The sequence below is a fragment of the Alligator mississippiensis genome, chromosome 1 (genome assembly GCF_030867095.1).
Source record: "Alligator mississippiensis isolate rAllMis1 chromosome 1, rAllMis1, whole genome shotgun sequence".
Lineage (NCBI taxonomy): Eukaryota > Metazoa > Chordata > Crocodylia > Alligatoridae > Alligator > Alligator mississippiensis.
The window spans coordinates 136,987,290-137,131,468 of NC_081824.1; the positions used below are offsets into that span (position 1 = coordinate 136,987,290).

The following is a 144,179-nucleotide window of genomic DNA, read 5'->3' on the forward strand; positions in this document are numbered from 1 at the left end:
GGCGTACCTTTTTTCTGCTGGCAGTAGCTTGCGGCTCGCATATGCCACAGGTCTTTCGCCCCCTCCCTCTTCTTGGGTGAGGACTGCGCCCACCGCTGTCTCCGAGGTGTCTGTCTGCAAGATAAAGGGTTTTTGAAAGTCAGGGGTATGGATTATGACGTCTTCGCATAACGCCCTCTTCAACTTTTCAAAACTTTGTCTCATCTCCTCCGACCACCTGACTACTCCCATTTTCCACCCTTTGAGGGCCCCCAACAGGGGTGCTGCTAACTCTGTGAAATGGGGTATGAACCGCCTATAATAATTGGTTAGTCCCAGGAAGGACCGTAACTGGCGACAATCTTGTGGGGCCGTGAAGTTTCGGATAATTTCTACTTTGTTGGCCAACGGTTTAATTGTGCCCCTGCCGACCAAGAACCCTAAATATTTTGTTTCTTTCTGCGCAAAAGCGCACTTCCGAGGATTCGCAGTTAGGCTGACGCGTCTCAACTCTGTGAGGACGGCCCGAAGGGCTCCCATGTGTTGTTCCCACGTCCGGGTGTATATGATGATGTCGTCTATATACGCGGCCGCATATTCGGTGTGGGGTGCCAGGATTTGATCCATCAACCGTTGGAACGTTGCGGCGGCACCGTGCAATCCAAAAGGCATCCTAACAAATTCGTACAGCCCCCACGGGGTGCCGAACGCCGTTTTCTGCCGGTCTCTCTTGGCTACCGGAATCTGCCAATATCCCTTGGCCATGTCAAGGGTCGATATATACTGTGCGTCTCCTATCTTTTCCACCAGCTCTGCCACGTGGGGCTTGGGGAATGCATCAAAGACCGCCATGGCGTTCAAGCGCCGGTAGTCCACGCACAGTCTTACTGATCCGTCCGGCTTACGCACAGCTACCAAGGGGCTTCTCCAGGGACTTCTGGAAGGCCGGATAACTCCTAGCTGCAACATGGACTCAACCTCCTTGCGGATCGTTTCCAGGAAATGGTGGGGAATGGGTCGCCATCTCTCCCTCACTATTGCTCCGGGGGGTGTTTTTATGGTGTGGCACGCATCCCGAACCCAGCCGGGCTCTTCACGAAAGACCTCTCTGAATTCGTCTATCAGGGTTCGGGCCTCTCGCTGTTGTGCCAGAGTTAATTCCTTCCCCAGCCTGACTGGGGTATCTTCTGGAGCAGGCTCCATCCCTCTCTGTGGCCCTTGGGGGGCCTAGTTCTTTGTCCTCAGCCTCGGAAAAAGCTGCCCATCCCTCGGGATCCCACCATTCCCGCAGGAGTTTCACGTGGTAGATCTGTTTCTCCCAGAGGTGTCCAGGTCGGTGAACCTCATAATCTACGGGCCCCACCCAGCGGAGGATCTCGAACGGCCCTTGCCACTGTGTTAGGAGCTTACTGGTGGATGTAGGGAGTAATACCAGGACCCTCTGCCCCGGTTCGAATTCTCGCTCCTTGGCCCGGCGATCGTACTGACCCTTTTGGCAGGCTTGGGCTTCCCTAAGGTTCTTGTGGGCCAGGTCCTGGGCCAACCTAATCCTCTGTTGGAACGTCTGCTGGTAGGTCCTCGGCTCCTGGGAGGGCCCTTCTCCTCGCTCCCATCCTTCTCTTAGGACCTGTAATAGGCATCGCGGGCGATGCCCCAATACCAGCTCGAACGGTGAAAACTTTGTGGATTCTTGGGGGGTGTCCCTGAGAGTGAATAGTATTAGGGGGAGGAGGAGGTTCCATTTCCGGGGATCCCCCTGTATGCACCGGCGCAATGCCCGCTTTATGGTTCCATTAAGGCGTTCCACCAGCCCGTTGGTCTGGGGATGGTAGACCGAGGTGCGGAGCTGCTTTATCTGACGGGTCCGGCATACTGATCTTAAAACCCCCGACATGAAATTCTTCCCCTGGTCTGTCAGGATTTCTTGTGGAATCCCCACTCTGCTTATCCAATTTATTAGCTCCTCCGCGATACGTGGTGCCGTCACTGTTCGCAGGGGAATCGCCTCCGGGTATCGGGTGGCATAATCCACGATAACTAGAATATATCGGTGACCCGAGCTACTGCGGGGCACAGGGCCCACGACATCTAACGCGATTCTCGCGGACGGGGTGGTAATAATAGGCATGGACTGGAAGGGGGCCCGAGGAGGGCGTTCGGTTCTTGTCTTTTGACAAATGGGGCAGGCCGCACACCGGCGGGCTACTTCCTCCCTCATCCCGGGCCAAAAGAACCATCTGCTCACCTTCGCGAGGGTTTTGTCCCGGCCCAGATGCCCCCCTACTGGGCTCGCATGCGCCAACTGCCAAATAGCCTGGCGGAATTGGGCGGGCACCACTAGCTGCGGGCCCTCGACCTCCTCCCCCCTGTCCCCCTGTAGGCGGTACAGGAGTTGATCCCTTACCTCGAAGTGGGCCTGTCCTTCCTGTGCCGACGTAGGGGCCCTTTGGGTACCCTGGGCCTGCTCTCAGAGCGCCCTAATCTCCAGATCCTTTTCCTGGGTGTCGCGGAACAGGAGACTACTTGTGAGGTTGTCGAGGTCCAACATATTCGCCTCATCAGTTGGCCCCTCGTCTTCTTCCAGCTCGCCCAACCAGCCCTCTCGGCTCTGGATCCTTTTCCGGGCCGCTTCTGTGTCCCTTACCCTGTCCAGGACGTCATATATCGGTGCCCAGTCGCACCCCAGGAGCATTTCACAGGCTAACCGGGGCACCGTGCCCACCAGGAGTTCTCCCTGATGTTCCATTACCTGTAGGCGGACCCATTGGCGCTCAGTCTGCTTCAGATCCCCATGGAGGCAGGCAATTCTCACGGGGGCCACTGTCCTCCGACCGTGCGGTGGCATTAAATCCTCCCTGATGAGGGATTGGGCGCATCCCAAATCCAAGGTAGCTTGCACAGGGCGGCCTTCCACCCATGCCGTGACAACCGGGCGCTTCCAAGCCGCGTTCCCTCTGCCGACCACATAACTGCAGTCCATAGGCTCCCTGAGGTTTTGGCCTCGCCACCGCTCCGCTGGGGCTCTTGTTCGGTTATTGGGGGCCCATCGTTCCGTGGCCTGCCGCGGGCACTCTCTGGAAAAATGGCCCTTCTGCCCGCACCGGAAGCACACCATATCCCTGGGAGTCCCTCAGTTGGGTGGACGACTGCGTTCCGGTTCTTGTGGAGCCGCCACCGAAGGTCCCTGGCTCCCTCTGTCCCTGGGGTAGTATGCCTCCGAGGCAGCGAAAGCTTCGGCCAACCTCAGGGCTTCCTCACAATTCCGTGGGGTGTGCTGCCGGACCCATCGTTGCGTCCGTTCCTCTAAGTCGTTCTGGAACTGCTCCAGGATGATCTGGTCGGCGAGGGCCTCCCGGTCCTGTCTCGCTGGGCTCACCCACTTATCCAGCAAGTCGCGCAACTGTTGTAATAACACTCTTGGCTGTCTTATTTCGTGGCCCTTCTTAGCTCAGAATCGTCGCCGGTAGTGCTCGGGGTTGATCTCTAAGCGATACAAGATGGCCTCCTTCACGGACTCGTAGTCCAGGGCATCCTCCCTCGACAGGGCCCGATACGCGGCTTGGGCCTTGCCCACTACTAAGGCCCCCAGCTGGCTGGCCCAGTATCTTTTATCCAACCCTATCACAAGGGCATGCCGTTCAAAGGCCTCAATATACGCCTCCAGGTCATCCTCTTTGGTCATCTTGGGCATCTTAAAGGATGCCAAGCTGTGCTGGCGCCATTCTTGTTGCTGGTCCAACATCTGTTGCTGCGTGCCCAGAATCTGGGTCAGCAGTTGCACGTTCTGCCCGAGCATATCAACGGGGCCTATAGCCGGGGCCTGCATGTCGGCGTAAGTCGCCAGGTCGGGGTTCTCCATCATCCCACCGCTGCCACCACGTTGTGCCCGCCTCTGTTCCAGGAGGTGCTCCCGGGCAACTCTTGCGCAGGCGGCTGACCGGGCCTGCCCTGCTCTTGCTGGGGAGTCCCTGGAACTCGCCGGCCGCGGTCGTGGCTGGGCCTGCTGCAGGGGTGTCCCCCTCGCTGTGGCCTCCAGCGCCGAAGCGCCCCTGGGCGGGCTCACAAGGGGCTCCGACCTCCCCTACACCCCGGCCAATGCCACCTTGGGTCGTGGACCTTCCGTCCCTTGTCCCCAAGCGAAGACTGAGCGTCGAGGGCCCTCTTCGCCCTTTGCGGCTCTCTTCTCCGACACCCCGCTGGGACCTCTGCCTGGTCTTCCCTGGTTCCCTCGCAGGGTTCCCTCCGGCTCTATCCCGGTTCCCTCGCTGGAGCTCCCGCCGGCTCCAACCCGGTTTCTTCACCGGGGCTCCCGCCGGCTCCAATCCAGTTCATTCACTGGAGTCTCCTGCCGGCTCCAATCCGGTTCCTTCATCGGAGTCTCCCGCCGGCTCCCCGGAGCCTCTGCCAGCTCGTCCCCCGTTACCTCACCGGTGAATCCAGCTGGCCCTCTCTCTAGGCTCCTCCTCGGGGCTTCTGCCGGCTCCCGCGTCAGTTTCGCTGCTCTTCTCCGGCGGCGTGGCTCTCCCCGCCTCCGTTGCTCCCGGCGCAGCTGCAGCCTGTTCGGCCCACGGTCAAAGCCCCTTGCGGGGGCCCGGTTCCACTCCCGGGCTTCCTCCCGGGCTCCGCGTCCTCCCACCACGCGCCCCTTCTCTCCTCAGGGCCGCCTTTTATTTCCGTGGAGCGGTGCCTCTCGCTGACGTCGCTCCGCCTCAGCTGTATGAAAGCGCGGCTAACGAGCCGTGCGGGTGGTTCCCCGGCCTGCACGCCGCCACTGCTCCCTTCTCCTGTGGAGCATATGTAAGTGTTCCCCCCGGCCCTGGGCCGGGGACTCCCTCTAGTCCCGTTGTCCCTGGGACAAACACCTATGGCTAGCCCAGGGAAGTCACCTGACCAGAAAGGGAAGTGCCTGGGAGACACATAAATCCAAGGCTTGAGCCAGGGCAGACAGTCTGGCTCTGTAGGTTGCAAGGAAGGAGCTGGGGCTTAAGTTACTGACCAAAACCCTGCAGAAATGGGGACTGAATAAGGGACTGAAGGCTTACAAGGAGCTAAACCCCAGGAGAAGAAGTGTTTTGGTTACATTGCCAACATATTTAGAGTTTTTATTATAGCCAGTAGGCTTATTGTTTTGTTGAGGTTACTACTAGTGGACCAGATTTGGGACTAGTAGGGGGAGGCAGAGGTCCCCATAGTGCCTGAGGTGCACAGTGTTGAGGAGAGCAGAGGCAGGGCCAGGGGGCCTGATGCTCAAGAAAGGCAGAGACAGTGCCAGGGATGCAGTGTACAAAAAGAGTGGAGAAAGGTTTGGGAGTCCAGTGTCTGAGAAGGGCAGCAACTAGGTTCAGGGGCCCAGTATCCAAGAAGGCTGAGACAAGACCCTTGAGAGGAGCTGAGAATGAAGAAGAAATAGAGGCCTGAGACCAAAAGGGCCAGAGCAGAAGCCTGAGAGAGAGGCAATAGTGGGCCTGAGGCCAACAGGGCCTGGAAAGCCAGAGCCAGACAGGATTCTTGAGGCTACCAGGGGGTGTCACAGCTGCCCCAGGGACGTGGTCCTGCTACACCTTGCTTTAAAAATCTTGTAACCCTGGCACATGGCACTACCCATGTGCCACATCTGGGTGTGGGAATCCTGGGGTGCCCAGTAGTGTAAGCCTCACTTGGCTCTCCTAGCAGCCGACATGGAGCTTTCCAACAAGAAGGGCCCCTTTTACACTTACAAAACCTTTGCAACCACCAGTATAATTATTTACAAATATTTAATTATATACAATTGAATTGTATACAGAATAAGATATAACTAAAACAGATACAAATTACAAATTGCTACTAAAATAACTCTATATACAGTACACAAAAGGAGCATTGGTGGTTCAGGGATAGTCACTTGGGTGGCTACGGGGCTCACAAGCTGATAACCTCTCAGGTGTGATATAGGTTAAAGGAGAAGTGTAAACAATAATTAGATGTTGAAGCACTAATAAATAAATTGCTTAATATTTACAACATGAGCTATTGGATACTTATTTACAAACACTACTAATGACCTTTTTGCGCAATTAATTTACACACAATCCCCAGCTCCTCCCATTGCACTGTGCTGGGTCCTTCATGGCTGGGGTCCTCCCATGTCGGTCCAGGCATCACCGCACTGCTGGCAGCTGCTTCCATGTCTGGGTCCCTGCAACACACAATGTGCACTGCCTCAGCACAGTAGGCCATGCAGCTCAGGCTGAAGGCTAAAGCAGAAACAATTCTCCCATGGGTGAACACATGGGTCCACTGGTTTTGACTCCTGCAGCCTGCGCCTCTCCCTTTAGGTCACACACACGGACGAACGGAGGCTAGTTTGCTGAATCTCGCCTCCCCTTGTCTGAGCACTGGGATGTGCTGGGCCAGGCTTCTGCAGCTGCACAGCCCTCCCTAAAATCACAAACACGCTAACTGGGGGCTTGCTTCCCCACAAGCAAACTCATGTGCTCCTCAGGCAGCTGCCTGAAGGGATCAGCCTACTCTCCCCAAAGCACCTGCTTGAGTCCTGGGGCTGTGAGTTCACCTCTGACATGTTGGTGGCTAACCACAGCTCCTGCGGGCTCCAGGGGGACAGTCAGTACGGCTGGGCTTGAGCAACCCACTCTCTGCAGTGTACGCCCTTCTCTCCTCCTCCCCCACACTCTGAATGGGTAAAACTCCCTGCTTTTGAAGAAACCCTCCCTGCCAATCCAGAGGATGGGATTTTTGTGGGCTCTCCCTAACCATCCCTCTCTGATTTCAAATCCCTGGCTGGGGTTTTTCCATTCTTTCCTTTTATCAAGATGTCCCTGTCTGGGACAGCTTCATTTTGCCCTGAGTACTGGGTCCCCGTTGGGGCAAATTTTCTTTGCCCTAGTACAGCATCTCCAAAGAGACAAGCCTTGTCGTGGGACACCCTCTGGTCAGGTAAGTAACCCTTCAATGTCTGGTACAAACTCTCTCATCTTCTGATGTTGGAAGATTGTATCATACCTCCAGGTATATTTTGAGTCACTGGGTGCATCTACATGTGCATATTAGGGTGTAGCAATAAACTCTGGTGCATATCGTTCTGGAATTCATTGCTCCCAGGTGCCACATTTACAAGTCTGCCTGGGACTGCAGCATGTTAAGCTGGGTAAGAGCAGCCCCAGCTGGGAGGTTGACCTGCTCGCCCAGGGCTGCCCTGACCCAGCTCAATATGCTGCATAGTGACTGGCTGGGGCACGAGGGTGCTTCAATGCAGGGCAAGCCAGCAGGAACCCCTTTGCACTGAAGCTCTCTTGTGCCCCAGCCAGCTGGCTCAGCATCTCCACACGCATTGCTGTGCATGAAAAAACTCTGCAGCAGGATAGTACTTGTATTTACAAGTATTAACCTGCTGCAGAGTTTATTAGTTTTCTAGTAGGAACACATGTGTAGATGTCAGGATGTTTACTGCAGAGCTAATTAGGCAACTCCACAGTAAACCTTCCATGTATATGTGCCCACTGAGTACTACTTGCTGCCCAACAAGGTGTAATTCACAACTTACTTGAAAAGCAGAGCTCCTTGTGACCCTGGGGGAGAGGCATGTCTGAGAAAGGTTGGTGAGTGCCTGTTTACACTCCAGGTATTCTGTTGGGTTTGCAGAGAGGGGATGGGCAGCTCTTCTTCATGATATTATCAAGCCCAAATGATAAAAAAAAGAGCCAGGTACCAACCCCTCCCCCAAAATGTTAGAAAATAAATCTGAAGGGACCTTGGGAGGTCACTTAGTCTATCCTCAAGGCAGAACCAATGCAGCCACATACCCAAATCATGACACTTATTTTTTGAATGATACATTTTGGGGTTCTTTTATTTGCTCCCTAGTTTCTAAATCTTTAGTGGTAGCTTGATCATACATTCAAATGTCCCTCTGTAAGCATGAAGGATAAATTATTATGTTTTTAAAAAGGAAAACTGATTGTTTCACATATCCACTCATCTCCAGAAGCAGTGGATTCAAGTAAAACTTTAGCTTGCTATGAACCCATAAGATCTGGGAACAATGGCATGGTTTACTGGAGGAATTGGCTCTGGAAAGCTGCTGACTCAGTTCCCTCCGATCATCTACCTTATACGCACATTATCTAGTCCCCACCTGATACAGAATCATCCCTTTCAGACTTCTTCTTAGACCTATAAGTAATATTATTTTGTGCTGCTGTAACTTGGTTCTCTGGCAGAGAATTTGGCCCTGAGAATATAGTTAAAAGGTCTCTTAAAGGGGTAATGGTAATAACACATTAATAAATAGTAACCAGTCAGTCTCCTATTACGTGCATATGTCATGGTCTATGGATAGTAAGTGTTCATAAAAAGAGAAAGACAATGAAGAAAATACCCTTGTCATGCAGAAAAGTGCTTTATTGTAGTGAAATCATGCTGGAATAAAACTAGAAAAAGTTTTTCATTTCATAGTTCAAGATTACTCTTAACCAGAGATCAGATTTAAGTGCTATCAAAATAGAAGTTGATACATATGACAACAGACTACACTTCCAGTCATTTTTATATTTATAAAGTTAAAAGGACACTGCCAAGGTGGGTTTTTTTTTTATAATTAAACCCTACAGGAGGTTATAACAAGGCTTGAGTCAGAGAAGTTGATGTACAACATTTTAAATTTAATTATTCAGGAACTCTAAAATGGAGAAAATATTCCTTCTTTTCTTCCACCCTCTGCTTTGTCTATTTAGGTGGTCAAGGCTTCAGGGCAGGAATCCTTTTTTCCTTATGTAGGGACTTAGCAACATTCACATGGCCCTGACTGAAGTTACATAATGGTAAGTGATAAGGCAACTATGATAACCAACAAAGAGGGAGAATTATTGTTGAGGGAACAAATCAAGAAAATGCTTCCTGATGTGAGAGGACAACTTTCTAACAGCAAGGTCTGAGAGACCTGGAAACAGTTGCCCCAGGAAAGTGGGGGAAGCCCTATCACTTTGCGCCACTGAAACCCAAGAGGATTTCTGGACATAAGGAGCAGTACTGCATTTAGCAGAGGGTGGGAAAGGACTGAATGATAGAAGAACTCATTTCCATCTCTAACATCTCCAATCCTGATGAACTGTCAGCCTTTAAAGACATTAAAAAAAAAAAAAAAGAGTAACAATTAGCAAAGCATTGAGTTAGAAGGAAACAAATTTATGAAGTGACCACATGGAGCCTATATACCTAAATAAGAGAAAAGGAAGCTGGGATAAGTTTTGAGCCTCCCAGCCTTGAACATGTACCTTTAAGTATAGAACTACAACACTGTTTATCACACAACTCTTGCATAGATTTTCAGCCCAATATATTATGTACAACATATACAATTTTTTCTATATTATAATATACTATATTATAATATACTAAGAGAACATGCTAATGTTGGGCAGACGCTTGCTTCAGGAAAGCTTTACACAAAATAAGTATTCCTGCCAAGCTAGCTTATTCCTGGCCCTTTTAAAGTGTTATGGATGATGAGCAAGCTATCCATTTTTACAATGTTTACTAGTCTGTGGTGTTGCAAATGAACAGACTATCTAAACATAGGATTCCTTAGCATACTGGATCTGGTCAACATCAAAGATGGGCTGGCTGCACCGTCGAATCAGATATTCTTGTTTGTTCTTTTGATAGGATTCAGACATGGCTCTTAGACGATAAACTCGAGGGGTTACAGGTAAACTTGCCCGGGCATTGATCCCAACAGCAATGTCAATGGTTTCAGTTTGTGCCTGAAAATCCTTTACCATAGAAAGTCTGTCACTGAGTAGGTCCTTCTGATCTGTTGTATCCTCCTTATAGTTGAAACGTGGATGAGATGTTAAAGAATCTTTATCTGACATACCTGATCTCATGGTTTGAACCGTTAAGCTACTATATGGAGGAACTTTAGCTGCCAGGCAGTTTTTAGTTGCCTCTTCATAAGATGGGGGTTTGCCAGGATTCTTCTGGTCCACTTCTCTAAATACCTCATCAGCTGACCTGAAACGTGACCTCTGTTGATGCTGTGCAGGCAATGGTTTGTCATCATCAATACAGTTTTCTTGGACTCTTCTGCATGAAAACTGTTTTTCCTTCTTGGAGTCCTTCTTGAAGCTGTCTCTTTTGCGGGTTGCAAAAGAGAATGACATGGAATGTTTTTTGATCTCTCGGTTGGGTGTTCTGCTTTCCTCTGCAGTCTTTGTGGAAAAGGACTGGGGTCTATTTAAGATGTTTCTCTTGGGGCTGGCAGGAGAAGCTAATGGTGAGCTAGTAAAGACCGAACAGTCAGAATTGGATAAGGAGCTATCCAGCGAACCACTGGAAGATGTTTTGGGTAGAGAGTCTGATGGCAAGTTGGTTTTCACTTTTAGATTTAGTGGCTTTTTATTCCTATACTGGCCTCCAGGAAAAACATGTCCTGGCAGTTGCTTTTCAAGTTCTGGTTCCTGAAATACCAGCTGTTCCTCTTGGGTGGTGAAGTTGTCCTCGCTTTTAGTCAGCTTCTGGCTCCTTATCCTGCCTTCGGGCCAGTCTTCAAAGGGCATGTCTGGCTCTGAGAATCGTCTGTCCATTGAGCTGATGAGCTTTTTAAAAGGGACAATGGAAAAGGCAGAGGGGAGTAGGCCCCGAGGTCGATGGCACTGTAGCTCTCTGCTACTCAAGCTTCCTGTGCTGCCTTCGGCCTGCTGGAGCAGGTCAAGCTGGGAGGTGCTAGAATGACATTCAACCTCGGGATCTGGGCTGTCATAAGCAGAGTCATTTTGCTGAGTTGTAGATATTAGTTCTGTGGGAGAGAAAGAGAACCTGTTAGTTTTTGCATGGTGTGATAAGTCCTATTTGAAAATAAGCTCAACTTTGATGGATGGGCTGATTTTTATTAAGTCACAGGCCTAAGAACCCGATTCTCAGAGGATATAAACAGACTTCACTGGAAAAATTGCAGTGCACAACATCTGAGAATAAGCTCGTAGCTTCTGAAGAGTTCTTATCTGACAAATTTAGGGGGTTCAATTATTTAGGAGTTGGTGTGAGATAGCTCCCTTTGAAAGGGAACAGCATGGACTTCCATCCCTTCCCACTCAGCAGTAGGCAAGCCAGGGTCACAGCACCATTACCTCTTCCTGAGCTGCCAGCGATGAGAGGGACCTAAGATCCTTGCAGAACCTCATGCCTAATTTCTACCAAAGAATTTATATAGAGGAAGGTTCCTGACATCCCCTCCCTCTTTTACTACTGTACAGGGGCAGGTATAATCTGTCCCTGAATGTCGCTCAGCCCTAAGAAGTGATCTCAGCAGGAGCTACACCAAGAGTTGAGGGCAGAATGTGGACCACTAGGAGGGCATTTCATGATCATTATGGACTCAAAACTATGAGTTGCTGAGCCCTCCTGTGAATCGATGGCAGGTCCATTAACTTAATTGGGAGTTGAGGACACTCAGCAGGACCATGCCGCTCTATGAGAGCGTGGTAATGTTATTATTATATAAATTGCAGGAGCAGCAAGTGCTTAGCATTTGGAATGAATCCAGTCCTGTGGGCTACTGTTACCTAAGTGGCTCCCTTAGCATTTTGAACACATTCAGTTAAAACAACATTGTAATGTTGTGTCAGGAACTCAGCATATCTCTGTGCTGTCTCTGAAATCTTAATATGGTAAATACAATGAAGCTTCAAGAACTTGAAAGAGTGGGTCTAATAGACCAATATATGAAGTCAGACAGTCCATTATAGTACCTGTAGAGCTATCTGTGCATTCCAGCGAATCATCGGGTGATAGACTGAGGAGTGAAGATATTTCATTTCCAAATATTTCAAAGCAGTTATCAATGAGGAATTCCACCAATGCCTTCACCTGTGCAAATGAGACAATTTGTTTCTTTGTTAAGTGAGCATTTGAACCAATAGTTTCACAAATGTCATTAGTTGTTGTCTTGTTTTGCAATTTAAAATGCAACTCAACTCTTTTAATCCAAAGGGTCAAAAGGAAATATTTAATATCTAACACACTTTCACACTGCTGAGCACTGCTTGGTATATAAAACTGTAGCAGTTGTGGTTGTTATTACATTAAGTTAAGTCACTGCATTATAGAGAGTTCAATGCAGTAGGTAGCAAGGTATCTTTGAAAAGCACTGTGCTGAAAGATGAAAGGCTAGCAGAACTGAATTAGCCATGGGACCACTTTGGAACATGGGGCCTGAAACCACAGATATGTTGATCAGCCCAATATATACCTGAGAAGACTTTAGCTTCAACTGAAAGCTCAAATAGCACACATGGAACTTTGACTTGGTATGTATATCATATATCAACATCTATCTATCTATCTATCTATCTATCTATCTATCTATCTATCTACACACACACACACACACACACACACACACACACACACACCATATTGTATGCAGGAGTTAGAATGTCACCAGAATGAAATGTAGGCTAACCCATCGTTTGTACCATGTTGCTGATTCCCAAACATCAGTTCAGGGTGGATTCTCAGATATTTAGTGGTGTTGTTTCTTTTGGAATTCACAAGGAAATAATAATGATAACAGACTTCAAAGGGAATATTACAACACTGGTGAGTAGCCCAGGAATGAAACTCAACTAACCTTGTCATTCATCTCTTTCTGGACTTCCAGTGGTAGGGTACTGTTACGTTGTGGATTCAGCATGTTGGGACCAATGCAAATAGCAAGATTGCTGGCATCCATCTTGTTGACCTTAGAGTGTTGGCTGATGCGATGAAGTACCAGGACCAAATGCTTGAGTAAGAAGAGATTTGGCCTTGGTAGTTTGTCTGCCACCCTAAGTAAATGTGAAAAATGTAAAATTAATTCAGGTTACAATGTTTCTTTATTTGAGCAAGTTTTGATGAAGCTCATGCAGATAGAACTTCCTCCAAAAAGAGGAAGGATTTTTTTTTAATAAAACCGTTTTACAAATCTACCATTCAGAAATCCCCAAAAGCAGCTGACTGTCTGGCTAACCACAAGGTCCTGACCAGAAAGCAAAAATAACGATACTTTATGTTTTAAAATGAATCAGTGAGCATTGTTGATAAGCCACATACAATTGAGATATATTACTGGAGTTTTTTTCATAATACCAATGACATTTAGCATTTAAAATTCTACAGTCATGTTAGGTAGCTTTAAAGTTATTCCATATCAATCAGTTTATAGCTGCAGTTGATAGTTTGCTATTTTCTTCGTAAGAACTCTTGTTTTCCAAGGGCCAGACTCAAAGCCCACTGAAATCCCGACTCCAAGTCACTGTGCACTTTAATCTATAGCTTTAATTGCCAAAATATTGCAAGTCTGTTTCTTCATTATTCTAATAATCTCTCTAAAATATATAGAAGAAGAATTTCAAATATATCTAAGAAGAAATGTGGCTCAATGCCATCTTCACTCCAAATTAAACATGGTAGGAGATGTATCAACTTATATAAATGACAAAAGTGTAAACGAAACTATAAATTTCTAAGACGAATGCACTCTCCCTATCAGTGGGATTGGCTGCAAAACTTACTCTTTTACTCCTTCAATTTTATCCTCATGGCTCAGCTTCTCTAAGGCTGTCATCCACTCATCATAAAGTTCAGATGACAGCAGATTATGTGGAATATTTCGGAGGAAATCCTGCAAAGAAAAGATCTTTAGATAAGCGTTTGGAAAATATGATTCATATGAGCCTCCCTGTACTGACTCAGCATAAGACTAATCCGTTTTAGCTACATGATATGTGTATACCTGTTTACTGCTAGAAACATACATGTGTGGACCCAAAGGATGTCAACCCCAATTTGCTCATTCTTATTAGAAAATGACTGCCAGAGCTAAAATCAGCTGAGTTTACCTTAAGAACCACTGCTAATAGATGCACAGTTTTGCTTTCCAAGGCAACTTCTACGCCTGAATTCAGTTCTTCCTTTAACTCCTTGCGTGCTTTTTCATTGGCAGCTTTTCTGAATATTCCTTCAGTGAAACATCCTTTAAGGTATAGTATATTAAGAATATCCTACAAGAAACATGAATAGAGAAAAAAGAGGAACTGTTACTTTATTAAGGACAAGTCACAGAAAAGGTAAGCAGTTTTATTAAAGATAAAGCATGTTTTAACTGGGAGCTACACTGTTTGTAAAGCAGAGTGCTATGTAGTGCTTGCTTATAAGAGGGTATGCTTTAAAGGGCCTGGTCTTCCTCACACAAGCATTAGTTTTACACCATGGTGTGAACTTTGCACCTGAACTCTTTCTCTGTAGTGTGTCAAACCAAGCCTCTCTGTCCTCCTGAACTTCACAGCTAGAACTCATGAATTTTCTTCCTTTTGGAAGAAGTTTAATTTTTGTAGTCATTTAAACAGTTGCTTTACAAGTCCCTTTGCAGACTCCAGTTCTCATTGAAGATGAGGTACCAGGCTTTTTTAGAGTACAGGAAAAGTCCCAATGGCTATCATCATTATTATTTGTACTTTTTATCAATAGATCTCCAAGTACGTTACAGGGGAAAGTAGCATCATCCCCATTTTACAGGTGGGAAAGCTGAGGTACAATGACACAAAAATGTGATTTCCTCCGGGCCTTCTGCAAACTAGGAGCAGAGTCAGGAATAGAACCCAGCTCTCCCCAAAGTCAAATTGAAATGAAGTATTCAAGCAGGGCATTCCAGGGATTGTCCTGGGTCCAGTACTGTTCCAGGTCCCACGTCAATGCTCTAGTTCCAATATTAAAATTCCTTACTTTACAATCAGGAAGTACAAAATGGCTATGCCACCCAGCCACTTGCTCACCTGAATTGGTTTAGGGAGTGTGTCGTTCTCACCACAGATGATTGCCAGAGGCTGACCAAACAAAGAAATCTTTAGGTCAGATTCTGTTGATTCAGAGGATTCTGATATGCTGGAGCTCCATCTCAGCATGGAGGGCCATGATATAACCTTCTTTCTTTTCTTATTACCATCTGGTGCAAAAAAAAGCAAAACAAAAATAAGGAAAAAATGCCAACACAAGAAAGCTCTTACATGTATACACACGTCACTCACAAGATGACATATAGCAGGAAGAAATGATACATAATGTGCATTTGAAAGCTCGAACTAAACAGAGCAAAACTAAAGTAAAAGATAGCTAAGGCGTTACTAAGGAAACATAACCTCTAAACAAAACTCTAAACTAAAACTGTGACAAGTCCTCCAAAGGCACCACCTTTCCTGTTTTTATGTCACTGTTTCCTCTTATCTTAGAATATTTAGAGTGGGAACACAGAGCGCACAAACAATGTCAGAGACATTTTCAGCATTTAGGCTTGTATGATAATTACGTCTGTACCAGGTCCGCAGTCTGCAGAAGTCAGAATTTTCCTCCTATCCGCTATATTTGATCCCACACAATGTCCATTTTAGTGGAACAGCACATTTGGGAAATCCATCTTTTCAGCATCGGACAAATTATTGGCTACGAGAACATTCTTTCATATCCTTCACTTCAAGGAAGTCAATGGCCCACGCCTATCGCATTAGCGCTCCCCAAGTATCATGCTGTGAACCTTCATGCATTAACAGGAATAGACCTTTTCAGTTTGGGAATGGGTAGCTCAGATCATCTGCACATGCTATCTCTGGCTTGCTGTATTACAACTATGGAGATATGTCACAGGGTCTCAACTCTCTGTGGCAACCAGGTTCCACTTGTGTTCATGTCAGCTTCAAACCTTCTTTCTTATGCTTTAGAAAAACAAATGCTGTGACTCAGTGAGCTAGAACTCTTGCTATAAGACTTTGCTAGCCAGCCACTTGCCCTGGTGTATAAAAATACCACTCCCTGCCCTTATCTGCTTGAGGTTCAGAAATCTCTCAGGAATGGATTTGAACTTGGATCTTACATGTGGTGCCATGCTGCAAATTTTAAGATCATCATGAACTGTATGTTATTTTTTTCCCCAAATAATATAGCAACTGCATTATATTATTGGAGTGTTTTTTAAACAAGTTGCCATCTTCGCAGACTTGGTACCTTGCAACTCCAAAATGGGTACTTTGTTATGTGAACCAGTACTCAACAAAACTTGCACTTTGTGGCTCACCACAAGTCACTGATCGCAAACTGTTAAAATCAGTAATAATGTCACATGATGTGATACTCTCACGGATACCATCAATCAACAAGAAACTTGGTTTTTCTGCTTCCGATGCTACTGCAGCCTGAAGATGTCATGACCCATTGTACAAATTCAGGCCTGTTCCTGATAAACACACATACAGGTCTGTCCCACAAAAAATTCTACATACAAGTGTTTATATGTGGACAGTCATGTCGCTGGGGTCACCTAACCCCAGTTGTCTTCCTGCCTAAAGTGGGGGGGGCTGGACCCGATGATCTGCAAGGTCCCTTCTAGCCCCTAACAATCTATGAATCTATAAGCTTTGAGGGATGGAAGGAAATACATCTGCAGTTTCTACTGTGCCCAGGGCTTATCCATGGTTGCTTAAAACATCAGCAAAACCATTAGGGATATTTACAAAAGCAGCCTGAGGCTAGTCGCATGAGTAATGCCCAAACACATGAGTAAAGGCTCAAAATCTGGCTGCAAGGAACAATGAGTTGAGTGCCACCTATGGTCAAAAGAGCAATAACAGTAGCTTTAGGTAAGAGGAGGTGGCAAGATCCTGTATTTTAGTGATATATAATATATTTAAATTTGTTAAGTGAAGGAAGCAGCTAAAGATGTGCAGAACAATTAGCTCACAATATTTCTTTTGGAGGAGAGTTTCTTTTTAAAACTTACCAATCAGATGGCAAAGCCCATCTTCACTTTCATATGGTACCAAAAGCTGGCATTTCTTGATGTCAGCCTAAAATAAATGGTTATCAGTTACAAAACTGCCACTTACTGATAAAAACAATAATCAAACCACATCTGGAACTCAAAAGATGGTGATAAACTTTATGTACAAGAAAAAGACAGTAAAGCATTGAAATAATTATCTCTAGAATTACATTTAATCTCTCTATGACATTTGGAACAGACAGTCTAGGTTGCAGCAAGGAACATGGGAACTGAGGTGCAAATTGTCTGCAAAAGTGAGTAGTATCAAATGCTTCTGAGGATTCTGTAAGGCCCTTACACTATGCAGATACGGACTAATCAGCCCCCAAATTCATTCTCATTCTGATCTCTAGCAGTTAAATAATGGCTTATGCCCTGAACCACAAGTTTTATTATCCCTTCCAAGCTTGTGTTCCCATTAGTGATGATATATCTCACTCTTCTTGATATCCATAAAGAAGTCCAATCTCTTTCTGCATCTTGCTCTAAATTCACTTTAAATATGTTTACTTTTTTCAGAAGTGGTTCAAAATTAAGTACACATTAAACAAACAAGATGCAGACCCTCAGCTGGTATCAGTCAACAGGCCCCTCTGTCAGGTGGGCCTGCTCTGTGACAATCTGACTCCAGGTCTGTTGGGGAATTACACATCAATATACAATAGGAATTTTTTACTGACTGCTTACCTCTGATCTGCACTCAATCAAAGCCTCCATGGTACTGACATTTAGTGTTTTTGACTAAGGAAAAAATAAAACAGAAAACCAACTGTGAGAAATGCTATTTTTAAAAACCTCCATTTAAAAAAAATAATATATTGACTCAACAGGAGCAATAATGACACTTACTGCATTGCAACTGCTTAACACCTTCATTAGGAATTTAGCTGAAGGAACTTTACTGATTCTCGTTCCTTTGGCTTCTTGTGTTTGCCTATACAGAATGAATGGACAAAGAAATAAGTATTACAGACAGTAATATTTAGCTAGTCTTTTATCTCTCTACTACAAACCTATAACATTTAAAGCTTATCTTGAAAAAGAAAAGGGCTCCTTTCAAGTTAATTTCTTTATTCAGAGCTCATCATAAAACACTGTTAAATTGAGACTGTCTGTAATGCATTTAGTTCAACAGCTAGAGCTGTATCTTTCTTTCTCTCTTTCTCTCTTTTTAGAAAAAGAAAAAGCTTTTGGTTTTCAGAGCATTCAATGAACAGTTAACAAACGCTGACAGCTTAGATCACCACAACAAAACCAAACATAATCTCGGTGCTGATTTTCAAATTCAGTGCTACATAACTCAGTCCACTGTGCAGTTACATTCAGTAAAGCGAATCCTCCCCCAGCACATATTTCTTTAGATCATCTAAATATATTGTGGTACATTAACATTAGTGTTGACTATATATATTCAGTTCAGAGGCAGTGCAGGGCTTACCAGAGGATTGTATCCAGCCAGAGTTCTTTCACCTCAAGTGAACTGTTGAGACAAAAAGAAACAGCATGACGCTCTGCTGCTACTATTCCAGTGGAGAGAGACAGGGCGACTAACCCGTCCTACCCACATGCGCTGCATTATAAATGGAGAGTGGGGGCAGGTGGAAAGTCAGAGAAGAGACAGGAAGAAGCGTCATGGGCAGTAGCATATAGAGACTGTCTTATAGAGGCTTCAAAATTTAGGCTTCCTCTTTCCTTTTAGGGCTACTACTGCTGTTTTTTTTCCCTGTAAGAAAAAAAAACCCCTGAGAGATGTTTTGTACGGAAAAGATGAGGTGTGTAATAGGTAAACGTTCCGTGTTGTGTCATTATCATCAGGTGGGATGTGTGAAAAGCATGCTGCCATGTAGTGTGTACAGATGAACTTTTTAAAGGGCACTTGGGGTACTCTGTCATATGACCACCTTAGCAGCATACCCTACACTTTTGCAGCTAAAGGGATAGTGTGACATCAAATGTAACCTTATATTTAGGCTTTTTGAGCCAAACTGTGCATTCTTTTTTAAAAGCTACAAGCTATTTATAAGCAATCCCAAACTTTGAAATATTGGGATCGTGCTAGAGAAGCTAAAATTGACATCAGCTGGACACTGATTACACATGTATGTGAAATCTATTAGACAATCTGAGGAAAACTCAAAAGATAAGCACGCTGAGTCAAAAGCAAAAGGTAAATCAGATGTTTAAATGTTTTGCTGTTTTTATAAATAGGAACTCTGCATTTATTAATGGCATCAATAAGGAAATACGTTTATGTCAAACTTATTTAAACAAGCGATTTGAATTTAGCCAAAGAAAAGTCAAGAGATTGATGTGAAAGCTGCTTCTTTTTTACCTTAACAGAAGCACCTCTGTGTAATAAGTCGAGTTTAACACTGTGTTCTTCTGTGGCCTTGGGGAAGCCACTTAACTTGTGTGTCTCAGGCCATGGGCACATGAATAGTCACTGTGAGATAAAGAGGATCAGGATTTACAGCTCATCTGCTACTCCATGGTAACTGCCATGTGCATGCTGTTATGTCACAGTCAGTGAAAGCTAGCATGCAGAAGCTTACCTCCCCTGCTTTGTGTCCTCTCCTGTTGAAGCTGGGCCACTCTGCAGCCAAGAAAACCTAATTCATGGGGGCATAAAAAGGGGTTGGAGAGTGACTCCAGGCTGAGGAGAGCTGAGAGCCCGTGTCTCCCACTTCCTGGGTGACTGCTATAACCAGTAGGCTAGTAAAAAGAAAGTAAGCAGCTGGTGACAGCTGTGTTTTAAAAGACTACAGCTCCCCAGTCACCCCTTCATGGCACTGAAGTCTAGATGTGGATTAGGAGCTGTGAATCCCAGCCATGCATGGACACCTAACTTAGGGTTGCAGCCTAAGTGCCTGACATAAGTAGTGCAGTCTAAGTCTGGTTGAAGGGTGGGATACCAGGTGCCCTCCAGCCCTATTAGCTCCCTTACACAGCTGCCTACTTAGTCCTGGAGCAGGGTGCCCACTAGGGGTGTGCAAAGCGAGCCCTATTCAATTTGGATTCAGCCCGAATCAGGGACAGTGATTCGATTTGTTGATTTGGATCACTGTCCCTGATTCAATTAGGCCGAATCTGAATCTTAAGATTCGATGCTGATTCAGAGAATCAGCAATTCGGACACAGACACAGCTTTAAATGCTTTTTTCTACATACCTCAAGGTATCAGCGCGGCCTGTGAACGCTGTGATGCTGGGGCAGATGGAGTGTCCCACAGGAGTGTGGGAAGGGTCCCTCTATATGCTCAGCGATTGGCTATGGGGGGACCCTGGGTGCCTCCCCAGACCCAGGAGGCACCAGTTGCTGAGCTGGGAGGGTGCAGGGAGGCCCCCATGCACTCTCCCCAGTGGACCGGAAGAGCTTCTGGTCCACTTCTGGTCTGCTGCTGAGTACACTGGGGAGCCCCCTGTGCTCCTGTGGGATGCTCCATCTGCCCCAGCATTGCAGCATTCACGAGCCACCTGCTACCTAGAGGTATGTAGAAAAACCATTAAAAGCTGTCTCTCTCTCTGAATACTCGAATCTTTCTGAATCTCTTGGAATCAATTCAGAGGGTTCTGATTCGATTCAGAGAGATTAAAGGGTCCTCTGATTTGGTTTGGATTCAGAGATTTGGCCACTGAATCGGGCTGAATCTCTGCCAAATCGAATTAGGAACTGAAGCTTTGCACAGCCCTAGTGCCCACTTTTCAGGGGCTTGAACAGTCAGTGATTCCATGCCTAAGCCTCTTTTTGACTCTTTCTCTAAGATCCTAGTTCACTTAGGTCTAGTTCCTCAAAGGTAGTTGCATGCCCATTGAATTCAGTTTGCATTTGGAGTAGCTAATTTTTGTAAACAGAAACCCAAACTACAGATATAATTTCCTAAAACCTGCTAATACCCATATGAAAATCAATGGGAGTTAGATACCTACATATCTTTGAAGAACTGGCCTTAGTAACTCATTGGCAGAGCTGAATTAGAACTTAGGTTTGCCGGTGTCCAGTCTCTTGCTGTAATCACTAGATGACCCAGAAAGGGTCATTCTGAAAATACTCTGCCCACCAGATGCCTCCTGAAGTCGATGGGAATTTAGTGTACAGAATGTTTTGCCAAACTAGGTCTGTAGGCTAAGCACTGTGTGTGCAGACATATGTTCATTATAAGGCTTTGAATGTCCGAGCAGCAATATTTGTCACTGTGACTGGCAGATTGTTGGCACTTCATTGATGTGTTAACACAGATTGCTATATCTCTATGTAACAACATTGCTGACCAGAGAAATCCAGGGCAGCCTAAGGGCCAAAAGGGGAGCACATAAAAAGTGGAAACAAGGTGAGATCACTAAAGATGAATATACCTCCTCTGCTCGTGCTTGTAGGGAGGCAGTTAGGCGGGCCAAAGCTACCATGGAGCTGAGGATGGCAACCCAAGTAAAAGACAACAAGAAATTGTTTTTTAGATAAATTGGGAGTAAAAGGAAGGCCCAGGGAGGAATAGGACCACTGCTAAATGGGCAGAAACAATTGGTGACAGACAGGGGGGACAAGGCTGAACTCCTCAACGAGTTCTTTGCCTCAGTGTTCCTAAGTGAGGGGCACAACAAGTCTCTCACTGGGGTTGTAGAGAGGCAGCAGCAAGGCGCCAGACTTCCATGCGTAGATCCTGAGGTGGTGCAGAGTCATTTGGATGAACTGGATGCCTTTAAATCGGCAGGCCTGGATGGGCTCCATCCGAGGGTGCTGAAGGCACTGGCCGACATCATTGCAGAGCCACTGGCGGGAATATTCGAACGCTCATGGCACACGGGCCAAGTCCCGGAGGACTGGAAAAGGGCTAACGTGGTCCCCATTTTCAAAAAGGGGAGGAAGGAGGACCCGGGCAACTATAGGCCGATCAGTCTCGCCTCCATCCTTGGTAAAGTCTTTGAAAAAATTATCAAGGCTCACATTTGTGAGAGCCCGGCAGGGCAAATTATGCTGAGGGGAAACCAGCACAGGTTTGTGGCAGGCAGATCGTGCCTGACCAATCTAGTCTCTTTCTATGACCAGGTTACGAAACTCCTGGACACAGGAGGAGGGGTGGATGTCATATACTTAGACTTCAGGAAGGCCTTCGATACGGTATCCCACCCCATACTGGTGAACAAGCTAAGAGGCTGTGACGTGGATGACTACACAGTCCGGTGGGTGGCGAATTGGCTAGAGGGTCGCACCCAAAGAGTCGTGGTGGATGGGTCGGTCTCGACCTGGAAGGGTGTGGGCAGTGGGGTCCCGCAGGGCTCAGTCCTTGGACCGATACTCTTTAATGTCTTCATCAGTGACTTGGACGAGGGAGTCAAATGTACTCTGTCCAAGTTTGCAGATGACACAAAGCTATGGGGAGAAGTGGACACGCCGGAGGGCAGGGAACAGCTGCAGGCAGACCTGGATAGGTTGGACAAGTGGGCAGAAAACAACAGGATGCAATTCAACAAGGAGAAATGCAAAGTGCTGCACCTAGGGAGGAAAAATGTCCAGCATACCTACAGCCTAGGAAATGACCTGCTGGGTGGCACAGAGGTGGACAGGGATCTTGGAGTCCTAGTGGACTCCAAGATGAACATGAGCCGGCAGTGTGACGAAGCCATCAGAAAAGCCAATGGCACTTTATCGTGCATCAGCAGATGCATGACGAATAGGTCCAAGGAGGTGATCCTTCCCCTCTATCGGGCGCTGGTCAGACCGCAGTTGGAGTACTGCGTGCAATTCTGGGCACCACACTTCAAGAAGGATGCGGATAACCTGGAGAGGGTCCAGAGAAGGGCCACTCGTATGGTCAAGGGCCTGCAGACCAAGCCCTACGAGGAGAGACTAGAGAAACTGGATCTTTTCAGCCTCCGCAAGAGAAGGTTGAGAGGCGACCTTGTGGCTGCCTATAAGTTCATCACGGGGACACAGAAGGGAATTGGTGAGGTTTTATTCACCAAGGCACCCCCGGGGGTTACAAGAAATAATGGCCACAAGCTAGCAGAGAGCAGATTTAGATTGGACATTAGGAAGAACTTCTTCACAGTTTGAGTGGCCAAGGTCTGGAACGGGCTCCCAAGGGAGGTGGTGCTCTCCCCTACCCTGGGGGTCTTCAAGAGGAGGTTAGATGAGTATCTAGCTGGGGTCATCTAGACTCAGCACTCTTTCCTGCTTATGCAGGGGGTCGGACTCGATGATCTATTGAGGTCCCTTCCTACCCTAACATCTATGAATCTATGAAACATCCCCAGATGATCAGTCCCTAGGAAACTATGGCCATAGTTTGGGGTGGGAATGTGTAAAATACTAGACAATGTGAGTACATACTTAACGTTCCTAATTACCTCCTTCAGTTTCCAGAGATGTCCATATGGTGTATTTCATGAGCACTCAATTCAGGCAGAAATGATTTAAAAGCAGCTTCTTTCACTGTAAGCAGACAACCTCCTTCTGAAGAGCAGGTGTCTTAAAAAAAGATATGTTTCTGTGAAGCTGTGATATGGTCACGTACAATTAACAGGATCACGGTCATGAAAAGGCAGCATTAAATTATGCAGTCTTGACTTTTATCCAGCCCTGCAGAACCCCTGCACATGTCCATGAGATCCAGGACAGCTGCTACAAGGATGACCTTTCATTCAGCACCAGGTGGACAAAGGAAGAAGGGGCCTCACAATGTGAACTGCCCTTGAATATAGTGGCAGTAGTAGTTTCACAGCTGGCTCACCGAGCCTGTAAAAAGTGATGCAGTAGCAGTTGCCAAAGCTGCTCTTGCACACTGAAGGTAATAGGTGCAGGCTAAAAAAAATTTCCTCCATGACTCCAACACAGATATAAATTTAAATCTTGGAGAGCTTAGACATAGTTTACATACAGTACTGAGAATAGTATCTCTGTATCACTTAGGGTAGGATTTTGATTTACCATCATCGACTGGTACAACTCTTAGAATTAATCCAATTATATGAAACTACTATGGCTGGGTGCATGACTGGTTGGATAACACTATACAAAACATTAGTCATCAATCACTGAAAAGCCATGCTGGAAGGAAGTATCAAATAGGTCTTTCCAGCAGTTTGTCCTGGGTCCAGAACTGTTCAATATCCTCCTTAATGACTTGGAGGATGGAATTGAGTGTAAATCTGCAGGTGGCAATTTACTGGATGGGGTAGTAAACACTTTAAAGAATAAGATTAGGACTCAGAATGAGCTTGGGAAGCTGAAAAAATAGTCTGAAGTAAATAGGATGAAACCAAATAAGGACAAATGCCAAGTCCAGCATTTAGAACAAAACAATCAAATGCACAGATACAAACTAGGGAGTGGCTGATTAGGCTGCAGTACTGCAGAAAATGAGCCGGGGGTTATAGCTGATCACAAGGTGAATATGAGTTAACAGTGTGCTATTTATTGCTAGGGGACAAAAAGAAAGACTAGTAGCATTCTGAGCTGTATTAATGGATGTGCTGCATAGAAGTCATGAGAAGTGATTCTTCCATTCTGTTCAGCACTGGGTGGGGCATCACCCAGAGTACAGTGTCCAGTTTTGGGTGCTACACTTCAAGAAAAATGTGCGCACACTGAAAAGAGTCCAGAGGAGAGCAAGGAAAAGGATTAGAGGTCTACAAAACATAACGTACAAGGAAAGGTTGGCAGAACTGGAATTATTTAGTCTACAGAAGAGAAGACTGAAGGGGGGATTTGATGAGTCTTCAAATACAAAATACATTGTTACAAAGAGGATGATGATGCTTTGTTCTCCACAACCACAGAAGACAGGGAAATAAGTCATGGACTTAAATTGCAAGAAAGTAGATTTAGGATAAATATTAAGGACTTTCTAATCCTGGATGTGGTTATGTACTGGAACAAGTTATCTAGAAAGGTTGTAGAATTGCTGTCACTGGAAGCTTTTAAGTACAGGATGGACAAACATTTGTAAAGAACAGTTTTAATGGGAATGATTCTGCCTTGAACAGGGAGGAGGACTAGATGAGCTCCTGAGGTCCCTTCCAGCCTTATATTTTTATGAGGCTATGTAAGTGATATAAAGGTGCCTGATGACTTGTCTACACATGGAATTATCTCTGTGGAATGGTTCCCGGTTAGCTATCCCTGATTAACTGTAAGTGTGAATACTCTTATTCCAGAATAAGTGTGCCCACACGTGGAGTTATTCAGGAATAGGTACAGGCTTTACATTTGCACCCTTCCTTAACCCAAATTTACACACACACAACACTTTAATGCTGGTGTAGCTTAACTGGCTTCCCAGATGTAAGTGATTATGCACTTTTATACTGACATAATAAGAAAAGCTTGTGCCACTGCTTTTAGTGTACTGCTATATTCTGTGTGTGTGTGAACAAAGTCTGAGTGCTGGGACACAAGTGTGTGACAGTGGCTCTAAATTATGGTACATGATGAAATAATGAAGCAGGAAGCTTGCCCATCCATGGTTAATCCTGCAGTGTATTCTCAAGTGTTTTGTCAAAGCAGGCTCAAGTGATAAGGCTTCCAAATGTTTTCAGCCAATCAAACAGAACAACTTTTTAACAGATATTTTTTTCATGGTCACTTAGATAGGCATGGCCACTTTTCTGCAGCTCTCAAATTACTGATATTGCTGTACGTGAAGGACCTGAGACAGTGACAATGAAAAGGAGCATCATCTGGGAAAAGAAAGTATGTGGAGACTAGTGGTAAACAAAAGAGCGATGAATCAAATAATCAGCTGCTAAGGTTTCTTTCAGGGAAGTGTCTGTTTTTCTTCCCTTAGCAAACCACAAATGGGAAAATCCCAACCATGGCTAGCTCTTGTTTATTTCAATAGGTCTTTCACAAATGTTCAGCCTGATGTTTTTATAGATTAGGCTGTGGGTGAACCTGCTTTTGTTCTGATGTCTTACTAATGAGAAAACTACATAAGTTTATCTGTGACAATCCATATAACAGGATGCTACGAAGGCACTTAGGTCTTTCAAGCCCAAATATAATCCATCAGAAAGAGCCAAGTTCTACATCATTGCCTCTTAATGTTGAAATGTAGTTGTAGTCCAGTTTTGTCTCACTGGCACAATTATTCTCTTCCAGGGGAAAAAAGAACCATTTACCAAAATAAAGGGGACTGTTAAAACCAAAGATGGGGTTTGCTTTATTTTATTTTATTGGAAACTATGGTGCTGCACTGCCAGACTTGACAGGAGATTCACAGAGCACAATTTTGTTGTAGCTGAACTGGACGAATCACACTTTGTTTTTTTTTTTTAAATTTATCTCTAATCTCATTCTGTTCTCCAGTATATGTCAGACATAAATCTAAGGTATGAAGTTGGGGGTAGTCACAGATGGATCAATCTCTGTTCTACCTGAAATGGTTTAGAACCTCAGAGCTGTTAACTGAAACAGCCCCTGCTGCTAATGAACACCAGCGGTTTGAATGAAGTAGGCTATAGATCCAGGCCAACCCTATTTTTGCAAAACACCCCTCTCCACTCAATTTTCTTCACCCATATGCTGCAGATTTTAACCCTAATCACATATTAGGATCAAACTGAAGGGTGAGCTCACTACAGTTCTCTACATTGTTTTGCAGTTGCACAGGAAGAGGTTATAGCTAAAACATAAACTTGCAAATATTTCTCTGGGGAAAAAGTGTTTTAGGTGCCATTCCAATGACATCTTGCTGGTATGCAGTATTATTTGCATTCGCTTTATTCCTCCAACAACTTAAGATAAATTGGCAGCTCCAGTTTTTTTCACTGGGATTTCAATCAGCAGCTGTATAATAGTTCCAGACTGCCCTGCGTGGGGTATGGAAGTCCTGCCCATGTAGTTTTCATTCAAAACAGTGTTCTTTTTGCTGTTCAGTTGTTTTCAGTGGCTGGCTTTTGTGTCCCAGATATACTTCAGAACCACAGCTGCAGCCAGCAAAAAGGATTCTGGGAATTTTAGAAGACTGCTCCTTGTAACTGAGATACAAGGGCCCTTTAATTTAAGAAGAAATAACATAGGTGGATGACCAGATAAGCTGAAAGGGGAAAAGAAGCACAGAATAGTGTCAGAGAAGCCTACTTGCTTCATTATATAGGATACCAATGTACCTTGGACCCTAAATGTTTGGTAGCAAAATTCCATCTGGAATAGGATCCAGTCCATAGCTGAAGGGCTATGTTGCTAGTTCTAATTCTAAATGCAATGCAATGAGAAACTACCTAGCTGTTTTTTGTTATAGCCACAAGTTTGAGTTCTTATTCAGCTTCAGTTCCTTACCCATTTTGGTAGCAGAAGCCTGGGCACTGCTTTTTGCCAAGCTCAGTTGTTCTGCAGGATAGGCAGTACTGTTTATGCATATTGAAACCAGAGAAGTGTGAATCTTGGTTTTGCTTTTCAAGGATTCATGCAAATATTTCCTTTAGATTCTGGTGTATGTGGGTTGGTGCCTTTCCAAACTCTACATCTTGAGTTTTGCTTTGAATTCAGCATCAGACGGATTCAAAATCTCAAAATAAAAATCAGTGGAATTCAGACATAACCCAGTGTCCATGTCAAATTGCACCTTGCTTCTGATTCCCACATACACATTGTCTCACCTTCACTCAAATGGTTTGAAAATTTTCATGGGCCTTTGGACATGTCTGATATGAGTTTGTAAGAACATTTCATTGTGAAATCTGTGGTTCATGATAATAAAAACAAGAAAAGAAACCCTCGGCTCAGGAAGTTGGTGATTGGGCAAAATTTTGGTTCTTAACCTGAGGTAAGCCACCCCTTCCTAAACTATTGCTTGAAGTATATTGAAGTAAGGAATAACCATGGCAGATAACCTCCAGTATGAAGAGCAGATGACTATATCCTCAAAATCATTATTACAATTAATTTCATACTAGTTATCACAATAGATCGGCTAACAGCTGTCTACTGAGTTATTTTATTAGCCTAGGAGTGATTATTCTTTAGCTCAGTTTTGAGGTTTAGTAGAGTACGGTGTGGCTTCTCTTTCCTGGGTTACAAGCAAGACTGTCATGAAAAACTCTCACCACCATGATCACTGAACGTGCACTCTCTCCCTCAGTCCTGCCTTTCAAACAAATGGAAGGATGAGGCAAGTTTATTTTAGACATAACTCCACTGACTTCATTCAAACTTCCTCCAGGTAAATTTGGCCCAGCACTTTTAGTTATTTATTTGCTGTGGCCTGTTGTGCTCCATGTACTTGTGCATGCCTGTGCCCCCATACAGGCACAAACACATGCATGCACATATATACACACCTGCAGGTGCACGTGCACATGCATGCATATACACACACATGCACGCATGTGCAGCAAAACAAAATGTTCTAAGAAAATCAAGATGGCAAGTGAGAAAAGATGGTGGCCAAATTAGATTGCCATCACTATTTTGTTGCTATTAGTAACTGTGGCTGTTTGAGTGTCTGATGTAAACTCTCCATCTTTGCATTGCTGTCACCATTTTAAAATAGGATTGCCCTTTGGGACCTTTGAAAAGGTAAATGCTCTGTATGGAACAGAATACTTCCACCTGCTCCTGGGTATTTGCAGTCTTCTGGCAAATAAGAATGTTATTTTTCTTTTGAAAGGGGTTTGCAGGGAATGGGAGAGAGCATGGCTGGAGTGCACTGCCCTGTAGTGATCATCAACCAGAATTACCACACTTCGGGAAAAGATTTGAACTGGCAGAGATTACGGAATCCCAGAGGCTGTTCCATGTTTTGCTGGGAAGATTGGTTCCCTTTCTCCCGCTACCTGGAACTCGAGCAAAGGTGAAGCTATGGCTTTGTATCTTTCCTCTAATGAAATAAAAGTCAACATGTGTGCATCTCTGCTGGTCCACTTTTTAGGAAGAGAAGCTGCCTTGTGACATGGGGAGGGCCAGAGCAGATGATCTCATGGACCCATTGGACAAAGTATTGCCTACAAACTCTGGAGACTGGACTTGATGGCCCAGGAGGCTTTTTCTAGACCTATGTTGCATATGTTGTGTTTGGTACCAGATGTGATATAACTGAAAATAGACAATGATAATATATGGTATAAAAATAATTGCTATTGGCAATGCTTTGAGGCCATTTTCTGGTTCATTAACTCTTGACTGAGGTTACTAATCAGATCACAATGTTTGCTTTTTCAGAACCTCTCTCCTCTCCAACTTTCTTTTAAAGATTTGTTTTGGCTTTACCTTTTCTCTCATTTGTAAGATGATTAAGATGTTACTTTGGGAATGTTTCTCTCTGAAAACAATTGCAGTGTGTGGTCTTTCAGTCACAAACCACGCCTTATTTGGTACTGACTTCAAGACTCCCCATAATTATCTCAGAAAGAGTCTTTTCCAATGCACTGAGATTTCTGTGAGATATCTCATGGAGTCATGCTACTTTTAAACAAGGCAAGAAAGAGCTCTGCTACAAAGATGTTTGTTCAAAACTCCACTGAGTAACCTGCATGGTCTAAAAAACATGTAATAACATTTATGCAAAGCAAATGTGAGACTCAGTTGCAACATTGCACCCTAATGTAATTTGTGCAACAGTGTGGTCTGCTTGTAACTTGTGCAATTTCACTGAAGAAGAGTGTTCACATTATATGCATTATTCTGTAATACACTATGTCAAGGCTGAATTACTCTTACATTTATAAGGTATGCATTCTCCAGTTAAACAGGTAACAATGTGTCTCATGCACCTAGATTTATTATTGCATCTTTCACTAATTCCAAGTATGCATCTGCTGACCATAATGGCCTGGAATTACTGTCAAAGTCAAACCACCTAACAGGCTGGCACAGTTAAGGCACCCAAGGCATGTGGTGATAAGCATCACATCCAACTGCCTCTGGCTCCCCAAGCTAAATTAGCAGCTATCTATTTATAGCTTTGTGAACTGGAGGTGTCTTGCAGCCTGAGGGCCTCAGACTCATGCCTCTTAAGCCACAGGAAGCTTTCTTACCGCATCAACTAATGCTTTTGCTAAATTATTCACTTAGACATGGCACATCTTTGTGACTGACTATTGCCGGTGTTGTTTTAATTTAGCTGGTGAATGATAAATTGCACTTGACCTTGGCTTTGAGAGACATCTATTACATTCTGAAAGCTCTCCCTTTCACCAGTTTTACTTCTTGCCATGCAGCCCCTCTGCTTATGGCCAGAAGCACGTGTTACCATCATGGGAGGATCTAGAATTTTGACAAGAGGGGTGCACAGGGTGAGGTGCATCATCATGTATAAAACAACACATATTTTTCTCTAGTTAAAAATAACTAGAAGCTTTATTAATATTCTGGGGGCCTACGGCTGTATGATTCAGTTTAAGACTGAAGTAAAACAAATATAACTTAATTGGAATGAGTTAAAAATAATCTGCAGGGCTGTGAAAGAGGAGCTTCATTACCATGAGCACCTAACAGACAGCAGAATTACAAAAGAAAGGGTAGCTTGATTGGTGGACTATCAAGACCATTAAAAGGAAGAGAGGATTGTTAACACCTATGGAATAAAAAGTTTAGAAGGGTTTAGGTAGATGATAATGAGTCATGAAGTAAAATAACTCCCTCACTGCTGCCACTGCCAGGCAGTTGGTTTTAAACTTTGGGTGGAGCAGGAATCAAAGGGGTGCAGGTGCCTCAGTGCACCCTCCCTCAATTGTGACAAGTAAACTTGTCACAATTGTTAGATTGACATGAATACATAAAGCAGATAACATTTCAGTGATAAATTCGGTAGGATTTTTCCTTCAGGTCTATTAGAGATGAAACAAGCAGGTTTCTCTAGAAATCAAATAGAATTACTCTAAAAAACCCACCATGTTCAGTAGAGAATAAACTCCTTTTTATAGAATTTTAAACAGTCCTGTAGAATCTCACAGACAATAATAAACTTGATGGAAAATGCTATAGTCAGTTCAATATACTGTAGTAAGTTATTGTTCCTTTAGACAGTTCCATAAAAGTAGCAAACCTAGTGTGGATGTCTTTTAATATATTACAGTCACTTCAGTACAGACATACCCTTCAAATCATACCAGAACAGCTAAATAAAAGCAGTCCAGTTTTCAGAAGTGTTGAGTAGCTGCGGTAAAATAAATGGGAGTTGTAGCTGCTTAGTATCTTCTCAAACAAAGCCACTTTATAGGATAATGTTAGTGCCTAACTTTGGACACCTCTGTTTGCACATGTTTTGCTTATAACTTTTGCTATTGTTGTGCCCAATCCTGAAATCCTTTGCCCTTAACCAAACAATATCACCTGGCTAGCATTTTGTGATCTGACTGTTCTTCTTGACTGGAATTTGGAGTGTGCAGGAGTTTAGTTATAATTTCAGTAGCCTGTAAGATTAATGAAAGCCCATGCAACGTAAGGTGTTGGTAGTTTAGTTTGCACTTCATCTCCAATATGCTAAATCATGTTGGGGTAGTTGAACCCCCCCCCATCAATGTGAACCTGATTGCTTAAGTTCCTATTCAGAAATAATCCTCCAAAAAGGAAATTAGTCACTCACTAGTTTTCATCTCTTCCTTCTCATTTTTAATCTTTAATATTGTTTAGCAGACTTCAGTTTTAGTTCCTTAAAATTGAACATATTTAGTTCTCTTTTCCTTTAATTTATGTGTTTACTATAAGATACCATTAACTGTATGAAGGCTCAAAGTTCATATTTTCCCGCCAAAAATCCTCAGAGTAGGTTCCTCTTCTTTTTTGTTGTCCTTGTAGATATGTCAGAAGAGAGAAGTAACAGTGTTGGCCTGATTCTTCCCTACCTTGACCTTTTGCAGTCGTTCCTATTTGGCAAAAAAATATGATCATTATGTTTTAGGTAGTGTTTTATGCCCAGGAAAAATGGCGACAATAGGTGCAGGAAGAATCATGATCTTAGTGTTAGATTATGCTCTCATAACAGGGCCTACATGAAAAAGTTCTACTGCTTTGAAATATTCCACCATTTTCAATGATATTTGCTGTCTATGTGGAATTTCTATTAGAAAAGGTAGAATTTTTCAAAATGATGCCTGCCTCTGACAGTGCCACTGGCTGTAACCAATGAGTCTCTGTATCACATTGTATGGGAAATAGTGGAAACTGAATTCATCCATTCTCTTGATTTTCATACTTTGCCATTTCTCCGCCACTTAACCAATTTCAGGAGGTGGGTGCTCTTACATGGCTTTTGCAACTGGGATTAGAGGAGAAGTATGGAAATGGATTTCAAAGACTGGAACGACTGGTTGGGTTAGGCATCTGTGGATAATAGGGTTTCGCCACACTGGGGGACTGTTGGAGAGTTCCCTGGAATGTGAGATCAAGGCCCAAATCCTCAAAAGTACTGAGGTACTACCTTCCATCTAGTTGATGTAGTTAGGTTTCTCAATAGTGGGCCCAAGCCACTTGTGGAAGAAGTGCAGGCAAGTTCTTACAGTGACAAGCTGCCTTTCCTATGTTGACATTGCCCTGTCTATCACCACTATGTGCAGTTCAAAACCTCTGAGTCATGACTCAGGGCCACAAGTACCGTGGGAAAGTGAGATACTCTGCTCGATCAGTTCTCTTTGTTATTGGTCACTTTCATTTTTAGGATGGATGACCGGAGGTATAGGGAGTCTGCATGAGAATTTCTTGAGCCTTTTCTCAGAAATGAGTGAAATGCCACTTAGACCTCTGCTGATCAGTATAGGTGTTAAAAAGATCTGGAGGTAGAATAGGACAACCAAGTGCAGGGCAGGTACAGACTTCTGGGTTAGGGACAGACGTTACACATAAACTGGTTTAAGTGATCAGAAAGTGGTTTAAACCTGCAACAGAACAGAAGTTCGGTGCACCTAAACCAGTCTGAAAATGGCTGAAACTGGTTTGAGATAAACCTGGTTGAATGTAGTATCAGATTTAACTGATTTGGGTCAGACTGGTTTATGCAATGTCTGTCCCAAACCCCTTCCTGGCTTAGGTTAAACCAGTGTCCCCCAGCATCCCAGATGCTTTGTGGAACTATCTGCTGAAACAGAGCAGGGTTGGCCCTGCCCCTCTCCTTCCTAGCCAGAGCACTATCACTGCTCCAGGTGGTTGAGGGACTGCAGCAGCTGCCAGGCTTCCCTATCGCCCTCCCTCCCCACTGGCTGCTCGAGCAGGGATTCCCCACTCCTGCCCCTCTCCCATTGCAGGGACCCCAGGGCAGGGACCCAGCATCAGGTCATGTTTCCCCCACCCTCATGCTAGCTAATGCTGAGAGGTGTCTGTGTCTGTGTGGATCTCCAGTTCTGCTGGAATAAAGGCAGACAGCTAGTAGCTTGCAAATGCAAATGCACCCTGCAGATAAGAAGAGCTTGAAACTAATGAGAGAGATGTTTTCTTTTGTAGGGCTTGAGGGGCTGAAACTTTGTTCTGACAAACAACCTGCTGGGTGCAATTTGTCAGTTTTCAAGAGGGAACAGAGAAAGGTTTTAGAAATGATCTGGTTTGCAGACAGTACGAAGAAGCTGGGAGAAAGAGACTGAAAAGCACAGTATCAACAGATGCAGGGTCTAGCAACATTCCTGCTCTTTTTGCAGCCAGCAGGGAAAAGCCTGGTACTGCAGGCCAGGGTGAGGGCTAAAATCCCTCCCTAATCAGAGCATTCTGCTGGGGTCTGGCCATATCCCCCGCAAGCTCAGCACTTAGGAAGGGAAGGAAGGGCTGCTCTAGCACCCTCCGACTTCTGGCCTGAGCCATTGCAGGCATGTGCTTGCATTTCTGGAATGAAAAGGTAATGTCTATCCATCACCAAATCGGTTCAAGATTTGCAGGTAGAATAACCTGCAAAGACTGAATCAATTTAGGCTCAGGCTTTTTGAATGTCTGTCCCTAGTCCTGGTGTGGCCTGTATTAGAAATACTGTGGGGCAGCTGTAAGGTTTGGATCCAGATTTGAACTGTCATAAAAAATAGGGTTAAGTAGTGTCTCACCTCCAAAAATATCAGTTTGCTACCCCCAGGGTCAAAGGTAGAGCAATTTAGCCTACTTACACCACTACAGAATCATACATAGGTATCAGACATTGTAACAGTGGCTGTGTCCTACTGAAAAACAGCTCCTCCCCATCTTCCTTTTGAAGCTGCTCTGAATGCACATCTGTCCGTACCCTGAGTTTAAATCCCTACACATATCAGAAACAAACAATGACACAAACCATGGTGTGGGCTGCAATGGGACACTTGTGCTACTGTATCCATGGTTGTTTGACTGAGATCCTTATGATCGTTTTTCACTGTGCCATCACAGTGTGAATCTTTAGCATGATCATGGTCTGTTTGCAATATTACATGTCAGCACAAATTATTTTGTCACCTCAAATGTGGTGCATTAAAATTAACTTGCAAGACCTCCCCAAAACTTCTACACGAAGTGTTCTATACAATAAAGTGCTGCAATGTAAATGTTCAAATGCAAAGTCCCATTGAAACCAATGGAAATTATTCATGAAATAAGTAACACTTGAACGATAAAAAAAAAAAAAATCAAGACATTATGAAAAATGCTAGTTGAGAATGCATACAAGCAATTGTGTCTTTCAGAATTAATAATTCAGACAATTAATTGTCTGAATAATATCAACCTTTACAGAGTTAAACCTTTGAAAATGCTGGTAACATATCTTAGCTGTTGCTGGTCTAGTGATGCAGGGGAGAAACAGAAGATAAATCTTACTTATGCCTGTTTGTTTGGCTACGAATTCTCATTTCAGAGAAGGCTGAAATGATCTGGAAAATAATCTCATTTAGCCTAAGAAGCTGTGTGTCATTTCAGCCATATGAATTTTTTTAATGAATTTATATATGCTGAAAAACCTAGGATTGATAAAGGAAATACTGATAGATGATGAGACCCGTGCTAGTGTCATGATGGCACTTGTAGCTATGACTCATCTGAAGTCAGAGAGGAACATATTGTGGTGGGGCAGTGGGGGGGTACTCCTGGTTTGAGCCACCCACCTCACTGTGCCTGACCTCCTTCCAGGCTCTGAGTGCCTCCCTGGGGGTGCCTTATGTCCAGCTGACTCCCTTCCTGGAGCACACCTGCAGGCCTGGGGGTAATGCTGCCATCACCCAGGGTCTGGACTGAATTTGGACCTGTGCCCCTTGGGAAACATAGGTCTAGTAGTCATTGAGGGTACTTGACCCACTGCAAGAACTTGGGGTGCTTTCCCACAGTCTGAAGCACCAATAGTGGTCTGCCTTAGTCAGCTGAACCAAGGGGACCCCAAGGCATAATCCAGACCCTCTCCCAATAAGTCTCCCATGCTAGGTACAGAGGAGAACTTTACTGGTTACAAGGAGTAGGTTTGGAATAGGGTACAGGGTAGAGCAATATCAGAGAAATACCTTAGAGCAAACTGTGGCATGGTAATCTTTGGTCACACATGTGAGTTAGTGCAAGCTATATATCTAGTTAGATCTCAAGTAGCTTACTCACAAGCATCATCCAGAGGCAGGTGAAGATTCCCTGCCTCAGTTCATTGAACATGAGTTTCAAGAGAGAGAGTCAGTTTCAGATGGTCCAGCTTTTCTGAGAGTTCTCATCATGGCTACTGCCCCACCTCCTGGGCAGTCCTTAACTTATATAGACCTTATGACCTCATTTATCTGATTCAATGAAGGCCAGCAACTGTTGGCTGCCAGCCAACCAATTTGAAATGCATCACTGGTTTTCGGGTAGATTAGCACGGTCTGTAGCCCCCTCCCAGTCATGATGACATCGCTTAGAACAATAGGGAGTTTAAGCCCCCACCCGGGTGTGTGAGGCCAGTCACATAGGCAGAGGGAGCAGGTTTCCCCCTCCCTCAGGAATGTATACAGCTCAGGGTTTCCTGAAATTGATGGGGCCAGATGTATCTGCCCTCTGCAGTGACCATGGTAACCAAATTGTCAGATTAGGCATCTGCCTGATAGCAGAGTTTAGGGAGAGAGAGAGATGGCATTCTGCCATATACTCTTCTGGAGACTCATTCAGCCTTCCCATATTGTATGTACAGGGCATAGAAAAAGTAAAATAGGAACTGGCTAACATACAGAAAATGCACTTGAGTATAGTGTGAACCAGTGAGAGTTGGTTGCTATGATGAGTGTGACTACATGTCCTCAGTAGGCTACATCATCTTCACTTCTTCCCAAGCCCAGCAGCTCATTGGGCTGGTGAAGATACATCACTTTCTGTAGTTGACAGTATACAAGGGAGTGATGTGGCCAGCTTTACATCTAGCAGCCTTTGTCTTCCCAGCCTAAATGACCAGGGTAAAGGAACAAACATTGCTACTCATGTAAAACATTAATATAATGCAGTGGTGCTCAACCTTCTGTTCTTGTGGGCCAGATGAGTGATATGGAGCCGGTCTGCAGACTGGTTCTCATGGACAGGGTTAGCGCATGGGCCAGATCCAGCATAGGGTTGGTCCATGGGGGTACATCAGTGCATCAGCCCAACCCCACTGGAAAGCCCATTTAATTTCATTGTTAATTCTGGGATGTCATAAACCCATCTATGGGGTGCCCCCAAAGCTCTGTTTCTCCTTATTATCCCAGTGCTTGTCCCAAGGAATAAACTAAGGTTTCCCCTGGGATAACTCCTTAGTCCCACAAGTCTCAGCTTCACAGCCTTTATGCTGGACCCCACAGCTACAACAAGGGAATCTCTGCCAGCTCTAGGTGGTCTCCCCTTTGGCTTGTGCAAGAAATTTTAGGTCCCTCTTTTTATAGAAGAGACTAGCCTGAAATATCACTAGCCAGAAATGACTCTTTCCAGAGGCAAACCAGTATGAGGACAAAACAACAAAAGTATTTATTATGTAGGAGAAAAGAATTATGCAAGCAAAACTAACCATAGATTTGGAAATAGAAAAACAGGACAAGAAAAGTTTCTTACCCTCTCATCTCCCCCTGCCAGTGTTTTTAGAGTTTAGCCTTCCTGCTGATTCTGTCAGCCCTGATTGCTGGGGTCTTGGACCCTTCTTCAGCTTGGGAAAAGTCCAAATGACAAAGCATATTCCACAGATAGGTTCCTAAATAACTCCAAACCAGCTCCCATCATCAGCATTATTCTAATTGCTGATGAGTCACAGAATGTTCCAGTAATTTCTCATCACCTGGAATTCCTTTGGCATATGGGTCATTTCTCTCAGATGCCTTTTTTTTTTTTTTTTTTTTTTTTTACAGAGGAGTTGATTTCTCCATTACAGCTATTACAGCTTGGGCTATAGACAATGCCTTGATTGCCCTTCTCCTTCTGTCTAGAAGATAATGTCTCCTTCTGCCTCTGTCTAGTAGTGGCAATTCTCCTCATCCTAGTGCCACAAAACAAGAGAGATTTAGTTGTCACACCTTCTCTCTTTTCCTAAATTAGTTAACCCTCATCCCATTTTTTTAAACTATGACCAAAATCACAAAGATATACACAGACAGCCTAACATAATCTATACAGTGATCACAGCAGCATAAATGGGCTTTCGAGTAAGACCATGCATATCAGTCCACCAAAAGACAAGAAAAACATTCAAGATGCCCCAAGGCCTCCCAAAACATAATGGGGCTCATGACAACAGTTACCACAGCAATTATTGCTGCTCCTGCTTCCCTGCCATAAAAGTTGTGGACCTGGTCTGGACCTGTCCCTTGGTCATTAACCCTATGAGAACACAAAAGGTGTGCGCCTTAAAGCAGCATCACTATCTTTAGGTTACTTAACTCTTGTTGCAAAAGGTTTCTTGCAAGCTTTTTGGAGAAGCTCTTAGACCACTGATATTAACAGCAGACATTTGATATGCAGCCTGGACAATGTCCTTGAGCTATAGAAATGCCTTTTTAAAAAAATTCCGTGACAATCTGTTCTGCTTTCACAGAGATATTAACTGTGACAGAGATATTAACTATTGGAAATTGTCATTGAAAGCTTCCTGCTTTAAGAAAACTTTCAGTAGTCTGCCAAAATAATAATAATAATAATAATAATAATAATAATAAACAGATACAGAAATAATCTAAGGCTAGGATCACATTGTGACCAAAGGAGTAGCAGCAGCTATTGCCATTGCGCTGAGGACATCTGGCAGATGCCAGAAGAGCTGCAGCAGGGGAAGAGAAATGAACTGAATGGGGAGCCCCATGCATGACCCAGTACCTGTCCCCATAGGTCCGTGTAGGAGCACCAGATGAGGAAGGAGTTCTACATAGGGAGAATGTAGAGGGAAGGACTGGGCAGGAATCTGACCAACATCCTATCCCCAAGTTTCTATTTCAGCCTTTGAGATAACAATCTCCTCTTGCTACTAGATGATATCACCCAAGAGGTAGCAGTCTGGAATAAAGCTAAAAATTTAAGGTTCAAACTTTGCTACTGGTGTCTAAATGGGAGTGGTATGAAAGACAGTTATTACATGGACATATAATAACATTTGTTTTTACCTTTAAAATAAGTGTGATGCTACATGAAAAAACCCACATTAAGAAAGTTATTTAGGTTGCAGAGTTAAGCACTTAAAGTTAGGAAATGCCAGGTTTATGGCTGCTTGTGAAACTCTAGTTCAGCCTCCTTCTGAGCATATGTTATGGAACAGTATTTAATTATATGATCACATAATATTTTATTCACAAGACCCCTGCACAAAATAAAAGTACAAGGGGGCAGAATTAAGGCTGCAGGAACAATTAAAATTCACATTTCTTAATTTTCATGTATTGGGCTTTGCAAACCAAAAAACCAACCATTTAGCATAAGTGTGCATGTGTGTGTATGAAGTTACTTCCAAGGTTGCTGATGTTACATTTCTAGGTCAGGGACACTTCTGTGGTACACTCCTTTGTTTTTGGGTCTTTCAGGCCTGAGCTACTTTTACAGTGTTTGGGTCCTCACCAGACACTATTTTAAAAAATGTTTTCCTAGATTCTCTTTCACAAGAATGATTCTAGGTACTCTGTCAGAGACCTTGATTTACAGAAATAGCTTTCTCACTATCTGGATACCAAATGTTGATTAACTGACATCATGGAGTCTGATGTTGCAACACCCCACTGAAAGTAACTTTTGTTTTATTTGAATATTAGGCAAAGAGAGGAAAATGACACAACGATGGCTTTTGAGACACAATGGGGAAAAAAAGGAAGAGCTGACCCAGAGGTTGCAGCTTGGATCCTGTGACTTGTGAACTTTTACAAAGCATCTCCTATCATACCAGTTGTAGTCACATCACATGAGTTATTAGATTTGCAGACGACTGAGACTTCTGGAAAATATTGTGCTATGAATATATGATAGTCAGGAATTTTTGCAAGAAAACAGTTTTCTGTTAGAAAATGCCAATTCATTGAAACAAACATTTCACAGGAATGTACCACTATCAACAAAACATTTCTTGGGAAAGGTTTCTCAGTTCTGGTAGAGACTTACTGGTGAAAAGCAGAGAGTAGGCAAAGTCTCAGAAAAGAAAACTGAATTTCTCCAGTTATTTACCTGGGATGTGTACACAAAGGCCTAAGTCTCTGCGTTGCTTGGTTTAGGCTAACAACTAAAACATGGGGCTCCTAATCTGAGTCAAATGCCCGGAACCTCAGGCTATTAAGGAATGGATCTCTCTCAGTCTCCCTACTGGGGTTGAACCACTCTGTATAATTAATTAAACTCTTACTGACAAAACTGACTCGAGGGCTGGGGACAGACATTCAAAAACCCTGAGCCTGAATTCATAGATTCATAGATGTTAGGGTCGGAAGAGACCTCAATAGATCATCGAGTCCGACCCCCTGCATAGGCAGGAAAGAGTGCTGGGTTTAGATGAGCCCAGCTAGATGCCTATCTAACCTCCTCTTGAAGACCCCCAGGGTAGGGGAGAGCACCACCTCCCTTGGGAGCCTGTTTCAGACCTTGGCCACTCGAACTGTGAAGAAGTTCTTCCTAATGTCCAGTCTAAATCTGCTCTCTGCTAGCTTGTGGCCATTATTTCTTGTAACCCCCAGGGGCGCCTTGGTGAATAAAACCTCACCAATTCCCTTCTGTGTCCCCGTGATGAACTTACAGGCAGCCACAAGGTCACCTCTCAACCTTCTCTTGCGGAGGCTAAAAAGGTCCAGGTTCCCTAGTCTCTCCTCGTAGGGCTTGGCCTGCAAGCCCTTAACCATACGAATGGCCCTTCTCTGGACCCTCTCCAGGTTATCTGCATCCCTCTTGAAGTGTGGTGCCCAGAATTGCACGCAGTACTCCAACTGCGGTCTGACCAGCGCCCGATAGAGGGGAAGTATCACCTCCTTGGATCTATTCGTCATGCATCTGCTGATGCATGATAAAGTGCCAATAGCTTTTCTGATGGCTTCATCACACTGCCGACTCATGTTCATCTTGGAGTCCACTAGGACTCCAAGATCCCTTTCCGCTTCCGTGCCACCAAGCAGGTCATTTCCTAGGCAGTAGGTATGCTGGACATTTTTTCTCCCTAGGTGCAGAACTTTGCATTTCTCCTTGTTGAACTGCATTCTGTTGTTTTCTGCCCATTTGTCCAGCCTGTCCAGGTCTGCCTGTAGCTGTTCCCTGCCCTCCGGTGTGTCCACTTCTCCCCACAGTTTTGCGTCATCTGCAAACTTGGACAGAGTACACTTCACGCCCTCGTCCAAGTCGCTGATGAAGATATTGAAGAGTATCGGTCCTAGGACCGAGCCCTGTGGGACCCCACTGCCCACACCCTTCCAGGTCGATACTGACCCATCCACTATGACTCTCTGGGTGCGACCCTCTAGCCAATTCGCCACCCACCGGACTGTGTAGCTGTCCAAGTCACAGCCTCTTAACTTGTTCACCAGTATGGGGTGGGATACTGTATCGAAGGCCTTCGTGAAGTCTAAGTATACGACATCCACCCCTACTCCTGCGTCCAGGCGTTTTGTAACCTGGTCATAAAAAGAGACTAGATTAGTCAGGCATGATCTGCCTGCTATGAACCCGTGCTGGTTTCCCCTCAGCATAATTTGTCCTGACGGGATCTCACAAATGTGAGCCTTGATAATTTTTTCAAAGACTTTGCCAAGGATGGAGGTGAGACTGACTGGCCTATAGTTGCCCGGGTCCTCCTTCCTCCCCTTCTTGAAAATGGGGACCACATTGGCCCTTTTCCAGTCCACCAGGACTTGGCCCATGTGCCACAAGCGTTCAAATATTCCCGCCAGTGGCTGTGCAATGACGTCGGCCAGTGCCTTCAGTACCCTTGGATGGAGCTCATCTGGGCCTGCCGACTTAAAGGCATCCAGTTTCTCCAAGTGACTCTGCACCATCTCAGGGCCTACGCATGGTAGTCTGGCGCCTTACTGCTGCCTCTCTACAATCCCAGTGAGAGACTTGTCTTGCCCCTCGCTTAGGAACACTGAGGCAAAGAACTCGTTGAGAAGTTCAGCCTTGTCCCCCCTGTCCGTCACCAATTGTTTCTGCCCATTTAGTAGGGGTCCTATTCCTCCCCGGACCTTCCTTTTACTCCCTATATATCTAAAAAAAATTTTTTTGTTATCCTTAACTTGGAATGCCATCCTCAGCTCCATGGTAGCTTTGGCCTGTCTAACTGCCTCCCTACAAGCGTGAGCAGAGGAGGTTTACTCCTCTTTGGTAATCTCTCCCTGTTTCCACTTTTTATGTGCCCCCCTTTTGGCCCGTAGACTGCTCTGGGTTTCGCTGGTCAGCCAAGGAAGCCTCCTGGCCCCTTTCCCTCTTTTTCCTCGCATTGGGATCGTCTCCCTCTGTGCCCGAAGGATCATTTCCTTAAGGCACAGCCACCCTTCCTGGGCTCCCATCTCTTCAAAACTCCTACTCTGCAGTGTGTCCTTGACTAATCGCCTGAGTTAATTGAAATCAGCTTTCCTAACGTCTAGCACTTTCACCCTACTAGTTACCTTACCCACTCGACGTCTCATGAAGAATTCTATTATTTGGTGATCACTGTCCCCCAGATGACCACCGATCTGTAGGTCCCCTACCATATCATCCCCCGTTGCCAATACCAGGTCCAGTAAGGCATTCCCCCTAGTGGGACCGTGCACCTCCTGCGTCAGGTGGAGGTCCTGTACGCAGGATAGGAACCTGCGTGAACGGTGGGACTTTGCTGTCTGCATCTCCCAGCAGATATCTGCGTAGTTTAGGTTCCCCATGACTACCGCCTCCTTAATTTTTATGGTCTCCGAGAGCTGCCTCAGGAGCCCCGAATCTAGTTCCTCCCCTTGGTGTGGGGGTCTGTAGCAGACCCCTACTACCAAATCCCTTTCTCCTTGCCCCCCATGTAACCTAACCCACAATCCTTCTATTTTCTCATCCTTCGATTCCGTCTTGATGAGGGTCAATGTATATTGCTCATTGACATAGAGCGCAACCCCTCCCCCTTTCTTCCCCACCCTGTCCTTTCTGTACAGCCTCCCCCTTTCTTCCCCACCCTGTCCTTTCTGTACTTGATTCAATCGATTCAATCTTTGCAGGTTAGTTTAACCTGGCTATGCTAAATCCGTTTTGTAACCAGACAGACATCCCAGAAATTCAGGCACATGCCTGCAGTGGCTCAGGCTATAAGCTAGGGGTGCTAGAGCAGCTCTCCTTTCACCTCCACAGGGCTGAGCTGAGGTGGCATGGCCAGGCTCTGACAGGACACTCTGATTATTCTCCCCAGCCCCCGCAGCAGCCCAGCAGGGAATGTTTATCACCCCTAACTCAGGGTTTATCAACCCATTAAGAAAACAAAGCCTCTCTCCATTATTAATGGAGTTCTTCTTAAACAGCTATTCCAAGGAAGGACATTAAACTACCTGTTGGTTAGTTCCAAAAAGCCTGTCTGCCTGTCATCTACCACAGCACGGACCATAGCCAGCACATGGTCTGCTAGCTAATGCTGAGGTGTCTGCATAAGGCAGAGAGGAGGGGACAATAATCCCTGCTTAGTAGGGAGAAACCAGGTGGGCGCTCTGTGCCTGCAAGTCTGCCAGAGCTCTGGCCAGGGAGCAGAGGGGAGGTGCCAGCCCTGCTGTGGAACAGAGAGCCCCGCCCAGAGAGCATGCCAGGATGCTGAGGGAGTCTGATTTAATTTAAACCAGCAAGGGGTCTAGGACAGACATTGCATATACCGATTTGAGCCAAATCAGTTAAGTCTGATACTACATGCAACCAGGTTTATCTGAAACCGGTTTTAGCCATTTTCAAATTGATTTACACTGAACATCTGTTCTGTTACAGGTTTAAACCAGTTTCTGATCACTTAAACTGGTTTATGAGTAATGTCTGTCTCTAGCCTAGAGGCCAGAGGTTGGGGCCATCACCTGGGTTGTGGCATATCTGTGTTTAAGTCCCTGTTCTGCCAGTCACCTTTGTATATGGCTCATGAGTCATGACCAAATCATGCTCTTGGTTATGTGGAGGTGGTGTCTTGGTCCTTCTGTGTGTGTGTGTGTCCATGTGCGCGAGAGAGACTTTGCAAGGTCTCAGCTCCTGATATAGATTGGAAACATTTATGAAATCTCAAAAAGGATCCAGGGACAAGAAAAAAAATCCTCCTCAGCTCTGTTGCATGTGTCTAATAGGAGTAGACATTTCTACTTCAAGTAGGAGTCCCTGGGTCTGAAGAAGTTTGAAAGTTAGTCACAGAGATTGGCTAATTTAAACCCAAGAATGGAGTTGGAAGGTGCAGGCTTCTCCTGGAACAGTCACCAAGGGATTTTCCTGACAGCTATAGCAGTAGAGGCTCTGCAGTGTGAACAAGCCCCAAGTACATTTCTCACAGGGGAAATCTTCATTGGCCTTTTCTCCTAAAACATTCTACCCTTACTTTCATTGAGGTTGAAAATGCTGCTGGCTGCCTACAACCTATTTGCATTAGTATTATCAGTTTTGGGGCCGCAGTGGTGCAAGGTGTTAGATATATGTCTACTGCAGATCATGTTAGTGGTTTGAAGAAGATAACTGACTCTTTTCCAAGACAGACTCTTCCTATTGTACCTCCTGAACATATTGTGCAAGTTTTCTGCTTAAGGTAGCACTTCAGTGCTCTCTTAGGGTATGTACAGACATTCAGGGAGGTTATGGGGAGGTTAAATTGAGTTTAAAATGGCCACCTGATCTAAGGTAAGTCAGGATAGGGAGGATAAGTATCTGGTGGATGGGGATCAGGGAGGCAAGTGGGGTCCTTGGGGGGTTGGGGGCCTAGTGGGGTTCACAGAGGGGGTTGGGAGGGTTTGGTGGGACTGGGGGGCAGGTGGGGTCCATGGAGAGATTGGTGGGGTCCAGGAGGATTTGGTGGGATCAGGGGAGTTACCAGGGTCGGGGGAGAGGGGGAGAATGGGGGATCTCTCTTCCTTCCCTGGGATCAGGGGCTATTTTATAGTTTATATAGACAAGAGAGACAAAGGAACTGAAGAGGAACTGAGAAGCACAGAAATATTACGGGTGTGAGGCAAAGCTTGCCCTTAGTTTCTTTGAGTTTTAGGTCTATAACCCTTTCATGATACATATCTACTAACAAGTGCTGTCCTGCTTAAGATGGTAAGATGGTGTTTATGTTCTCTAGATTTTGTGCCAACAATTTAGTTCTTCCAAAAAATTAATTTTTCAGAGTTAAATTGGACAAAGGAAGATTATCGAGCTGATAGGAAGGATATGCTTATTGGTGCTAACCTACTTTTATTTGACACAAAGAAAATCTGGTTCTCTGGGGTTTTAGTGATAAAAAATGAACTCATTTAATCAGGAAGGTGGCAGGGGGCAGAGAAAATGTATAATTGTACAACTTGCTAGTCTAGGTGTAGTCGTATTGTTGAGCAGTGTGCAACCTCTGTAGGCCCTTTATCTGTCTCTCTAGCTAACTAGCCTAACTGAGAGACAATCTCTAATTCCCAATTTCTGTAATCTTCTAAGTGAGTGAGTGTTTCTAAATTGTAAGTTCAATCACTACATTGGTCACCTGGCAAAAACAGAGCTGGGGGACCTTTCACTTTCAATACCCTGAAAGGAGTCTGAATTATCATAGTGTGGGCTGAAGGCTATCATTTGAATTGTCAATACAGAACATGCTAATGTGAAATGTCACCCGAACTCACCGGAAGGAGGCAATGCAGACACTGGTGGGCCAGATGAGGATGATGGAAGTCTTCAAGTTGACACTGAATTCACGGGTTGCCTCCTCTTCTTCCTCCTCCTCCTCCTCACTGTATACCACCCACAAGTCACAGAGGTTCAGCCTGTGCTTTAGTCTGAAGCTTGTGCCTGATCTGAAGCAAAGAACAGAAGGGAATCAGTTCTAGGCTTCATTATTTTGAAGAGCAGCTAGAATCTTCTGTGTTAGAGCCATTTCCCTGTGACTTGGCTGTACTATTAAAGCTTTGACAACTATAGCCCATATTCTCAGCTTGTTTAATACAGAACCATTTCATTAATATCAGTGGAGTTACACTGATTGACATCAACTGTGTATCTAGCCCAGTGGTCTCCAACCTTTTTAAGTAGGAGATCACCTTTGGCATTTAAAAGCAACTCAAGATCTACTGTGTGCTGCCACCCCCCCACCCCAGCAGGTAAGTCTGTGGGGAGGGAAAGGGGGTGAGGGGCAGATTGAGAAAAATATATTTGGGGGTGCACCTTCCCAACAGGTAAGTCCTACCAGCCAGAGCCCCACTCCACTTACCCCTGCTCCTGCGGCACTGTTCCTCACTGAGGGGGCCTTGATCTAGCTCCTGCCCTTTCCCTCCCCCATGGACTGATCTGCTGGGCTTGGGCACATGCGTGCATGCAACCGGGCACTCAGCCCCCTACCCCAGCCTCAGATTGACTCCAAGAGGCTCCGAGATCTACTGCAAGAGGCTCCGAAATCTACTGGTGGATTGAGATCCGCTGGTTGGTGACCACTGATCTAGCCAATGTGAGTCTTCTCTGTCCCCCTTGCCCAATGCTACCACCTAGACACTTTCCCTGGTGTCTAGCATGTAGATATCAGGACAGGCTGAGCCCTTAAGCATATTTCTAGTTTTATAAGCATGATACAACTTCCTTTTAAATTGTTATTATGTATTTCTGTATTGCAATGATGCTTAAAGAGCCCACTCATGGACCAGGGCCCCATTATCCAAGGTGTTGCACAAATACAGAATAAAAGGATGGTCTTTAGCTCATGCAATCTAAGTAGGCAATGAGGGATAGTGGATGGACATGACAAGTCAGCAGGAGAGGTAGTGGTCTCCAGCTACCCAATCCATTTTTTTTGTAGCTCTCACGTGATTTTGATGGAAGACAATATTGCAGACCCTGAGATGAGAATATCCATGGTGATATAGTCCAGATATGTAACAGTTTTACCCTTATTCAGTTCTTAGTGAATAATGCTGTCATTTTGTTTCCCCCCTCTATTTAATAATACCTTGCTTTGATATGACTCTTTTCATCAGTAACCATCATAGTGTTTTTGTCTGCTCAGATACGTTCCATTTACCATGCTCCCCCTTGACAGAGTGTTTATATATTAGCTTCATTCCTCTTTTGAAACATGCTTAATAACATTAAAAGAGATATTTCCCTTATCTCATCTTCAGGGGAGTCTTAAAATATAAGAGCTGCTTGGAAATTCCAAAGCAAACAAGCACAAGTTTGTTGCAGTTCACACTGTAAATCTCTTTGGCTAACTACAAGATACCTGTCATCTAGAGTCTTTACTTACTGGTCTGGTTTGTTCCTGCTGATGGAGGGGGACAGAAGGGTAAAGAGGGCATGAGTAATAATTACTTTAAACCACTTGTTTCCTCAAGCCTCAGTCAGGCTTAGGTTCCATCTGCATCTTAATGTGAATTAGAGCAGCTGTAACAGGCTCTATGGGGTCTGCAGCTGAGAGTATCAGTGCACTGAACAATGCAAAATTATGCGGCAGGCAGCAAAGAGCCTTTGGGTCAGCTGTATATACTTGGCAAATGACTGCCTTCACACCAGCAGTATTCCCCAGGGGGAGCTCTGCTAGCCCCGTGCCCCTCAATGTTGCCTTTTATATTTGCAAAATGGCACTTGGCACCCTACACAGCTGTGTCCACTAAGCTTGATTCTTCAGCTGCTTTGCTGTTTATGTTCATACCCATGCAAAGTGTGTGCAATGTGCCTCCAGCTCAGAATGGTAAGGGTTTGGCACCTACTTTACATAGGTATAAGGGAGGCCACAAAACAAGGAGAGTTAGGGCTGCTGGAACTAAGTTCTGGTTTTACTGGTCCCGTTCTAAGTTAAGAACAGCCTTGAGTGGTAGGTACCCCCCAGTGGGAGAGTGGTGTCAGGGAGAGAAGCATCATGCCTACAGCAGGTTAGAAGTTTATTCTAATGGCATTTCTTTATGTACTCCTCCTCAAGGAGGAATTATGTAGGGTTTGCAGTATTATTGTTAACCTGTGGGAAGCTACAACATTATTTGGCCTGGGACACGCATCCATTTCCTTATGCCAAATTAACCAGGCAGTTATGGAAAAGACCCAGCATTTTGAATCTGAGAAGATGTTGTAATTTTATGCTTACATGAAAAATATAAATGCCCTGCCACTATCTCCCTATGCAGTTTGGATGCCTTTGCCCATTTTCTTTCTTTCTTTTCTTTCTTTGCCAAGGATTGCTGATTACTGTGTTTAAAAAAATCCGCTTGTGCTACGAAGCGGGGAAAATAACCCACAACCTGAGTAATGTCTAGGGAAAGCACAGCAAGCAGAGTCAGATTTGTAAAGCAGGTTCACGTGATGGGGTGCATCTCATGATCAGGCTCAACTGGCCGGGATCTTGCCTCATTATCTAGTGGTTTGTTGTGAAATTGTGTAAGTTTTCTAAAACTAAATAGATGCAGCTTTTCTTTGAAGTCCCTTTTATATTATCTGGAAAGTGGCTCTGCTTGTTTGCTGGGTATTTCTTTAAATGAGTTTTGTTGCTTATGAAATTTGGGATTATCAGTCCCCTAGAGACTAAAATTCTCTGCTAACAGGTTCAATACAGTACAGGCAGCAGCAGTGCAGGTTTCTCTACACTGTCTCAGCAGGATGCTTCAGTTCTGCTTTGGAGAGGTCAACCTTAAAATCCTTTGGCCAAATCAATCCTGGTATGTCTGCTGAGCCTGCCATATTAATCTCAAAATGGAAAGACCTATTTTGTGATGTCTCTAGCTACCTATTTGGCACCATTGTTGTAACTATTGCTGAGAGAGATAGCTGTGTTAATCTGAAGTCAGGCAGAGGGCAAGGGAGAGATGTACCTTATAAACTAACTGAACCGGAGACGCATAAGCTTTTGTCAGCAAGAGCTCACTTCATCAGGTAGCATCAGATGAAGTGAGCTCTTGCTGACAGAAGCTTATGTATCCTTGATTCAGTTAGTTGACAAGGTACATCTCTCCCTTGCCTTCTGCCTGACTTCAGATTAACACAGCTATCTCTCTCAGGTACACCTCTTCCCTGCTTTCTACTGCAGAGAGAATAATGAAGCAGCAGCTTCATGAAATCCACTCATAACTAAAGTGTTTTGATTGACTATTTGCCATTAGCAGGCTCAGATTTTTTCACTGCTTGTAAATATTCAGGCAAATGAAAATGCCGGTGAGCCCTGAAAATTTCATCACTTTGCAGCATATGTGAATTATTCTTCATTTGCTATTTGTTTTTTATTTCCTGGGCTCCTCTTAAAAATTTAATCATTCACTGAGGAAGCAGAAATGACATTGCAGAGCCAATCACATGGTGTAAACTGGGAATGATGAATAGTTAGGGACCTGAATAGTAAATGGGTGCAGTAAGCCTCACACACAGTCATAAAACTGCTCATGAATCAAACTTTTTGGTGAATATACATGAACAACAAACACATTTGCAGGAGTTTAGAGTGGTTTTGTGAACTAAAAGCCTAAAGCTCATCACATTCTTGCTTGAATGAACTATACATCCAGCCCTAAGTGAAATGAAGGCTTTTCCCATACATCACTGATAAACCATCAGTTCCTCACACTACCTAGAGCAGGGGTGGGCAAAATAGTGGATCTGACTGGTGGCTAGACTCCGTTTCCCAACAGCCCCTGCCTGCGTAGCTCCTGGGTGGAGACCCTGGGAGCATGGGGCTGTAACGGCACAGGGTTGTGACAACACAGGGCCACATGTCCAATGAGTTCCATGGAGACTAGCCGGGAGCCATAAAGTTAGGACACGCAGCTGGGAAGGGAGCTGCTTCGGGGCCAAGATCTTGGGGCAGTGATAGTGCAGGGCCACAGCAGAGCTGCAATCCACATCCTGTGCTCCCCTGCTTGCAGACCTCATGCTCATCGTGGGGTGTGTGGGCAGCAGGTGGCAGCTCTGCCCAGCTCCGTGCTGTCACTGCCCCAAGATCCCAGGGTCTCCCTGAGCCTGCCCACCTGTCTCGCTCCTGGTCATGGCTGCATCCCAGCTGCTTGGCTGTGCATCCTGCCTGTGCCGGTCTCACCCCTGGCAGTGGGTGCAGGGCAGATGAGCTGGGGTGCCCAGGCAGCAGGTTGGGTCCAGTGGCAGTAGCCAGAAGGAGCTGCTGCCACATGGGCTGCTGGAAAATGAAGTCCACCATGGGCCTGGTCTGTGGGCCAGATTTTGCCCACTCCTAACCTAGGTACAGACATTAAAAAATCCCAAGGCATAATCAGTCCAAGTTATGCAGTTTTCTGTAAGTGGCGTAGTTTAGATCACTACCAAAAAAAACATTCATTCACCCTTTGGTGTTGGACATCTTAAACCGGGTTCCACTACTTTTAAACCAGGCTATGTGTGCTGAACTTCTGTCCTGTTATGGGTCTAGACAAGTTTTGTGTGCCAAACTTCTGTTCCGTTATGGGCGTAGACTGGTTTCCGATCACTTATACCAGTAAAAGTGTAATGTCTATACCTGGCTGGGGAGTTGAAGCTATTTGTTTACATGTTTCCCATGCAGAGTGATTACAGAACAAACATTTCAGAAGTGAATTTAGGGCTTGGCAGAGCTCAGGAAAAACACAGAGGCAGCCTGCAGCTGTGCTATGTATTTCATCGAGAATGCAAATGAGGATTTTTCTGTGACTGCCACTCACATTTATGCACTATGGGCTCCAGTTGCAAAACACTGTGCATTGTTTGTATTTGCAAAATCCAGATTTTCTGCCCTGTGTCTCTCTCATTATGTCTCAGCCTCCTAGCCAGGGACTTTCCTAACCAGAGAGTGACCCAATGTTGGTGCAGAGCCAGCAAAGCTCAGACACTGGGGGTTCCTTGGTCAGGAAATAGCCCCTGTCTTAGAAAGGACACCAGTTAGAGTCCAGACAGTGCCTTCTCTGCAGCATCTGGCAGGAGCTGGGCAGAGCAGAGAATCTGGCCCAATGTACATAAAAGTTTATAGAATCACAGAGAAAAAGGGCTGAAAGGAAACTGAGGAGGTTTTCTTGTCCAGCCCCTTCCTCAAGGCAGGATCATCCCTGTATCAAACCATAGCCAAATGTGTATCTAACCTGTTCTAAAAATCTTCCAGTGATGGAAATGCCACAACCTCTTTTGCTAATCTGTTCCAGTGCTTAGCCACGCTCATAATTCGAAAGTCCTTCCTAAAATTTCCCTTGTTGCAGTTTATGACTTAGGCTGTGTCCACAAGAGCAAGGGCATGCATTTGCAGCAGCACAAATAGTAGTGGCACAAAGTTGTGTGGCTACTTTTATGCTGCAGTGCATGCCCCTGCTTGTGCGGTTTGCAGTGGGACACATTATCCTGCTGCTCCATCTGCTGCAGAGTGGCGGGGGCTGGCTGGGGCACAGGATGCCTCAATTCAGGGCTAGTTGGCAGGCAGCCACCATACTGAGGCACCCTGTACCCTATCTAGCGGGGCAGTGGCATGAGGAGACAGGGGAGCAGGCAGCCCAAGGGCTAGCTAGTCTATCACCATTTTCTTTATAACTACCTTTCAAGTATTTGAAAAGTATCAAATTCCCCTAGGTCTTCTCTTCTCCAGACTAAATGATATCAGCTCTTTCAGTTTTTTGTAAGTCATGTTTCCTAGACCGTTAATTATTTTTGTTCCTCTCCTCTGGACTCTTTCCTATTTGTCTACATCTTTCTTTAAGTATGGTGCCCAAACCTGGATGCAATACTCCATGTGAGTACTTCCCTTGACTTGCAGGTGAAGCTCAGCAGCTATCACATGACTTTGGGTGCATCTGCCATTGTAACAGGTTAAAACTAGATACATATGTGTACTTCTCCCAATACCTTTTAACACTGTCAGTGATTGAGTAGAGCTATGCATTTTTGTGTCAGAAAAGGTGATATGTATTGCACTTCAAGTTGCTCCACATATCTTTGCCAGCTTTTAAAGACTCATTGGCAAATAAATCAGAAATCATAACAAGTGCTGTTCATCATTATGTCCTTTTACATGATAATGTGCATGTCAATAACACACATAATAAATCTGTTCTATTCCTCTTAGACACACCACTACCTTAGTCATCTAATAGGTCTGATATTGGTGTTAATGGCAGGAAATATGTTAAAGATATCTCCAAAAAGTGAAAAGTATTTATTAACTTGAAACAACACAAAGCCATATGTAATCATTCACCAGATAACAAAAATGTTTCATAATTCAAATTCCAATAGATTTTTGGGTTTGATTGGAATTTTTTTTTCACTCATTGCTCAATCTTTGCATTATTTGATTAATGGATGCTTGGCTGGATTTTTCGTATTTTAGCTGTTAAATGGAAGCATGCTAAAACCTGATGTCAACATTTCTGGATAAAATGTAATTGAATAGTTAGCAAAATGTTATTGTCCTATAGGAAATTACGCAAATAACTGAAATGTGTGAATAATGTATATGCAATAAATCAGAATCTACTGCAGCACTTCTTGATGTTGGCCCAGTTCAGAAATACTATGGAAAGTGCATCTTGTAGTATTCTGGAACTTCTGCTTCCAGTTTTGAATAAAACCAAAGAGCACATCCTGATGAGCATGCACATGCAGTTTGTGGTGCCTCAAATCTGTTTGAGGTGCCACAAACCACATGTGGTGCATGTGCACTCATTTACTGTGCTGTTATTTAGGAGTATGGTGGGTTTTTTTGACATTGGGAGATTCTGGTGTAAAAAAAAAAACTGCTGCTAAAAAAAGCAGTGTGGTACGACCCACACGATGGCAGAATGGATTGCCAGAAAGAGCCTGGCTGCAGGCCTTTTTGCCAGCAGCTGGCTTGGCACTGCTGCTGCCCTGGGAGGCCTTCAGGACCTAAGGTAAGGCTGGTGGGGCTAGCACAAGTACTGGCCCCATCCTCTCGTATCCCACCCGGAGGGCACGTGCAGGGGCATGCCCAGGGACAAATAGCAGCAGCATAAATATGTGCCACTGCTATTTTTGGCTCATGGGAAACAGGTGCCTCTGCACATGTGCACTTGTTGCGACACAGTTAAAGAGTGCAGTTACGTGTGAAGAAAAGATCCTAGAGGTGAACTGCTTCTAACTTTTGTACCTTAATCTCCCAAATCTATAGACGGTTTGGATTAGATTTGAGTTTTCTGGGTAAGGAAATCTCCTAGAGAAAAAAAAAAAAGTACGTAAACCAGGAAATCAGGAACTGCCAAACACAGTCAGAGCAGTGCTTCTAGTCCATTTTCCTATCTCCCACAGAGCCTGATGCCAGATGTCTCAGCAGGAACTGAAACAAGTAGTTATGAAATATGCTCTTAGTACAGGAGGATCCTTCCTGCCATCTAGATCCTGCCACCTGGACTGGCTGTATTTAACCTTCAAAACGGTTGCGTTTGAGTTTGGGTGGAGATTTGTTTGGATACTTTTCTCATCAGAAGTAGTGTGGCTAGCCCTAGTAAGAATCTACTCAAAATACAGTTTCTCTATTGCTAAGATATCATCTTCTGTCCCTGTGCAAAGAGGATGATATATGTGCAGCTCTTTTACATTAGCCACTCACAGAAGATTTGTAATGGTGTCACCTTTGAGCAGAAGAAGGCAGCAGAGAGGAAAACGACCCTCTTTTGCCTTCTCTGGAGAGTTGATGCTTTCTGGATCACTTGCTTCTCTGAATTATAGTTCTGTTTTGCAGTAGGATGATACTCTGTGGGCGTGTTTACACAAGACGCTTTACTGCGCAGTAGACGAATCTACTGCACAGCAAAGTGTCAATGTCTATCTGATGGGAAATATCTGATGGGAAAATTATCTCATACATGCACAGCATTTACTGCACAGTAAATTAGGTTAATGCATAGTTTCCAGTACCAAGAAATATAGTGCAGTAGCTACTGTGCAGTGGCGCATGTGTAGACAGTTGACTGGGAGCAAATTGGTCTTGGTCTAGACAGCAGGGGTGGTAGGGAAGTATCCCACTTGTGGGGCAGTTCTCTATGAGCCCCGGGCTGAGCTGGGCTCACCCTGCTTGGCATGGTGCTGGCAGGAAGCTGCCTGAGAAGTGGGACAGCTCTCCCCTTCCCCTGAGCCCAGGCCTGGCTCATGCTCCCTGCCAGCCTGGGGCTGGGATCCGGGGGAGCCTGGAGTCCCCCCTGGTTGCTGCAGGGTGACACAGCAGCCCTGACTTGAACTGCTCCTGATGGAAGCATGTGTAGATGTGTTCCTGACCACATATTAATGCACCTTAAGGTACTGCACAGTAACCTTAATGCACATTAGTTATATGTGTAGGTACACCCTGTAGTAGCACTGTCAGATACCATTGGTAATTTTTTAAATAGACAATACTCGTCCAGTTTTTTACTGTCAGTTACAAGTGTGAGGCCTATTAGCTTGGCTGCTTAATGTGTCTGTATATAGCAAAAAGCCACTGTGCTATTAAAGGTGTCTAACAAAGGAAACTAGATGTGTTTTGCTGTTGCTTTTTTATGATGCATAAATAAACCTGGAATTTTTTTTTTTAGCATGTTCATATTATTATCTAAATTTATTTTTTTTTCAGCTTCTGTGGACAACTGAAGAACTAGAAGCAAGATGGCATAATTTGTCTCAAGGAAGTGAAATTGGAGCAACTGAGAAGGCACAGGCTTTTTCTTCAGATTTCTGGTTCTGTTAAACACATTTCTCAGATCTCTAGTTACAATTATATTAAAAAAGAGGAAGACAAAACTTAAAGTTCCTGATATATGAAAGGTTATAAAATAAGCGGGAAGAACCCCCTACTTCCTAAAGAAGGAGAAAGAAATATCAGTGAAGGTATAAACTGAATTTTTCTCCGTTGCACTTTACATTTAAGAATTTCACTTAAATGCACTGTCTGGAAAATATCTGATGGGAAAAGTATCTCATACAATAACCGAAACTTGTTTAATTGCCCCAAACAAAAGAATTAAAAAGCACATAGACACAGACTGCTGAAGAGAAATCAGAGAGATATAACACTAGAGTGCTTTTTTCTCTTTTCAATCAATTCCTTGACAAGTCACTTATTCACAGCAGAAATGAATAGTATTGATGGGAAACAGAAGCAGCACTTCGCCTATTACTAATGCCGATTTTGCAAACAAGACTGAATCTGTGTGTAGGATCTGTTATTTCCCGAGCCCTCAGCTTGATAAATTAAATTCCACATGAGTAATCTGAGACACGCTAACCTGATGGCGAGCAATCTTGTTAATGTAGGAGGAAAGTGAAAAGTCAAACCACAGTGGTGGGCTTCCTGTCCACTGAACAAACCCGAGATCTTTTTTGGCTTGGTTCAAGTGGGAGGTGCACAGTTGCAATGCTGCCATTCAGGGGCTGTCAGTGTTTGTTTTGTAAAACCCATATTTTTTCCCAGAACTTAGAGCTTCACAGTCAATCTATTTTTTCTGGTACAACAGTTTCAGCTCAAGAAAGAATATATGTCACAATAAGGGTTAAGAAAAACTGTTAGCATTTTGTTGTATTTTAAAAGAGAGAAAATTAAGTTAAATGAATATAATAAAGTTCCTCATTTCAGTTATTCTCCCTCATTCTCCTAACTTTTCAGTGAAACACATAGGCATTCTGATCTGTTATGCTACAAATTGGGAGTAAGTCCTGGAGTCATGCTACAACTTATACTTCCTAGAGTTGCAGATTCAAAACCTGATTTGATATAAGTTTTCACACTTCTGAGCTAGCTAAATGGAAGTTTGCGCACTTTACTGTTTGACAGATGAAGTCTTTTTCTGCCTTGTGTGCGTATTAAGGGCCATATTGCACTTCATGTAGAGGTATCAGTTTGTCTTAACAGTTCAAATGAAAACCATGCATGCCTAAAGATTCGCGGGGGTGCGGCGGGGCATCATGCTCCCCAGCAGACCCAGAAGTGGACTGGAAATGTTTCTGGTCCACTTTCAGGTCTGCTGCCAAGCATGCTGGGGAGCCCCCTGTGCTTCTGTGGGACTCTGCATCTGTCCAAGCACTGCAGCGTTCAGAACCCCTACTGTCTAGAGGTATGTAGAAAAAACATTTAAAGCTATGTCTATGTCTGAATCACCGAATCTGTCTGAATTGATTCAGAGAGATTAAAGGGTCCTCTGATTCGATTTAGATTTGGAGATTTGGCCGCTGAATCTCCACCGAATCGAATTGGGGACGAAGCTCTGCAGAGCCCTAATAAGTACCTTGTGTGGGCTCTCGTCCTCTTATATCTTGATAAGGAATGAGTCAGCTCAGTGAGAGAAGTGGTACTCTGGGGGTGTTCCATGGTTTCAACATCAGAAATTTAGGAAAGTGGGCCTACACATGAGGTTTCATCCTGATCCTATTGAAGTCAATGGGAGTGTTGCCATTAACTTCACTGGGAATTCTGCCCTTGAGCAGAGAGAAATAGGTAGTCTTGTTAGTCTGAAGTCAAGCAGTAGGCAGGGTAGATTTGATCTCTAATTTAATTAGTCTATAAGGTGCAAACTTATCTTGTTTTTAGTCTATAAGGTGCAAGCTTTATCTTGTTTTATACCAATCCTGCCCCTGTCTCTGTGGTTTTGGAGGCCTTTGAACCAGTACCTCTGTGCAGGCTGAGAAAGGGAAAGGAGAGGATGTGGGAAACTAGGGGAAGCCCTGCAGGAAATGCAGCGTTCCCTTGGGCAAATTCAGGGCCATCCCCTGCATGCTGTCATTGCCTGTTTGTATGTCTAGATGTCAGCGTAAGGTGCAGGGCCACAGAGCCAGAAGGTCTTGTCACTATGTATTGTTCTCATCCTTCTGGGTTCACTAGGGACCTGAGGTGCATACCCAGTGCCTGGTCTAATTTCCTTGCCTCAAGGCTGGTTATGAGGGGTTGAATTTAATTCTTAATGTATGTGTGATCTCTATCAAATTTATACTCGCACACCAAAAAACAAAAACAAACCCAAACCCCACAAACCCTTAGGAAACTAGGGAACGTCACACTTCAAAACACCTGCTAAATGTCTGCTAAGTTTCAGAAAGTAACATTTCTTTCTAGTGTTATAGAGGAACTGTTTTGGTCTGTTGGGCAAATATGCTACTAAAAGTCCCTAGATAACCCAATTTATTTATAGATTAGATTACAAGAAGAACCTGTTTTAGAATGCCAACATCCCCAGGACAGTAAATGTTCTGTAAAACTACCTATACTTTACTTAATGCCGGTGTGATGATATGCCCTAAAAGGCCCTACAGACATCTTCCCTGAATGGGCTCAGCTCTGCCTAATTTTAGTGTTCCAATGTTGTGGGAGGGGAAGGAGGGAATACAGACTATACAATCTGCAGAGCAGTGACTTCAAAGAAGCTCTCAGCATTGCAAACATATGGCCAGAAATGACCATCTGGGTCACCCAGTAAATCCCTTGTGATCACAGACAACCATGTAATAGACCTTAAGATTCACAAGAACATCTACTGTAGCCCCTCTATCCACAAAGCACTCCTACAAGAATATCCTATAAGACTTAGGGGCTCTAGTACAAAACAACAAAAGTCTCAAAATCGATGGTGTGCCACAAGATGAGAATAGAAGCTGAGGGCACCATCATTGCTTTGGGTCCTGGAAATGGTAAGGAATTTCTGTGAAATATGCCCAGAAGATTTGGGAAACAGACTAGGCTCCACTCTATGGATGAAGGAAAGGAGCCCCATTGTCCTTACCACTCTGACCCATATGAGAATTCCTTCTTGATACCACTTTATCTCAGGCAGATAAATACATGTTTAATAGTGGTCATAGAGGGACTCCTTCAGGGTGGTTGTAGAGGGCCTCTTTCAGGCCAGAGCTGTCCATGGGACAGCCCCGTCAGTATCATCTTGAGTGATTAAGTTTCAAAGTCCCATTTAAAATAAGCAAGGATTGATAGGTTTCTCACACATTTGCTTCTATAACAGCATGAATGGATCTAGCTCAATATAGAGAATGGTATAGTAATTAGAGACTCCATTGTATTGGCTTAAATGCAGATTTCCAGAGGGACATCTGGATGAAGATAAAAGATTGTGATTAGAACACTGATATTCAAGAACTGATTCATATGGGAATTTAAACTACTTTTCTTCAAGGTGACTGTACATATTTTTTGACTCATTCTTCTGAAACAGTTGTCTTTTGTATAGGAACTTGAAAACACATCAGATCACTAATTGAAAGCCAGTGACTCATATCCAAATATCCAATTAATAGCACCCCAAATTAAAGATTTCCTGTGTTCTGTGAACAGCTTTGTTTATGCCTACCTGGAAAATTGGCATGTCAATGCTATGACTATTGCAAGGCTGAATTTTACAACTGAGATTTCATCTAAAAAACTTATCCTGAATTATGTTGTTATCATGATTAGTATTTATGATCATGTCTATTATAAGAGTATCTAAGGACCAAGCACAATCAGGGCCCCATTATTTTAGGCCTTGTATAGATTCAGGATAAGAAATAGTCCTTCCTCAAAGAGATTACAATGTAAACAGACAAGAAGAATACAGAGTGGAGGGAAGGGTATTAATAGCTTAGGTTAAATCCAATTTTTTGTTAACTTTTCCCAAGGGAAATATTTTTATAACCTAACACTGGGCATCTTCCTTTCAGGACTATGGTACTTTCTTCAATTTAAAAAAATGTTGTCATGCTTCCACGTAGTGTGAGGCAGCCTGGTGGTAATTACATTGAATTTATATGCTTAGAATCAAAAATATGAAGATGCTGAGGGAAAAAAATCTGTTTAATTCACCTTTCAGAACAAACTCCAGTCTGTAGCTTTCTGGGAAAAAAGATTTTTGTTTCAAAAAAGGTAAATGAATGCAAAACATTTTCATTGAAAGTTTTCAGTTTTCAGGAACTGAAAACTGCTTTCCCCACTCAACTAACCACTTTTTTTCCACAACAATTTCTATTTATTGGAAACTCAATTTGTCATAATTAAAAAAATATATTGTTGAAAAATATTTGAATCTCTCTACTGAGGACCCTAAGCATTTCTTAAAGTGTGTTCTTTGAGTAGGTAACAGTAAAGCATAGAATCATACAAGTTTTTCCTCAGATCTAATCTAGTCTAGTATTGGTGTGTGATTCACCTGATTTGTTTCAGCAGAAAAGGAGGCAGTGAATTAGCATTCATACCTGTGGTTCATTCATCAAGGGCTCCAAATAGCTTAACAAATTTCACTTTCAGCTTGACTTTCTACTCGCTGCAATGAGCTCTGAGAAATCCCCACAAACACTAACTTGAAGCAAGACTACAATTGGTTAAGTGTAGGATTTCCCCATCTTTTGTTTATAACTGACTGGGAGTTTCTTGTTTTCTTTCAAAAATAAAGGTAGGGGATTTTACAGTTTATTTTTAGCAAAATTATTGGAATAACCAATATATAAGAACTAAAGAAATTCATTTTACTCTGTATTCACCAAACATAATTAACATAAACCTTTCTCTCTTGCAATGTTAAGTTTATCATGTCAGCCCAGAGGAGATTACTTGTCATTGGATTTATGGGAGAGTTTAGCACAGGTTCTTTCAGGACTAAACCTTCTTTGTTTTCAGGTGCAAAGTTTAATTCATAGTAGTCAAATATTCCTCTGTGCTTGGAGGAAACGGAGTAGCATTTGATCCTTACTATGACTTTGGAGGCACATTTGCACTAATAAGCTCCGCAGTAAAGGGTGACCATCTACACATGTACTGGTATTAAGGTGCAATAGATTAATTAATTGCACCCTAAGATAGTACTGTTGGGGAAAGTAGTATTTTATGGCACAATTACTGCACCAAAGTGTGTAGATGGTGACTGGGATTAGCTGGGGCATGAGGGTGCAAACATGAGGGGGCTGCCTGCTGCCCAGCCCTGCCTTTTACCTCCCTTGTGCCCCAGACAGCACCTCTGCTGTCTGACACCAGCACCTGGAGCCCAGGGATGACCCCCATGTCCTCTGCTAGCTGGGGGCTGCTCTGCCCTGGCTCCAACTGCTGCGGTCCTGGGCACAGTGCTTGCATGTGCACCCTAGATGGCATCAATTTGAGCAACTGCAAATTGCCCTGGAGTTTATCACAGTGCCTTAATGGCACTTGTAGATACACCCTGGATGTGTTTAATCACTTTCAGAAACTTACTTTGTTACCTTGCTTTTGATGTATGCAAACTGTGTACTAGAGTGATATCGGAGTATAAATTTTGGGCCTGACCCTGAAAAGTTACTCGAGTGGCAGTTCAGTGAAGTCGGTGGGAGTCTGTCTGAATCAGGGCTGCAACATCCATGGATGCCAAACATAAAACACTTATAATTTTGTTTTAGAGAAATGTAGAACAACTTAGAATCATGCATTCACATGTAAAAGTCAGTGAGGGAATATTAGATCATTTAGTCTGGCCTCCTGCTTACACAGGCCAAAGAACTGTATCCAATTATTCTGATGCTGAGCACAATAACTTGTGCTGGGCTATTGTATGTCCTGTATTTTCTGGCTAAAACCTTTCCTCCTGAAAGGCAAACTTGGTTTGAAGACACCAAGAGCCAAAGAATCCACCATCTCCTGTGGCAGTTTGTTTCAGTAGTTAATTACCCTCACTTTTGAAAATGTGTCTTATTTATAGTTTGAATTCACCTCACTTTAATGTTTAGCCATTGGTTTCTGCAAAATTAAACAGCAGATTAGTGCCCTGCATTTTCTCCCCAAGATCCTACTCATATGCCACCATCAAGTCAATTCTTGATATTCTTTCGATAAACTAGACAGATTAAGCTATTTTCATTTCTTGCGGCAAGGCATGAAACTTTCCATGTCTCAAATAATTTTTTGTGGTTCTTTTCTGTTCTCTCTAATTTTGCAACATACTTTTTAGCAGGCATGTGCCAGAAACCAGTATTCCAGTAAAATCACCTCCTGTTTTCTATACTTCTGGAAGGGAACACACTAGTCCTTTTTGTCACAGCATTGCACTGAGAGCTTGTGTTCACTTTGACTAGCTATGCCCCTTATATCAGGACAACAGGTAATAGACACATTTAAAATGACACAACAATGGCTAGTGTTCAGTATTTTCTTGTTTAATTAAAGGGAGAGTTGTGCCTGTCAGGAACAGACCCCATGGTATGGTTATACTTTCACAGGAACTCCAGGAAGCATTGTGTCTCTACTCAGCCAAATGAGTCAAGAATTGTGATCAAATTGCCTATTATTGTCAGGCTATGACAGCTGCATCTCTTTGTCTGAGACCAACTCTTCTGGCTGGAAGAGATGGGAGTATTTTGGTGCAATCTTTTATCCTCAGCAAATGCATCTACACATTATGGCACATTAAGTTAGTACCTGTTACTACAGGTACTAAAGCTGATGCGCTGTTAATGGCACTACTGCACAGTAGCACTAGTGCACATTTTGTAGGTGGTTGTGCTAACGTGCTGTGCTAATCCATGGTAGAATTAGTCTACTGTGCTTGTAGCATCTTGTGTAGGCACATGCGGCCTAGCTGGAACTACCTGACTCCTGATTGGGTCCAGCTGTGCTAGACTGCACTCTTGGCTGCAGGCAGCTGAGCTTTAAGCTTTAAGTTCAGTACTCTTAGGACATGTCTACAGCATGGTGGCAGAGAGCTAAGCCAAGGCAATAAATCCCACCCACCTGCTCAGGTACTCTGTGCATCAGCTTTAGAAATGAGGGCATGAGTATAACTGGGGAGTGTCCCTTGCACTAGAGACCTGGGCCTCCAGCATTCTTAGCATTTCATACACAGTGGGCGTGTCTACACATGCGCTTTAATGTGCAGTAGCCTATTTTACTGTGTGTTAAAGTGTCATGTGAAAAAACATGCAATTACATAATGCACAGTAAAATAGGTTACAGCACATGAAGTGTCACTTAAAAAAATGTGCACTTTCAATACTGCACATTAGGGCAGCCTAATGCACATTTATTTAGTACTTTACATTAGGAAAAACTCATTAATGCACATGTAAATGTGCCCAGTGTTGATTGTTGTGGTGGTGAAACTGCATTCTTGGCCACTCTAGTAACAAGTATGCAGGGCAGTGTGGCACCTGATAGAGAAGCATTCGCTCACTGTAGATAAGTGTAAAGTCTTGCACCTGGACAAAAATAACCCAAACTATACCTATACTATAATGGGCTCTACATTAGGTTTTACCACACAGGAAAGAGATCTTGGAATCATTGTGGACAGTTCACTAAAAACATCAGCTTACTGCTCAGGAGCCATCAGAAAAGCAAAAAATATTAGGGATTATTAAGAATGGAATTGTACACAAAGTGGAAAGTATCATTATGCCCCTTTATAAATCTATGGTGCATCCGCACCTTGAACACTGTGTCCAGTTCTGTTCCCCACACCTGAAAAAGGAAATAGAAGAACTAGAGAAGGTCCAGAGAAGGGCGACAAGGATGATTAGTGGTATGGAGGGGCTTCCATATGAAGAGAGACGAAAGAGTTTAGAAAAGAGATGCTTGCAGGGGGAAACAAAGAGGGTTTACAAAATACTATATGGTCAAAAGAGAGTAAATAGAGATTTATTATTTACTCTCTCTCTCAATACAAGAACTAGGGGTCACAAAATGAAACTTAGGTAGTAAGTTTAAAGCTAACAAAAGGAAGTTCTTTTTCACACAGCATGAAATTGAAATGTGGAACTTGTTACCACAAGATATTGTGGAAGTTGACAGTTTAGTCAGATTCAAAAAGGGGTTGGGCAAATTCATGGAGGAAAGGTACATCAGTAGCTATTGAACGTGGGAGTTAGGGATACAGCCTCTGAATCAGAACTGCCTAGACTTTAAATGCTGAAGGCTGCAGGTGAAAGAGGAACAGTAGAAAAAACCCTGATCAAACCCAGTTCACTCTCCTTTTCAGCTTCTGCTCGTTGCCAATGTGTGACACAGGACATTGCATGATGGACCTTATAATCTGCCCCAATAAAAGGCAGTTCTTATGTTCTTTTATAGGCTACCACCTACTTTGGTATAAGAGCTGATGAAGTAGGCGGTAGCCTATGAAAGCGTATACTTCTCTGAACAAGGTCCAGTGATTTTCAACCAGGGTGCTTGGATATCCTTTCAGGGGTGCTCAGGGTATCACTGAATGTTAGCCCTGTGAGTTGTGCAAGCGTGATTCACAAGAAAAACCCAGAGTTTTCAGATAGGAATCTATAATGTTAGAAAATATTCTGACCTGTTGTGTGCTTTCTGAGTTCTTTGCAACAGAAGAATTTCTCTAGTATTTTTCTGGAGTAAAAAAAGAGTGACAACTAAAAGCTGGCATTTTCTGAGGGGTGTCTGGAGTCTACTGAGGGGTGCCCTGGGTCTAAAAAGGTTGAGAATCATTGAGTTGTTCTAGAAGGTGTCATACCTTCTTCACTTCTGCTTAACTTCAGACTAACATGGCTAACTACCTTTCTCTACCCAAGAATTATGTCAACTGTTCAGTGAGTGCTTCAGAAGTCAAGCTGCACTTGGTCTCTGACTGCCTTTTGGCCTTCTCTCCCTGCTCCCACCCTGGTTCCTGTTTCTGCCCAGTCCTCAATTCTTCATTACTGATCCTGGCTTCTGGCTCCTGGTTTTGGTCACTGGCTCTCAACACTTGGCTCCAACTGCCCTGCTTTTAACTTTTAGGGTTATGCTTGACTGTGTTTTCTGGCTTGGGGTTCTTGTTCCTGCTCTGCAGATATGTAAACTAGCCCTAACCATCAGAGGAGACTTTCCATTCCTCTGATTCCCAACACACTTTCTCTCATCTCCTCCCTTTTCCTGTCTCTTCTGAGGAAGCTAGATCTCATAGCAGCAGTGGACTCGTAATTCTTGTCTCCTTTGTGAATCCAAGCACCTGAGCCCTTACTACCTTCTGTGTGCACACACACTGTGCAGTATAAGATGGAGGACATAGAAATAAAGCATCATTTGGATAAATAGTGTTTCTGAGAAACAGGGTGGCTTCCAATGTATTTGAGATGCAGGGGTGGACAGGGACATGGCCTCATTTTGGATGACTTCTTTTGGTCGCTAGGGCTTTGTACAAAAAAGGTTTCATGGTATTTTTATGGATTACATTGCTCAATAAGAAACAGATGCTGTGACTTTGGTTTAATTTCCCCCCCTCCCAAACTGTGGGGAACTTTGCTTCATTTTGCATTATAGAAATTTGACTTTGTTTTTCAGGCTGGTTCTGATTTTTATTTGCTCACATTAACTCCATCTGAAATAGCTTTTCTCCCTAGGGGTGATAAATGTACTGTAGGCATGCTATATTCTCCTTATTTCCAAATGATTGCCCCCAGAATCCTAACTTTCCACGAGGTATCTGAAAGCTGTGTCATCATAACTGCTGTAGTCTTTAAAACAAGCAGCATTGCATTGGACTGCACTATATTGGTCTTTACTCTTTAAGTTATTCTGGTATCAATTTGGTAAAACCTTTGAGGCAATTCAGTGGAGTTATGCTGCAGTTAGTATAGCACGGCCCAAGACTACATAATGAAGCCCTTTCCCAAGGCTTAATTCTTACAACCTGACCCCGATAGATCAGTGCTATGCTCTGTGAGAAGGTCCAGGGAGTTCACTGGAATAATGTCTTGGTCCATGTGAGTGAAATAGAAGCAGGCCCTCCTTCCCTATTTAGGAAAATGTAGCAGTGACCGTAGTGGGCACTTGACTGATAGAAGCTGAAGTAAGGATGTTAGAACTTGTCCGGTGGTGTTTCATCTCAGGTGAGTGCTGCAGGTGAGTGGAGAGAAATTTGATTTCATATGCTTACTTGAACTTGGCAATAATAAGTGAATCACTGAAGAGGAATAGGTGTTTCTCCCTTGTCTTCAGGCTTTGTGTCAGCTGTACACACTCATTCAGAATCAGCTCTGAATCTTCACTTGTTAGGCCCAGCACAAAAGGACATTGCTCGATGGGTACTGCACAAACCTGGCTGTCCCTGGAAAACAAAGAGGAATAAAGCATTAACTTTCTCCTATCTCAATATGATAGGACCAGATGAGACTATTGGTCCCCCTGCTCACTTACCCGGACAAGGGTGGGGTCATAGTCTGGATTAATAATCGAGGTCTAGTTTGGGCACAGAGTAATGATTACATACCAGGGCTAGATGAGGCAATATGGGAATTTATTTCTCACTGGGTGCATCTACACATGCACATTTACTGCACAGTACAGGCATGCATCTACATGTGTATGCCTGTACTGCACAGTAAATATGGCAAATTATACCAATTTGAGCATAAATTTGATACCTGCATCATGCAGGTATTAAATTTACACCTGACTAATTACTGCGTGGTAATGCACATGTAGACATCTTACTGCACAATAATACTGTGTGTGGACTGACTTGGGACTAACTTTAGTCTCAAATCAGTCCACACACAATGTTAATGCATTTTAACACCTGCAAGTGTAGATGCCAGCCTATTCCTGCTTCCTGTGCAGTAAATTTAAGCCGGCATAAACGCCTGGGTAGACATGCCCAGTAAGTGTCTACACAAGACACTTACTGCACAGTAGTCTAATAACACTGCATAGTAGCGTGCTGGTTATTAGCTGTGCTAATACACTGCTACACAATATTATTAGGCTACTGTGCAGTAAAAATCACAAAAAAAAACCATGCACCAGTGCGACTGCACAGTAGCACAAGTTACTGTGCATTTTGTTAGGACTTCATTAAGCAAGTACTAAATTAAATGCACAGTAACTACTGCACATTAATGACCATGTAGACATGCCACTTTGTGTTCTTTGTCTCACTCTGCCTTAGTTACTTCACCTGTAAAATAGCAAAACCTATCACTTCACAGAGGAGAATGCAAGACATAATGAGTACATGCAAACATTCCCGGGACTCAATCTATGATCACACCACTTACTTTAAGACACAGTATTGTACATACAGTCCCATTTGTATAGATGTTTGCCACTGCTGGGAGCCGTGCCAGGAATTTTACCTAAGTTGGGGTGAGGGGAGGGCTGGATGGGATCAGGAGGGCTAGTGGGTCCATGGGGAGAGGGGCGGTGGTTGGTGCAAGGGGGATGCTAGATGATGATTAGGGGAGCTGGTGAGTCGGGGCGGGTCTGTCTGGCAGGAAAAGTGCAGCCCTGGGCTGGGGTGAGTGGCTGGTCTTTCCTAGTCTTGGGGCTGTGCTCCAAATGTGTACAGTAGATCAAGCTAATCAGTGCCTGACTTAATTTAGTGCACCTCCTCAGGTGAACTAAGTTAGATTAGGCCTGCCATTTTTGCCCTATCTAACCTCCCCATGTCTTACTGGAAAGTACAAGAGATGCCATTAGTGCCTGGGGGAAGCAGGTTAGGAGGTTGGGCTGTATTTATCCCTGAAGTCCAAATGCTTATTTTTACTATCCCATCACACTGAACTAACTTAACTTGTGTTTACATTTAACGACAAGACTATCTTTAAGATCTTGGATCTTAAGATTGTGACACACTAAAGGTATGACTACAATGCAGAGCAGTGTAGAGGCCCCTGAGCCAGCTTTAAACTAGCTACTATATTTTCTCACATACAGCACAAGGTAGATCCATCCACACCTTGTTTCTGAAAGGCAGCCTCAAGAAACAAATTTTCCTTGTAGAAACCAAGTAGTCACAGCTACAGAGCTGAGCCTACTGCCAGCCTGCACACCAGATGGAGCTTGCAGCTGAAATATTGCCCCAGAAAATATTAAATCAGTGCTGCCAACCCAGCACTGTTTGTAAGTTGCTTCTGTCCATGGTTTTCTTTGAAGGGTAGCAACTATGGGTGAAATTTTCAAACTGCTGTGTACTCTACTGTCTCAACCCTGTTCCCATAAGCAGCAGAAGGCCAGGGCTAATGGGGATTAGCCCCCCCAAACTTTTCGTGGCAACTGGCGACAGCAGCAGTACCATGGTGCTGCTGTTCCACAGTGCCCAGTGCTGCTCGGCGTGCAGCTGCTCCTCTGCTGCTACACATAGCACCAGCACACTCTGGCCTGGCAACAGCCCTGTGGGAGGGGGGTGGGGGTCGGGTGGGGCTCAGCCCTTCTAAATAATATTTTCCCCCACTGCTTATGCTTGCTCCCCCAGGCATTAACTTCTGTCTAGGACTGACAATCCATTTCCTGCTCACTAACATAAAGCTGTTCAGCACTAAACACTCCACTCACTTGAATATACAGCACAGAAACAAAATAGGTCTGAAATGTTTGGATCTTGTAGTTCTTGGCCAGATTTCAAAATGGCCATTACATATACCTGTTGGCAGACCACTGGTAGTTTCAGCAGAGCAATGTGTCAAACACACATTGTCATATTCCAAGGCCATAGTTTTTTATCTTGTTCCACAGGCATGCAGGGATGAAGTCAGGAAGGCCAAAGCTCAACTGCAGTTGCAGCCAGGTATGTGAAAGGTAACAATGACAGGTTTCTATAAGTATGTTGGTAGGAAGAGGAGAATCAGCCAAAGTGTGGGTCCCTTACTGAATGGGGGAGGCAACCTTGTGACAGAGGATGCAGAAAAGGCTGAAGTGATCAATGCCTTTCTTGCCTCAGTCTTCACAGGCAAGGTCAGCTGACAGACTACAGCACCAGGCAGCATAGTGTGGGGAGGAGGTAGGAAGCCCTCAGTGGTGAAAGAGCAGGTTAGGGACTATTTAGAAAAGTTGGACATGTAGAAGTCCCCGGGGCTGGATGGGATGCACCCGAGGGTGCTGAGGGAGTTGGCTGATATGATTGCAGAGTCTTTGGCCATCATTGAAAACTCATGGTAATCAGGAGAGGTCCCAGATGATTGGAAAAGAGCAAACATAATTTCTATATTAAAGAATTTCCCTGGAAAAAATCATGGATCAGATCCTCAAGGAATCTGTTTCTAAACACTTGGAGGAGAAAAAGGTGATTAGGACCAGTCAGCATGGATTCACCAGGGGCAAGTCATGCCTGACCAACCTGATTGCCTTCTGTCATGAGATGACTGGCTTTGTGGATGCACAGAGACCAGTGGATGTGGTGTACCTTGATTTTAGCAAGGTTTTTGATATGGTCTCCCACAACATTCTTGCAGGCAAGCTAAGGAAGTATGGGCTGGATGAATAGACCATAAGGTAGATAGATAGAAAACTGGTTGGAGCATTGGGATCAGAGAGTAGTAATCAATGGCTCGATGTATAGCTGGCAGCTGGTATCAAGTGAAGTGACCCAGGGATCGGTCCTGGGGCTGGTTTTGTTCAAAGTCTTTATCAGTGACTTGGAAGATGGCATAGAGTGCACCCTCAGCAAGTTTGCAGATGATACCAAGCTGGGGGGAGTAGTAGATATGCTGGAGGGTAGGGCTAGTATTCAGAGTGACCTAGACAAATTGGAGGACTGGACCAAAAGGAATCTCATGAGGTTCATCTAGGACAAGTGCAAAGTCCTACACTTATGATGGAACAATCCCATGCACCACTACACGCTGGGGGCTGATGGGCTGGGCAGCAGCTCTGTAGAAAAGGACCTGGGGGTTACAGTGGACAATAAGTTGAATATGAGCCAACAGTGTGCCCTTGTTGCCAAGAAGGCTAATGACATACTGGGCTGCATTGGTAGGTGTGTTGCCAGTAGGTTGAGGGAAGTGATTATTCCCCTCTCTTCAGCACTAGTGAGGCCACATCTGGAGTACTGTGTTCAGTTTTGAGCCCCCCACTACAGAAAAGATGTGGACAAATTGGAGACAGTCCAGCAGAAGGCAACAAAAATGGTGACAGGGCTGGGGGACATGACTTATGAGGAAAGACTGAGGGAACTGGGCTTACTTTGTCTAGAGAAGAGAAGACTGAGAGGGGACTTAATAGCAGCCTTCAAGTACCTGAAGGAGGGTTAGCAAGAGGATGGAGGTAGACTGTTCTCAGTAGTGGCAGATGACAGAATGAGGAGCAATGGTCTCAAGTTGCAGCAAGGGAAGTTTAGGTTAGATACTAGGAAGAATTTTCTCACTATAGGAGGGTATTAAATCAATGGAACAGATTACCTAGAGAGGTGGTGGAAGCTCCATCCTTGGACGTTTTCAAAACCTGGCTAGACAAAGCCTTGGCTGGGAAGATCTAGTTGGGGATGGTCCTGCTTTGAGCAGGGGGTTGGACTATCTGGCCTTCTGAGGTCCCTTCCAACCCTTTCTATGATTCGGATTCAAATGTCATCTAAACCTGCCTCTTTCCCTCTTTCATGACTTTAATGTCAGCATCCAGTTTTTCTCTGGAAAGTATGTCATTAATTTATTCTCTCATGGCATTAACTGAGGTTTTGATCACTTGATAGCAGCATGTGTGATTTTCCTGCTGAGCTGCAGTGGGTGGGCAATTGGACTGGCTGAGGTGTTGTGGTGGTCATTAGTCCTTTGCAGATTTTACATATTATTAATTCGGTCTTTTTTGTGGTAGTGACTCAGATTGGTGATGATCCGGTTCTGCCAGGATTTCTGATGTTCCTGATAGTTTTACAGCTACACTAAGACCTTTTGTGAAACCTAAATCTGACCAGCTGACTTCTTTTGAAGGTATACCAGAGATGATCATGACAGTTATTTCTGTTCCAGGGGAGTGGTGTTGTGAACAATCACAGCTTTTCTGTGTGGTCTCCAAGTTCACACAGGCAAGGTCAGGATTGTGTCCTTGCTCTCAAGAGCCAGTGTTAAAGCCAGGAAGCTTAGTTTCATGGATACGGCTCAAAGGATGTGCTCAGGTCTCCAACAAACTGCCATTTTTATTATTCTTTGTATAGCTGCACTGAGTGATATCCTTTATTGGACTAACTGTTTAGGACCCAAAGAAGGGTACTTTTTGCCTGAAAGCTTGTCTATTAGCTCTTCTAACTTTACTGCTGGTCCAATAGAAAATATCACCCCAAAATCCCTGTCTCTCGTACATTTCCTGAACTGTCATGGCTACAACTGTCCAACCCTATTGTAGCAGCTGCAGTCACCAGTGAATAACCCTCGTATGTTTCTCCTTGGCACGCTCTGATGAAATACTTTGCCTGTGTGCTGAGTACTTTTGCACATAATGATCTATGTGCAAACCCAGAAAAGACACAAATGAGTACATTTCACCTTAGAAACTGAAATGCTATGTATGAACTCAACTTCAACTAGTGTGGGATTCACTGCAACTAGTGCATGGATTCACTGCATGAATCCCATATACTTTAGTGGTCTTGATTATACCTTCTACTTCCAAAACCATATTGAAATGACCAAAGCAAAATTTAACAACAGCCTGAGCAAGCTGACTGGGCCAAGGTAGGCTGCAAACCCATTCACATAATGATTACCACATAGGTGTTTTGCTGTTTTTCCGATTAATATGCTCACAAAGCTAGGGAAAGATTCCCATTACAAAGAAGCTGGACCCAGCACTATACTTTAGCTCAGGGGTGGGCAGTTATTTTGGCTGGAGGGCTGCTTAATGAGTTTTGGCAAGCTGTCAAGGGCTGCAAGGGAACACCACCTGTCAAGCTGCTAAGCCCTGCCCCTTGACATGCACCCTACCCCCTGGCCACCATCTTGGGACTGGAAGTGCCTGTCTATCTCTCTCCTCCTTATTCCCCAACCCCTGGCCTTTGCCACCGGATGTCCCTCCCCTTGGCCCAGAAGTACTCCTTTTAGGAGGGGGGGTGTGCAGTCTTGGAAATGTTAGTTCCACCCTGTCACATGGTTCATGACATAAGCAGGCCCACCTATCTAACACCAAACCTTGCCCTGCTCACTGCCATGTCATTCCCAGAGTCCCCTGCACCCATCACATAGGTCTTGATATCAGAAGGTCCACCCCTTGACTAGGAAACACTGCCCTTCCACGGGGCCTGCCCTCATGGTGCGTGGCCTGCCCCTGAAGCCCGAGGAGTTCTGCCTCAGACACAGGCAGGACCTATCAGATATCGAGGGGTTGTGATCCCTCTAGCAACCTGCCCCATTACCCTCAACCAATCGGCGGGGGCTTCAGGGGCATTGGACCTCCTGAAGAATGGAGCCAAACAAATCAAATCAAGGGCCGCACACCAAAAACTTTCACAAGAAATCATTTTAACAAAGTATAGGTAAAAAAAAAAAATCAGATACTAAAAATAAAACATCTACTATAACAGATTTTAATTTCATTTCAAAAAATATTTTTGTGATTTATGTGTATTTGAGTAGTGTATATAAAGGTGATTGCATAAGAGTTCTAAATAAAGTCTTACTTTTGTATATTGTGTGTGGGGGTAGGGAGGGTGTATGTGGGGGGTGTGGGATATGGTTGGGGGCTGGGGATGTGTATGGTGGGTGTGTGTATTGGGAGGTGTGGGTATGGTGGGGTGTGTAGTTAGGGTGTATGGGTGTGTGGGGAGGTTGTGGGTATGGTGGGGTGTGGTGGGGGTATGCTGGGGTGTGTGGTTGGGGTGTTGGTGTGGCTCACTGCTCCCCTCCCCCTCCCGACCTGCTTGCCACTGCTTCCTTTCATTCCCCACTGCCTGAAGCACTGCTGCAGGGACAGGAGGAGGAGCCACTGGAGGTGGGGGGGAGCTGAGGAGTTCCCCAGGTGGCTGCAGGAGCAGCAGCAGCTCTTCCTGAAAGCTTCATGCAATGGCTGGAGCCGGGGTTGGGGCTTTCCAGTGAGCGAGGGTGGGAGTGCAGCATGCTGCCCTGGGTGGGAGCAGGCAGGGCTTGGCTCCATGGGGAGCACACCAGGGGCAGCTGTGGCCAGGCTGGATACAATTAATTGTTGGGCACCCACCTATGGGATGGATCAAATCCACTGGTGGGCTGGATCCAGCCCATATTTTGCCTGCTCCTGCTCTAGCTGCGAAGTCACTGGAAGCCTTAAACCCACCAATGCCAATAGCTCTTCTATTTCCTTGCCAATATTGATCCTTCTAATATATGCAGAGGTTGCAAGTAGTGTTCAATATACAGGGCAAAACATAGCCTGAAGACATTTCCAGTACAGCAAAATTTCCACATTTAGCTGACTGAAGTCATAACAGCATTTTCTTACAGCTCTAGAACCACTTGCACCATCACCTGATTGGATACAGGAGTAGATGTATTCAAGACTGGAAAATGACTGTCAGCTTTGTGCCAAGCATCTGCCACACGGTACAAATTAGACTTGTAAAATATGCCACAAATTATATTCTTTTGGTGTTGGCCAGTTGAGAGATACAGTGAAGAAGAGGGATTTTACCAATGTCTCTTCTCTGTTTGGGGCTATAAACTACAAGATAGGGAACACTTTCTAAGATGCTGACTGCAGGGATGTAAATGGTCTGTGAGTGGTCTCCAAATGATCTGTCTGAGCATAATGAGCAAGCTGTATCATGTACAAGAAGGTGGCAAGGTGTGGTATAAGGACTTGATAAGAAGACGTGATAGCAGAGTTAGAACAAACGCAATGCACGCTTGAAAATTTCACCCACATACGCTTGAAAATTTCACCCACATATATGCACTTGGCAATGTGCACGTGAAGCTTGTCAATGTGAAGCTTTGCAACTTTCTTTTTCCAACTAATTGCTCTTTTATTTTCCCCAGTTTTTACATGCCTCTCCCTCTACCAAACAAGTTGCAGGATCATACAGTGATCAAGTATGTTTCGTTAAAAACATCACGACTCAAATCATTGCCTGCTATTCATAATTTTACTGATTTGGAGACTGCAGACATACACAATTACACGTATACTACAGTGTTTCCTCCCAAGACTTCACTTATCCAGCAAGCTAAACAAGAGCTGTATTCTAAAGGGGAAAGTTCATTTTGGAAAGTTTTTATTCTGTTTTTGTTGATATTGACATATGAGCAAATATGGTTTAGAATGAAGCAAAAGGTTACCTTGTGGGAGGTGATGTGTGGATGAAGGAGCGGGGGTGCTAGGTGCCATGCAATGAGAGGTTTTAAATCACGCAATCAGTTCAGATGTTTTTTAATTGCATTTAGCTGTCCTAGACTAAGTGTTCTTGCTCTTGTCTGATTTTAGAAGTGAAGCAGTCTTAGACTTGGACAGTATTTGGGTGGGTGACCACTTGGGAATCTATAGTGCTGTAGAAACAAAGAGTTGAGGTCACAGAAATAAAATGAGTGGAAAGACTTTCTTTGACCCCATTCTTGCGGAAGGATGGAAATGCTAAAAAAAAGTCCTTCACAAAATCCAGCCCTGTGTAGCCCATGAAGCCATTTTAGCTGATTAACAGGTGGTGTAAAGCTGACAGGGTGTGTTGAGGAGAAGGGGAAGCCTAACGCAGTGATTGTGTTGGTTTGGATTTATGGACTGCCTATATATGTGCTCGTTTGTGTTTGAATTAGAATGCGCACAAGCAGACTCAATTAATCAAGTCTGCTCCTTATTCTAATCAGAACACAAATGAGTTGCTTTATCCTCATGTGTATTAAACCTCCCTGTGTTTTAAAATGGCCACAGGGGGGCTTAATACACATGATGGTGAACTGTTTTACTTAGAGTAGCTGTCAGGGAATTGCTCTAATTAAAATGGCCCCTCCCTACCCTTGAGCATGTGTAACCACTCATGCTTCCCAGATAAAAGAATGACCCTGGTGCATTTATTACCATGTCATGTAAATGGAGGCTCCTTTAAAGTGGGCTGAGGGCTGAATTGACCTTTCTTGGGTTCCAGGATTGGGAAAAATGTGTGGGAGCCTACAGGAAGTGTAGCATCACTTTTACACTTTACTCAGGTCCTGAGCCCTCTCACTATCCTTGAAACTGGCAAATATAAGAAAATGTCACTGTTCCTGTAGTAAGCAGACTTGAGTTTCCTTTTGCTTTCACTATTTTCACATCTGTGTAATTCAACTGACCTCTGCTTTACTCCTGATTTACATCACTCTGGAGTGCAGAGGATGGCTCATGTTTTGAAGGTATGAATGACAATTTCAATATGCAAATCAATACATGCTCAGGTTTGTATGAAAGGTCAGAGAGGAGATAAGCATGATGGAGATTACTGGGTATAGACAGACATAACTGCATCAAGAGCAAGGGATACAGATGCCAGCTGTTAAGATGCATCTATTACATCTGCATGACTCTGTAATGATACAAGCATAGCAAAACCACTCCAACTTTAACCATATTTTGTCCAGGGTCAAGGTTAGGGAAATTTAGCTTAGAATAATCAAAAATGAGGTTTGGAAGGAACCTCAGGAGGTCATCTAGTCCAACCCCCTGATCAAAACAGGACCAGCCCCAACCAGATCATCCCAGCCAAGGCTTTGTCTACCTGAGTCTTAAAAGCCTCCAAAGATGGAGATTCCGCCACCTCTCTGGGTAGCCTGTTCCAGTACTTTACTTTCCTACTGGTATTGCTTACCAGCGTACTGGTACCACTACAGGATCATGCGGCTTCCCTTTCCCTTTAAAGAAGCTAAAATGTACATTTGCTTATACCCATAGACAGACAGACCATACAATGATTATCATATGATTACATGCATGTTTGAGTCAATAGATGGGTATCACATATTCATCTTAATACTTACTGAGTGCAGTTAAAATGTGAACAAGTGCATGTTCAAGCAGTTCAATATGGGTTACACGTCATCATGGTGTTGCAAAGTTGCTCCCTTTCAGGTGAGGATTATCTTATGTGCTAACTTTAGTACATGCTAACTTTAATAGGTCACAGTGTTCCAGTGATCTGCACTTCATTGCAAATGAACATTTGACTACCCCCTATTATATCAACCTCATAAGTAAGGCCTAGTTTTTGCCTCCCATCTGGTCAGGAGCAAGCATATCTTGGCTTGGGTAGCTGAAGAGATCCACCAGGCAAATACCTGACAATTACACAAAGCCATCCTTTTCTGAGAGGGCACAGAACTTCAGGGCCTGAATTAAAGGGAGCTTAGAGCCCTGACAGAATTGGCAATCTTCATGGATGGCCCAGCCTCTTGGATCCCTTGAGATCTGTATGAATTCTACATACAAAAACTCCTGGTAAGTTTGTGGGTGGGAAAAACTCCTATCACTCTCTCCCATTCTACCAAATTGATTTGCTTCCTGAGAGCTTCCTTCTTCCAAGGCTCGGACCAATGGTATTTCCACAGGACATGAGAGGAACTGGGCCAGCCATAATTGGAATGGGTACAGTTGATCAATATTTTCAAACAATTTGGGTTCTTTACACTGGGATTTTCTACTGTACAGGAAACAGTGCTGTGTGTTACACAACTCACAGAGCAGGATGTCACTAGAGAAGTAGAGCATTATTTTTGAACACAGAGGAAACTTGCAATGCTCTCATGTGTCTTACGAAAGGAAACAAGTTTTACCTTTCTGTGTGGTAAAAATCTTCCACCTCTAAAGGGGGGACCGACTGTGGGTTGTAAAGATGAGAGTGCTAGAAGTCTTCAGCATCTATTGTGCGACCTGACTGCACTGACACTGAGTGTTATAACGTGAGTAAGGCTTGCTTGAGAAGTATTTATGTAAACTAGCTGAAGGAGAAAGTTGTACTTTAGGGCTGACGCAACATCTTGACTGAAGTGCAGTGTTGTTACACGTATGATGTGAAAGTATATAATGGTATCTGGTGCTTCACAAAGCCAAATGAAGATGGGATCCCTTTGCTAAAGAAGTCTTGGAAGAATTCTTGCCAAGAAATGAGGTACAGGAAGAACTGCCAAACACAGGGAACTGGGTTTCTGAGTGCATTAAGATCAGTTTGTGCTGCTCTGGTGGCATGAATAAACCCGTCTTAAACCTTAACTTAGGAACTCTGGCAATAGCATAGTGTACTCACAACCTGCTTCTATACCTGTGTGAACCAAACACAAAGCAGTCTCTGACAGTGCATGTAAACTGGTTCTTAATATAAATAAGTTATAATAACAATATTGGGTGGAGCCTTCAGGACTGCTTGAGTGATTTAGGAGCTCAGATTCCATTGGGGTAAATGGCCCTTGGGTTCCTAAGTCACTTAGGTACCGTTGCAAATTCCACTTAACAATAACTACTAAGCAATGCAGCAGCAACTGTAGGGGAGAAGAGGGATGTGGCCAAGAGATCAGAGGTGCAGTGTGGGATGTTCCTCTGGTCCTGGATGTCCTTGACAAGTGCATGTCAAACCACAGCTTCTTTAATTACAGCTGCTTTAACATGGGCATTATTGTAAGGACAGCTATGTATCTGGGTCAAAGAGGTGAGGAGTCCCACACATCAACTTTGCTTACTAGCCGGGCTCCCCCCACACACAAGAGCATTGCTCTCCCTCCCGCCTACTCATCCATAAAAGTCCAGAGCCTCCTATCCACGAGCCTCTACAATTTTCATGTTTTCATTTCTATCTGACACTATCAGAGCAACAGTTCCCACCCCCAGCATGTAGGTGTAAGCAGTATGTTTGCAGACACACATTTCCTTTGGTATATTACATATTCAGTGGTAGAGGTGCAGGGGAAATACCAGCCATGAAGGTCAGTCTTATCACGCCTACTGTACCTTTTTTTCCATTAGCAGACAGGATGTAAGAGCTCACAACTGTATTAAAGAGCCTTCTTTTAAGACATGCAGCGTTGGACTTCTAATTTTTTTTATTTTGAATCAGGGTTCTCTTGATTTGAGGCTGTTCCTTCTAAGACTACTTGTTTTAGTAGGTTATCATATTTAAGCTTCCAGGTCTGCTAGCCCCTCTTTTAAAACTCTCTGGTCCTCCATACATCCCTGTTTCTAACATGAAAAATCCTCATGGTCTAAAAACAGTCTTACAAAGTGTAAGCGGTGGAATAGAGCACAGATCTGGACCAAATAGGCCAAATTTGCCCTTGGGTTGACCCCATAACTGTTGCTAGAGCTGGGATGAATTTGGTCTGATATATATTTGTTTTGGTAAAGAGTATGTCCAAGTATAGTTCTCTGTTGACATGTAAACCTAATAAGACACCTCTATTCTGTTTGTGGGAGCTTTATTAAAATAGAAAGTAAAATGTTTAGTTGATTAACGATAAGTTGGTAACAAGTAAGGCTTGTTCTTACACACACACACACACACACACATACACACCATACTTACGTTTTAAACTAAATTGATTGAGTGAAAGCACTACAAGCTCCCTAGTATGAGCACAATTCTGATACCTTTCCTCACTTTGTTCTGCAGGTCATCCTGCTGAAGTCAACGAGCCCGTTACTAGAATAGAATACTATGCATTTTGGTGGAGGGTATCAGATTATGGTCCTCAGAAACTGCCCTTTGAGAAATGTAAGTGCATACACATAGTTGCATGGCAAAGGGAGATGGTCATAGACATTTTTAAGTTTTTTTAGTGAGGAGAAAGATTTTTGATGTTCTTTTTAATTCAAATAGTAGAATGGATTTTGCTTGTAGATTAATTGAGACCCATATTTCAAGAACGTAGTTGCACAGGACATAGATCATGCGTCTGGAGCAGTGGGTCTCAACCTTCGATGGCCCACAGACAGCAATACTGAGCAAGCAACATGCTATGGGCAGAATTGTACTTGGTTTTCCATGCCCACCTTAGCTTTAAATGTTTTTAATGTCTTGTGGCTTTGAGCAACATTGGAGCAGGCAAGTCATGGGTTGAGGACCACTGTTCCTCAGCTTTTAACTTATCCTAGTACCACAGGGTTGGAAGGAAGCTTGAGGGTCATCATGTCTATCAAGTAAAGACCTGAAAGTAGTTGTTACAGAGGTTTCAAGGACTCTACCAACAAGTTAGAACTTCTATCACCTTCTTCCCAAGTGTAGCAAGGTTCATGTTCCAGGGCAGCAGTAACACCCACTGGTGACCATGCAACCCTCACCCTGCTCAAGCTCTAGGGCGCCCTTCCCTTCTTACTCCCCTGCCACAACCTGTTGTGTTTGCTTGACTGAAAGGGAGGCTGCCCAAGGGTCCTAGAGTGAGCCCCAGTTCTTCTAGCAGCCAGCAGGTCCCCCAGACTTCACTGGTCTCAGTTCTACCCCTCTCTGTCTAAGTGGGCCCTCCTGCCTGCCTGTGCCCTCTACAGGCCACCAGTAGCCTTAAGAGCTATTGCATGGCTCCAGACACCCTTTATACCATGTCTATGCCTCCCAGATGTTACTGTGCAATTGCTCCCTTGTAAGGGCCTCAACCTTCTTAGCCTCTGCCCCTTTGCTTCTGCTGGGCCCTCTAGCTGGACCAAACTTTTGGGTTCTAGCCCCTGTCTCTCTTACTTGTATCCTGGGCCCAATGGCCCTTGTCTCAGTTCTTCGCAGACACTCCTGGCTCTGTCCTTGCCCTGCTCCAGGCAACGAGCTTGTTCTGGCTTTGTTTGTCTGGGCCCCCCGGCCTTGTCTCTTCCCTGCTCTGGGCACTGAGACTACTTTGGTTCTATCTGTCTGGGCCCCTGGCCCTGTCCCCAGGAAGGACCAAATGAGTATGTGTGCATGTGATAAGCTACATGGATGTATGACAACCACACAGAGAAACCAACCAGGGACAGCCACAGGTCAGATGTCATCATGAGGGAAGGAGAATACAAAAGAAGGACTTTGGAGTAGCAAAGGGTTCTTTCCAGTCTCTCCTCCTCATCCTTCTCCCTGAGAGGGGTCCCCATCCCCATCCCTAGGAAGGGTCCCCAAGGCCATCATGGACACACCACCAGCCCATCTCATCCACCGCACCGGAGGGGGGATGTGGGCCTTGGCATTCCATCTCCAGGCTGCTGACATGCTGACATCTGACACCTAAGAGAGAGCCTCAGAGTGAAGACTGTATCCTGGCTAGATGTACTTTGACTGATGGCAGCCCTAGGATTTGGTAGATATATAGAATTTCTTGATTGTTTGTATTTTTTTTTCTGTTATCATTGTGTATTAATAAAGTTGCCTATTATCAAATGGAAAGGTCATGGTCGCTCTGAGGGTGGGTGGGTGGGTCCCCACCCAGAACAAGGCCTCTGGGTCCTAAAGCCAGAGCCAACACCTCTTGGCTGCCACCTGCTTTCAGGCCAAAGCCTACTCCATGTCCTGAGCGCCTAGCACATGGTGGACTCAGGACTCCCACATGCCCTACTGGAACCTCCACCAGCCCTTTGGGATAGTCCCAAACCCAAACTACAGGCAGGGCATGAATCAGGGTGACTGCATTGGGACCTGTGCTTTGGGGGCTGCTCGCCTCCCTCTTCCCTCTCCCCCACATCGTGTCTGGGCCCTGCACAAGCTGATTTGCCCCAGGCTCCACACGCTGCTACGATTGTCTCTGACTACAGGATTAAACTGTAACAGAGGAAAAAGCACACTGGCTACAACACAAAATAAACCCATGCTGGGTCCAAGCATCAACAGTAGCTTACTGTCAGAGCAGCTATACTTCCTCTTGGCCCTAAGGATGCAAGTAGGGCACTGAAGGCTTGCTACCCACCCTGAAACCAAGCCTTCAGTGCCCTACTTGCATCCTTAGGGGATTCCAGGAATCAGCAGTTCCCCTTCCTGCAGTCTGTGGCTGGGGGCTCCTCACTCCGCAGCTTTACAGCTGAAAATCTTACGGGCTTGGTTTTTTTTAATGAAAATTAAAATGTACCAGGGAAAGCAGACACTTTCTGTAAACATTTTAAATAACTTCAGTTTTCCATCAAGAACAGCTTCAATGGAATTTTTTCAACTGGCACTTTGCATGGTACCTGTAGAGCTCCTGGTTTTCTCCAAGTCAACTGGAATGCAGTTATAATTGTTGGGCTTGCTTCCAGAAGGCTCATTTCCCCAAATATATTGATCTCTATTTTATTTCAATGCTTGTTTGTTTGTTATTTGTGATATGGGAATGAAGCCAAAAGTTTCTGGCTAGAGGGTCTTGCCCTTCCAAGCACTGCTAAACCTATCACCATATTTGGAGTTGGGAAGGAATTTTATCCCATGTTCAAACTGGTATGGACTGTGGGCATTTTTTCCTTCCTGTATAGCAAGGGCTGTGACCCTTTACCTGGGCCCTCTTGAGTGTATATTGAGAACATTTTGTAGAAGCAGGACATTGGCTGCTGTGGTTCCCCTGCTTTACCTGTGGCAGGTTAGGATGTTAGGTTTATGTTGTGTCAGGGTTGAAGGTAGTCTTATACAGAGTTTAGATTATGGTTTGTATGGGATGGTTTGGATAGGGATGATCCTGCCTCAGGCAGGGGGTTGGACTAGATGACCTCTAGAGGTCACTCCCAGTCCTACTTCTCTATGATTCTATGGTGCCTGGTCTTGGATCAGTTTCCCAGTGAACTAATATATAGTGAAGGGACAGCTCCTATCCTGAAGAGTTTGTGCTCTGTGTCTGCTTCAAGTTTTTGCTGTCTCTGGGCCTTAAGTAGCCCCTATCACCATCGTACCTGAGTGCTTCACAATTTTTAATGTATTTTCTCCTACCACAGCCCTGTAAGATAGGGAGGCATTAGTGTTTCCACTTAATGGATGGAGACCTGAAGTTTGAAGAGACTGAGTGACTAGTCCAAGGTCACACAGGAAGCCAGCAGCAGGAATTCAACCCAAGTCTCCAGGTCCTAGACACCAACCCCTGGATCATTCTTCTTTGCTATTATTATTAATATTCACCTTTCTATTATCCTCTTGTAAACATGCCAATACATGTGAAATCACAACAAAGTCATTAGATGGTTTTAAAAAAAATCTAACCAGTTTAACCACACAAAGAACAAGAAATGGAGGAACAGAGAGAGTGTTGGCCTGAAAGAGGAGAACCTAGGGTAGATGTGGTAGGGGGAACAGTGAGGGGAGGAAAGTACTGTTTTACACTGATCCATAAAACTTCTTTGTCTGAAATTACCAGTAACCTTGCCTATTTCACCTTTAGCAATCTTATTTTGCAGAGACTTGACTCATCTCCGCCTGCCCACTTCAGCTCTGCTGCCATCATGAAGCCCTCCTACCTCATGTAACCACAACCTTCCATCAGGGGGGCTTCAACCACAGCTGACCCCCTCCCCCAGAGTCATAATGACTCACTCGGTTTGCACAAATGCAGTAGTTTCCCCTGCATCTTCTCAGAGTAGCAATACTAGTCTGGAACACCAAAAAAAAACTGGGCTTAAAGCGCCTACATGAGGATACAAATGAAGAGGGCTTCAATTTCCTTAACAGGGACATTGATTGTATTTTCATAAAAATTCAAGCAATACAACATCATGTTGATTTAAACTAATTATTGCGGGCATGGGGTGGAGTTGGGTGAGTACATATCTTGTTCTCAAAGATCAAACACAGGCTCATTCAAGCATGCTTAGCACATACAAGCTGAGCATCTCCCAGATTTATGTACTGCTCTTAGTAATGGAAGGAAGTGCCATCTGTATTTTACAGAGTGGGAATCAAGGTAGAGGGTAATTGAGAGTATGCATGTATAGGTCCAGGTGATACCATGCTAACTCTGTGCACACTAGCTCCTGCAATGGAAACAGTGTAGCTGTGTTAGCATGATGCTGCACACAGTCAGATTAACCCCAGGGGAGGATCACATGATGTGGCCATATTGGTTCTGGCTCCAGCCCTTGTTCAGTCAGAGCTACATGGTGCTGCTTTTCACCACATGGAAGAGCCATATATGGTTTATTCAAGATTGCACAAAAAACCTGCAGCTGGATGGGACTGAATCCACATCATCTGAGTCCCAGTTCAACATTATAATCACTGGACCATGCTTCTTACCTGCAAGGCTTATGTTGTTAAATCTGTTGTACCAGAGCCTTAACTAGTGTAATTTAGCATATCCCCCTTGACTTCACTGGAATGCTGTTAATTTACACCAGCTGACTATTTAGCTTAGTGTTTAACCCTGTACTGTAAGGCATGTGAGGAAGTTGCAGGGACATCACATATATTTGAATAATTATTAGCACAAGATGGCATAGTCCTGTTTACAGTCTGCAGGTGCTGTGATAAAATAAGTCTTCAGTAATAAAATTGCCTCTTGGTATGCAACTTGTAAACTAACTATAGAAACAGAATAACCCTGTTCATTTAATAGAAAGTTTTATTTTACACTATATTCCACGTAACACATTATTTTGTGTGTCTCAATTTGTCAGAGAAGTCTTTCAAAAGACTTGTTCAATTTATTTATTTAAGGGTTGTCTGTAACCTTTCAGTAGGTTTTAAATCATAAAGAATCCAGTGGTTTAATGGGTAGTTTGTTGGCTGATCACCTGGGATACAGCCTGGGGTGTATTTAGTTATGGTGTGTAGCTCATCTGTGCTACCTATAGTTACTACTGATGCACACATGTTGTCAGTCAGCAGGGGAAGCCAGACAGTATAGCAGGCTTGCTCAGTGAAAGGATCCCTCAGTCCAGTGACCAGAGACCCACCTACAGTGAAAAATCATCTCTACATTGCTGAATTTGCAGAAAAGAAGCCTCCTTTACAATAGAAAAATATTCTTTAGTTTCTGTAGGCAATTTTCATGGCTGGACCAAGGAAAACAATTTGGGTGTGCATGCCTATAGGTGTGCACCAGTGTGCATTTTAGGGAAACTGGTTTGGATCCTTTCCCCTCTTCCAAATTCAGCCACATCAAGACTTACTGTAACGCTTTCTAATGACTTTTCAGTGGTTTTCCTGAAAACCACCAGATGGCTAAGTCAAGGTCCCAGGTGATAGGTACCTGCATCATTAAAATGACTGACACTATAATTAGGCAAACAGGTGTCACTTATCATTTAGCTTAGCCAAAAGGTTAGGAGCTAAATATGTGCAGAGACTTGAAGTACTTTCTTCATCCCCAGAAGTTGTTCCTCCAAACAGGAATGAGACAACATGTTTTACAGCTGCCTATTTTGTACTTTGCTGATAAAGTGGGGCTGTTTGCATCTTTCAATTTCTCACTTACAATAAACACTAAAATTACATAAAAATGGCAAGTGTGAGGGTGTTTTCATTTCCTCCTATAAGCACTGCCCATAACAAACCAGCTCCGAAAAGGCAATTCCATCCCCTTTGTGAAGGGGTGCTTTAACTACTCTTGTTAAGATTATCTACCACTGAACATACTGGTACTTTTCTGTTCATGCCACTTCATAGGTCTATAGCTGAAATCCATGTTTCTAGCTAGCACTTCTGAGAATGCTGGATCAAGTTAATGAAATCCCAGAGAGACAGGTATCTGGTGCAATGCCAGGGAATGTACAGATCATCATAGGAACCAGTTATTAATAGAGATGGTTGCAAAATGAGGATTTTTCAAAAAAATAAAAATAAAAGCTGCTTCCAATTTTGCAGTTTGCAAAATAAAATACTTTTTTCTTTCAATAAATATTCCCAAAATATTTTTTTTATTTAATAGAATCATAGACTAGAAGGACCGGAAGGGACATGTAAGATCTTAAAATCTGGTTCTTTGCCATGGGCAGGAGGTGAATGGGCTCAAATGAGCTCAGTGAGGTAGTTGTCCAGCCTCCTCTTGAACACCTCCAGAGATGCCCCATCTCTGCTGGGAGTGTGTTCCAGATTCTAGATACCCTTTCAGAAAATAAGTTATTCCTTATATCTAGCCTAAATTTTCCCTGGACTAGCTTGTGCCCATTGGTCCTTGTCCTCACAAGGGGTGCCTTTCTGAAGAGTTGCTCTGCTAGATCTTGGTATTTGCCCATGACATACTTGTAGGTGGCTATCAAGTCACCTCTCAGTCTTCTCTTACTCAGACTGAACAAACCCAGGTCCCAGAGTCTCTCCTCATAGGGTGTATCCTCCAGGCCCCCAATCATATGGGTGGCCCTTCTCTGTGCCCTTTTGAGCTTATCCACATCCTTCTTGAAGTGTGGTGCCCAGAACTGGACACAGTGCTCCAGCTGTGGCTTCACCAATGCTGAACAGAAGGGAAGGAGCACCTCTCTGGATCTATTCACAACACATTGGGTGATGCATGCCCGGGTTCTATTTGCCTTGCTGGCGACTTCATCGCATTGTTGGCTCATATTCATCTTCTGGTTGATTGTGACCCCCAGGTCCCTTTTAGATGTGGTGTCAGGCAGTTGACCACCACCCATCATATAGTTATGGTGAAGGTTCTTCCTATCCAGATGAAGAACCCGGCACTTGTCCCTGTTGACCCTCATCTGATTGCATTCAACCCATAGGACTAGTCTTTCAAGGTCATCCTGGATCCTTACCCTGTCCACAGATGTGCCTGCATTTTCCCACAGCTTGGTGTCATCCGCACACTTAATCACTGCCCTTTCCACTCCTTCATCCAAGTCATTAATAAGAATGTTAATGAGGAAGGGCCCAAGCACTGAGCCCTGGGGGGCACCACAGGAGATGGCCCTCCAAAATGAAGCCATCCCATTGAGTACAACTCTCTGGGTTCAGCCTTTGAGCTGGTTGCCAACTCACCACATTGTAGACTTGGTCTAGGCCAGTACCTTCCAACTTAATAAAGAGAATTTCATGGGAAACAGCATTAAAGGCCTTGCTGAAGTCCAGGTAGATGATGTCAACCTCATGTCCTATGTCCAGCTGATAAGTTACCTGGTCAAAAAAGGACACCAGGTTTGTTAGGCATCACCTTCCCTCAACAAAGCCATGCTGGTTGCTTCTTAATACCCCACCAATTATGAGCTTGTGGGTGATGGCCTCCTTGACAATTTTTTCCAAAGATTTTTCCTAGGACTGAAGTCAGACGGACTAGTCTATAGTTTGCAGGGTCGTCCCTCTTCCTTTTCTTAAAGATAGGTACCACGTTAGCCTTCTTCTAGTCATTCAGGACCACTCCTGAGTTCCATGACTCTTCATACAACCTCGCCAGAGGCACTGCTCTGAGCTCAGCCAGTTCTTTCAGGACTCTCGTATGCAGGTCATTTGGACCAGCAGACTTGAAAACGTCCAAATGTTCTAAGAGTACCCTCACCTGTTCAGGACTGATTTCATATGGACTGCTATCTTCCCTGTATTTTCTGGGCCTCTCAACATGTGATGAGTTCCTGTCTGATTTCAAGAATACTGATATGAAATAAGTATTTAGCAGCTCTGCCTTTTTGAGGGGATCAACTGTGGGCTGCTCCCTCCCCCCATATTCACAGTGGAGCTTGATTTTTTTTTGCTCCCTATGTACCTATAGAAGGCTTTTTTGTTGTCTTTTATTTCAGTTGCCAGCTTGATTTCCATGCATGCCTTGGCTTTCCTAGTCTCATACCTGCAGACCCTGGCCATATGAGTGTATTCCTTTCTGGATGCTGAACCGTTTCTCCATTACATGTACACTTCTTTTTTCTTTTTCAGAAGTTCCCTAATGTTGCTGCTGAGCCAAGTGGGTCTGTTGGCCCCTTTCCCTCTTTTTGACCATGTGGGGATGGCCTCTTTTTGAGCAGTGAGAATTGCCTCCTTAAGGAAGCACCATCATTCCTGAACTCCCAAACTGTCCAGTTGCTGGTTGTGAAGGGTAACTAAACTCCTGAGTTTACCAAAGTATGCCCTTCTGAAGTCTAGAACGTCTGTTCTGATGACAGAATTCCCAGCCTTTTGGTGGATGGTGAATCTAATCAGGTTGTGATCACTGTTGCCCAGAGTACCTCTAAACCTCAGGTCATCTACCATCTTCCTCTTTGGTAAGCACCAAGTCCAGAGTGGCTTTACCCCTAGTTGGTCCCTTGTGTCAAGAACAGGTCATTTACAGCTGCCAAGAAGTTGGCTGACCTGCTGGAATTGGCTGAATGGTCTTCACAACAGATGTCAGGCTAGTTGAAGTCACCCATGACAATCAAGTCTTTAGTGCTGACTCAGTCAGTTCCCTGGAGAATACCTGGTCACTCTCCTCTTCTTGGTCGGGAGGTATAGTAGACTCCCACCATTAGGTCCCCTTCTCCTGAGCCCCCTTGTATCTTCACCCAGAGGGTCTCAAGGGGTCTCCCTGTGCAATCAAACATGACCTGCAGGGAGGGGTACTGCTCTTTCACATAAAGGGCTACCCCTCCTCCCTTCTTCCTAACCTGATCCTTCCTATAGAGCCTATAGCCTTCAATATCCACTGCCCAGTCATATGTGTCATCCCACCAGGTCTCCGTCAACCCAATTAGGTCAAATTCCTTGTCTGCCAGAAGGAATGTTAGTTTGTCCTGTTTATTGCCCGTGCTTCTGGCATTCCCATAAAGACACCTGAGTTTACCCCTAGCTGTCTCAGGTTTTCTGTCACTGAGCAAATGTATCAGGGCGTTGGTACCCATCTGGATGTTTCCTACATGCATACCCTCCCCTGGGTCATCTTGGCAAGAAGATTTATGCCCAGAAGTGGAATTTACCCTCACTTCCCTGGACATGCCTAGTTTAAAGCTCTCCTCAGCAGGCCGGTGATTCTTGTAGAGAAGAGCTTCTTCCCTCTACCTGTGAGGTGGATACCATCTCTTGCATGCTTAAAATGTCAAATATTTGAATTTTGAAATGTGTATTTCCACTGTTTTTATCTAATTTTCCCTTGAGTATAATAAAATAAATTATGTTCAGTTTTTCCTCGCTGTATTGTTTTCTCTTTTCTTTTCTCCCTTTCTTTTGCAAATCTATTACTTTTCAAAACTTCTTCAAAAGTCATCAGGCAGTAAAGTTATACAATCTCATTTTAGTAACTTTTCCACAGAGAGGGAGTTTTAAAGTGTTACAGAATAGAGAGGAGGCAATAAAAAGCTAACGTGAAAAAGCATCCTACATAAGAAAACATAGTCATCAATCATTTTATTACAGTCAAGAACAAAAAGAAAAATGGTGAGAAAAGTGAAATCTTTAGCTTCAAAAGAAACATGGAAAATATTGAAAAGAACCAAACCTTTTTTTCACATATTTTTTGCTTTATAAGAGATGAATGAATGATGAATACTCTTCATGAATACTCTGAATGAAAAAAATTGACTAGCTCTAGTGATTAATATACACATACATTTCTTCTTTAGTGATTTTGTGGACTTCATTGTACAGTAAAAATGACACCTTATGACCACAATACAAAGCCCAAAAGATACCTTGAAGGCAGGGGACTGTGGGGACAGGGGAGCTCTGAGAAGAATCATGCCTCTGAAGTGAAGCAGGATGGGCCATAACCAAATGTCTACCCAACTCTTCCCATCTCCTTCAGGATAGTTTAAATTTCACGGTGCATAGCAGCAGTCTTTCCACTTGTCAGACTAAGCTAAGGCTCTCTTGGCCTTAAAATATATGAAATTTGGGAGGGTGCAGGGGCTGTCATTACTCACCCAGTTGTGTGGGGTGCACAATGAGACTGGGAGATTCTCCATCAACTCTTCTCTCTAATATACTCAGCCATGGAATAGTCTGGTATAATCTACACATTCTAGTCCCTCCTCCCTCCTGCTTGTCTATGTGGCCACTTTTGGCTGACAACAGGGTGTTTTTTGCACTTAAGCAACCAGAGGAATTTTGTTCCTGGATGTAGAGCCCTGCATGCATGGAGAACTATGTAGTCACACAGATTGAGCATGCACAGTAACAGTCATGAACCTGGGTGTCTCTTACTCCTCAGCACAGTACTTTAGCTATCATACCACAGGTTGCTCAATAGCCCAGGATGCCTTTGCTGTTCTTTCAAAGCTGAGCCACTAACAGAGTCACTGGAAAAAATGGGCTGGGGGCAGCACTGGTGAGGAGAAAGCTTCTGCCACACTGAAGACCCTGAGCCTTCTCCTTTCCAGGTCAGCAGTTATCTCACTGAGCCACACATGCCAATCCTTCCTGCTTTCTCCTGGCCCCACATATCTCCCCTCTACCTCTCACATGTGGCTGCCCAGAGTGCCAGCTTCCAAAGAAGCAATGGTAAAGGGGCCATATAATGGCTGACCTATGGCAAGACAGTTTGGGCGCAGATAGAAGTTACATTTGTTACACAATCAGCCCTGTGAAAGTGCTCTACAGCCATGCTGACACACATGCATGGCTGCAGAGCACTTTAAAAGTGGCCAATCATGTAACAAATAAACTCTCATCAAGTCAAATGAGGAATCAGATGAAGGTGCTCCACTTTGGAGTGCCTTAGGGAACTTCTGTTCCTGTGGGTCAGTCTGTTGCGTGATCAGGGCTGGGTTGATTCAGGCCAGCCCCACCCCTGGTGCTGTCAGCAGGAAGGGAGAGGGGAGGGGGAGTGAGCTGTGGGCTGGGGTTTGACCAGCCTGAGCTAGAGATGGATGGGAGTTCCCTTGCCTCAGAGCCTCCCACCCACAGCCCTCTTCCCCTCCATCTCAGGCCAGGCAAACCCCAGCTCGCAGTTCACTCCCCCGCCCTTCTTCCCTCTTCCTTCCTGCAGACAGCACCAGAGCTGGGAAGCGGGGGCGGGGGAGAGAGACTGCAGGCCAGCTCCTTGGGCTTGACTGGCTCCAAAGTGGAGCTCGATTCCCTTGCCCCACTGACCAAACAGGCAAACATCTGTTGGGTCAGGGGGTAGGGTGAGCACCTTTTAAAAATGAAAAGGCAGGACACATGACCCCCCACTTCCCACCCGGCAGCATGGCTGGAGCAGACCTGAGAGGAGGATGGGGGTGAAGGAGGATGTGGGCGGCCTGCTGTGGGCTCAGGTCTCTCCACTCTGCTGCCCTCCCCAAAGGAGCCCCACAGCAGCCACGCCACCATGGTGAGGTACCCCCGGTCCACCCAGCAGCAGTGAGGGGCACAACTCCGTGCTGCCACTGCAGTGACTCCAGAGGGATGGTAGCAGAGTGGTGAGCCCCAAGCCCACAGTGGACAGCCCACATTTGCCCCTGCCCTACGCACATGCCCCCCCATGCCTCCCTCCCTGGGAGTGTGTGCCGCAGCAGAGACTGAGTCCCCCCACCAATGCCCAGACAAGCCGCAAGAGGCTCTGTCCCACTTCTCCAGCCAGGCCCCACTGCTGTGCATTCCCGCCCCAGGCCCCATGCACCACCCTGGCTGGGCAGCAAACCCAGTCCCTGCCCCACTCCATCCCTCAGTGTGGGGGGGCCTCAATCTGCCCCCCTGCATACATGCATATGGTGCCCCCTACATCCTGCTCCCCCGAGCTCCAAGCAGCCCCTTGCAGGCTGGAACTCTGCCAGCCTTCAAGGGGAAACCCATCCATGTTTGTCCCATGTTTTTCTGCAGCAAAAGGAAAACCTAGATGCCTGCACTATATTGGGAATCCAGGACAAATTCTGTCCCACAGTCATTCAGCCCAGCACTGGGACTTGATGTTCACATCTTGGGACTGTTCCATTCAATTAGGATTGGGAGGTCAGCCTATGGGGGGGGCGCTATAACTCATGGTGCTTTATGTAAAGTGCCATGAGTTACAGCAGGGGCCTGTACATCTGTCAGCACCCTTTGAGTGCTGTACTGCAAAGTCAGAGACACCCAGGTTTAAACTCCCTCTGGATAAAGAGGCCCAGAGACATGTAAACTATCCACTTAGACAACCAAAAATAATTGGATGTCACCCTAGGTGGTTGAATCAGTAACAGGCATGGATTTCAACATGCCTCACTGAGAATTAAGTATCTGTAGAGAAAATAAACAAAGTTTGTCACTGAACTGAGAGAGCACGTCTACAAATGAATGAAGGGAAATTATGCTCTGGAATAGCTAAAATTTGTCATGAACAGGATGTTTTATTCTAGTGAAACCTGAAGTCTGAGAGTCAACAATTATTTTATTTTCTTCATTTGTTCTTTTTCCTTGTTAAACTTAGTTCTTGTCAATACTTTCTGAATACAAGGTTAAAATTGGAGCTGGAAGGTTAGTAAGTTACTGGCATAATAAAACAGGCAGAAACTTATAATAAACCAGACAGATGACTCATGGACATAATAAAATAGGTAGGTGACTCATTGACAGTTCTTCAGAATTTAAGAAATATACAGACTTTCAGCTGGTCGAAATGCTGGGCTGTCAGCACATGAAATACTATGCCGGGGTAGGCAACGTTTTTTGGCTGAAAAACCCACAATGTCTACCTTGGAAGGTGCCGGAGTGCTGGCATGCCAGAAAAACAAAATGAGGGCAGGGGGTACATGGCAGGATGCCCTGCTCATATCCCTGCTGCCCCTTGCTCCCCAGCCCAGGCTCTGTGGCTATCAGCAGCTACCCAGAACCTGGACCAGCTGCAGCCAGGAGGCTACAAACAGCAGCTGCCTCCCCGCCTCAACCCCAGCCCTAGCTGCCTCTCAGACCCAGCCCCAGGCTCCAGGGAGGCAGCAGATACCGGCAATGCTCCCTGCTGTGCTGCCTTCACACACGCTGTGCTCCCAGCGCTGCTGCACTCCCCTGGGCCATCCCAAGCACAGCGTGTGCAACCCAGAGTGGCAGCACACAGAGGGACTGTACAGGGAAGCTGTCTGCTGCTGCAAGCTCTGCACTGCCTGGGTCGCACTTCCCCAGTGTGCACAGGAGCATTGTGGGCAGTACACAGGGTTGAGCCCCTCACTGCTGCCCCTGCCTGCAGGGTAAGTGTAGCCAGGGCAGCGGGGAGCTCAGAGCAACAGGCAGCTTTCTGTGCCCCCCGCTGTGCCCTGCTGCACCAGGTTTTACAGGTTGCTTGGCAGAAGTGGCAGCAAGGGTAGCACAGTGGGGAGCATCACCGGTATCTGCTGTCTGCCCAGAGCCCAGGGCTGGGTCTGGGGCTGGGAGGCAGCTGGGGCAGGGGCCGGGAGGCAGCAGCTGTTTGCAGCCTCCTGGCTGCAGCCGGCCCAGGTAGCTGCTGATAGCCACAGAGCCCGGGCTGCTTGCAGCAGGACTTCCATCCTACCAGCCAGCTGCTGGGAGCAGCACAGACTCCATGGCTATCAGCACCTACCACGAACCTGGGCCATCTGCAGCTGGGAGGCAGCAAAGAACTGCTGCTTCCCCACCCTGGCCCTGGCTGTCTCCCAGCTCTGGACTCTGGGAAGACAGCAAGTGCCAGCACTGCACCCATTGGGGCTGGGGCTGTGGGCAGTGTAGGACTCAGGTTAGGGCCCACCAGCAGTGAGGGGCTGGGGCTGTGGGGCCAGAGCCACCCAGCAGCATGGGGCCGGGGCCCACAGGCAACAGGGGGCTGGAGCCTGGCTGTGTGCAGCATGGGGCTGCAGCTGGAGCTGGGGCCAGGGCCCACTGGCAGCATGAGGCTGGGGCTGCAGCCAGGCTGTCGCTAGCACCGGGATGGGGCTGGTGGCAGCACCAGACTGATGCTGGGGCTGTGCTGGGCTGGGGCCTGTGGCAGTGCCAGGATGGGATGTGGTCCCACACAGGTCCATGGCCCCGGCCCCGCGTGGGCCCGGGCCCCATCCTGGTGCTGCTGATGGCCCTGACCTGGCAGTAGCGCTGTGCTGGGGTCCGCGGTGCTGGTGAGGGCTGGGGCCAGGCCTGCTGGCAGCTGGCACCACCGCCACAGCTGGGGCCTGGGCCCAGCCCAGCCCCAGCTGGCTGCCAGGGCTGTCTGTAGCACTGGGGCCTGCGCAGGCCCCGGCCCCATCCTGACACTGCCAATGCACGTGGCTGGGGCCAACACAGTCGGCAGTGCTGGGATGGGGCTGGGGACTGCACAGATCCCTAGCCCGGCAGTGGCTGGGACTGGCGACAGTGGTGGTGCTGGCTGTGGCCAGACCCGCCAGCAGTATGTGGCTGGGGCCGGGGCTGTCTGCAGTGCCAAGATGGGGCTGGAGCCTGTGCATGTCCACAGGCCCGGGCCCTGGGCTCATCCTCACACTGCAGGTGGTTCCAGCCCAGCAGCGGCGCTGGGCTGGGGCAGGCAGTGGAGGTGCTGGGCAGGGCTTGGGCCGCCAGCAGCACGTGGCTGGGGCTAGATTCATAGATTCATAGATGTTAGGGTTGGAAGGGACCTCAATAGATCATCGAGTCCGACCCCCTGCATAGGCAGGAAAGATTGCTGGGTCTAGATGACCCCAGCTAGAAGCATAGCCAACCTCCTCTTGAAGACCCCCAGGGTAGGGAACAGCACCACCTCCCTTGGGAGCCCGTTCCAGACCTTGGCCACTCGAACTGTGAAGAAGTTCTTCCTAATGTCCAATCTAAATCTGCTCTCTGCTAGCTTGTGGCCATTATTTCTTGTAACCCCTGGGGGCGCCTTGGTGAATAAAACCTCACCAATTCCATTCTGTGCCCCCATGATGAACTTATAGGCAGCCACAAGGTTGCCTCTCAACCTTCTCTTGCAGAGGCTGAAAAGGTCCAGGTTCTCTAGTCTCTCCTCGTAGGGCTTGGCCTTAACCATACGAGTGGCCCTTCTCTGGACCCTCTCCAGGTTATCCGCATCCCTCTTGAAGTGCGATGCCCAGAATTGCACGCAGTACTCCAACTGCGGTCTGACCAGTGCCCGATAGAGGGGAAGTATCACCTCTTTGGATCTATTCGTCATGCATCTACTGATGCATGATAAAGTGCCATTAGCTTTTCTGATGGCTTCGTCACACTGCCGACTCATGTTCATGTTGGAGTCCACTAGGACTCCAAGATCCCTTTCCGCTTCCATGCCACCAAGCAGGTCATTTCCTAGGCAGTAGGTGTGCTGGATATTTTTCCTCCCTAGGTGCAGCACTTTGCATTTCTCCTTGTTGAATTGCATTCTGTTGTTTTCTGCCCACTTGTCCAACCTGTCCAGGTCTGCTTGCAGCTGTTCCCTGCCCTCCGGCATGTCCACTTCTCTCCACAGTTTTGTGTCATCCGCAAGCTTGGACAGAGTACACTTCAGTCCCTCGTCCAAGTCGCTGATGAAGACATTGAAGAGTATCGGTCCTAGGACCGAGCGCTGTGGGACCCCACTGCCCACACCCTTTCAGGTCGAAACCGACCCGTCCACCACGACTCTCTGGGTGTGACCCTCTAGCCAATTCACCACCCACTGGACTGTGTAGTCATCCAAGTCACAGCCTCTTAACTTGTTCACCAGTATGGGGTGGGATACCGTATCGAAGGCCTTCGTGAAGTCTAAGTATACGACATCCACCCCTACTCCTGTGTCCAGGCATTTCGTAACCTGGTTATAAAAAGAGACTAGATTGTTCAGGCATGATCTGCCTGCTACGAACCCGTGCTGGTTTCCCCTCAGCATAATTTGTCCTGCCGGGCTCTCGCAAATGTGAGCCTTGATAATTTTTTCAAAGACTTTGCCAAGGATGGAGGTGAGACTGACTGGCCTATAGTTGCCCGGGTCCTCCTTCCTCCCCTTCTTGAAAATGGGGACCACATTGGCCCTTTTCCAGTCCTCCGGGACTTGGCCCGTGCTCCATAAGCGTTCAAATATTCCCGCCAGTGGCTGTGCAGTGACGTCGGCCAGTGCCTTCAGTACCCTTGGATGGAGCTCATCCGGGCCTGCTGACTTAAAGGCATCCAGTTCCTCCAAGTGACTCTGCACCATTTCAGGATCTACGCATGGTAGTCTGGCGCCTTGCTGCTGCCTCTCTACAATCCCAGTGAGAGACTTGTCTTGCCTCTCGCTTAGAAACACTGAGGCAAAGAACTCGTTGAGGAGTTCAGCCTTGTCCCCCCTGTCCGTCACCAATTGCTTCTGCCTATTTAGTAGGGGTCCTATTCCTCCCTGGGCCTTCCTTTTACTCCCTATATATCTGAAAAACAATTTTTTGTTATCCTTTACCTGGGATGCCATCCTCAGCTCCATGGTAGCTTTGGCCCGTCTAACTGCCTCCCTACAAGTGCGAGCAGAGGAGGTATACTCCTCTTTGGTAATCTCTCCCTGTTTCCACTTTTTATGTGCCCCCCTTTTGGCCCTTGGGCTGCCCTGGATTTCTCTGGTCAGCCATGGAAGCCTCCTGGCCCCTTTCCCTCTTTTTCCTCTCATTGGGATCATCTCCCTCTGTGCCTGAAGGATCATTTCCTTAAGGCACAGCCACCCTTCCTGGGCTCCCATCACTTCAAAACTCCTACTCTGCAGTGTGTCCTTGACTAGTTGCCTGAGTTCATTGAAATCAGTTTTCCTAATTTCTAGCACTTTCACCCTACTAGTTACCTTACCCATTCGACGTCTTATGAAGAATTCTATTATTATTAAATCCGGGGCCCCGGCCTCATCCCAGCACTGCTGATGGCCTCGGCCCAGCAGCTGCAGTGGAGGTGCCGGCTGGGGCCAGGCCCATCAGTGGTGCTGGGATGGGGCTCGGGCCTGGGCCCACCCCACCCGCAGCATGTGGCCAGGGTCATTGGCAACACCGAGATGGGCCCGGGCCCCAGCCTCATCCCGGCACTGCAGATGGCCCGAGCCCAGCAGCGATGCTGGGCTGAGGAGGGCGGCGGCAGTGCCAGCTGGGGCTGGGCCTGCCGGCAGCGCCAGGATGGGGCTAGGGCCTGTGTAGGTGCATGGGACTGAGCCCCAGCCTCATCCCAGCACTGCTGACAACCCTGGCCTGGTGGCTGTGGTGGTGCTAGCTGGGCCTGCCGGCAGCACATGGCTGGGTCTGTCTGTAGCGCCGGGACGGGGCCAGGGCACCGGCCCTAGCCCCGGCCCCAGCCCAACACTGCTGATGGCCCGGCCCAGTGCTGGCACTGGGCTGGGGCCCACAGCGGCAATGGTGCCAGCTGGGGCCGGCCCACTGGCAGCACTTTCCCAAGGCTTGGGGATAGGGCCCGTGGTGGTGGCGGTGCCAGCTGGGGCCTGCCTGCCTGCAGGGCTGTCCCCCGGCCCGAGGTCAGTCTAGGGTTGGGGCCAGGGGCTCTTACCTGGCTGGGGTCAATGTTCTGGGGCTGGGGTCCAGCAGTGGCAAGTCTAACACAGGGGCCAGCAGCAGCACAAGGCTCTTCCTGGGCAGCCATGTGCTGCTCAATCTGGGCATGCCTCTTCCTGCCCCTTGGGGCGGCAAGCAGCCCATGTGCCAAGAAAAACCATACCGCGTGCCATGTTGGCACGCATGCCATAGGTTGCCGACCCCTGTGCTAGGCTTATAGCATGCATGGAGGTGCAAAACAAGGCTTTTATTAAGAGTTCATTATTAAGAATTATTAAGAGCTTTATTAAGAATGCTCCCTCTGAAAGACGAATGGTTTATGATCAGCCCTTCTTCTAATCTGACAGTTTCTGATGGTGATGTTCTGGGTAGAAGTTCAGTTAAAGAATAATTAACTCCAAGTGCATATGGAGAACAATGAATGTAGGGCATGGTGACATTGTTACAAGGACTGTGAGAGAGCATCACTGCAAAGCACAGCATGTCTTTTCCTCATGTTCTCTAGCCTGAAACAGGTGTAATGTAGCTGCCTGAGCTGGGTGTTGGAAGTGTGTCAATTCATTCTCAATCTCAGGCACATGTGCTGGTGGGTGCCCAGCACTGCATTAAGTCAGCGACATAATGCGTATTTGGGGGTGTAGCGCTTGTAGGGTGCATGTGCCTTGCTCATTGCAGCATTCCCTAACACAATCCTTTGACTGTGTAGACATGATCCTAGACCCTGGCAGAGGGATCCTGAAGTAGCTGAATAGTTGCTCCTAGTAGTAGTCCCTCCTGCCTTATTTAGACAGTTCTTTTCATAGCTACTGAAGAAAGCTCATAAGCAGGACCAATACCAATACATAAGCACAACATACAGTGCAGCCTGACCTGTTTAGAGTGAACAGAGATGTGATTCAGTAGAATAAAAGCCAATGCCCTGTACTGTCCTAACTTCCAATTCAAATGAAAGAGGCCCTCTGGTTGTCATAAATTTCTTTAATGAATAAAGTGGCTTCACTAAGAGCCTGACCCACTCCTCAGAGAGGTCAGTGGGAGTTTCTCATTGACTTCAGTAGGTAGGGAATCGAGCATCTAGCAGAGCAAGCTGTAATCTGAACCACAAATAGCAGTCACAAGGGTGCTGTTCCTTGTAAAAATGAAAAGTTGGAGGAAAAGAAACAATATAAGTGGTTAGTGCTTTGAGGTTTCAGAGCAATCTGAAATTGTTAGCTAACTAATTCTCTTCAGGAACCCATGAGATAGATCAGTGGGGACCAATCTTTTTGGCAGGCATTCCACAAATTACCCCTGTAGCCTTCCAAAGGGCCACTCTAATATCTTTCCCCTGCTGCTTTGCTTTCTGCTTCCTTGCCTGTGTTACCTGCCTGATCTACTGCTCTGCTTTCTGCTCCCTGTCCTATCTGTTGCTATGACACCTGTTCCCTCCCTGACTTGCCACGTGCTAGACACAGAAGCTGCCAATGCCACTTTTGGCATCTGTACTGTAGGTTGGCCACCGCTGAGACAGATAATGGATGTGCTTCTGTTTTTATGTATTGGGAAGCTTAGGCACAGAGAGCTGAAGTGATTGGCTGAGGCTATAAGGAAACCAATACTAGACCTTGAATAAGGAATGAATGGGTCCTAGTCCTGTGCTCAGACATTTAGGGGTTGTCTCCAGCACTATCCCAGTGTCAAACCTGGGACTGCTGCTGAGGTGCATGCTCCACCCATTTGCTCCTACTCTCTGTTCACCAAATGCTGGAAGTGAGGGTGTATAATCACTTTAGAGCAACCCCGAGTATGCACTGAAGAGCACTGCCAAGACACAGAGCCTGATAGTAGCTCAGGGTACAGGCTCAGGGCCTATCTAAAGCATCATTTCTGTGACCTGTGGCACTCACTGAGTGGGCATGACTTGGTAAAGGATGCTTTTCAGTGGTGGACCTGGGTTTGGCATAGTGTACACAAGCCCTTACGCTTGCTGATATCCAGGGACCTCTATGTTGCCTTGGTTCCTTGCTGCTAGGTTCTTTTTATCTGTCAGATGCATCTTGTAAATGAACCACTTACCTGACTGCCGATGACCTGGGCTTGCTTAAGGCCTTGCTGAATACAAGTGAAGGGGCTGAGCCTCGACGATGGGCGAGATGCTTGAACTGTGGAAAATAAGATCAAGTTGCTTATTAGTGTCGATTGTCCCCCTGGACAACATTGTCATCTACCAGTTGTGACGGGCTGGCTGGAAGTGACTTAGCCCAGGGGTTTTGAAAGGGTAAAAGATGATTGGAGGACTTGGGATTCCCTTTCCTCACCCATCAGGCCCCAGAGACTCACCCTTCATGTTCCCTGATTGACCCCTTGGGTCACCTGGAGGGGGATAAAAGAAGCAGCGCAGCTGACTCAGTGGAGACCAGTGGGGGACCACAAGGAAGGAGCTTCAAAGAGCTGGGCCAGCAGGTCATAGAATCACAGAATCATAGAAGTAGGGTCGGAAGGGACCTTGTAGATCTTCAAGTCCGACCCCCTGCCTGGGCAGGAGGAAAACTGGGCTCAAATGACCCCTACCAGGTAGGCATCAGGCCGCTTCTTAAAGACCCCCAGGGTAGGAGCCAGCACCACTTCCCTTGGAAGTGGTTTCCAGATCCTAGCCGCCCTGACTGTGAAGTAGTTCTTATGGATGTCTAATCTAAACCTACTCTCCAACAACTTGTGGCTGTTATTCCTTGTTATCCTGGGGGGCGCTAGGGGAAACAAGGTCTCCCCTAAACCCTTCTGGTCCCCCCTAGTGAATTTATAGATGGTCACCAGGTCCCCCCTCAGCCTTCTCTTGTGAAGGCTGAACAGGTTCAGGTCCCGTAGCCTCTCACTGTAGGGTCTGCCCTGCTGTCCCCGGGTCATGTGGGTGGCCCTCCTCTGGACCCAGTCAATGTTGTCTACATCCCTCTTGAAGTGGGGTGCCCAGAACTGGACACAGTACTCCAGCTGTGGCCTGACCAGTGTCACGTAGAGGGGAAGGATCACCTCGTTGGCCCTACTTGAGATGCACCTGTGGATGCACAATAAGGTCCGGTTGGCCCTGCTGACCGTGACCTTGCACTGTCGGCCCATGTTCATCTTGGAGTCAATAATGACTCCAAGATCCCTTTCTGCCTCCGTGCTCTCAAGAAGGGAGTTTCCCATCTTATAAGTGTGCTGCCTGTTACTGCTGCCCAAGTGCAGCACCCTGCACTTGTCAGTATTGAAACGCATCCTGTTTTTGTTAGCTCACCCCTGCAACCTATTCAGGTCTTTCTGCAGTCTTTCCCTCCTTACTAGTGTGCCCACCACACCCCAAATTTTGGTATCATCAGCAAATTTAAACAGGTTGCTTTTCACCCCGTCGTCCAAATCGCTGATAAAGAAATTGAACAGTGCGGGCCCAAGGACCGAGCCCTGGGGGACTCCACTGCCCACTTCCCCCCAGGGATGAATATGACCCGTCCACCATCACCCTCTGAGTATGACCCTTCAGCCAATTTGCAATCCATCTGACCGTGTAGGCATCGATGCCACAATCACCTAGTTTTTTAATGAGGATGGGGTGGGAGACAGTGTCAAAAGCCTTGCTGAAGTCCAGAAAGACTACATCCACGGCGACACCTGCATCCAATGCTTTTGTGACCTGATTGTAAAAGGCAATCAGGTTGGTTTGACATGATCTGCCCCTAATGAAACCGTGCCAGTTGCCCTTGAGCATCATCCCCGATGCCGGCCCATCACAGATGTGCTCTTTGATGATCTTCTCAAAGAGTTTCCCCAGGACTGAGGTAAGACTGATGGGCCTATAGTTGCCTGGGTCCTCCCTCCTCCCTTTTTTCAAGATGGGGACCACATTGGTTATCTTCCAATCACCTGGCACCTGGCCCGAGCACCACGAGTACTCGTAAAGCCATGCCAAGGGCCCTGCAATAACCCCTGCTAGCTCCCTGCACACCCTGGGGTGGAGAGCATGTGGATCTGCTGATCTGAACACGTCCAGCCCCTCCAGAAGTACTCTAACCCGGTCCTCCTCAACCTTAGGTCTGGAGGCGTTCCCCTTGAGTCCGTCTTGAATCTGGTGGGGGAGTCCCGGTCCCTGCACAAGAAAACAGAGGTGAAGTCGGGGGGCAGTTGCCCCAGAAGCGCCTGAAGGAGTTGGACCTGAAGGCAGCAGTTGGACCCTCAGCAGTGTGGCATGCGGCCAGCAGGAGAGGCTCCCTGCTGGGCTCCAGGATCCCCTAAAAGAAGCTGTGGCCAGCAGGAGAGGCTCCCCCACTCCAGCAAGGATCTGAGCAGTGACCTGAGAGGTTCCCAGCTCGACGTGAGGCTTGGGTTCTGGAAGGCCAAGACCCCTAGCCACTCAGTACAGTCCCAAATGTCTTAAAATGTTCCTAAATCTTAATATTCAAATCTGCCCATTCATGGAAGAGTAAAGGTAACTAATAAGTCATGCCATCTTCTAAACGGAATAGTTCTTACCAGGGTGGGTCAAGAATTTTGAAAAGGGGAGTGCAGATGTTGAGGTGCATCATTATGTATAAAACAACACTGATTTTTCTCTAGTTAAAAATAAACTAGAAGCTTTACTGGGCTGTCAAATTTACATGTGACCCTGGGCTGTCTCTGGACCGCAGAGCGCCTTGTTGCCTGGATCTGGACAGCATGTAGCCTCCTGGCTGGATCTGGACCGGGCAGTGAGGCAAGAATGGCAGCAGCAGCGTAAAGATTAACATAGCTGTCACTCACCCCCTGCCACTGTCACACATGCCCATTGGGACTCCATGCCCTGAATTTCAGCAGCAGGCCCGGCCCTGCTTGCTCTGCCCACAAATGTCTGGTCCCTCTATCAGCCTTGCAGACCAGGTAAAACAGCTTGGTAGGCCTAGTCCAAAAGGATTCAGCAAGCACTCTTGATTTCTACTGTGCCAGCTTCACAGTATTCAAAAAGGGTCAAATTCAGCTCTGCTTAAAATGTGTGCAACTCAGTTAACTACCAGCACTGGAAATGGCTCAGAAACATTAGTAGAAGAGCCACAGAAGGAGGTGTATTCCCTCCCCATCCCCAACTTGAAGAACATGCCTGGCAGCAACATAAGCAATCTGTTAGACTGGAGAGCGCAAAAGAAAAGTGACTGAGAGCCTCTTAGTGGTAGATGCCTAACATTACAGGGTATTGCACAGCAAAGGGCCTTGGGCAGGATTTATTAACCTATTTAGGATTCTAAAGATGAAGATAGGCACCTAGCAAGATTTTCAAAAAAGAGATTAATGTGAATTATGAACCCAGACACTGGCATGTCTACACTATATCACAGATACAGCTGCAGTATATTGTAAAGATTCATGAGCTCATTTTTCCGTGTGGACACTTGAAAAATCCAGCAGGCACCTACCTGCATCCTTCATTGCTTAAGTACCTTTACAAATCTGGGCTTCTGTGGTTTGTCAGGGACAAAGCACACTGCAGGTGTGACCTGAATGCTAGTTTGTGCTATGGAGCACTTTTATTTAAGGAATGATGTACATGGCAGAGGTTTTTACAAGGCACTCTGCAGCTCTTGAAGGTGCTTAAATGTTGACATGAGGCTCATAAAGGTAGAAGATGATGTGATGATGTGAACAGTCTTTGATGCCAACATAAGAATAGCAGGAGACAAAATGAGATCCAGCCAAGGTCAACAGAAAGGTGGGTGGTGGGGGAGAGATGACAAGATGTGGGATAGTTGTGCTTGCTTCACTATGGATTTGGTGCTGCTGGCTTTTTAAGTGATGTCACTGCAGAGGGAAGTGCAGGGTACTGATTTGGGGTGGGGCTACTTGTGGGAAGCAACGTTTACTGCAGGTGGAAAGATAATGCTGTGACTATACCTAGAGAGAGCCAAACTGTCTGCTCCTGCTCTGGCTTGCTGGGAAGTAGATACAAAGATATCCTCTCCCCCAAGTGCATTTGTGTAGACAGTTTAAATTTTCCATGAGCACGTTTAGTAGTGCTCTGAGCCCCAAGGGCCAGGGGGGTAGAGTAACTGGTCAGAGGCTAGGATGCTATACAATGAGCACAAGGAACAGCAGGCTGGCATCCTTCCAGTGCCCATAGACACTCCCTATGAGCATCACTTCTTGTAGCTGGAAGTCAGCGGGAGGTAGCATTGATAGGATTTGGGAATCAAAAGGTTTCTTTCTTTTCCCTGCTCCAGGACCAACACTTGGGGGAAAAAAAACCAATTCTGAAAGTATTTGTGCTTCTCCTGCCAAAATGTTCCTGAAAGACTGCAAATGACTGAGCCTTTGAAAGATGCATGATTTATTTGACTAGTGGTTCTCAACCTTTTCAGACTCAAGGCACTTGTAACAGAGAGCCAGGGGCTCCTGTTACTTTAAGGAGAGAGCAGCAGGCCAAGCTTGCTGTGTGGGGCCAAAAGCTGAGCAAAAGCTAGCTACTACAAGGTAAGCAGGCCAGAAGCAACAGGGACAGCAGCTACCCCTGGGAAGTGAGTATCCATGAACTAGTTGCCCATGAGTAAGCAGTTGAGGGGTAGACATCTAGGCAGTCCAGAAGAAGGAGCTGGAAGCAGCTGGGCTAAGCTACAGCAAAGAAGAGCAGGCTGGCTACTGAGCCAAAACAGAAACCTGCCTGTGGATGAGCCACCTGATAGGAAGCTGCCTGACAGGAAGGGGTGGGGCTTTGTAGGTATATAAGGCCAGTGCCTGAAACAAAGCAGGTAGTCTGGCTCTGGCAGCTGCAGGAAGAGGAGTTTCTGAGTGTGATGGATGTTGGAGATGGACTGACTAGCATCTGAGGTGTCCTAGACAGCTGTAAGGAAAGAGCTAAAGGGGACTTATAGCTTGTAGGGAAGTACTGGCTCGGCATAGGCAGGGTGTTTGTTGTAGAGCCATTGCATTCATGGTTATGTTTTGACTAAGCTAAATGAAGGACCAAGTTGTGGCTATGGGGGAGGTGTGGAGACCATGGAAGGGAACGTGGTGGGGCACTCACTGTCAGAAAGCATAGGCTGGGGTCAGGGATCCACAGATCAGCAAGTTAATGCATTGAAAGCAGTCTAGCCCAGGGTTGGGGACCCAGGGGCCTGAGGTCTGGGAGCGAGCTAAAGCAGCCCAACCTGGGCTCTTTGCAGGCGGGGGCTGAGCAGTAGGGGCAAGGGAGAGGTCAGGCAGGGAGAGCCTGACCTTGCACTTATTTGCTTTATCTCCTTACACTTGCTTATCCCTTCCCACTTCCTGTGGTGCCTCAGGGTACCCTGGCAGCCTGGTTGAGAAGTGTTTTATTAGAGTATTGTTGTCAGTAAGAACATGCATTTTCAACCAAGTCTAATTTTTTTGCTGTGGAAAGTTAATGACGTAGAACACTAATACATTAGTTTTCAATGTTTTTGGACTTGAGCAACACTTTGCTGGACTCCAAGCACCCCTTCCTCACTTGCAGGGTCTCATCTTGTTTCTGGTTCTCATTGTAATTCCTATGAACAGTGTCAGAAGCTGGTGGGAGCTCTTGTGGTTCAGGTGGCTGGAACTGCACTTTGACAGCTTTAGAGCTGTTCCTTCTCCATTGCTTCAGTTAAACTACTGCCAAGAACTAGTTTGTTTCCTGTCCCTGAACCATTATGAAGCTAATTGTTCTTCAGTAATGCCTCTTGTTTCGCAGTCCCCTTGAACAGCTTGTTCTACCAGGTACATAGAGCCAAGGACTAACAGACTGATATTCCTAGTTATAGCTTGGGCTCACACCAAAACCTGTGACCTGAAGTCCTGCACGTTCTGGGAAGTATCAGGGTTGGATCTGAGCTGCGCTGTCTGGAACTGTCTCTAGTGGTTCAGTCACAGACCCACTCAGGGAAGTGAATTGGGTACAAAGAATACCATCTGACTCCTACGTGAGCTACGTGCAGCACCAGACCCCAGGGATAGTCTTGGGGCCAGGGTTTGAGAATGGTAGCCAGCATCAAGCTGTTCTTCCCTTCACGTGGGTGGGCAGGGCACAGGCAGGCATGCATGAGTAGGGAGGAAGCAGAGCCATGGATCAGCTTCCCTCCCCTGCCAATAAGCTGACTGCTGTGGGAGGAGTGCTAAGCCAGGTGAAAAGCAATGCTGCTTACATTCCCAAGGAACACAATTCCACTCACAGTCTGGCCCTTGCCCTCCTGCGAGACAGCACAGCTGTAACCTGCTCCTTTCCTGAGCTGCATGCAGGGAGCAACACCATTTCTACACTGGATACTTTCCTCTCCTGTTTTCATCCTTGTGATCTGGTTTCATTCCTTCCTGCTGCTCCTGGATGATTCTACAGCGTTGGGTCTGTCAGTGACATGCAGAGCACTTGCTGTGATGCATGACTTCCCTCAACTCTTGCTGCTTTTATGGGGAGCAGAGGGCATGTGGCAGAACACCAAACAAGGTTCTCTTCCCTTCCTTACTTGACTTGTATCTAAGAAGAGAGGTCAGGAGACTAAAGGCACAGACAGAAGTCACATTTGTCATGTGATCTACCCCCTGAAAATACTCCACAGCTGTGCTGTTACACATGTACAGCTTCAGTGCACTTTTCAAATGGCTGATTGTGTGACAAATTAACCCTCATCAAATGAGGGATCAGATAAAGTTGCTCCACTTTGGAGTGTCTTAGGGAACTTCTATTCCCTAGAGTTAATCTGTTGTGCTATCAGTGCTGTCTGCAGTAAGGAAAGGGCAGTAAGCTGCAAGTTGGGGTTTGCCTGGCCTGAGCTAGAGGGTGGATGGATTGGAGTGCCCCCACAGCTTGCGGCCCTACCCTTCTTCCCCCTCCCTTCCTGCAGACAGCACCAGTGCTGGGAGAGAGGAGTGTCTCTTCTGCTGTAGGCAGGCTCCTATATGCAGGCTTGATTTCCACCTCCCCCACCCCAGCCCAACATACGAATGTCTGCTGGATCGCGGGGGGGAGGGATGGCGCTCTAACTCGTGGTGTTTTATGCAAAGTGCCATGAGTTAGAGCAGGGACCTGCACATCTGTCAGCACCCTAAGAAGCTCTGAAAGAGATTGTGAAATGTGATGCTATTCAAAGGGACCTCCTTTCAAGGAGGACTGGAGTGGATTCTCTGTGCAGTGGAAGCACTCCTTGCTTACAGGGAAAGTGTTAAATATGGCTCCTGCTGTGTCCGGTGGGGCATGTAGTTAGCTCATCAATCCTGACACATACTTTGTCACAAAGGAATAGAAGACAACAACAGTACTCACTTTTCCGCACTAGCACAAAAGAGCTAGTCTAGTGTAAAGAACTTAATTTTCTTGTTTTGCTCGAGGCATAGATTTTTTTCTTAATTACCCCAGCTGGGTGCTCATTAACAGCTTCTGAAGGAGCATTCTGACTGCTGGCCAAGGCATAAGAATAAATTTGTCTTGCTTACCCCTTTCCTTGGCCTGGGGCCTCTTTTCCTAGTGAGGAAATTAAATCCGATATGAAAAAGGTCAGGGATCTAATGTAATGATTAAGCAAAAGAGGATTAAGTCTAGGAAGAGTGTGGTCCTGGGATAGATGGGGAATTAAACCAATATATGGAAAATATTTCAAATAAAAGTAGATCAGGGTTTGGAATGAGCTATTCTGTGTGCAAACCATTAAAAAACATTAGACTAAATCCTTGTGAAACTAGTTTATAAAAAATCCCCACTGCTGCCAACACCATGTGGAGTCTTGTTGGGCTCTGATGCCCTGCCTAGCATCATGCAGAGCATTCTTGCTCTGAACTGTTTAGAACCAATTTCATTTCTGCTGGGTCTAACAAACCGCATATAGTAAGGCTCTCAACATGGCTAACGCAGAAACAGCTGAAGGGGTATTGGTAATAGAAAGAATTGGTGGAAAAAACTGTCAGGTTGGCAAAGCCCCAATAGACCTGAGGGGTATGAGAAAGTGTTACATTTACCTCCAACCTTACAAATGTGCCAATCTAGCATACGTTAAGGGGAAAATTCTCTCTTCTGGCCTAGTTCTTCTAAGTACAAAGGAAGTAAGATGGCAGACTGTCACAGCAATGGAAAGATCTGTAACACCTTCCAGCTCACTGGATCTTCTCACTGCTACTGATCACCTTTATCAATGATACCCTCCGCTCCCCAACTTATCTTGCCTTTTTATTTCTTATAAAATGCTTACAGTATTTTTGTTATAACTTTATGAAAAAAATATTAAATTTTTTTGTCCCTAAGGTTGTGCTGAATCTACAGAATTGGGCTCTGGACAGAATTAAGCCTGGAGTTTTGTAGGGTTTGAGCCATGGAGAAGGCTCAGGTTTGATGTACAAAGGTAAACTGACAACACAGAAGTTGAATATTCTAGCAGCAATCCCTCCTTTCTCCTTTAAACAATGCAACTTGTAGATAATTTAGATCAAAGTCCCTTCTTATTGCACACTGGAAGCTAACTTGTTAGTGGCTGCTAAGATCTGGGAGCAAAACAGGCAGTCATGCCAGTACCACACCCCTGGCTTGATTACATGCTGAGTAGTTGATGGACTTCTGAGAAGCTGCTATTTTTACTAGTTTTGAAGTTGTCTGTCAAAAAAATATCTAGCTTAGCATTAGTCCTTTCAGATGGACAATGTACAACCAACTTTATTGCTTTTTCAGCTAGTATTCAACACTGTTTTGGGATTAATATTAGTACTTTGAATTTATCTGGCTTGCTGGGGCCATTTTTCAAAACCATCAAAATATTTTACAAGTATTATGCAACGAGTTAGTATTGTGTCGTGGAAACACACACAGAGTACTTTTGGGTCAGGTCAGCAGAAGCTTTTATTTAAAAGAAACTACAGCTGTAGGGGGAATTCTAAAGTGACATGGATTTCCCAAGCACTTGGAAGGGGTCCCCCCCCAAGAGCAAAATCAGGAGGCTTATATACTTTTTAACAGTTGCTTACAACTCACGTGATCATATAGTGAAATTAGCATGAAAAGCGGCTATAATATTACTTCATTATTTCTTTGCTGTTATCAGGATGGGAATCATGGGGGAGATAGGGTTAGTTCACAAACCTCCTTCTTGTACCTGGAAATCTACTTTGTATATACTTTTTTTTTTTTTTTTACCTTTAAGGCCGCGGTGAGCGAAGCATTTGCAGAAGAGTTACAAAGAACAAACACTTGCCCTTATCTGTTCTACTGTACCGAGCCAGCAATTCTACACAAAGCGGTTATGTCATCTTATAACTAAAATAATCAAAGTTTAAGGCATATATTTTTTCTGATTCCACAATTGCCACCTACAGGTTGGGTTGCCTGACATTTCCCATTATAAGACCCATTTTCAGTAATTTATAGCTTAGGCAAACTTTAACTGTTTGAGGTGAAATTTTCTATGTCAGGCTGAAGGTCCCTATCTAAGACTGACTATATTTGGAAACTTTTAGCAAAACTGATTCAGCCGCTTCCAAGAATATTATTAAAGAAATGAGATTTTGGCTATGATTAAAAAAAACATTACAGGTACTTATTATGAAACTCTAGGGTACCCCATGGCCTGCTGCAAGGCCTTCAAGTTAGGCATGGGGAGGGTTTCAAGGAGGTTTCAAGGATGTGTGTTTTTTTTACTGTTCCCGTGAAAAATCTGCAGCAAAATTATACACCTGTGGAAAATCTCAGTTCTTTTGTGCTTAGTTAGAGACTTGTTAGTGTTTGATTCCATCTGTGCTAAACCTGTTATCACCCAGAAGTACAGGGGCTAAGCAAGGCTTTCACTTGGAGGAAACTTTAAGGGACCATATTTTCAGAGGCTGGGTGCCTCAGCACTTTCTGAAAATCAGACCCCCTTAAGGTGTTTCAAATTGGCCATACATTTTTTAAAATGTTGGGCTTGTGTGTGCTGTTTTTTCCCCCAGTTTCCAAAATTGCCCAGAAAAGGTACCAGCCTAGACCTGTAATCCGTTGGGATTCCTTTTGCCATCATAGTTAGTGACAGTGATGAAAACACAACAAAATGAATACTTTAGATAACCTGTCAAAAATATTCACCTGAGGTGAGGGGGGAGATAGAAATTTGCAGTACAGCATTAAAGAGAGGTCCTTTCATTACTATCTGTATAGCTGTACTTGATGATCAGCAAAGTAAGTTTATAGAAAAAAAGAAAAAAAAACCCCAAAATAAAAAACCCCCAAAAAGTGAGATGGCAAACAGGGAATTGTAAAAATGAAGCAAACTGAAGAATTTAAGGGCAAAGTTATATGGTACACTTAAACCATAGTAAATCTGTAGAAAATTGTGTTAAAGTTGAAATGTGCTGTGAGCAGGCACATATTAAGGGTTAATACTATTTCTTGCCTACACAGATCTGACTTGCCACTAGAGGGTTGGCGAGTAGGGGTGTGACCAAGAGCCATGACACCTGGGCTCTATCCCTGCACTGGGAAGACAGCGGATTGGGGAGGGTGGTTGCAGTGGTGGGAACATGGAGTAATTCCCCTTCTGGCACTGGCAGGGCCCCACTGGCTCTTAAGCAGTACTACTGCCTGGACAGTGGAGTTCAGGAAGGTGGAAATTCATCCACAGAGCAGAGGGGTGTGTGTGTGTGTGTGTGTGCGCGCGCGCGCGTGTGAGGAGGTACTGAGTAGTGTATCCTCGGATGCAGGAGCACTGCAAATTGCTCGTTTTATCTCTGTGGAGCAGACTGAAGTTACTTTAATATGACCTGGGTAGCGTGGCCCAGAGTTAATCCTTGCTTGAAGTGGGGTAACTTTGAGACTTTCAGAGGGAACTTAGCATGAGTTAATGAGCTTTAACACATGGACACTCATGTTTTAAGTCCCTTGCTATGGTGTAAATATAATGTACTAACCAATTGCCGGTCAAGAATGATGGGGGGCCAGGCGAAGCCCTATGCTTGCCAATGGGCTGCAGGCATTCTGAAACTGCTACTCCACCAGCTGCAATGGGCAGGTAGATGAGGAGCAGCACAAAGGGGCTGGGAAATTGTTTGAGCCTTGAGTGTACCTGCTCATTAAATTATCCAGACCAGATGGGCTAGTGGAAATAATTTCTTCAGAAGAGGCCATCTCCCCAAAGTGTAGGGGGCCACCTACAAATTCATTAGGGGGACACAGCAAGGGATTGGAGATGCTCTGTTCACCAGGGTGCCTCTTGGTGTAACAAGGAACAATGGTCACAAACTGACAGAGAGCAGATTTAGGTTAGACCTCAGGAAAAACTTCTTCATAGTAAGGGTGCCCAAAATGTGGAATGGGCTTCCAAGGGAGGTGGTGCTCTCCCCTACCTTGGGGGTCTTTAAGAGAAGGCTGGATAAGTGTCTGACTGGGGTCATCTGACCCCAGCACTCTTTCCTGCCCAGGCAGGGGGTCGGACTCGATGACCTGTTGAGGTCCCTTCTGACCCTAGCATCTATGAATCTATGAACAGGGGAAGAATTTTGCCTGTCTGAGTTGCACTGGCTTGCTGGGCTCCCCCAGCAGTGGTGCAATTAAATGCTGTTTCTTAAATAAGACAAACAAGTGTTCTTTGGGTAAACACGGTATCTTTCATTAAACCAACTAAAATAGTTGGAAAAATTCTTCTTTGCAAGGTTTCGGGTACAAACACCTGTTGTCAGGCTGAGGAAGTGTCTCTTCCTTAAACAAGGGTGTTCTGAGAGACAGTCCAGTTCTAACACTGAGTATGACTGATTGTCAAAACAAGCTGTGCCTGCTACTGCAGGATAGGACAAAGAGAACCTGCTTGAAGATTTTTGGAATCTTCTTCCAATTTATATTGCATGGATGATCTTCTGTGCTTTTCCCTGCCTAGTTTTACTGCAGCTGATGAAGGCTGGGAAGGAGGAGGGAAAGGCAGCACGAGGGAAAGGAAACTATACTTGGAAAATGATGGCATGAGAAATGCCATCTAACTGCATGGATTAGGTGAAGCAGAAACATCACATGGTAACAAAGTGAAGATTACTAGGGTTTAACTCCAGCTTTCACTTATTAAGTCTTCTTTTTATGAATAGCATGTACCTCCTACCCATATCAGACTTGCTGCTTATCCTCTGTTTAAACTATTGGGAAGCAAAAAGTGATGCTATGAAATCCAGTGAGATGTTTCTCTCTGAAGCTGTCAAGATCATCTCCCATTTTTGAAGTGAGTGCCATGCAACCGAGAGTCAAAAGTCAGGTTTAGTCACCTGTGCATCGTCCCTGCTATTGAAGACAAGACCTACAGGGTTTGGTGTTTTGTTGCAGTTAAACATTAAGCACTCTAATGCAGTTGCTATTTAAAGGCTGACAGTGTATTTAATGCTGTACAAACACTGAGAAAATTTCAGAGGTTCAGATGATCATTAATTTAACCTAGCTGTGCTGCAATGTTTTTGTACTGTGTAAGCCAAGATTAACAGCACTTTACTGATGCAAACAAAACAAAAAATGTCAAGAGTTAGCCCTGGCTGCCTCCTAAGTTCAGATTCAATGAAGAGTTCCTGCTATAAATGTTTCCTTTACAGTTGTCTCTTCAGTTGTGCTCAGGCCATTACTGAGCATTGCTGGGACAGGAAGGGGGCAGGATATGGCTTCTCTACTAGAAACCAGCCTATTTTCACTCCAGAGTGAAGTGCAGTTGAAGTCTATGGCCAGTGTCAAGCAGCAGGTCAGATCATGGGTGGATCTAAGATTTTGAAAAGAGGCGCATAGATGGTGTGGCACATCATCACATATAACACAACACTTGTTTTCTCCAATTAAAGACAAACTAGAAGTTTTACTAATATGGCAGGAGGCTAGCACTATATAATTCAGTTTAAGATCAAAACAAAAAACACATATAACTATTGGAATGTACTCTAGCAAATGGGTGCATAGATACTGTTTAAAAAAGCACAACAAACTGGGCAAAAAGTCACAGGATATTGTATTATTAGTGCTGTAGTTTGTTACAGCTAAAGGTACATCAGTTATTCAGATTCATCAAACAAAATCTATCATTCTTAAGTGTCTTGACAATGCTTCCAATACTTTCCTGTCAATCATTTATAAACCTGAGTTAATCTACCACTCCTGAGTTAAGGTTTTTAGCTAAAGCTAAAACTGTCTGCAGGGCTGTGAAATAGAAGAGACACATTACCAGGAAGAGCTAACAGATAGCAACATTGCAGAAAGGATGGCGTGAATAATGAAAAATCAAACTCATTAAAAAGGAAAGAGGATTGTTAACACTGATGGAGTGAAGAGAGATTAACAGGAATCAGGGAGATAACAGAAGTCAATGGGCTCTCTTGGCACTACCTGACTAGAAATGCTACTGCCCCTTCCAGGAAGTTGGTTTTAAAGTTTGGGTGGAGCAGGAATCAAAGGGGTGTACAACTGCACCACTGTGCCTTCCCCTTCCCACTTCCCACAGATCCCTGGGTCAGATGTTGTTCTGTGGCATTTTGTTTTGGTTACTTAATGAGAACTTGAGCTAAGTTGAAGAAGGGAAGGGAAGGGAAGGGAAGGGAAGGGAAGGGAAGGGAAGGGAAGGGGAGTGAGGGGAACAGAACAGGGAAGTATTAGGTAAAGAGGGGAAGGAGCAGAGTGAGGCTGAGAGGGCATCTTTGAGGGAGGGGGATTGAAGAAGAGCCACTCAGCCTAAGGTAGGGAAAGCCCAGTCTGAATTGTCCAGAATTTACCCAAGGCCAGTGATGTCTTAGCAGATTTTGGTTGGCTAGAGTCTGGCTGGTTCCTCCCTTCGAAATGTCATAATGCCCTCAGCGTGTTGCGTGTTTTGTGGCCTTCATAAGTGCTGAGAGGAAGGAGTGGCCCTGGCTGAGCCCTATTTTATCCCTTTAGCAATGAAACAGTTCCTGTTTTGACTGTTTTCTAAAAGAAGCTGGGCTCCGTTGACCAGCTTTCAGCGAACCTATTATTATTTACCATGGATGTCATGTTTCTGTACCCCAACGTCCCCCATGAGGATAGATTACAAACCATAAGGAACGCTTTCCCTGATGAGAAAACTGCCTTTGTTTCTGTTACTCTCCCACTCTGTTCTCTCATACAACTAATTCAGATCTGGGTATTCCCGCTACCCACGAACAAAAGGGACTACCATGGGCACAATGGGCATTTTTACACATGCAAACGCCGCAGTGCTGGGTGCTTTGCTGGGTTGCTTGCAGTTGTACAAGCGGCAAAATGTGCGTCAGCACTGAGAAAATGGCAGCGGCGCTCTTTTGAACTAAAACACATTGGAGGTGTTTTAGTTCAAAAGTGTATTGCCGCTATTTTCTGTGCGCTGGTGCGCAGATCAACACTTGTACAACTGCATATGGTACAGTGCAGTTCGCATCAACTCATGTGTGGAGCAGACGCGATTCATCTGCTCCAAAGCAGTGGATCTCTGGTGCATCATGGGACAAAAAGGTATGTGTATAAATTACTAATATGCCAACATTTTTATGACAGACCTTAAAGTCAGTTCCTTCTGAATTTGCCCTCTCATTCCCCTGGCATACCTCACACACCACTAGATTAATCATCTACAGCCAACTTGGTTACAACCATATCTCCTCTGATTCCACTGACTAGGATGAACACCTTACAGATCTGGAATAGGGATTCCTACAATTGCAACACAATCCTAAAACCATAGCCATTCAGATCAGCAAAGCCAGACTTGGACCTTGCTTTCACCTGCTGCAGTACCAGCCCTGGGACAAGGACAACAGAATCCCTCTGCTTGAATACCTTAGACATATCATTAACTACCTCCAACCCTACCTGGGAAAGGATGGCCATCTCAAGGCAGCCATGGAGGACAAACCTGTCTTGGCTTACACCTTTCAAGGTTGGGGATGGTCTATATTTCAAGCAACAGACTACTCAATTCTCCTCCTCACTGAGGCACCATGTGTAATGAGGCCAGACCAGAACCCTGGACCTAGCTGGTCACAATCAGAAGATTGGGGAAATTCATCCCCTGAATAGGTGCCCCATGCAATAAGCTCAGAGCAATGCTCTGGTTCCAGTTGGGCTGATGTAATCAGGGGAGCCAGTCCCCTGAGGCCACAGGTAGCAGGCCCCACCATCATCAACCCTTAACAGCCAGGCCCAGCTGGCAGTATCAAAGGCCAAGGCCAAGGCCAAGGCCAAGGGCTCTTGCTTCTAACCTTCTGTGTGCTTCCTTGCTGTTTCTCTGGTTTTGATTCTGGGAGGACCCTTGGCGCACCCCCTGATTCTAGTCTTCTGCTCTTGAATCTGGTTAGATATCCATCTCTGACTTTTCGTTTCTGATCCTGGTTAACTCTGGGGTTACCCTGTCTCTAGCTTCAGCTTTTGACTCCAGTCTGTCTTAATTTCGGCTGTGGCTCCTCGTTCCAGTTCTGGCACCGGACACATCTGTACCCTCAGCTCCTAGGAAATCAAGCCAGACTGCACCTATGCTTCAGGTGCCTAACTACTAAGCAAGACCACCCACACTCTGGTCCTTAACACCAGGCCTTGCAATGGACCCAGATGCCTTCTGTGCCCCCACATCATTTCAGACCATATCACTGCTAGCCTGAATAACAAGGAGTACAACATCCAAGGTTTATTTACCTGAAACTCTACCAATGTACCATTTGCTTACAGTGCCCCTCTTTTGTCTACATTGGATAGACAGGGCAATTTTTACATGCAAGAATGAATGAACACTGATCTGACATCAGCTGCAGAAAGAGACAAAAGCCTGTGGCAGAGCACGTCAACCTCCCCGAATGTTCCATTGCTGACCTCAGGATTGCTGTTTTCAGGCAGCAAAATTTTAAAAACCAGTTTGAATGGGAAGTTGTGGAACAAGAAATAATCCACAGATTGGATTGTGTTAAATCTGGTTGAAGCAGGGACTATGGATTATTATCCCATTACCTGGGTTAGCTTTTGTGGCCCCTTTGCTCCTATAGGTTTGTCATTTGTTTGTCTCTTCCAGCACTGTCCCCCTTTCTCTCCCTCCTCCCTTCCAATCTTTTGTCGTCCAGTCACTCAGGCTGCTTTATACACTACTCTGTACTGTCCTTTCACAGCATCTGATGAAGTGAACTCAAGTTCACAAAAGTTTATACTCTCTATATTATTTAGTTAGTCTATAAAGTGCATATTTGCCCTGCCTTCTGCATGACTTACGGTCTCAGGAGTAATAAATTACTGCAGGAGTTTGTTTTGTATTGGGATTGCTCGTTCCCACATACTTTCCCCCTGTTCCCTCTCAGTGCCATGAATGCAGAGCACTTGGGTCCAGATTCTTGCTTGCTGTAAATTGATCCAGCTCCAGTAAAGTCAATGGATTTATACTAGCAGGAGAGCTCCTGCTCATAGAAGTGAACAAGACTGGAATGGTAACAAATCCTACTTGTCTCTTACAAATGTAATATCATACTGACTGGTATCTTCTCCTGAACATTTGTAGAGGATCTAATGTCATTTTAGGTCTCAATGCTGGAAAGAAATAAATATAAATAAAATGAAGGGCTTAATTCGCTACTGTGTTCTTCTAGTTTCACACTGCTATAACACCACTGAAACCAGAGGCTTGTTCACTGTCTGCACAGATAACATCTATACTGATACACCTAAGTTGGTGAATTTTTACTTCAGATCTTTCCTGGGGTAATTTTACCCTGGATTTGAGGGTCAAATCAGTGCAACAATTACAACCATGCATTTGTGTCATCTGTCAGCTTTTTGTTTACAGCAGAGAAACTCATTCTACCAAAGTAAATGGGTTGTCTATTGCAGTGATTTTAAATCAGGGTGCCAGAGCACCCTGGGTGCCTTGAGATCCTTTCAGGGGTACTGCAGGATGTTAAACAACAGTAATGTTGTTAGATGAGCAAATATTCACAGTACAAAACCAAAGTTTTCAAATACGATTTCATAGTGTTAAAACCCTTCTGCCCTGTTGCGGTCTTTTATAAAGAACTTGGAAAGAATTGCTCTATTTTTCTGTAGTAAAACAAAAAAAGAGTGAAAACTAAGAACTAGCATTTTCTGAGGGGTGACTTGAGTCACTATTCTAATGTATTTTCATGTCTGCCTGTGGTGTTCCTAGCCTTACGTCTCAGCAGCAGCAAGAAGCCTGATCAGACATGTAAATTTCACTTTCTAGTTTTTATTGTCAGATCTGGAACTGCAGCTACTTGTTTTTATAATATACAGGTCTTCATGTCTTTATCCCTATTTGTGCTCACTGCCACTAACACACTTCTGAATTTGGGGTTTTCTGGAGAAAGGCGAAAGCATATTTTTAAAAGTTGACAAATCTGTTGATCCAGGATTGTATACATGATGCTCAGATCTGATTAAACATCATGGTTTAGTGCACAGACTTGTCCCTGGCAATTGTCTTTTTGTTTTCCCAGCAGCCTCCTCACTCTGATGATCTAATGGTCTCTTCTGGCCTTAAAATCTATGGATCTATATTGTAGGCTCCTTGCCCCTGCTGAGTGCTGCTCATACTGCAGCTGAGACACAGGCTGGGCATTCGTGGTCTGCTCCTGATCTCAGATCAGACTCCCTGATGGTGCTGTGCTGTGTTAATGGTGCCTCACAAGGTTAAACATAATCAAGAGTTTTATTCCATCTACCAACATGATCTAAACCTTCTCCTCTATTCTGATTCCCCCCTCTCTGTTCTACACTAACTATTATCTGCGTCTGGATGGATAGGGGTTTTTTATTTGTCATGGATCTCTTAACCTATAAGCTGTTCTTTCTGCTTGTCCTGTAAACTTAGGGTATTTGTAAAGGCATTAACAAACATAATCTTTACATTCTATACACTGAAGCCTCTTATTTTCTATGAAGTAGAGGGTAATTATATGTTTGTTGGGCCAAAGCATGCTGAACACTTGACCTCTGTGGCTTTCTTCATTCTGAAATAAAAGAAGGTTTTGTAACATGGTATCCAAAGCCTAACTCTGTCGTATCTATGTAACAATGATGAGCCCAACAGTACAAAATTGCAGTCAGGAACATTACCAAAGCTTATTTCTACACTAAAGCCTTGGCTGCTGCATGTTATTATTAAAGGAAAAAAATCAAAATAATATCTGAAACATCATATGTAACTCAGCAACTTTTATTCTATAGCAAGTATTGGTATCTATAGATATCTATATAGCATCTTAATTTGCTTTGAAACCTGCACAGCACTTTCATGCTCAGATATATGCTTTTTACATACATTTCTTTCCCTTTCTTCTTTTGATCTGACATCCTTCTGTGTAAGATGCATAGTGCATGCATTTCAGTACAGAATTTCTAGTACTCACCGGATTCTTTGTAGTAGTATTGCCATCATAGCTTCCCCTTCGCACTTCTCTTTGCCACTGTGGCCCAGACATGGTACTGCTGATCCAACTATAATAGGAACTGAGTTTACAAGTGTGTATAAAAGCTGAAATAGGAGAGAGGACACTGGACTAACCATTCCATCCCGTGTGAATGAGCAGGAGATACTGTACCAAGCTGTGAGCACACACAAACACAGTAGGAGGAGCTACTCTGGCAACTGGTTACAAAGTCCAAGTGACCAGCTAAGGTTGCTAACAGCAATAATAGAAACATTATAAACTAGTTATGTTCATATGATAAACTAGGCTAGTCTGAAGCCCTTTGAGGCTGTAATGATACTGAACATTCATAAGAATTTGCCACGAAGCCTCTTAGAGCAGCTTTCGGCTGCATGCTACTGCCTGAGAGACAGGAGTTTGAAAATCAGCAAAGACGCTCTGAATGAAGTTTGGAGGAAAATGGGGCACTCATCAACTGGTTGGCACCTACCTAGTTACATACAAAGGGTCCATTACAAATCCTTAATTAGTGCATTTGCAGGAGAGTATTTAAAGGACAGATTCTTACTATTCTATTTGCTTCCTTAGTAATTGCATTTAATTCATACAGTACAAGAGATGTACGGATTAATGCAATTGAAAAGTTCCTAAAGAACTTCCAGTTCAAATTAGATTTCACACAGAAAGCAATGACAGATGTAAGAATAAGAGGGCAATGGAAGGTAAAAGATAATTATGGGCAAAATCTTCATTCCATTGAAGTAAATGGGAACACTCTAATTGACTTGAATAGCAACTGGATTGGCTCTTTTTCATGTATCTTATTTATTTTCCAGGGTATTGAATGATTTTTTTTTCATGAGAAAAGAAGTCTAAAATTAAGGAGGCTCCTCTGCATTGCAAAGTGTGTAAGAGTCAGAAATACCTGAAATATTTGTAATAAAAGTGGACCAAAACTCAATCCAATTTATGTTAAAAACATTTTTTCCCCATGGTTTCACCTTTGGATCAGGTTCATATACACAGGTATGTCTTCTACACTTACTAATTCATTGCTTATTTATTCATTTGAATGTAGAGACAGCCTGTCAATGGGAAGTTGCAGTGAAGGCCCTTGTATTTGTTCTGAAAAATGTATCTGTTATAGTAGCATAACTGGGGTGGGGCAACTGGAGCAGCAGCCCCAGGTACTGATCTGGAGTGTGGGGAGGAATAACAGCTGCCTCTGTAGCCAGGCAATCCTGCTGTTGGCAGGGCGGCAGCAGGAAGTCACCACTGACCCCATGCCACCCTGGGCTTCTGGCTGCCTTTGGAATTGCAACACAAACTAAGCCAAAGTGGGTGCATTTAGACATTCACTTTACTGCAGAATAGACTAATTAGCTCAAGGGTCACCATCTACACGGTATTAGGGTAAATTAATTAACACTACTATAAGATAGTACTGTTGGGGACAGAACTATTTTATGGTGGAGTAAGTAACTGCACTGAAATGCACATGTAGACAGTGACTGGGGCTGTCTGGGGCACAAAGGTGCTAAAGTGTGGGGACTGCCTGCCAGCTAGCCACACAGCTCTGCACTTCAGCACCCTCATGCCCCAGCCAGCCCCTCTGCCACCTGACACTGCCACCCAGAGCCCGGGGCTGACTCTTGTGCCCCCTACCAGCTTGGGTCTGCTCAGCCCCAGCTCAAATTGCTGCTGTCCCTGGTGCATGTGCAGATGTAGCAAAATGCTCCGGAGTTTATCACATCACAGTACAGTTCCTCACTGATACGTCTCACCTTTGAGACTCTTAGTAGGGAGGCGACCCAGTCCTGCTTACACTGGTAGCTCTTGTCATGTATATGCAGGCACCATGTTGAGATCGTATAGACTAGCCAATGTCCATCACCCAGATTGCTCCTCCTTCAGTGATCTGCAACAGAGAGGTTTTGTAACTTATTTCTAAACCACTCCACCTTCTAATCCAGCATGTGTGACAAGGGTGATACAAGCCCACCCATTTCCTGCGGAAGTCAAAGGAAAGAATTCCATGTGTTTTGAAAGGAGTTTTGGATCTGAAGTTCCTATAAAAGCATGATGGGCCTGATTCACCCCTTCTTTTGTACCTTGTGTCACTACCCACACACACATGTGCAACATGGGTTCAGAGTGTATACAAATGCTGTAATGGGTTCATGTTTTACAACCAAAATATGCTCAAGGAATACCAGTGAGAAAGGATCCTCTGAAAACCATACTGGAGGAAACCATCATTGCTCAGAGAAGGTCTGCACTAAGCCCTAGTTGCAATGATTTACATGACAATAAAAATAATTGTTCAATAGTGGTCTGCTCTCCTTTGAACATGTTGAGTGACAGGGAGATGCTTAAGTAAAAGAGATGATTTGACATATTAACAATTACTCAAGATATGACATAGCCCCTTGTATTCCATAACTGTGATGTATTGAGCTTGGTGATTTCTGACCTAGATCCGGGTATACAAACTATTATTTACCATTTACTTTCTTGACAAGTGTTGTCTTTTATTAAACAAAGTTTTAATATAACCTAATTGTGCTCCTATCTGCTCTCCACAAATTTGAATTGTGCGCGCCGGGTCTGACCCCGGGTCGCTTTCGTCGCTCTGCACGCGGGCTGTGGCCAGCAGCCCGGGCAGGCCGGGTCGGAGAGGGCGGGCGCTGAGCTAGAATTAGGCACAGACACGTAACGGTTGATTTTAAGATTATTTTACTTACACCGAGATGGTCGTGGTGTAGGCTGAGAACTTGCTTGAGTTGCGGTTACAACAAAACACACGAACACACGTGGAGGTTGCAAGGCTCCACGCAGACAGAACACGAACAATCACGTGGAGGTTGCTAGGCTCCACGCAGACAAACTCCGGATGTCCAGGACAAGCGCTCATTAAACTCGTCGTTACGTCTTATAGTAGGCTCCGTTCGAAGACGGGAAGAGGTGGGCGGTGGATCAGGCCGCCAAACCCCTCTGAGCGACACACAGGGTTTCTATTACCCTGCCGCGCACACCCAGAGTCCCCACGAGATGGATGCGGAGTCCTCTTCGGCTTGGGCAGAAACTGCTCAAGCCTCTTATACGGCTAGCAGGCCAATCGCTAGCCGCCACATGTGAATAATTTAGCACTAGCCAATTGCGGGGTACGAATTTGCATACGACGAGCGGGAAACCTTTGCACCGTGCATTTCTGTGTTGCAAAGGAAATGCACCCTGCAAAGATCGCTGCAAAGTGGCGGGAACACTTCCCTGCGCGCGGGTTCTCTGCGCAGCCGAACTCCACCGCGCAACGAAGCTCTATACCCGCGGGGATAATTCTTAGTGCCGAAGCACACACACAAAAAATCAGACCTTTGGGTCATGACATGAATAACTGGCAGAACAATACATACTATTTTCTCAGATGTGGTTAGCCATGTTCATTTCAAGTCACGCAAAGGATACGGCAGGGTGGCATCTTAGACACTAACTGGTTCAGAGGCACAGTCTTTCATAGGCAACAGAATACTTTGTCCTTGTAGCCACTCACAACTATTCTCAAGCTCTGAGTGCAATGTCATTTGTGCTTCATGTATAGATCTTGTCTTCTGTTTCTGATAGATGTTCCTGCTTAAATTGCTTGCCACATCTTGCTGTTATCAGAGTGCAGGTCTGAAGACGGAGAGAGTCTAGCTGACAGGGTACAGCCCTCTTCTGGTCTGGGATTTTGCTGGGTCTCTTAGTTTGTCACTTCTTGGGTTTGGCCTCTCTGCCTAGTATTCTTTAAGCCTTGTTATCTGTCCCTGTTGGACTTATTTCTGCCCAGGACACCCTGGAGTTCTCTGTACCAGGTCTTTCCCCAGTCCAGTCCCCTTCTCTTCAGGTCTCTTAATCCTCTGGATAGGCCTGGAACAAACCTGGCCTTTTTCAAATATACATATATGCATGCACTTGATTGCACAGGAAACTTTTTCTGTGGACCTACTTGTACCTAGTTTGCAGGTACAACCTATAGATGCCCATTTTTGGAAATGTAGCCTTTTTTGAGTTTTGCTCCTGGATGGTTCTTTATGAACTTGATTAAAATGCCAGCAGTAAAAATGTCAGAGGTGTTGAATCCAGCCCACTTGGCATTCCCTAGAAGAGTTAGCAAAGAGCTGAATAGGGGAGTTCTGCCAGCTTTGGCATTGTTGATGCAGCTATCGTGAAGGCTCAATTAAGCCCTTCATGACTTTAATGTAGGTCAGTTTTTGAAGGAGTTGCAGTTTGTGCCCAGACAACATGATCAAAAAAGATTCCTTTAAATTACTTCTGCCATATTATCTGATGTTTTCTTGACATGAAGCTTTTCATTTCTCTTCTGATTATACTTAATTCAGAAAGTTTTCAGAATCTTTATGGACTGATCTTCAAAGATGAGATATAAATGATTGTTTTCCAGCTATGGTATTTAAGTCAGAAATGCTCTGCAGATCACTGGTAAGGAAAGAGAATAAATTTCTTTTCCACTTTCATAACAACCTGGACAAGATCTGTTTGTGATTTAAAGTTCTCGGGGATTTCAGAGAAGCATGCAACACTACTAGCACTGGCTGTGAAAGGAAAAGAAAGGAAATTAAAATTCTAACCATCTTATTTTTAAAAAATGAGTGCTTTTTAAAAATGACTGGATTACACATCCATTGCTTTGTGCAAAACCTCAGACATGTCAGCTTTATAAGATTAACTGTGATACCTAATTAAAACAGTCACCAATTACGTTGGTAAAAAGTTGCTATTTGAAAATCATAAAAGGCTGGGAAGTTAAAGAGACACTTATCCAGCAGCTTAGCTGGCTTTCATTTAGAGATATGTTAGAAAAAAAAAGGCAACATGGAACACAGCCCCATAAAATCAGAAATGGCTCTACTAGTCCACATGATGTTTCATTACTAAGTGCCTGCTGCTTGCTGTTCCTTTTTCCTCTGTACTCCATCTGTCACAGCTTGTACATATTCAGGACCAGACTTTGCTAACCTTAGTTACACTGTTAGCCAATCGTGCTCCTGAGACTTCTTGTCAGATGAGGTATTACTCCGTGTAAGGTTGGGAGAACCTGATCCTTAGACTGTGTGACATTTGGAGCCTGGACGTTTTACTTAAAATCTATACTACTCTCAGTGCCCTGGGTTCCATTCTGATTGGGGCCTCTGGAGTCCACTATAGCAAAAGCGATGATCATTAGCTTCAAGAATTAAAATCAATAGTCACATTTGTTCTGGAAATTTGTTCTGTTATATTTTTTTTCTGTCTGGATTACACAATGTCTTTCTCACCTTCTGTTCTTGACTGCATTTTCTCGGGGGGGGGGGGGTGCACCCATGTATGTGTTTGAATGTGTCATTTTTTTGCAAGGCAAACATGTAACACCAAAGAGCAAAGAGTCTTTGTGTCTCAAAGCATTAGAGGGGAGCTGGTTAAGAGTTTCCCACTGAAATGCTCTTTCAAAAGAAACATCAGTTTCTGCAAATTGAGGTTTTCCCAGCATTTTTTCAATTTTTTTAATAAGAAACTGGAAAGAAAATATTTTCTTTTGAGTTGCCCCAAAGCAACACATTTCAGTTTACTGAACTGAATTGAGATGCTCTATTGTGGGTCTGGCCAGTAGCGTAACTGAAGGGAGCATGACTGAGCCAGGAGCCCCAGGCACCACCTTTATGGATGGAGGGGAGCAAAACCAGCCACCACCACAGAGGTGGCTGACAATACAAACACAATCAGCACAGCTCCAACCAGGACTGTCTTATGCATCACGGCTGGCTCAGCCTTGGAGCTGCACTCTGCACTTCTTGGTCCAGCCAACATGAATTTTATTCCCTTGGGCTGCTGCTTAATGGGAGTTGTGGTTCTGGTGCTTCATGTCATATCTGCGCTTTGCTGTATGGGTCGGGCTTCCTAGTGAAACTTTACCTCCCATGAAACACTTCTACTAGCAACACTCAGTCACAGAACAAGAATTTAATAATGAAGAACTCTCAGTCATGTTTCTCAGTCATGTTTTTTCCTGCTAACCAGCCTAAATTGCCCTTTGTTTAATTTCATTCCTTTCTTTTAGCTTTTATTCTCTATGGAGCAATTCCTTCTCCTGTCAGTGTTTCACTTTTCAGGTACTTAAAGACAATTTAAACATCTGAGAACAGATCTAACACCAGCATACAGCTGACATTGCTGTATGCTGGTGGTAGATTGGTTTACCCCTTCTCCCTTCACCAGACTGGAGCAAGGACACAACGAGGGAGGGGTTCTGGGATATGGCTGCACTCTGGCCATCCTTAGCAGGTATAGTTGCCTATAGACAGCTGTTAGATGATGAGATCCCTTCCTGCCCTGCTTTCCTATGATCCTGTTACAGTCTGGAGGAGCTTATAGGAGCCCTGAAGTTGTGCTAAATTATGTGGAGCCAGTCCCCAGCAGCCTCACACAGCCCTAACTGCCCTCCTTAGGTGTGCCAGGTAGAGTTCTGGTGTAGGTGAAGATCTGATCCATACGTGATGTGAGAGAATCAGAAACCTCCATATGTCTTTTCCTCAATTAACAATCAATCATGTATGGAAGGTATTAAACCAGGGATGTCAAACCTGACCCATTCCTGGGGCCCAATCTGGATCACAAGGCTCCTTGAAAGCAGACCCAGGCACAGGCATGGGCAAACTGGGTGGCTGCTCAGGACCTGGACAGAAAGGGGGCCTGAAAATGGGAAAAAAAATTACAATTGCAAAAATTTTTTTAATATCGCTTGTATATGGGACTGGCAATATTATCAGTTGAGAATGAACTATTTAAAGATGTTGATACCACAGATGTGATAAAGACTTTTGCAACAAAAAAAAATATCTCTGGCAAAGGGGGGCCTGATACTAAAAGTTCACTTGGGGCCGCTAGGAGTCTAGGTACAGCACTGCTTGAAGGCTGGATCCAGACTGCGAAGAGCCTTGCTGGTTGGATCCAATCTGGTAGCAGAGGTGGGGAGGTTAATGGTGGCATGAGGATTAACACAGCTGTCATTTGGTCATCCACTCCTGACATGTGTCTCCAGCAGGACTCTGTACATGGGAATTCGCTGGCAGGCCCCACCCCTACTCCCCCTGCCCCAAAATCCTGGTGCCTCCAGGAGCCCTGTGGGTTAGGTGAAACAGCTGTTTGGGCTGGATCCAACCTGTGGGATGTATCTTTGATATCCCTGTATTAAACCATGAGACTTACTGATGTGTATATTAAGTTACCAGTTATGTCCTCATTGATTTTTATTAACCTGTTTATATAGATGTACTTTGTCCTGATTTTGTTAGTATTAGTTGCTCAGAGCCCAGTCTTGAAGCTGCCTATCTTTGCTTACAGTACAAAGCCATTAAACATTAGTCCAGGAGACAGTTACTTCTCCTTTTTAGAGCGGGAGAATGGCTGGAATGATTTACTCTGCAGAGGAAGTTGTATACTTTGATATTTTTTCCCACAGGGGTAGTGTGCAACAGAGGACAAGACACCTCCATAAAACTTTTGATATCATATTAACCAGTTAAAGACCAGTGTCTCGATATCTAGGTTGCAACATTTATAGTCAAGGGGTGAAATTCCATTACAGTCAGCAATGTTACCCTGGGTTTTTCTTTGACTGGAATTTAGCTCATTTTTTTTTATTCATCAGGGCATGAATTCAATTACAGTTGCACACCATGGTGCATTTGGCCCAGTCTTTAGAGTGCAGACCCACCTCAGTTACTTTCTCAGCCATGTCCAGGGACATGTACACAAGGTCAAAGTCACTTAGGGCTAATTTTTTAAAGGTTTTTACACCTCTGGAGATGCTGAAAGGTGTAAGGTTTTCAAAAGTTGCTAAAAACAGGGTATGTGCCCAATGCCTTTTGATTTCAGTAAAAATAAAGGACTAGGATCAGACTGGTTTTCTAGGTGCTTTCATCTTAGGTTTCACCATGCCTCAGAGAGGGCTTGCGACAAGGGAGTGATTTAAGTAGCAGGTGTGAGGGAGGTCATTCAGGTGGAAAATGGGAGATGTGGGCCCCTCAGGCTGACTGGGGTTTATAATCCAGATCTCCTACTTCCTGGGTTACGGATATAACCATTAGGCTGTTATGCAAAAGGTGGACATCACTGCTGGGCATATTTCATAAGAGTGAGCATGGATGCTACACCTTGCATTGAATTTACATGGTGTAAAGAGGTGCTGTCCCTCCAGGCTCTTTGTATCTCTGGATGAATGAGGTCTGTAATGTGCAACTTGGAGTCAGAAACAGCATATTAAAATCTACAAGCACCCTTGAATCAACATAAGATTTGGGCATACCCACCCATAGCTGAGCCACTAATTCTTGGGCACCTGTAGTATAACTAGGGGTGGGTGATTAAGGTGCCCACCCCAGGCACCAACACAGAGGGGGAGCAAGAATGTGACAGCCACAGCTGCTGCTGGCTGGGCCCAGCTGCCACAGCCAGTGCCACTAGCCTAGCTGGTGCCACAGTCTCTGCAACCGGTAGTGCCCAGGATGCAGAACATGCTTGTTGTACCTCTGTTGGGTACTGTTTCTATTCAGAAGTAGGGTTGGGAGGAATGTAGTTGCTGTTTGAAAGTAATTCCTGGTGTGAAAGGAAGAGGACCCTTTTATAAAAGTTTTTTTTTGTGCTGCACCCTATTCGGCTGTGGGGAAGGAGATTAATATGTTTCTCCTCCAAAAGAGTGGACTGGAAATGAACAGAGACAGTGATTTCTACCTTCCCAGATCTGAAGCTCCAGGAAAAAGGAAGAGAAGCAGAAGGATAGGGTTGTTGAAAGTAAGACAAGAAGTTACTGTCTTTTGTGGAACCTCATGAGGCTTTGTTTCAGTCTTTACTGTTCATCTCTTAACAGTATTATCTCTTAGTTGAAACGTTAGTCAACTTTTTACTTTTCTGGAAAGGTGACCATTTTCCCCACAAACAAAAGGTAAAGCTAGAAAAAAAAAGAAAAAATCTAAATAATTTTAGTATGGTAGGTTGGAAGTTTTGCAAAGTTGTATGCTAGAGGAAACAATGTCTCATAATGGGAAACATAAGGAAACCTGAAGCATATGTACACTGTATAGTACCAGTTATGTGAAGGCGCTTTAACATTTCTTTCCTGCTGTTCTCAATCAGTGATGCTTTACCTTGAGCTCCCAAGCCACAAGCAGCTCATTTCCTCATGCCTGTCTACAGAAAATATTGTCAATGTTTGATCTGTGTGGGTTACTTTTGGCACAGATTGGGTATTTCTCTTTTTCTAGCACTTTCTGCTTTTGAGTCGCAGTATTTTTTCCAGAATTCACTTACAGGTGGATATATCATATTTGCTCATATACCACATACTTCTTTCCTCAAAATCAGCCCCCAACCCTCAAATGGGGTGCATGTCTTGAGTTGGGAAGCTAATTTTCTGCCTAGAATAGATGCACCTTGCATTGATTCCTGCTCCAGCTTTGATTCCTGCTCACAGCAGTAGTGGCATTTCTATTCAAGAAAATGAGGCTGATTGATCTTTACTCCACAGGTATTAACAATCATTTTTCTTTTTTAATGGTCTCGATGGTCCACTAATCAAGCTTACCTTTCTTCTGGCAATTTAACTCTTTTAGCAATTCCTGGTCTTTCTTCTCCTGTTTCAAAGCTTTCTTCTCCTGTTTCACAGCTTGTAGACTGTTTTTTTTCCTCAAAATCATAGATGCACCCATGCAGATCAGTCTTCAGCAGTAGCCGGGGTTTCAGCTGTTGGTTAAGTAAGAAAGGGAGGGTGAGTTGAAGATTAGGCTCTATCCCTGCTCTATACCACCATAACTCTGAAAAATATAGATTTTTTTCATCCTGCCTTTCCAAAAATTAGGTTCCTGTTTCATTTGGGAGCATGCGGTATGGGGGAAAGACAGTTCAATTGTTGTTCTTAGCTTAAGGACCAACTGTTTGTTTGTGTGACCCCTGAATCAGTCAGAACTGCATGCTCATCAATAAACTAACAAATTCCAGAATAAGAAACATTAAGCACCTGATTCTTGCATTGCTGGATATATGTTACTTGCATTTCTTTCAAATGAAGTTACTTGTATCTGTGGCAAGATATCTGAGGCCTCAGAAATGCTTCATTTGTTTCAGTGTTCTCTCTCAACCTCCCCCGCCCCCCAACTTGGACCCCTCCCTTGACTGGTTAAAAAAATCTCATGATTTTAAGCCACACAGAGAGTCTTGAGTCATCTTAATAATGGTAAGATCATTAACATTGTATTTCTGATTTCATTTATGACACACAGTGATTACTTGAGCTGGAGAACAGCCATGCTAATCGGGATCATGCCGTAAGAGGGCAGTAACCTGACTGTATGCTTCTAATTTTAGTGCCAGAATCACGAACAGACTTCACAGAGACTCAAAATCAGAATGGTAGAAAAACAGGATAAGGCTACTAAGCCTTTGAGTATGTGCATTCACTTGCCAAGGTTTTGCTTTAAGCACGTATTTCATTAGTTAGAGGTAATCTCAGCTGGAAGAAAATAATGGTGGACATTGAACTAATATTGCCCGAAAAAGTTGCTCCCCATGCTGTCTTTTATATCAGGTATGCTTCCAGTAATACAGAGGGGGAGGGGGGTAGTATCTGGAATTAGTCTGAGTGTTGCTACTGGAACTCATGAGCGCTCCGTTCTGGGAGTCACAAGAGCCGGTGTGGGTGGTGACTGCTGTTCTGCCAGGAGTGTGTGCTACCTCCTAGAAACAAAGCCTTAATCCCATCAGTTTTTAACTAAATGAACATTATTCTCTCTCCTTTACTTCTGCTTCTTTCCCTCAGTCCTTCTGCTTATCTACAATACTCCAATTAGTCCCTTGTATTTTAACATTTTTGTGAAGAATCCCAGGAAGGAATGGCGTGACTGAGCTACTAGTATCCAAACACATCCACTCAGCTGCCTTGCTTCATGATGAGTTATTCATTTTAACATGAAGGGAAAGAGTTGGAAATTCAGAATGTGTGTAACAGGGTTCTCTCCCATGAGTTGCAGAGACGGAGTTAGGACAAAGTGCCTTCCTTATTGAAAAGGATGCTGAGGCATGATGCTGAAGAGGTAACTTAAAAGGCAGGGCTTTGCAACTTCTAAATGCCTGGGGGTTGCATGCCCAAGAGGTCTGCAGGCTATGCCAGCCCTTTGCCACATGGGCTGCACAGACTCCTCAGGCCCCTCTACCATATGGGATCCCACAATGCACAAGCTGTGTAGACTCCTCAGATCCCCACAGGCCATATTCCCTGCCCAAGGGGTGGGAGAAGAAAGCAGAAGCGGAGGGGAGGGGCCCTTGGAGAACCTGGTAGCAGCAGAAGGAGTAATGAAGGGAGTGATGGGCAGGCAGACCACAAGTTAATTCCTTGCAAGCCATATATGGCCTGTGGCCTTCAAGTTGGATAGCCTTGGTATAAGATATTTGAAAATTATAACACTTTGGGCATAAGGCATCTTGGTAATAGCTATTCTGGTACCAGGTATGCATGTATGCTCACACACATACACACATGTGATACATACATTCTTTATATCCATTTTTTCCCCCCCAACTCATTTCAACAAGCATGTTTTCAGCTGGTCTCAAATCAGCCGTGTGTTTTGTGGTCAGGTAAACATTCTCACGCTAACTTCTTGTTCCATAGAAATTAAAGCCAATGAAAAGGGCTCTAACACTTCTCAAAGATTCATTAAAGGCTGCTTCACTAAGCTTCATCTTAAGACTTTGAGCTTTGTTTGTGTTGTATCTTTCCTGTTTATAAAGTCATCTGCAAAAACCACACAGGTATACTGGGGTTATAAACAGCTGTGTTTGCTTAATGCATGCAAGCACTGCAGGCATTGGAATAGTACATGCTACTATTCTAGGTGGTTTCTAAACCATAAAACATGGGGACCACTACTAGAAGGCTCACAAGCTATTTAAAGTAGTGTTGTTGTTTTTATTGCAGCTGTGATGGTCCAGGGAATATGAGAGAAGCACGATGTGTGAGGTAAGATTAGTATCTTTTCTGGACCAAATTTATAGTTGAGAGAAATGTTAAACCAGCTCTCAAGCACAGGATGACCCTCCTCTGGTCTGAGGAAGAAGCAGATACAGCCTCAGCTGAACAAGAGCGATAATTCTTGTTGTCATAATAGGGTTAATTGGAAGCAATTGTTTTAACTGATACCCATGGGCAGATCCAGGGGTACTAAAGGCAGATGTTGTACACTGACCCTCAGTCTTTGGGGTTTGAGGGTGAGGTGTGGCTGGAGCCCTTGGAGCAGTGGTGGACAGCAGGGGGGTGTTGGGCAGGGAACAGGCACATGAAGGGGGGGACCTGTCCCCCACCATCTACCAGCAAAGCTGCTGTTGTCCCCAAATGATCTGGAAGGGCAGGGGGAGACCCAGAGCTGCTCATGCCCTGTTCTAGCTGTGAGCTGAGGAACGGCTGTGGAAGAAGCTGGGATCAGCCAGGGACAGGGGATGCAAGTAGTTTCCTCCTTCCAGCTTCGTGCTCCCTCCCTGCCTCCTCAGCTTCTTTGGTGCTCCCCACTGGACAAGAGCAGGCAGTGGCAGGAGGAACCTATGCATTGCTGTTGCTGTCCCCAGCTGAGCCTGGCTTCCCACACAACCACTCCGTTTACAGGTCAGGAGCAACATTGGGGTTCCCCCATGCCTACATCAGCTGGTGACAGCGGCAGCAGCACAGAAGCTCTTTCTTTCAGTGTCTGCTCCCGGCCAGCAGGGGACACCTGTGGGGGCATGGGCTGGGAGGAGGAACCGTAACCAGTGTCCCCTGCTGAGTCTGGCACCCTGCATAGCTGCAGCTCCCTGGGGACAGCAGAAAGAGTCTCCATTGCCGTACCTGCCCTGGATCCAACTCTGCTAATATGGTGCTTAGCTTAGGTTGTATCTGCTTCTTTCCAAGGCCTGAGGAAAGGCATCTTGTACCTGAAAGCTTATGTTAACATTTCTCTTAACTGTAAGATTGGTCCAATAAAAGATACTGCATAACCTTAGAAGTCTTACTTCAAACTATTTAAGGGATACCTCTCAATTCCTGCACGCAATGGTTGGTTTCTTGGAAATTAGTAAGGAAAAAGAAAATGTAAAAAAGAAGCTTTAATCTTTTACTCTATTTCCAATGATCCTTGAAAGAAAGGCCCATTACAGCACCTTGACCTCTTGGAGGAAAGGAGCTATTTTTAATAATGATCTATAATCCTCTTCTGTTTGTAAAATACAAGGCTCAGCCTCTACTTCTACAACTGCAATTAGAAGTTACAGGAATGCTAGAATGTTTACAGGGTGCACAGGAATGACTTAGGCCATCAAAGCTGGGTTTTGGTTGTAGCTGTGTTGGTCTAAGGACATAGGCAGGCAAAGTTCTTTGAGTAGATGTGATATATTTTATTAGATCAATTGAGTAGTTGGAAAAAAGTTATTAGCAAACTTTTGGGTGACTTCCTATGCCTGAAGAAGGGTGACTGCACCCAAAAAGCTTGCTAAGAACTTTTTTCCAACTACTCAGTTGGTCTAATAAAAGATATCACATCTACACAAAGAACCTTGCCTGCCTTAGGCCATCAAATGCACTTGTAAAGGTCTTGTCTAGTCTGTACAGGTTGAACTCCTGATAATGCATCTTATAAAATGACTCATGCCCAATTGTCAGGGAGGAACTCTCTCTCACAGGAGAAATTTTGTTTCTGTCCAGTTTTAACTCACAACCACACAAGTGCTATATTCTACTGTAGAGATTCTGTGCGTCTGCCTCACAGCCCCTAGTGTACTTCACTGAATGAGTGGTTTCTGGGAGAATCCAAAAGGCCATTTTGAAACCTTCTGGGATCCCTTGGGAACTGCAGAAGATACTAAATGTCCATCACTCCCTGCAGAAAACTCCCATAAGACTCCTGATGCCATCACTATGAATTCTTCCCCTGAAAAGAAGACTAAAATGAACACTGAGCTCTCATTTCCTGCTCCACTGGAAAAATGTCTGCAGCATGAGCTGAGTTTGTCTACAGACCAAGAAAAGGAGCTCATAAAATTCATGATGCAATGGTCATCCACTTCACCCAATCTGTACTTATGACTGATCTCCAGCAGGAGAGGCAGTGCTTCTGAATGCAGACCACAAAGGTACAAAGGGTTTGACAAGAAGGTTCTGATGGCCTGATTTGAGCTGTGGTGGCTGCATGATCTCTGGATAAAGAAGGATTTTTCTTGTATCTCTGTCTTGAGCTAGTCCTGAATTTGCAACACCTCATCACAGGGATGAGAACTGTCTTCCCCATGGAAAAGAGTGTGGGAATTGCTTTCTGTCTCTCCTGGATGGGTAATGGTCAGTTGTGTATCATTTCGGCTTTGGAAAATCCACAGTGCTACTGTGCTACTGAAATGCAGTTTTGCTGAGCGATATATAGTATATAGTTGGCTTTACTGAAGGCTTTAAGTAGTTGGGCTTCTCTGGTCCCACAGCCATTCATGGAACTTGCAAGCCGAGCGGCACAGTAACAGGCAATGGTATAATGAATTACAGTGAATTGTGGACATGTGCTTGGAGTAAGCAGAAAAATGCATGAAACTGCGACTCCGACTTTTCATGTGTGGGTGTAGGGGACTCTCCACCTACTGAACAACTTTGATGTTGATACTGTTTCTATCTGTTATGATTCTCGGTAAACCCAACATACCCAATTTTTCTATGGGTAGCAAAACACTTCTCTGAGCAGATTTTATGTAGTCACGATGTACAGGCTGCAGACTGAAAAATAGGATGAAGATGCCTGTTGACTCTCAGTATTCATGGCAGAGTATAAGGATTACTTGATCTGCCTGCTTTTAATAACATACTTGAACTTTTAATAACGTACATAAACAAAAAAGGTGCCTAATAGAATGGTGGAGAACGACATGGACATCTCCTACAGGTTTCTCAGTGGAGGAGGGCTGGAGAGGTGGAAACAAACCTGCAAATTTCCTATATTGATTTTTGTCTATTACCACCTCAGGAGATATTGCTATGAGGCCTGAAGAGGCCGGAAGCCCTGCAGATGTGGGGAATCCACAGGGAAGAGATCCATCAGACTGCTGAAGTAGAACTGTGCATATGTTGTTGGTCACAAAATGGGCTTCCCTTTTTCCTTGCCTGTGCTTTGTTTGCAGTCCTACAGGCTTAAACAGTGACCGAATGGCCTTCTTTGCAGAGTCTGCTTCTTAGGACAAATCAATATAGATTTATTGCATCAAAGAATGCATAGTCATAGGAGATGTTTTTCATGTGTGCTCTGTCACATCCCAGCAAGTCCTTTTTGAACTCTGTGCCAAACCTCACCTAGAACTTTCATTGCTTTTCATACAGCTGGACTAATTCTACCAATTAAGCTGCAAACCTGGGCCCAGCTAATAAACCTTTTCCCCTGGAAGTGAGACTACCTAAAACATTGATTTGACATCACTGAGGAAACCTTCCATTTTTAGTTCCTGTCCTCTAATTGGTGTCTCACTGTGTGAACTGGCTTGATAACTAACCTGGTATGTATAGTGCCTTATTGTAAGCAGGTAGACTATAAGCAGTCTACTCAAGTGGATGAGGGAAATCTCTTCCAGAATGAACAAAAGCAATATTTTGTTGTGCAATATGTTCTTCAAACAAGGGCTCTGAGGGTCAGTTTTATGCAAATTGCTTTACTCTGTTATTGTTAAGATTTATTAGCCATTACAATTTGTTGCACTGGCATAAGAAAAGACACAAGGATTTCATTAGCAATTATGGGAATAATAGTAAAAGGGCTTTTCCATTGCAAGTTATTATTTATGAGCTTAACAATGAAATGGTCTCCTTCTTGGTTCCAGTGCTGCACCCTTAATATGGCCATATATGCGGAAAGTGATTTGTTAGGCAAGGTAGTACATACAAGGTCTGACCAAGATGAGAGCTTTATTGTGCTAAGTAATGTCCAAACACACAGGGTAAGACTCTGTCCAAATTTTTTACAGTCTAATTACAAAGGTGATAATTGATGCTCACTTTATAGATAGTGACCTGGGGCACAAAGAAGTCAAGGGACTCCATTAGTACCATGCAGGACACTTGTAGCACAGGTGTGAATTAAACTGTCATTTTCTGAATCTCAGTGCTAATGCTATAACGATACTGCTACCTTCAACTGGGCTTAAATATGGTACCTAGAATGTTACTGGAGCATATTCTAAAATAATCGATTTGTAGGCAGTTCTATGTAGGAGGAAGGGGTGATCACTAGCAGCTGGCATGGAGTTGTTAAGACTCAGTCATGCCAAAGCAGCTTGATTGCCATCTTTCACTGGTTTGGTGGATATGGAGAATGCAGTGGATGTGATATACCTGGACTTCAGTAAAGCTTTTGACTCGAATCTCATAGGACATTCTCAAGTAAAATGGAGAAATGTGGGCTAAACAGAAGTTCTGTTAGGTAGGTACATAATTGGCAGAGTAATTGCAAGCAAAGAGTAACTATACATGAAGCAATGTCAGAACGCCAGGAGGTTTCAAACTGTGGTTCCACAAGGGTCTGTTCTGGTTCTGGGGCCATTTAGCATTTTTATTAATGAATGAAGTTTGCAGACTACTCAAAACTGGGAAGAATTTCAAACTGGAGGTAGAAGCAGAATTCAAAAGAACTTTGATACATTGGAGAACTGGTCTATAGAAAACAAAATTAAGGTCAGTTAATGTAAGGTGATGCACTCAGGGAAGAAGAAGAAAAGCACAAATACAGATAATTGGGAGATAATTGGTTTGGCAGTAGTGTTGCTGGGAAGCATCTGGAAGTTATGGTGGATCACAGACTAAACATGAGTGAGTAATATAATGTAGTCACACAGAAAGCAAATCCAATTTTGGGCTGCATTCACAGGGGTATTATATATAAGACATATGGGATAATAATACTGTTCTTCTCAGAGCTGGTCAGGTCTCAGTTGGAGCATTGTGTGCAGTTCTGGGCTCTGTACATTAAGAAGGATGCAGTAGCATTAGAGAGGATCTAGCAACAAGCAGCAGGGATGATAAAGGGTTTGGAATTCAAGCTGTATGAGGGGAGATTGAAAGAACTAGGTATGTTTAGTTTGGAGAAAAAAGGAGATTAAAGGGAGGAGATGATGGCAGGTTTCAAATATTTGAAAAGTGGCCATAAAAAAAGAACGAGAACAACCATTCTGCAAAAGGCAGGGCATGAAGAAATGGGTTTCAGCTGCAGCAAAGCAGACTTAAATATCAGGAAAAGCTTCCTAACTGCATAAACTGTAGGATAATGGAACAAAATGCTTTGGAAAGTTATAGAGTCCTCTTCACTGGAGGTTTTCAAGAAGAGGCTGGATAGGAACTTGTCTGGGATGGGTTAGGAAGGCTGCATCCCACATTCGTGCAGGGGGTTGGACTAGGTAACTTCTCAGGTCCCTTCTAGTGGTATGATTAAATATGGCTTCTTTCCCTGAATGAAATGTGTATGTACAGTATGCTATACCTATGTTAAGTAAAACATGTAGTGGAGGACAGTAGCTTATGCTTTCTAGTACCTGAAGAAATGTTGAGTGCCAGGGAGAGAGTATCATCATTCTTGGTATAATATAAACAGTGTATAATGCAAGCAGAGTTGACTGAATTTCTATTCTTTATCATCTTGAAGGATTCTATTTTGTTTTGTTTCCAAGCACTGATTTTATTTTATGCATGTGTGCATGCATGCATGCACGCACGCACGCGCGCACACACACACACACACACACACACACACACACACACACTTTTGTTAATGTCTGGCCACCCTTGGCTAGAAGTGGAGAGAAAATCTACATGCTAGATCAGGGGTGTCAAATTCATCTGGCCCTATGGGCTGGATGAGTGGTGTGGGACCAGTCTATGGGCTGGATGAATGGTGTGGGGTTGGCCCCACAGGCTGGATTAAGCCCATGGACCCTTGCATGCTGGATTTAGTGCATGTCCTGGTCTGGGATTGCACCACATACAGTACTATGAGGGGTGAGAAGCCAGTCTGGGACGTGGTGCCCACTCTGGCTGGTTGGGGACCCAGCAGGGACAAGCTTGGCATCCCAAGTGCTTGGTTGGCTATCACCACAGGAACAAGCAGCAGAGCTGAGCTTCTTCCCACAGTGCTGCTACTTTTGCTCAGGTGCTTGACAGCCAAATGGCTGAGCACTACAGTGCTGGAGCCCCAGCAGCACTGCAGAAAGTAGCCCAGTATCATGGGAACTTGACTGCTGCTGCAGGAACAAGCCATGAGGTGGATATTGGCCAGGGCGAGGCAGGGGGAGAGCACTGCTGTGTGTGTGTGTGTGGGGCGCCCCCCTGACCATGGTGCCCTGGACAGTCACCCATGTTGCCCACCCCTAAGGCTGGCTTTGATCAGTTGTGATATTACATTGCTCTATTTTAGTGGTGCCAAATGTTTTGGCACTGTGGACCAGAAGCATGGTGCAGAGCTGATTTGCAGGCTGGGTCATGTCGGGACCCAGGGCAGCCGGCCAGCAGCTCTCCCTGACTCCCACCCGGGCAGTATGGGTCCGGGGCCTTAGAAGGCTGTCCAGCGGGTACTTGCGATGCTTGGAGTGGAATTAATTAGGCGGACGCTTATCGGTTGCAAAGCAAGATTATTTACTCACGCCGTCAAGGTGGTAAAAGATGGAGGTCAAAGATACTTGGTTAGTTACAGCTTAGAGTTCGTAGGTCGTAGGTCGGTCTGCATAAGAGTTTGGAGGTCGGGCAGAAGGTCGGGCTGGCGGGTCGTTGATTTATGTCTGATTGGGTTGAGATGGGGGAAACTGACAAGTGATCAATTTGTCAGTTACTCTCACGCATACGTTCAGAGGTTTTTTAGGTGTGTGCGCGGAGGTCTCCCACTTCATGGAAGTGAAGACGGGTTTTATTTGTATAATAGCCAATTGCTTTTTGCCACGTCATAAATTTAATTAGAATCGCCAATTATCTAGCGGTCTTCGCTAGAGTCTTATCACAGGGTTATTCCTTGTTTTCTTTGACCAATTATAATGATTTATTTACAGCACAGAAGGCTAAGTTCTATTTCATGTTGGTGTCGCAGTTATAAATTTCTTTTTGACATGCGCAGCAAAAAAGCGGTTATTATCATTATTGTTAACCCTTAGCTAACCTAGTGCAGAAAAAAACTTGTTTTGAATGGTTTTACTTGTTTGTGACATAGGCACTACTTAATTTGGTTGTGACAGGTCAGACTCTGTGCACTTGCATCAGGGCCATGTGCTGCCCCTGTCCAGTGTTACTCACTGGGATCAAGCTCCAGAACCCTGTGCCACCAATGCCCAGCCTTGCATGCTGTGATTGGGTTTCAGGGCTGTGCACAACCTTTGCCTAACCCTGCATGCTGAGATTGGGCTCTGCATTGCCCTGTGTGCCTGATCAAGTACACAGGGCTATGGCTTGTGGGGCTCCCTATGTACCTGGAGCCCTGGCGGGGCCCTGTGGGCTGGACTACCTGGTGCCAGGGGCCAGGTCTGTCCTGTGGGCCAGGGGTTGAGCCCCCCGGGTCTATTTGACTTACAAAACCAAACTAACATGCTCAGAAAATAGTAATACTTCAGTGGCTTAAAGTGCTTAGCACATAGTGCTATTCAATGCTGAGAAACACCTAGTACAGCATGTCTCCAGAGGAATGCAACTGGAACTAAAGTTAATTCTATTAATGGCTTCTTCAGATGCTTTGCAAAGTGAAGTGCTGTTGCACTGCATAATCTGAAGAGGGTGCTAAATGTTAACAGACTAATCAATTCACTTCTAAGTTACTTTCCAGATGTTTGCTATGTCTGAGCATTGCTGTACCACAGATTTCAAACAAGTACATAACATAAAGTATGGCTTAATGGAAAAAAAGGGCTTTTGGAATATTTCTTAAATGTTTCCATTAGGGAAAAAAAGAAGAAAAAATGTTAATGTTTAAAATATGCAGATACTAAACATGAACTCTGGTAATAAAACAGAAGTGTTTAGGTCTCCCTTCAAAGCTCCACTCTTGAGGCACTGTACAGTTAATTTAGGTTATTATGTTGTAATGACTGAATTGTCAACTACCTATTTCCATTGCATAGAGACCTGGATTTCATGTACTTCAAAACCAAAATGCTACTCTTCCTTAAGTTTGTTCTGATAATGAGTTTACTTTAACTCATTTTTCAGGACATACTGAAGGTTTTTGTGCACTGCCTTTTTGTGTGTTGGTTTTTTATATTGCCTATTTTATGTAGTATTCATTTTTTATTGCTTATTATGTTATTTGTGTGTGCAATGCAGGGGAGGGCTTTTCAGAGCAGAACTAATGCTCACTGAGATTTGTAGGCCTATAGACATAGGCAGTGGAAGGCTGGGGATAACAGGGCTTAGTCTCCCCAAATGTGGGGCAGTGGGTAGGGCTGCAGGGCAGCCCGGGTGTTGGCCATGGGTGGCTGCAGCAGGTGGGGAGTGGCGCGCACAGACACGCAGCCAGAGCCGGAAGCAGCCCAGCATTGTGCAGAGCACTACCCGCTATAGCAGGTAAGTCTGTTGTGGGGAAGAGGTGTGGAGGGGCAGATCGAGGCCCCTGGGGTGAGGGAGGGAGTGGGGCTGGGTCAGGGGTGAATGGGACCCTGGAGCAGGGGTGGGTTGTGGGATGGTTAGAGCCCAGTTAGCTCATCCTGGGGCATGAGGAGGGCTCCTGCCATTGTGCGCACCCTGACAGAGGCACAGCGGGCACGTGCCCCCTGGATCTGTCTGTGGGGCAGAGGCAGGCTGCCACTGCAGGCTGGGCTCTGCACCCTGCTGCCACTGCCCTGGGAGCAGTGTGACGCCATGTGCCTGCTGCCACTGGGTGGGCAGGGGACACAGCGCAGTCAGCACATGGCAGGCACATGGTGTTGTGCCGCTCCTGGGCAGCGGGGTGGAGTGCCCAGCACGCAGCAGCAGCCTGCCTCCACCCCATGCACAGATCCAGGGGGCACGTGCCCACTGTGCCTCTGCCAGGGTGTGCATAGCAGCAGGAGACCACCACCCCTGGATGAGCCGCCTGGGCAATGAGGCTCCAAAGACCCACCCTAGCCTTAGGGCTCCATTCACCCCTGCCCCTGCCTTTGCCCCACTCCTTCTCACTGCAGGGGCCTCAATCTGCTCCCCACAAACCCTTCCCCATGACAGATTTATCTGCTGGGGTGGGAGTGAGAGTGCATGTGCATGTGTGTGCAAGTGTGCACGTGCTCAGCTTCCCCAAATAATATTTTCTCCCTCTGCCTATGCCTATAGATTCTTGAAAGAGTACAAGAGCAGATTTTTAAGAGCTCAGCAGTCAGTATGGGGTCTTCAAAAATGCCCAGCCATAAAATCTGTCCATTTATTTGCAAGACTAAGTGGTAGAATCATAGAAAATTTGTGCTGGAAGGGACCTCAGAAGGCCATTGAGTCCAACACCCATGTTATGGCATATCATCCCTATCTAAACCATTCTATACAAACATTTGTTTAAACCGGGGAGGACAACTTATCACAAGAGGCATGGGCAGCCTCTGCATATGACATACAGCAGGTTAGGGAGTGGACAGGCAGGCAACGCAGTGGTAATTAGGGTGGGAAGAAGAAAGCAGAGCATCAGATCAGCCGGGGAGGAAAGGGCAGGAAGTAGAATACAGAGCAGCAGCATGGAACAGAGAACAGAAGGCTGAGCAGTAGACTGGGTAAGGGAAAGGGATCAGAGTAACACTAAGCGGGAGCGTAGGGTTAATTTGTGGCATGCCTGCCAAAAAGGTTGGCCTCCACTCGCCAAATGATTCTTAAAATTGCACAAACAGCCCTCTCCTAACTACCAGTCACAATATTTGAAAACATCAAAACACCCTGATTTGTTGTAGGTAAAGCAGGGAGACAAGGCCGGCACTGTGTTGATGTCCTGCCACTGCAAGAACAAGAAGAAGTTTGTTAAAATACAGTTGAGAGATCCAACAAAGAGAACAATAGGTATTATATGACTCATTAAAAATCGGCCATCAGTATTGCCCCCCAAAAACTCTATGGGTACACTCCTATTAATGACATTACATCATGTTGGGAAAAAAAAAATCTCCTGGAATAGCTTCAGTCAGAGTTGGCAACTCCAGGGAAGTCCTGTTCACCCCCTGCAGCCCTGTGCTGTGGTATCCTCACTACAGACCAGCAAACTGAGCTGCCAAACTCTCACAAGTCTTGCTGAGCAAGTTTGAGCTGTGATTTTTGAGATATGTAATTTGGTCACTTGGGGAAAGTTGTTGGGAAGGCAGCAAAAGGAACTTCTTTGTCTCAAGGGTGATCCTGGCCCTGTATGAAAGCATGAAACTTGTCAGAATTTTTTACTCTGGGCAAAACTTTTTTTTCCTCAAATCTCTTTCACAGAAATGGCTGAACCATTGTTTTGTTGGAACTTTCCAAAGAAATTCAGCTCCCAGCAGACATTTTGCATGTAAATAGTCAATTATGGAAGCTGGCAAACTTATAAGCAACTGAAAATGGGTTTATTTTGGTGTGTGCTAGGCAACCTTCACTGAAGACATGGCTACCAGCAGCATCAATGATAAATAGTGCTAAACTTCTCAAAAACGGTCAACATATTAGTTACATATCAAAAGAGAAAAGTTCAGATGTGTGGCACTAATGTACTTACAATATGAGGTATGACTATGTGCTTCTGTACATTTCATTCATATTTGTCTGCCTTTGAGGTCCTGTAGCCTTTAATGCCCTCTAGTGACTAACTTGTTGTCTCACATTTGTTTTTAGATCTCTTGCAGATTCATACTCTCCCACCAGTAGCATTGAGCACCCAGTTGAGCAGAAAAAGGATTTGAAGCCTTTGGAAAAATACTTGTAATATGTCCCCTGGGTGCAGTGTGCACAGCAAGGTTGAGATACCCAACTGCTCAATCAGCAGGATGGTCCTGCTTTGAACAGAACTAGATGACCTTCCCTTTCAACCCTCATTTTTTATGATTCTATGACTGTAAATGGATCCTTACTAAGGAAAAGAGGGAAATAAACTCTGCAGGAGAAGATGTATAAGCAACAAGCCCTCATCCCCTGAGAAAGTTTTAGTTGTGTGATGTTTTTAAAGTGCTCGACTTCAGGACAACCGACTTCTGTAAGCTAAGAAGGTTAGTAGGAGAGGCATTGGGGTCTCGGAGCTTCAATGAGATGGGAGTCCAAGACAGGTGGTTGTTCCTCAAGGAGATGATCCTCCGAGCTCAAAGGGAGTCAGTCCCAATGCACACCAAGGGGGGCAGGAGTGCTAAGAAGCCCCCATGACTTGGCAAAGGCATCCAGGGATTTCATAGATTTCATAGACATTAGGGCTGGAAGGGACCTCGGAAGATCATCGAGTCCAGCCCCCCGCCCAAAGGGCAGGACGTCAGCTGGGGTCATAGGATCCCAGTAAGATAAGCATCCAGTTTCATCTTGAAGGTGTTCAATGAAGGCGCTTGAACAACCTCCGGCGGCAGGCTGTTCCAGACCTTGGGGGCTCGGACAGTAAAGAAATTCTTCCTTATGTCCAGCCTGAAACGATCTTGTAGTAGTTTGTGACCATTCGTCCTCGTCATCCCTTGGGGCGCTCTGGTGAACAAACGTTCCCCTAGATACTGGTGATCACCCCTGATAAACTTGTAGGTGGCCATCAGATCACCCCTGAGCCTGCGCTTTTCCAGGCTAAAGAGCCCCAGGGCTCTCAGCCTGTCATCGTAGGGTCTGCTTCCCTGACCTCTGATCATGTGCGTGGCTCTTCTCTGGACTCTCTCAAGCTTCTCCACATCCTTTTTGAATTGTGGATCCCAAAACTGGACGCAGTACTCCAGCTGCGGCCTCACTAAGGCCAAGTACAGGGGGAGAATGACGTCCCGGGATTTGCTTGAGAAGCATCTATGGATGCAAGCCAGCGTTTTGGTCGCTTTACTAGCCGCAGCATCGCATTGCAGGCTCATGTTCATCTTGTGGTCAATGATGACCCCCAAGTCTCTTTCTTCCATAGTGCTAACCAACATAGCACTGCCGAGCCTATAAGGATGCTGCAGGTTTTTTTTCCCAAGGTGGAGAACCTTGCATTTATCGGCATTGAACACCATCAGATTCTCATCCGCCCACTTGCTGAGCCTGTCCAGGTCAGCCTGGATCACCCGCCTGTCTTCTGGCGTGGATGCTTTGCCCCAAAGTTTGGTGTCATCGGCGAACTTGGCCAGTCCGCTTCTGACTCCAGTGTCCACATCGTTAATGAAGATGTTGAACAGCATGGGTCCAAGGACAGAGCCCTGGGGGACCCCACTGGTCACAGGACACCACGATGAGTGACTTCCATCAATTACTACCCTCTGGGTCCGACCCCGGAGCCAATTTTCCAGCCAGTGGATCGTGGGGGACCCAAGGCGACAATTGGCCAGTTTCTCCAAGAGACGATCATGGGACACCAGATCGAAGGCTTTTTTGAAGTCAAGATATATGACATCAATCTCATCTCCCTTGTCCAGGTGATAGGTCACCTGGTCGTAGAAGGAAATGAGATTGGTCAAGCAAGACCTACCCACAACAAACCCGTGCTGGCTATCCCTTAAGATGTTGGCGTCAGCCAGTCCATTAAGGATGGCCTCCTTAATAAACTTTTCTAAGATCTTCCCCGGGATAGAAGTCAGGCTGATGGGCCTATAGTTAGCCGGATCCACTTTCCTCCCTTTCTTGAAGATAGGCACCACGTTGGCCTTCTTCCAGTCTTCGGGCACTACACCAGAGCGCCAAGAGTTTTCAAAGATCCGCGCTAGAGGCTGGGCTATGATGCTCGCCAGCTCCTTGAGTACCCTGGGGTGAAGATTGTCAGGGCCGGCTGACTTGAAGGTATCCAGCTTCTCAAGATGTTCCTTCACAAAGTCAGCATTAATGGAGGGCAGGGGATCACCCTCACCCGGACTTCCCGGCCCTGTAGCGGGCACAGGCGTCCCATGGGGCTGATGAAAGACCGACGCAAAGTACCTATTTAATAGGTTGGCTTTTTCCTGGGTGTCAGTTGTCAGTTGCCCCATCTGGTTCAGCAGGGGTCCAACGTTGCCCCTGCTTTTCCTCCGGCTCCCCACATATCTGAAAAAGGACTTTTTATTGTCCTTGATGCTCAAAGCTAGATGGAGTTCAGTTGCAGCCTTGGCTTTCCTGGTCTGCTCCCTACAGGACTGGACCAGTGCAGAATAATCCTCCTTGGAGGTGACTCCCATCCTCCATCCTTTGTAGGCCTTTCTTTTTAGCCTCAGGAGGTCTGCTAGGTCCCTGGAGAGCCAGGGGGGCTGCTGTCCCCTCTTGCTGCCTTTCCTCCGAGATGGAATAGACTTAGTTTGTGCATTGAGGATCGCTCCCTTGAGGAGCAACCACTCTTCTTGAACTCCCCTCTCCCTGTGGTCACAGTCCCTTAGGGCCTCACTGACAAGCCTCCTGAGCTTGTCAAAGTCGGCTTTCCTGAAGTCAAGGACTTGTGTGTTGCTGACCGACTTGCCAGCTTTTCGGCGGATGGTGAAGGTGATCAGCTCGTTGTCGCTGTCACCCAGCTTCCCATTGATCACTAGGTCGCCGACTAGGTCCTCCCCAGTAGCCAGCACCAGGTCGAGCAGCGCTTTGCCTCTCGTTGGCCCATAGACTTCTTGAGTCAGGTAGAGGTCATCCACGCACGAGAGGAAGCTCTGCGACCACTCAGATTTTGCTGAGCGATCCTCCCACGAGATGTCTGGGTAATTGAAGTCACCCATGACAACCATGGTCCTGGAGCAAGCTGCCTCAGCCAGTTCCTGGGCAAACTCCTGGTCTAGCTCAGGACTTTGGGTGGGAGGTCTGTAATAGACTCCCACCATTGTGTCCCCTGTGCCGTGTTCCCCACAGATTTTAACCCAGAGGGTCTCCAGCCTTCCACCCTGGTCGCCAATATCGGCTTGCAGGGACGCGTAGCTTTCCTTAACATAGAGAGCTACACCCCTGCCCCTTTTCTCTACACGATCCCTCCTGTATAGGGTATAGCCATCTATCCCCGTGGTCCAGTCATGGGTGGAGTCCCACCAGGTCTCCGTGATCCCTATGACATCGTAATTGTTTGCACTGAGCAGGAGGATGAGCTCCTCCTGCTTATTCCCCAAGCTCATGGCATTTGTGTACAGGCAGGCAAGCGCCCCCTGGGGGCCTCCTTCCTTGCCCACAGATTTTACCAGGGCTGGGGCTGTGGCGGGCTCCCTTGAGTGCCATGATCCGCTGGCTTTGCAAGGATTGTTCAGCGGGCCAGCAGTGGCGGTAGTCCCCCCGTCCCCCAGCGGGCTTAGTTTAAAGCCCGGTGGAGCAGGTCAGCCAGTCTGGCTGAGAAGAGCCTCCTCCCTAGGGGAGAGAGGTGGAGACCATCTCTTCCCAGCAGCTCGCTGCCTCTCTCACCAAAGAGCGGGCTGTGGTCATGAAAGCCAAAGCCTTCCTGACGACACCAGCGCCGCAGTCTTTGGTTGACCACATAGATCCTCCTGTCCCTTCTCAGCCCATAGCCTGAGACTGGGAGGATCGACGAGAACACCACCTGTGCCCCCAGACCCTTAAGCCCAGCTCCCAAATCCCTGTAGCGCCTCATGACCTGGCTGGGAGTGCTCCGAGCCGTGTCATTGGTGCCCACATGAATAAGGAGCATGGGATAGCGGTCTGTGGGTTTGAGGAGCTTGGGGATCCTCTCTGCAATGTCCCGGATGCGGGCCCCTGGGAAGCAGCAGACTTGCCGGGCTAAGGGGTCAGGGTGGCAGATTGGCCCCTCCATCCCCCTCAGGAGGGAGTCTCCCACAACAAACACCTTATGTTTTGTCTTGGGGAGAGCAGGGGTGGGAGTTGCAGTTGGGCCCATGTTGCCTGTGGGGGCCGGCAACTCAGCAGGCTCTGCTGGGGCAGCAAGAGGTGCATACCTGTTGCTCAGTTGTGGCGGGGGTGGGGCCTTGGTGCAGCGGGCCTTAGGGCCCTTGACCACCTTGGTCCATGCCCCTGGCTGGACACAGCAGGAGGTCCCAGAGTCCTCCTCTGGCCTGGAGGGAGACTGTGATCTACCCTCTGCCTCCCAGGGGAGAAGGGCCTGGCAGTAGGAGTCTATCTCCTGCTCACAGTCCCTGACGGCATGCAGTCTGTGGGCTGTGGCCTGGAGCTCCTCCAGCTGGCGTGCCAGAGACCCCAAAAGGGAGCAGACCCCGCAAGGGGAGGTTGCCATGCTCCCAGGCCCCAGAGCCTGAAAAAGGGACAGGCAGCCCCCGCAGCCGAGAGCCAGGGGCTCCGTCTGCGTGGAGCCCGGAACCAGGGGCTCCGTCTGGGTGGCCGTCTCTGAGGTGCCAGAGGGGGGGGGCCGCGGAGCCCGAGGGGACCCTCGGGGTGCGGTGCATGCCCATCCGTGTCATGCCTCTGGGAGGCTGGCTACAGCTGGGACTGTCTACCCTGGGGGGTGCGCAGGCAGGGTCTGGCGCCCTCCCGCACGCCCTCCCGCGCGAACTCCGCACTAACTCACGCGCCGGCAGAGAAGCGCGCCTGTTTGTGCAGCCTGTTCGCGCGGCTCCGGTCGCGTGGCTCCCTGGGGGGCTGGGCCAAGTAGGGGCCTGGGCGGGGCTTGACCCGGCCCGGCTCCACTCAGCTGCCGCCTCCCACACACACACTAAGGGGTTAGCCCCTTCTCTCCATGGGCCCCGCTTACCCCGGCTGCGCTGGGGGTCAGTGGGGGGCTCCGCGGCTGCTGGAGGGTTTCTGGGGGGCTTTGGGGGAGCGGGGGCGCAGCGAGCTTTCACCCGCACGTCTCTTGCCGCTCCCGCGTCTAACTGGGATGCCTCAGGGCAAAAGAGGAGGCATACAAACAGTGGAAGCAAGGAGCTATCACCAAGGAGGATTAAACCTCCATCGCTCAGGACTGCAGGAAGGCTGTTAGGAAGGCCAAGGCAGAGATGGACCTAGGGCTAGCGACCAGAATTAAGGATAATAAAAAGTCCTTTTTCAAATACATAGGAAGTAAGAAGAAGGCACCGGGTAACGTGGGGCCCCTACAGAACAGGCTTGGCAATCTGGCGATTGTGGCAAATGAAAAAGCTGACCTATTTAACGAATTCTTTGCCCCCATATTCCTGAACAGGGACCAGGACATCTCCCCCACTAGAATTATGGATGGACCCAGGGGAGGCACCGCCATGCCTAGGGCCAGGGATGATCTAGTTGTGGAACTTTTGGAGGGGTTGGACATGTTTAAATCAGTAGGTCTAGATGCTCTTCACCCGAGGGCGCTGAGGGAATTGGCGGGGGTCATAGCGGGGCCCCTAGCATGGCTCTATGAGTGCTCGTGAGGCACTGGCCAGGTACTAGAGGATTGGAAAAGGGCCAATGTGGTCCCCATTTACAAGAAGGGGAGAATGGAGGACCCTGGCAATTATAGGCCAGTCAGTCTTACCTTGGTCCTTGGGAAGACCTTTCAGAAAATTATCAAGGAGCACATCTGCAAGGGCCTAGCAAGGGAGGTAATGCTCAGGGGCAACCAACAAGGGTTCATTGAGGGCAGGTCCTGCCTGACTAACCTGGTTTCTTTTTGTGATCAGGTCACAAAGTCCCTGGACGAGGGTGTTGGGGTGGATGTCATCTTCCTGGAATTTAAGAAGGCCTTTGACACGGTTTCCCACCACATTCTCTTAAAAAAACTTGGTGACTGCAGCATTGATGACTACACAGTCAGATGCGGGGCAAATTGGCTAGATGGTTGCACCCAGAGAGTGGTGGTGGTCAGGTCATTTTCGACCTGGAGGGATGTGGAGAGTGGAGTCCTCCAGGGCTTGGTCCTGGGGCCTGTAGTGTTCAACATCTTTATCAGCAATCTGGATGTGGGTGTGGAAAGCACATTGTCCAAATTCACTGATGACACCAAGTTGTGGGGTGAGGTGGGCACGCTGGAGGGGAGAGACAGAATCCAGGTAGATCTAGACAGGTTACAGAGGTGGGCGGAAGTCAACGCAGACAAGTGCAACGTGCTGCGTCTAGGGAGAAGGAACCAGCAACACACCTATAGGCTGGGGAACATCCTTCTTGTCAACACAGTGGCAGAAAGGGATCTTGGAGTCATTGTTGACTCCAGGATGAACATGAGCCACCAATGTGAGCAAGCGGTCAGTAAGGCTAACCGCACCTTGTCGTCTATCTACAGATGCATCACGAGCAGGTCCAGGGAGGTGATCCTTTCCCTCTATGCAGTATTGGTCAGGCCACAGTTGGAGTACTGCATCCAGTTCTGGGCGCCGCACTTCAAGAGGGATGTGGCCAGCAATGAGAAGGTCCAGAGGAAGGCCACTCGCATGGTCAAGGGGCAGCAGGGCAGGCCCTACAAAGAGAGGCTAAAGGGTCTGAACCTATTCAGCCTCCACAAGAGAAGGCTGAGAGGGGATCTGGTGGCCGTTTACAAACTCACCAGGGGGACCAGCGAGAACTGGGGGAGACTCTGTTCCCCTGGGCACCACCCAGGGTTACTAGGAATAACGGCCACAAATTGTTAGAGAGAAGGTTCAGGCTGGACATCAGGAGATATTACTTTACAGTTAGGGCTTCTAGGCTCTGGACTGGGCTCCCAAGTGACTTGGTACTCTCTCCTACCTTGGGGGTCTTCAAGAGGAGGCTGGACAGATATTTGGCTGGGGTGATATGACCAAGGTTCCACGCACAAGCAAAAGGCTGGCCATGCATAAACTTTTTTAGGCTGTGCACCAGCTAGGATAGGAGCTGGGCTGCGGCATGGGATGCTTACAGAAGGTAAGTTCCTCCCCGAGGCGAGGTGGGGGTGGGAGCCTGGCGCAGGCTCTGCTAGCTCCAGGGAACTGCTCCATTCCCCCACTTCACCTCGGGGAGTGAGGAGGCACTTGGCATCAGGGCTGAGGAGTGGAGCACTTCCCTAGAGCCTGCAG

The 144,179-nt window shown here is 45.6% G+C and overlaps 1 protein-coding gene and 1 long non-coding RNA gene across 5 annotated transcripts; one reads left to right on the top strand and one right to left on the bottom strand.

Annotated features, from left to right (window-relative positions):
• The first annotated feature begins 7,464 nt into the window (after positions 1-7,464).
• On the top strand, positions 7,465-31,906 carry LOC132243967 (uncharacterized). Its single transcript, XR_009455533.1, has 3 exons — positions 7,465-7,573; positions 13,961-14,084; positions 28,431-31,906. It is a non-coding gene; the product is annotated as an uncharacterized LOC132243967 (long non-coding RNA).
• On the bottom strand, positions 8,354-114,349 carry TAGAP (T cell activation RhoGTPase activating protein). 4 transcript variants are annotated; one of them, XM_059714554.1, is made up of 15 exons: positions 114,135-114,349; positions 97,912-97,971; positions 95,928-96,013; positions 64,018-64,188; positions 44,911-45,081; positions 18,264-18,305; positions 17,675-17,759; positions 17,513-17,566; positions 16,784-16,850; positions 14,790-14,959; positions 13,857-14,018; positions 13,530-13,639; positions 12,608-12,803; positions 11,727-11,844; positions 8,354-10,774 (listed from the first exon to the last, which is right to left on the bottom strand). In XM_059714554.1, exons 1-15 carry the CDS (start codon positions 114,204-114,206, stop codon positions 9,546-9,548), a joined length of 2,793 nt encoding a protein of 930 aa, XP_059570537.1. In that variant the 5' UTR covers positions 114,207-114,349; the 3' UTR covers positions 8,354-9,545. The 4 variants fall into 4 exon arrangements, with proteins under 4 accessions (XP_059570537.1, XP_059570533.1, XP_019335407.2 ...); XM_059714550.1 differs by having other exon boundaries at positions 97,831-97,971; XM_019479862.2 differs by lacking the exon at positions 97,912-97,971 and having other exon boundaries at positions 114,135-114,348.
• Positions 114,350-144,179: the final 29,830 nt, after the last annotated feature.

Excerpts from the sequence above, each read along its gene's own strand:
- TAGAP (XM_059714550.1), bottom strand. The coding sequence starts at position 114,206 with ATGTCTGGGCCACAGTGGCAAAGAGAAGTGCGAAGGGGAAGCTATGAT. Across the intron at positions 17,760-18,263 it reads TGGCTGGATACAATCCTCTG|GCAAACACAAGAAGCCAAAG; the intron begins GTAAGCCCTGCA and ends CATTCTGTATAG. Across the intron at positions 14,019-14,789 it reads CACTCCCTAAACCAATTCAG|GATATTCTTAATATACTATA; the intron begins GTGAGCAAGTGG and ends TGTTTCTTGTAG.